At 37.0% G+C, this 144,179-nt stretch overlaps 7 protein-coding genes across 14 annotated transcripts in view; 4 read left to right on the top strand and 3 right to left on the bottom strand.

Moving 5' to 3' along the window:
• The window catches only part of rps6ka1 (ribosomal protein S6 kinase a, polypeptide 1), a 98,895-nt gene extending 83,747 nt beyond the window's left edge, over positions 1-15,148 (bottom strand). For all 4 annotated transcript variants that reach the window (XM_077239701.1, XM_077239702.1, XM_077239703.1 and 1 more), the window contains exons 1-2: positions 14,522-15,148; positions 785-829 (exon numbers count right to left, since the gene is read on the bottom strand). In XM_077239701.1, the coding sequence (XP_077095816.1) occupies positions 785-829; positions 14,522-14,584 (108 nt within the window). In that variant the 5' untranslated portion in view covers positions 14,585-15,148. The remainder of the gene's footprint in view (positions 1-784; positions 830-14,521) is intronic.
• An 11,555-nt stretch (positions 15,149-26,703) lies between these two features.
• cnksr1 (connector enhancer of kinase suppressor of Ras 1) lies at positions 26,704-57,988 on the top strand. Of its 5 annotated transcripts, XM_077239689.1 has the most exons (22): positions 26,994-27,167; positions 30,049-30,206; positions 34,340-34,542; positions 34,669-34,753; positions 41,268-41,309; positions 42,327-42,446; positions 43,668-43,727; positions 44,446-44,514; positions 44,994-45,113; positions 46,942-47,030; positions 48,487-48,516; positions 48,846-48,955; positions 49,778-49,902; positions 50,191-50,224; positions 50,317-50,492; positions 51,245-51,318; positions 51,730-51,801; positions 53,444-53,517; positions 53,979-54,052; positions 54,394-54,496; positions 54,605-54,783; positions 56,605-57,988. In XM_077239689.1, exons 1-22 carry the CDS (start codon positions 27,116-27,118, stop codon positions 56,929-56,931), a joined length of 2,376 nt encoding a protein of 791 aa, XP_077095804.1. In that variant the 5' UTR covers positions 26,994-27,115; the 3' UTR covers positions 56,932-57,988. The 5 variants fall into 5 exon arrangements, with proteins under 5 accessions (XP_077095805.1, XP_077095806.1, XP_077095804.1 ...); XM_077239690.1 differs by lacking the exon at positions 48,487-48,516 and having other exon boundaries at positions 26,704-27,167; XM_077239691.1 differs by lacking the exon at positions 43,668-43,727 and having other exon boundaries at positions 26,972-27,167.
• A 3,961-nt stretch (positions 57,989-61,949) lies between these two features.
• On the bottom strand, positions 61,950-63,691 carry cldn23l (claudin 23-like). Its single transcript, XM_077239696.1, has 2 exons — positions 63,589-63,691; positions 61,950-62,753 (listed from the first exon to the last, which is right to left on the bottom strand). Exon 2 carries the CDS (start codon positions 62,689-62,691, stop codon positions 62,017-62,019), a length of 675 nt encoding a protein of 224 aa, XP_077095811.1. The 5' UTR covers positions 62,692-62,753; positions 63,589-63,691; the 3' UTR covers positions 61,950-62,016.
• Positions 63,692-64,454: 763 nt separating this feature from the next.
• Positions 64,455-75,708, bottom strand: grhl3 (grainyhead-like transcription factor 3). Its single transcript, XM_077239694.1, has 15 exons — positions 75,336-75,708; positions 73,907-74,066; positions 73,750-73,814; positions 72,922-73,138; positions 72,539-72,618; positions 72,226-72,376; positions 71,623-71,734; positions 71,230-71,324; positions 70,247-70,405; positions 68,940-69,021; positions 68,528-68,661; positions 67,743-67,869; positions 67,522-67,607; positions 67,353-67,417; positions 64,455-65,505 (listed from the first exon to the last, which is right to left on the bottom strand). Exons 1-15 carry the CDS (start codon positions 75,350-75,352, stop codon positions 65,388-65,390), a joined length of 1,668 nt encoding a protein of 555 aa, XP_077095809.1. The 5' UTR covers positions 75,353-75,708; the 3' UTR covers positions 64,455-65,387.
• A 21,836-nt stretch (positions 75,709-97,544) lies between these two features.
• On the top strand, positions 97,545-103,962 carry nipal3 (NIPA like domain containing 3). Its single transcript, XM_077239682.1, has 11 exons — positions 97,545-97,801; positions 99,334-99,402; positions 99,618-99,789; positions 100,163-100,222; positions 100,483-100,628; positions 100,869-100,965; positions 101,143-101,278; positions 101,351-101,439; positions 101,535-101,598; positions 102,229-102,323; positions 102,534-103,962. The coding sequence occupies exons 1-11, from the start codon at positions 97,748-97,750 to the stop codon at positions 102,713-102,715; spliced, it is 1,164 nt and encodes a 387-aa protein (XP_077095797.1). The 5' UTR covers positions 97,545-97,747; the 3' UTR covers positions 102,716-103,962.
• A 436-nt stretch (positions 103,963-104,398) lies between these two features.
• Positions 104,399-133,783, top strand: rcan3 (regulator of calcineurin 3). The gene is given in 6 exon segments (XM_077239697.1): positions 104,399-104,458; positions 104,460-104,506; positions 107,101-107,182; positions 126,226-126,399; positions 129,036-129,207; positions 131,962-133,783. Coding segments are annotated over 6 exon segments (690 nt in total). The 3' UTR covers positions 132,117-133,783.
• A 7,609-nt stretch (positions 133,784-141,392) lies between these two features.
• The window catches only part of ncmap (non-compact myelin associated protein), an 8,435-nt gene continuing 5,648 nt past the window's right edge, over positions 141,393-144,179 (top strand). The window contains exon 1 of the mRNA XM_077239698.1: positions 141,393-141,711. The gene's annotated coding sequence lies outside the window, so the exon portion shown is untranslated. The remainder of the gene's footprint in view (positions 141,712-144,179) is intronic.

Raw genomic sequence — 144,179 nt, 5'->3', positions numbered from 1 at the left:
TTTGTAATCCTAATTAAAAGAGACACTGTGACTGCGAGTTTTCTCATCACTGTCATTTTGGTTGTGTTTATTTTGTTATTGAAAGTAAAGTGCGCAACACATATTTACATATTCATCAAATCATGACAGCATGGGCAACACAAGGATGTTCGCTAACAGAATACCGCTTCTCACACAATCGTTTCTACCCCAAACGAAGAACAAAAAGAACTTTGCCGTAAGTATATTGGGGCCTTTAATCTAGCATTTAGTCTAGTCTATTCCTTGTGTGTGCAAGCACACTTGGCAAAAAAGCTCTTTCTGATTCTGATTCATACGTCAGAGTTATAGCCAATAGCACTTCATTTTTTGTACCATGAGATTTTGGCCGAATAGCTTCCACATAGGCATAAAATTTATAACCCGTTAAGTTAATGAAAATAAAATGCGATGCACTTAGAGCTTCAGATGTGGCCGTTCTAATGACGGACAATTTTTTTAATTTATTTTTTATTTTATGCCACACCTAATATATGTTAAATATGATAAAAGAAAGTACTAGAGCAGGTGAATATATTGCTGGTAGAGCAAGTAAAAATCTGAACTACCGACTCGACTGGCAGAAAAAACAAAATAGTATCTATTGTTAAGCCCAGAAATTAAAGATGGATAAACAAGAGTAGCATCAAGAGATAAACAAGAGTAGTAGAGAACATGAAGTTCTTCTAGATGTTTTTGAGAAAATAATAAGTGTTATAACTGTCCAGATCAACTGCATTTGTGTACTTGGTCAGCTGGGTCCTACCTTAACATCTGTGGTGACTCCATCCTCAGTGGTGCTCTGTCCATTCTAAAAGAAAAACAGAAAAGAGATTTAATACATACGCAGTACTACTTTGGACAATACTACTCTTCTTTTAATACTTTCCATATATTCGAATAATACCACTAGCTATCAAAACACGAGTGTGCACATGTGTGCATGCATGTACTTGAAGGCTCACAGCTGTAATGTCAAAATCAAAAATGCATGTTATGTCTAGATGACATAATCAATGGCTCCCGGGGCATTTATACAGGCTTGGCTGCTTATATAGACTCACATACACTCTCTTTGTGTCAATGTGCTTGAACATCTGTTCTGCCCACAAGCTGGATCTTCAGATGTAATTCTAGAACACAGATTTCACTGTACAACATTAATAAAGGACATTTACATTTATTCAGATTGGTTGACTGTTGATAAACAACATGCAGTACAAATCTTGCACTGCATTGTTTGAACTGCACAATTTTTGCCAGGACTAAAATAGACTTTAACCAAGGGTTTAAATAGGTCCAGAGAACAGTGTAAAAAGGCTTACAGAGGTCCAGGAAAAAGACTGAGTACATGTCTAAATCTGGGAACTTTATCTAATGTTAGACGACCAACATTGAGGCCCAATAATAAAAATTCAGATGAGATAAGAGCAAACCAAATACCCACTAAGAATCCAAACACATGTAAAATAGATACAAATACTGTAAAACATGTAGACAAGCCTTCCTATTGGGCATATTTACCCCAATCTCATTTACCCCCAGCACAAGAATTTACCTGACTATAGTTGATCTCGGCTAAACAGGAACGTTTCTTCATTTATTAAAGCACAATGGAATTCTGCAAGTCTCTACCACACAAACAAACTATTTATTTATGTAAAAACAAAGAGAGAATGTGTGTCATGTTTATTAGTTTTCTACAGAATTATCAGCATGCCAACTGATTTCTGCAGTCCTAACGTTGAACCATCAGAAAAACACAATCACATCCTGCACAGGCGATTGCTTTCAATTTCATTTAATACAGAACCTTGAGCGAGAATAGAAGGAAATGAAAGAGAAGAAAATAAAAAAATAAAAGAATTGGAGGAAGGAAGAAAACAATTCTGCCTGCTCAGAGAAAAACATAAAACAAAAAACAGACAAAGATCAATGATTCGTCACATGCAAATCGGAGCTTAGTTTATTTATGCTGACTTCAGATCGATTCACTCAAGTGCACTCAAAGGTTAAGACGACTCGTCTTAGAAAAGCTCCAGTTAACCGTCAATGTCAATTTTGGTGGCAATAAATACAAAAAGACTGAGGAAATAATTTCTGTGGTAACTGCAAAGACCTTCAGATATTGTCATCTACAAGCATTTACAACAAAAACAACAAATATAAATCAATGTGAATTTCTTTCTTCTACCGAACACAAAATATGATATTTTGAAGAATATGGGTTGACAGTTAACAGTTGATGGTCCCTATTGACTTCCATAGTATGAAAAAATGTAAATACTGTGGAACTCAATGGGCCTATCAACTGTTGGTTACCAACATTCTTCAAAATATCTTCTTTTTTGTTCAACAGAAGAAAAAAATTCATACAGGCTTGGAACTAGGGCTGGATTATTAATCGAAAAATAATCGAAACCGAAATTCAGAGCCTATAACCGACGTAATTTTACCATGTCGGTTATTTCGTTTTTTTAATCCTATTAATATTTCCGTCCACTGTGTGTTAATGTACTTTCCCCTTAAAACATATTACCGCGTGTGTATTCACGTAACTCCGCCCCGTCCAGTCTGCGACATTAAAGCAACATGAGCCCATTTCACACAGCGCGTTGATCCCGGGAAATTGCCAGAACAAACACCTTCTGTGTGAACGCAAACATGATCCGGGATTGATGCCAGGTTGGGGACATAGTAAAATTGCCGTGTTCAGTCCCGGTGTTGTGCCGAATTTTGACCCCCGCCAAATTATTACCCCCCTAGCATTGGTAGGTTTAGGATTAGTTGTGGGGCAGGGGTTAGGATTAGGGGTGGGGTTAGGATTAGGCAATAAGGTACTGACTTCAACGAGGGGGGTAATAATTTGGCAGGGGGTCGAAATTCGGCACAACACCGGAACGCGCGCTGTGTGAACAAATGCCATAATCAATGCCGTGTCGTAAAGATGGCGCTAGGCCGGGATCGCTCGCCAGTGTGAAATGGTTCGTAAAGCGCTAGTTTATGATCGAATCAGAGAAAAAAATGCACAAGCGTGGTTTCTCGAGAGAAATCGCAGCTCATAAGCAAACTATAGACGCTGCTGGGACATGTCACGTGTCTTTGCGGGTTGTGCGTGTCTGTGTGAACGCACTCTCTTGATTTCGGAAAATCACTGGCAGTGTGAATGAACCAAAGTCAAACGAACCCGGGTCAAATCCCGGGCCACTTTATCCGTGTAATTTCCGGAATCTCTATGTGAAAGGGAACTCAAACACTGAGTCAACTCAGCAACAGGAGCCGCTTGTACTAAAGAAACACGCGAAAAAAGAGAGAGACTGACAAACGCCCAGCAACACGTGCCTCCACTCCACAAAGCAGGTTTCGATAACACAAGCATTTACAAATGCTACACAATATGAAAAGGATTAGTTTTTTTAGTTTTATACAAGTTATATTTTACTTTTAAGATGGCAATATTTACAATAATTTATTTTGTTTACAAAAATAACTATTTTCTACATTTTGATGAAACTTTCTTTTTACATTAAAACTTAATTACTTTTTTATTAGACGTTTTTATTTCAAGCATTGTATGCTTTGTTTGATTCAATTGTTTGAAATATTTAATAAGTAAGCATTAAAAGCTATCTGTGTGTTTCCTTATTTTAGAATCACACAGATAGGATTATGCATTCTTTCATTCAAAAAAATAACCGTGAATATTTATAGTATAAGCCTTGCCAGTGACACATGAGAAAGATTTTTTTTAAATAATCGTTCAATAATCGTAATCGAGGTAACTTGTTCGATTAATCGCGATTATGATTTTAGCCAAAATCGTCCAGCCCTACTTGGAACAACTTTAGGGTGAGTAAATTATGAAAGAATTTTCATTTTTGAGTGAGCTATCCCTTTAAAGATTATGTTAAAGTACTTGAGCTTAAATGCAAAAACAATATAAATAATCAAATCCATAAGGTTTACTCAGGAGAAAAGTTTAAAAACTTGGCCTTATCAAAACACTGAGCACCTTGACCAATGGCGTGAGTTTGGGGCGAGATTATCTACCAAACAATAGAAGACGGGTTTAAAGACAGCCATTATTTTTGCAATTTTGTTTCATAATGCTAGTAGCACAGAAATAACATGTGTCTGCTTATATATAACTCGGTTCATACAAAAACTGATATGTTGCTTACGTAAATCATTAACAAACTGTGTCAAAGTGATCTGTGAACACCAGATACTAATTAAACTGATAAGGGAATATGATATGAGCTGTGCTTAATTAATGCGCACATTACACGCATTCAACATTTTGCGAATCTTTATACAATACAAGATGTACATTTGATAGATAGTGTTTGATAGCAGCTCCTACAAAGAGAATGAAAGAGAGAAATTCATACCTAATTTAAGCCCAGTTATCAATTTGTTTGAGTTTTTTGTACATCTCTCTGACCTTTCATATCTCAAAACAGAAACATAAAATATCAGCTAAGCATGCGTTTCCTTTCAGGATATTATCTCATGAGGATAAAAGGACAAACGGAATAGAGCTTCAGCGCAACTTCCGGTTTTCTAGAAAAACAAACTATTATTCACATAATAAACAATAAAACACACACACACAGAGAGCAAGGAGTTTGACTATATGTAAAATAACAGCCTCTTTATCAGGGTCGCTGATCACACTTGACCCTGAAACTCTTTTCCTAAAAACACGATGCAAATGAAAGTGATAAAAGAGCTGTCTGAAAATCATTATGTCTATGGAATGTCTCCATAAAACATGAAAACACAACACGTGCGTGTGAGTGAGTGAGTGAGTGAGTGAGTGAGTGAGTGAGTGAGTGAGTGAGAAAAAAGGAAAAAAGAGATGTGAAAGGAATTAGAAGGCTTGAATTTCGAGTGACTTGGCATTCATGAAACAAATACATGACAGGAGAGAACAGACAGTTGCACAAAAAAAAGAGAGAAAGGTAAATGCCTTTAGTTGTGAGATGGTCCTCACTGCAGAACACAAAATCCAGGGGGAGGAGTTGGATCCAGATCCAACTCCTCCCACCTTACATGTACCTAAACCTACCCATCTCCACCCCCTGATCCTTAATCCCACCCCTGATCCCTAAACCCAGCCCTAACTGTGCGTTCACACCGCCGCCGGCGAGAGCGTCAAAGTGGCCGGAAGTCATTCATTGTCAATGAGAGCCGGCGGCGAGCTCCGGCGAGCTCCGGCGAGCTCCGGCGAGAGCGGCGCGGCGCGTCTTGGATGGTGAGAGCGGCGAGGAGAGTTGAAGTCAGGTCAACTTTATGGTAATAAGCAATGACGCGGTTCGGCGGCAACCGGCGGCAACCAATCGGAATATAGAGGTGCTCCGTTTGAGAGGAGTCCAAAGAACGCAGTCCTGTAAACTTTGGTTCCGACCACATTAGTTCCCAAGCAAAATTGCGGAGGTTGATCATTTGAATTTGATAAGGCGCGCAACACTAGTATTTATAGGCAATATTTTCGCTCTAGAACGCTTGTTTTTCAGCGGGAATGCAAATTATAATAGCACTTAACCATGAACACAAAAGCCACACCACACAAATGGCTTTTAATTTGTTTATTTCATTAGAAAACATTTCACTATAATTGTTAAGTTTTTTCCATCGATCAAATTTCTGCAAAAATAACGATCGACATGCTTGTTTGCTTTGTGGCCCCTTTAAATACAGTTGTAAAAAAGACCACGCGTTCGATCTACGTCAGAGCATCAGAGCGTCCACGAATCTTTCCACGGCGTCGCTGGCAGGGCGTTGAGAGCGAATTTTGCTGCTCTCGCCGGCGGTGGTGTGAACGTACAGTAACCCTACCCATCTCCACCCCCTGATCCCTAAACCCACCCCTAATCCTACCCATCTCCACCCCCTGATCCCTAAACCCACCCCTAATCCTACCCATCTCCACCCCTAAGATCTGGATCCAACTCCGCCCCCTGGATCTCGTCAACTGCAATGAGGTGCTACTGTTTGTTGTTGAGATCAAAAATGTAGCCTAATGTCCAACCAAACTCTAATAGCCTACTATTTTATTGCAAATTCATCAGCCACTTGGAAGACGCTAGTCAAATCAGACAGATGCTAACATGGAAATTCTCTGAGATCCAAAAACCATGAACAAAACTATATTTGAATAAAAGTTCCCTTAAAAGGCTAAATATTTTTTTTGTTGTTGAGCACAGTGTGTTTTGTGGGTTAATAACTGGCTATTAAGAGCATAAAAAAAGACCTTTTGAAATGCCAATTTTCCTATTCAGTCTGTCATGTTAATGGTTCGGGGTACTATTAATGCATTTCAATGTTTGATTTCAAAGACTTTTTTTTAACCTTTGTCAGTTGGGTCGCCACTTGATGTCAAAATGAAAATCTGGTTAAAACTAATTGAGAACCACATATAGAAAACCTACTGTGTTTTACAGTCCACTGATCAAGGCCTGACAAGTTTTCAGGCAATCCATGTTTTCGCTGTTATATGGTGCTGTTACGGATCTTCTGAAATACAACATCTTGGATCCAAAAACAAGTGAAGAAGATCTGCGTAGACTAGAAGGAGCGGATAGAAGTTGCTTACACACAAGTAAGCCGATGTGATCATCAAACATTTAATCAAAACAAAGTTTTGAGAATATGATCAAAAATGCTGGCTGGCAACTTTGCTGACAAACGCTGACAGGGAAGAAGTTTATCCCTTTAGTATAATTAGGGCTGGGTATCGTAACAAAATTTTCGATACCGATACCGATACCTTGACTTCGATACCGGTTCCTGAACGATACTTTTTTCGATACCAATTTTATCCATATAACATTACCTAAAAAAAAAACTTTTATTTTTTACACCCATATTTTGAGTCTGTAAAAAAGCACCAGTGCTAAAGTTTTCTATGTTTCCTAATCATTTAACAACATGTATTCTTTACTTCAATGAGCTCATTGTTTCTGCCTTAACTTAATGCATTGTTTAACAATGAAATTGAATGAAAATTAATTGAAATGCATTACACACAGTCACCCCTGATAACAGATCACTCTAAATTGTAATTTAGACACATGCATTTTCTGTAAAGCTCCTTTGAAACGATATGTATTGTGAAAAATGCTGTACAAATAAATGTGAATTGAATTAAATATAGGCTACTGGGGTGCGGGATATATGCCTCGCGCTCAGCACACACAAAGTTTGCGCAAAGCACTGGCAAAAGTAGCCTAATGATTATGGATGTGTCGGGAAACGATAGCAAGGAGATATTTTAATTGTTTATTAATGAACAAGTGTTTACTAAACGTGTTGGCTGCAAAGATGATTATTGCGATTATTTGCGATGCTGACTCGTCATCCCTGCAGTAGTGAATGCGCGCGCGCCTATATGGATTAGGTAATCAAACTATTTATTTCTAATTGTTTCGTTTAAAAGTAGACATTGACATTTCTCATGTCTGTGAGGCAAGTATCCTATACGCTGAGTTTTGGTTTATATGTGACACGCTCCAGTTCTTGTAGTCGAAGGCGGATAAACTTTCTACTCTCGAGTGTATTCTGTGCGCTAAGTGCCTTATCAGATTTACTGTGTTGCCGGTCTTGCCAGCAAATATCTTGTTGAAAATATTGCATTGTGTGCTTATGGCATCGAGTCGGGTACATAGGTACACTTTTGATCATTTCTACATATTTTCTATCTATCTGGGTTGGACGCTTACACACACACACACACACACACACGCACACACACACACACACACACACACACACACACACACACACACACACACACACACACACACACACACACACACACACACACACACACACACACACACACACACACACACACACACACACACACACACACACACACACACACACTACAACCTCGCGTGCGACGAGGCACGTCTCTGGGCAGCCGCGTAAACTAGTGTTTTTCCGCCACAGCCAATCATGCTGCATGTTTATTGTTTCACTGACGTTGACGAGATTAACCACTTAGGTACCGAAACTTGGTACCGAAAAACAAGACATGTTTCGGTACTCGGTAGTATCGAGGCAATTCGGTCGGTACCTAAAAAGTACCGAACTCGGTACCCAGCCCCTAAGTATAATACTAGTCTAGTCAAATATCAACTCTCCGGCAACCCTAGACTGAAGAAAACTCATCTGGACTAGGTGAAGAGACAAATCTAATTTCTTCATGCCCTGAAGGAACCAATATCAAAAGCCAGACCTGTCTTTACGTGTGACTGACTTACTCACAAATGTGACTTGACAGGTGAAAGTGGGAGTTGAGGATTTCTAGATCTTTCTAAAGTCCTTGAGTAGGCCACTCTACAATGTGAGTAAATTTCACTCTGGGCGACTAAATGTCTATCATTAGCCATTGGCTAATAAATTCTTAAATTTTACTCGCCTGTGTGTGTGTTAGATGCCAAGTAGAAGTTTAGCATAGATATATTTTCACTCGCTGAGTGAAACTCAGCCACTCATGTGTTGTATATTGTCATTATTAGCAGTAGAATTAGTAGTAGGATTAATATCTTTTAATAATAATTACTATTATGAATTACTATTATCTTTTTTTCTTTTTTTTACAGAAACACTGAATGACCAACAATATCTTAAGCACCACCACCAGTCCAAAGTTTAGTTAAAATGACAAAATATGCATTCATGCATAATCTCATTTTAGTTCTAATTACTAAAGTTCTATCATTAAATAATGATTGATTATCATTATATTATCATTATCGATATAAATATATATTTAAAAAAATATGATATCAGTCTGGCGAGTAACCAAAAAACTATTTACCAGCCAATGGTGATTATATTGCCAAGGTGTGCGTAGTGCAGTAGTCTCATATTTGCGGCCTGCGGGGCTCGTGAAATTTTGTGGCCCCCATACTTGACATTAAAGTTTAATGTTAGTGCGGCCCATCGTTGCATGTGCCGCGTTTTTTTTTTTTTTTTTTTATCCCTTATGGGCTACCATTGATAGTCTCGTGACAGCTTACGGTGGGTTTGTTGTCAATAGTTGTCAGACAACCGCGAAGTACGAACATACTGCGCTTGGAAAAACTGAGCGCGTCGCTTCAATTATGTGCGTGCTTGCCGCACACCTACATTTGAAATAACGACCTTGAGCGCGCAAAATATGTGAGCGCGATATGTGTACAACCAAATCAGGCCACGAGCTACTGGTAGCTCGCGAGCGACGTGTTGGAGACCCCTGCTCTAAAACAATATGAGAATAATCATTTTGAGCTTGTAATATGTGTCCAACAGGTTCATAAGAAGGTTTCCTTTGATTTGTGCAAAGTCAGTAATTTGCCTGAGACGCTATACATGTGTAGAAAGAATTCAATAGAGATCGCTAAGACATGTGACCAACTGGGCGGCAACGTCATCAGAACGCAAAGAATTATGGGTATGTTTGGCCCGTTTACATGGGCTGGCATAGCAGACTAGTGTTCTGGCATGGTTTTCATTTCTTGTCTTCAGAGCAGTTACATATTCTACATTGATTAAAAAAGAAAATCAAATATGTTTTTAATGGTAGTATTATTTTATACGGAAATCAATTATTTACCATTCAGATGAGAATAAAGTTAGGGTTAATTAAAATTAGGGAAAACAAATATATTGATCCGTTCTAAAAGGATAATTCAGGCATTTAGCACTTTGAGTCTATTTTCTAGTTTGTTTTGGATGAACTAAGTTAGAGTGGTGGGTAGAATTTTGACGATGGGTCCTGTCTCGACTTTTTGAATCTTTAAGAATCGCCTCTGACCGCTTCAGAGTGGCTGTCTACGAGCATACACAAACATGTCCTTAAAACAACCCTTAACGTTCGTTTTAAAAACTGTGCAAGAAGGACTATTGCAGTTTATTACACAGCAGGTAGACGGCATCTTGAACACTCCGTTCTTCCCCCCATGCAATCAAGTCTGGCGCCTTCTGTTTGTGCCGCGGATTCCCAAAATGCTTTGCGTTCACCACTGGTAATACGCAACGATGACGTCACATTAGCAATCTCTATAAGACGGGCAGTCATGACAGCAAATATTTGTATTTCAAAAGCAATACTTGTTTTTCTAAGTATAATAAAAGGAAATGTGCCTTCCAAAAAAACATTCAATATCATTAATGTGTTGTATAAAGAAAATAAAAAAGGACATGAGCAAATATAAGTATCACAAAGATGTGTTATAAGGAAAAGACAAAGAAAGTTTGTAAAATGAACTTCAACTGTCAGAACGACAGCTCATGAAGAACCAATCATGTACAGAAAGGAATGTCAAATTCAGAGGAACAGTTCAGAAGAGACGTTATTAATAAAGATTGAGAAGATTGGATCAGTTGTGCTCCTTTTTTGGAATACTTGAATACTATTTTTTGTGGAATACTTGATGCGGCCCAGCCTGACCCAGACTCTACTTCCAGCGGCCCCCAGTTAATTTGAGTTTGAGACCCCTGGCGTAAAGGGTTGGGTCACACTATTTTTAGATAAATGACATTGAAATGCAACTATAGGCCATTATGTAGTCTCAACTTTAACCTAGAGAACAGGTGATGCTGTTTGGATATGCCAAGTTAGGGGAAAGAAATTAAATAGAAAGAAAGTAAAGGAAGGAAAAAAATGAAGGGAGGAAAATTATAAATAAAATAAAGTAAATAAATAAATTGAGTCAGAATTGTCAACTTGCAGATGATTTAGGCATTTGACACACAAAACATTTGTTTTGAATAAAACCACAAATTAATCATTAAAACTCTCTGATGAATTAAAGATATACGTTCAATACTTTCAAAGAGTGAGACTTTAGAAGAGTGGGATTCAAAAAAAAAACAATAGATGACAGGAAGAAATTCGACTTTTAGTTCAGAGTTCCGGATCACATCATCTATATTCCCAGCCATCATGCGCTGCTATGACTTCTCACGTTTCAGACCGCTGCACACACTGACAGCCGAGACCGGAAACACACAACTTAAACATCTGATATTCCCGACGGAACATATGCTGAAAGCATGTGGCGTTGTGTGTGTGGTATTTACAAAGAAGATGCAAGAACAAGAAAGCAAGTGGAAGAAATCTGACTGAATGTAATTAATATTCTATTAGAATATTCTTTTAGAACTGAAAGTGAGAGAGAGCAGAGAATCTAGAGCAGAGAACATCTGATCAACGTACGTGAAACATAAACCCTCCCTGTGGGACAGACAGGGCCTCACACACTGTGATATACCGTCAAACAGCTTCCAGCAAATCTGGGAGGCTCCCGGGTTCACAGGAATAAATTTCCAGTGATGGAGTGAGAACAGAACTTGTGACTCCTGGAGCTCACAGAAAGCCTGTCCTTTAATGGAAGAATACAGCCTCAAATATTTTTCGTTGTTCCCCACCAACTAACCACCAAGTCCTTGTTGAACAGGCTTCAGGTTCCATGTAGCTGCAGGGTTTTGAAATAATGATCCCAATTATTATGCAGTAGGTATGATTAAAAACACACATCACTGCTGAAACCCAGAGAGCACACAGCCATCAAAGACGTGAACAGCAGGTGATCTTAGCAAAACCTCAAAAAAATATTAGGACAGCCCAGACAAAAGATTTTTCATTTAAGCACTAGTCAACTAGTCGCAGGATTATAATATTAATTTATTTAGGCTACTTAAATATATATATATATATATATATATATATATATATATATATATATATATCACTGCAATTTAATCACTGCAAGTATGTAAAAACTGCCAGTGAAAACTGTCAAGGATGAAACAAAGTTGAAAATGAGATGCATTCTGTGCATTTTTTCTAGACTAGAGTCTAGTCTAGCCTGCATCAGGAAGCACTTTAAAGTCTTGTGGTACTTGCTGATATGCTGTAGTAAGATTCTAATCAGTACAGTTAATCTGCAAACATGTATAAATATAGATTCATTTCTCCACTCTTTTTCGTCTGCAGAAAGAATTTCGTTCAAAGTGCTGAAAAGAATTGAGAATGATTCTGCAGCGAACCGACTGTCGCCTGATTGGTGAACCTATTACAGTGGTGAGCGACCAGAAGGCAAGGAAAAAGGAAAGTTAATTCAAGCTCTAAATTACACAGATTACAACGACAGGAACAAGACACTAAATAACACGTCTCATATTGCTATTTTCAAAAGAAATCAGCGTTAGTCTGAGAGCAAGATAAGAAACGAAATCTTCCTTCCGTTCTCATTAATCATGGACTTCACAGGCCATATTGTCTCTGCTTGCCCTGTAGTTATAAGATTGGTTTCCAGACAAAGCTGGTGGAGCAAATTTCAGCGCTGAACAAAATGCAAAGGCCTGAACGTTTACTGTAATATATATAACACTGACATTAACTAGGAGTTTTTAGCACACTGTGGTCTATGATCAAAAGATATGATTCCTCAAACCAACGTATCTGAATGTAACATGCAAACGAAAAGGAAATGAAAACAGCTCACTGTATGAAAGCTAAGCATAACAGGAGATCAGCTTATCCTACAGATACCAGTAGATTATTACAAACATGTACTGTAGCTGCTATTGGGATTCACTATGATGTATTTTAAAGCAAAAACATAAATGCAAAGAAATCAACAGTTTTGTCCCATACGCCACAATTAAACAGTCTGGCGACACAAATTCAAAATTAACTATTTCCTAGAGCTTCTAATGACGTTAGACTACTGTATTATTTTATTTTTTGACATTTCACATGTACCCCAGAGAAGACAAATGGCACAGCAAGAAACGGAGGGAAATAGTCAGTTCACTACGATGACCATAAGAAATACACTAGAGTTTAAATGTACAAGCTGCAGTGTCATTCTATGAAATTGGAGCCTATTCCATTTTGAAAAGGCAGCAAGATTTTTATGTAATTTTCTGATTTTAAAGAAGTCTTTCAGAATTAATAAACTTCATTATATAACATCAAACTAACTCTATAAAATGCATGCGTGTTTTAAAGCTATGACTCATAGGCCCGGTTTCACAGACAGGGTTTAGATTAAGCCAGGACTAGGCCTTAGTTTAATTAAGCAGCTCAAGAAGTTTTTATAAACGTGACATAGAAAAAAGACATTACAGGTGAGCATCTTGAGACAAAACAATGGCACTGACATATTTTAAGATGGTGCTTTCAGTTAAAACCGCTCAAGCATGCATTTTAGTCTGGGACTATCTTAAGCCTTGTCTGTGAAACCAGGGGTTATAATAGCAGGGTTGAAAAGCAATTTTGCAATTCATTTATCCATTTCTAGCCTATTGACCAAGGTCATGACACTACAATATGGTCTTTAGAAGAGAATTTAAAAGAGTTGTTCACTTAAAAATGAAAATTCTGTCATAATTTACTCACCCTCAAGTTGTTTCAAATCTGAATGAATTTCTTGCTTCTGCTGAACATAAAGGGAAATATTTTGAAGAATGTCGGTAACCAGACAACTGATGGACCCCACTGACTTCAATAGTAGGAACAAATAAACTATGGAAGTCAATGGGGTCCATCAACTGTTTAGTTACTGACATTCTTTTAAGATCATTCTCATAAGATCTTTTGAGTTCAGCAGAAGAAAGAAATTCATACAGGTTTGAAACAACTTGAGAGTGAGTAAATAATGACAAAATTTCATTTTTAAGTGAACTATTTCTTTAATGTTTATATTTCTGTACATATTATGTGGTTCACTTGCAAACTCATTGTAAAAGGGTTGATTACATAAAATCATCCAAATCAAACAAAATATTAAAAATGATAAACAAAATACAGAGACACGTCCTTGAATCTTGAAAGAATTATGTTTTTAATTGAATTGTAAATTATTTGAAAGGCAGTTGATGATAAGAAGCTGCTGCATATAACCAAGTCAAAGCTAAAAAGAGCTTTTATTTTCTTGGGACTGTATATATGTATATATATATATATATATATATATATATATATATATATATATATTTGTTGTTGTTTTTTATCAAAATGTGCATATGTATGCATTAAGCAAGCAGAAGTTGGAAACTAGCTCTGGACAGGCCAAAACAGGCATCCATAAATAATGGATTGTCTATTTTTTTTTATGTCTATTATAAGTTATAGTAGAAGTTAGTGACAGCTTTTTATTGTTAATAACATTGATCTAGACACTTTTTCGTGGCATGACCCTTTAGCGTTACAAAACATCTCACCTGCACTACCTCAGCGCGTCGCGTCATGCTCGCGCTCCAAAAGAACATTGAGTCAAGTCTGCACGGGAATGCCTGCAGAACTCTGTCTGCAACAGTGTTTAGTGATATTTTTTACATTTTTCTTTTTCATTTCATTATAAAGTTTCACTTTTTATACGATTGCTGTAATTCTCGTGAACTCCACATGACAAACACGTGGACCTCTGGCACGGATAGAGGAACCTTGAGGACTCATTAAATCAGTTAATTTTAGTGCTGTGATTTCACCACCTCTCACCTCCGTCTCCAACTGCACCAGCTCCATTTTGGGCCATGGTTCTGCCAGTTGAGCAAGTGGCATTTTGCGCTTCTTCTGTCTTTCCCCCAAGTACTCAAATTTGGATGGGAATTTATTCTGAACCCTTGTATTCCCTGCTGGAACGAGCAGACCAGTCTCTTTGGATCAGGAGCAAACGTGCGATAAGTTCCTCTCTTACAATCCGCACAGGACGCGCATAATAATCACTCCGTCGAAAAAAACAAAGCCGTTATTCCCGTATAGATGACTTGGACGGATTCTACTCGCGGTCCTGTGAGGAAGAAGACTTGTACAGCCCCGTTCCTGGAAATGAAATCTCTCCCCCTCACACATACACACAGGTGGACTCGGGTTTAGAGGGACATGCGCTGTGCGTCTGCAGCGATGGAACGCGTCTCCTCCGAGGAAATTAGATTAAATATGTTTTTTCAATGCGGTGGAAAGTGTCTCCTGACACTGACTATCGGTGTGCACACAGACGCAGAAAGAGGAGCCGATGCTGTCAGTGTGTTCCGCTCTGAACGGGATCCACAGTGTAAAAGCGCACGAGCTTCAGCCGATCAAGACAGTTCTCGTCCAGCCCCTTTCTCCTACTACTCCTCTTCTGACGCCCCTCTCTGGACACTTACTGATACTGCAAGCTTTCAGCTGCATGGATATCTTGACACAGGGTAAAGTGAAACGTATTTTGCTACATTTAAAGCTTATGTGACTTTTTTTTTTAAATACCAACAACAAAATGTTATTACTGAAAAGGTGCAAAGAAAATCTTCTAAACCATGTCTTTACTTTACCCAAATACATGACAATAACCCCAGGACAGTTTCACAGATGAAGTTTAAACTGGACGAAATGGATGTTTGAGATGTTTAACTGAAAGCAACTTGCTCTGACATATCTTAAAAATATGTCAGTGCCATTGTTTTGTCTCAAAATGGACACCAGTAATGTTTTTTTTTTTCAAAGGTACATTTTCAAAAGGTACTTAAATGTCCTAATTGACCAAATGCCTAACCCTGGCTTAATCTAAGCCCTGTCTGTGAAACCAGGCCTGTCTTCTACCTTTCAAAAAAAGTAGGCTATACACTGAGTGATCATATTAACATTGACACATCATAATACCTAGTATAGTATAAAGTATAGCTTATGAATACCATATTAATGTAAAATGGTATTTACATGGTATACTTCAAAGAATACCATACTAGTTAATTTCCAAAATACATGGTATAGGTAACCCAATGCAATTGTGCGTTTGGTAGTTCAAGGGCTTTCAATTACTGTTAGGCTGCATTCAAATCAAATATGCATTCCCTTCCATATAAAAAAATATGTGTGTGAAAAGAGTAGCGTGTCGAATTCGTATTCATTAAACAGTAGGCAATGAGAAAATGTAACTACTTCTATATTGCTGTGATTTTTAAAGCTATAAATGTGTGTATTCCAAAAAAATTCATTTCTAAATTAATTTATTCAATTTTATTCTTTTTGTTGTTGTTGTCTTTTATTCATTTCTATTTTTTTAATTTTTCCTTTTTATGAATCTTATGAATCTTTTATTTATGAATTCTAGTCATTGGTATCTATCAATTTATTTTATAATACTTAATTATTATATATTTCCTATGATGCATGATTATTATTTTACTTGTTATTGATTTCTTTAATTTTTTACATATATTCTACTATATATGTTTGATCATTTTCAAATGTAAGATATTTTGTCTCTTTTATCCTGTAAGGTTGAGAGGATATTTTCCTTCGGAATTAAGTAATGTACCCTGTTGCAGAGTATAGCACCCCTGGCAAACTTTGTTAATTTATAGTTCTGTAGGCGGTTTATAATGGACCGTGATTCCAGTTAGAGAATCAGGCACGGGAGAAGTATTTGTTGTATGAACACACAACATTGAACGTTATCAGGGAGAGCATCAGGGACAGTATCAAAATATGTTTCCATCTCTCAGACATGAGATAATGCAAGATCTGCGATATTCTTTTAAAGGTCTTAAATGTGTTAAAACCACAATTGCTCATTAACTTATTCCGTGTGCCTTACAAGGAACAAGATGACCTAATAAGACCTGTTAGAGTATATTTATCCTGAGTGCATCATTAAATGGTTGCAAGAGAAGTAAAAAGAACTTAAATAGGTACTTTCCCTAGTCCCTTCCTGTGTAGTCACAGCATACAAAATGTTTAGTTTCAGATGACTCAGGGCTTCTTCTTCTGCTGCTTCTTCTCTTTTTCCTCTCCTTTCATTCTGCAAATATCTAATGGGCTACATGCTTTCTCTATCTTCACAAACTTCATCTGTTAGATACAATACTTTGGATTTATTGGTGTAATGACTGAAACAAATCAGACACAATTATTTGTTATATTTAACTAATAATCTTTAAAACTCACTCTGGGATCTATGGTCCCATCCCCCCAACAAGGGCAAGAAGGGTCTTGGTTACCATGACTACGATCAGATAAGTTGGTTTTATTGCTGTTAAAAATGTGATCACGTGGAAAAAGCAGAGGCCATAGGAAAGACCCAAAGCCCTTAAATCAGACTTTCCTGCATTAATTTATGGACGAACTGATCTGTAAATGAACATGCACCCCAGGACACTGTGTGAATGATTTACTGTCTTGTGTAGTGTATTTTGATATTATGTCTTTGATACTATGTATTTTATGATAGAACTAATCAATGTAACCCCACCTGCATCGTGTCTCCTATCTAATTAATCCTCGTTTAATGACTCACACTTTAGTGTACATCACCTTCTCATAGAATGCAGTGTGTGTTTGTTAAATCCAGCAAGGCCTATGTCTAACCACACTTGAGACAGAGCTTGGAAATTTCCCCGCTTGGAAATTCCCCCTTTCTTATTGGTCAAGCCAACCCTGATAGGTGGGACCTCTTCCCTCTCTTGGCCTTTTCGGTACCTTCGCATAGCTGTCCTGCGTGGCCACACTAGGCCCCAGGGCAGCAGGCCTTGACTCACAACCAACCATGTGCTCATTCAGGAGAGAGAGGACTCTCTCAACCAGAACAGAATCAAAGAACAACATCAGGAGGTGTTTGGCAAAATGTCTTCATTCAATTCAGAAGAAGTCCAAGCAACTCCAACCATCAACTCTTCCGACTTCCTCCCTTTTTCTGTTTGCTCTACGTGTCCTCTCCGGCCCAGGGCCGGCAGGCCACAATCGGCACTCCAGCCATGGAAACAGAGTCAAACAAACCATGCAAGTTCATCACCAATTCTTCAGTCAACGCCGAAGAAATCGATTGAGACTCATGGGACCATCAAAATCCTTCTTCAGGAACTTCACGAAATGTTTCACTGCAAAGGCCATGCAAGTATAGATTTAATGAGGTGCTCTGAAAATGATAAGTTTATGGTTCTTTTCATAGTTAAATGGATCTTTTCCATAGTTCCATTTCCTGCTTCTGGTTTCATTCTGTCACTCACCATTTTACCTATGCATGTATGTATGTGTGTTTAGTTTAGTTATGTTTGTGATTTAGTTAATAAAACTTGTCCACAATATGTATTTGGTTCTGATTCTCTGCTTGCAACAAAGATTATTTTACGATTTAGATTTTGACAAGAGGCTCTTAGTAGAACTGTACAGTAAGAAAGACATTTCCCTTCCCCGGAAATGAACATTTCTTAGAATTAATAAACAGAGTGTTCACAGGACGAACAGGTGGATTGATTGTAATATTAATTTTACTACATTTAGTTAATTTTATTAACTGATCCAAATATTCATAATCAATTATAACAAGTTATTATTGATTATTCATATTTCGTATAGCTAATTTGCTAAATTGGATATACTTTTGTTTTACATTTTATTTAATAAAATGTGTTATTCCTTATTCAAATTTGATCTCTGACATAATCATTGCCCGTCTGCCTGGACCTCACTGCATCAATGTGATTCATATGGAAACATTCTGTATGTTTTTTTGTTAAAAAGTAGCCCCACCCTAAAACATCACGGTGAAAGCAGATACAAAAAATGAGATACAAATGAAATCGTACAAATTCAAATTAATTAGCCACCAATTCACCAAAACATTAAATGGTTCAAACTTTCCATGAGTGTGTTTGAATGACTCACTACTTCCGGTAATATTTCTAAATTGTGCATCCAATAGGCACTTTACTATCCTATGAGGCCACGGGAGAGGAATTTTGAATGGCAGTGAAGCAACAGAACCGACTGTGTTACATGATAATGGCAAAATGACGAATGTTGTACATCTAGATTACATTCATACTACACACATGTAGAATATACTTTTTACGGGCCTAATGTTAATGAATTGAATATCGCTTGTTCTAAAAACAGCCGACAGTTTTGATTGCTTCAAGTTTGTCTGTGAGAAGAGGTAAGGTATAGTGTTTTTCCATCAATAAAACAGTTTTGCTTCTTACTCCCACCTAGTCTTGCTGTACGAACCTCTACTGTCCAACACTGACACAACACATCTGTTCTGTGTTTGTGCATTTCAGTTGCATTTGACTGGCCAAATCATCACAGTACATATTAAGCTTTTTTTTTTACTAAAATACAATCAAGAAAAGTAGAGATCGATGTATAAGTATTCTCCTAGCACAATTTCCTTTCCCATCATGCCAGGATTGCTGTTCCGTGTTGTCAGTTGTAATTGTCTTGTAGGCTTGCCCATTTTGTGGCAAGGCAGTGATATGCCAATACCTCTTGACTTTTTATTCTCTCAAAGGGAGCAGAGAAGTGCAACTGTTGCTTCTCGCTGAGAGTGGTTACCACTGGCAACCACAGACCATCTGCCAGCGTGCCGTGAATCTGTTGCCAGAGTAAAACAGAGTATGAATGGTTGTCTTTATGAGATGGTAGTGGGTGGATATGGAGTGTGCAGGGGCAGAGGACCATGTTTCATTGAGTCAAATGATGGCACAAAGCACAAAATGTTGACCAAATAGCAAATACACTAATGATAATGTAGGGCTCTGTCACTCTGTCACACTCTGTCACTCTGCTAATCTGTGACATTGGTAATGCAGGATGTTCTTTTTATTTGGTTGGTTTGGGATTCCAAGTTCCTTACCAATGCAGAAAAGAAAGATTGAAATAAATTCTGAGCATTACTGAAATACTAGACGCATACAGGCAGTAGGAGCTGAATCAATTCAGATGAGGTCGATTTTTTTATAATACAAATAAAATGTAGTACATTTCATAACATTTATATAAACATATACAATTTCCATATTGAAAAAAAAAATCATAAGAATAAATGTGAGAGACTGTAGAACAATGAACATTAAGAAAAAAAGGGTTTTCAGCTCCATCTCTTTTTTTTATTTATTATTACTAATGGTATAAGTGGATTAGTGCTCAATAATGCCACCTAGAGGCCGGTGATATAGGCTATCACACACTGCAGATATTTAGTATAGCTTATTTTGGTCTGGTGTGCAATTGATGTTAAGCAAAACCTTACAAAAAATCATGGCCAGCCAGAATCCTCTGGTATAGATGATTGTTGGTTTTATTACCCGCTTAAATAATCACATTTGTGGCTCTGAAATGTAGGCTATCAAATCAACTATGAAGCTAAAAGCAATCTGAAATTCAGATCTGCTCTTTAAATATAAATAAATACTTATCCAACTGTGAATCCTGTCTAGGTAGAAAATGTTAAGTTTTTATTAAGTTATATTCTTCTTTTCCCTCCCTTATAGTTCTGAATTGTTATTTTATTTATTTATTTACTCATCTACTTATTGTTTTTAATGTTTTTTTTATTATTTGTTTATATTAATAAAAAAAAAGATTTTATCTATTTTATCTATTTCATCTCTTTTTTACACCTTTTCTTTAAACATTTCCACGGACCCCCTAGCACTTCCTTGGGGTTCCTTGAACTTAAAACATTTGCAAGTTTCATAGCTTCCTCAAATCCTCCTCATTATAAACAAAGCATTTATGTAATCAAGCTCCAAAAACGGCTTGTTTGGATATTGTGGGATTTGTCACGTCACATGGACAAATACATTTGCATATGACTATCTGAGCTAGACATCGATGAATAGTTATATCATCACTGAACAGCCCTCGTCCACTGGCATTCAGTCGCTTGACAGCTGACATTTGCCTGCACTGGATGTGAGCGTGGCGTTGTGTCAAAAGCAAATAGAAACCATTATAATTACTGACACTGTCTACACTGGATACAGTATACAGATTCACTTTTTGATATAATCCACACACTTGAGTCTGTCGACAACAGGACAAACTTGTTTAAACAGCTCATTTGTGTCTCTGTACTGACTTCAGAAGGATCCCAGCATCAGAAACAAGTGGATGGTGGTGTCCCGGATCACATCGGACGATTATATGTTTGTTCGGGACATCAAGAAGCAGCCAACTGTATTGGATCTGAACTTTCATGCGCTTTGTCTGTAAATGACGGTTTTATATGGATAATGTTAAATTTTAAAACACTTACTCACGTGTAATAGCGAGTATACTATATCAAGATTATAAGTGAACCTCAAGGAACATATTAAAATAATGAAAAAATCCATCAAAAATGACCCCTTTAAACATTATATATTTGTGTCCTCAATGCTTAAGCAAAAGCTTTGATACTATTTGATGCAGTGATTTTACGTCCGGCACTGCTGTTATGAATAGCTTTTATTTGACCTTAAAAGTCCTGCCTAGGAATAACCTGCACTTCCTCCGTGTGTGTGCTTGGTGCTGTGATCTGGTTTCAAGCTGAAGAGCTGAATCACTTCACCCTCAAAGACCCCAGGGAGTCCCTGTCTGGATCACGCTCAAGCATCATGGGAAGATGACTCATACTAGCACATTACATTGCAGAGGTGCACAAGACATGCCACAATTAAAACCCTGCACCCGTATACACACACAAATACATACAACAGTCTTATATGCACACTTTATTATTTCTTGAGTAACTGACAATGTGCCTCCCTCCCAATCTTCTAGCACACAGAGAATATTCAAGAGGATGTCCGCCCGCCTCCCACCCACACTACATCACACACACCCATGCGCGCAAGTGAATTGTTGGACAATCAGTAGGAGGTGTGTGTGGGTGTGAAACAAGCAGCAGACTGAAGGAGCCATGGAGCTGCTGTGGGCAGAATAACCACTGGACTGCAGGAAAATCTTAATGACTGTTCTGAGTGACATAATGCCAGCTGAACATGCACACACTCATTTACACTGCTTCATTTGAAAGAAATTTCACATGCGGTGTGTTAATAGTATGTTTTGTATGTTAGTAGAATTGATAATATTCCATATGCATAAATACCCAATACATAGAGTTCATTAGCATAGTCTTTCTCACAATGCAGTGGGTCTCTTGTTTGTTGTAGCAGGCATACTAGTGCAGGTTCAAACGCTGCCGATTTATGAGCTATCGCCATTGTGAGTATTCCTTGTGTACTGAGGCACTCCTCAAGTTGTAATAAGGAAGTGTAAAGTAGCCAACTGACAAATTAGTTCATAATGGGTGTATTAGGCAATATACTAGGCAGTATAAAATGTATTATTATCTATAATTTTGAATGTTTTGACAGTATACCTTCAGAGTACCTGTATATTGCATACTGCACAATATATAAGAATAGTGTTGTGTCATGACCTCACTGTGGCATTTTTATTTCAGTAAGCACTATCAGGTTATCGATCCTGAAATAAATGAGACTATTTTGCATTTTGGATCCAATCAAATAATAAGTCATGAACATGATTGGGTTGAATCTAAAACTTAAGTAACAGTTGGCTATTTGAAACTTGTTATGTTTTTTTAAGGACCCATAATCAGATTAGTTTACTTTATAAAATGTTGTGAGAGTACTTCTCTCGTTATTGAACAGAAAATAAAAGTTAACAAAAATGATTCCGCAGAAGCGCACCCCTTTCTCTCCATTCCCAGAATTTCTAACGCATGTGCATTGTTACTCAATCAGCATTTCCTTGCTGGAATCTACAGTGTCATGGTGAAAGAATACTTAACCCAATTTGTGAGCTTTCAATCTGAATCGATTGTGATCGGATAACACAACCACGTACCAAATTACAATGGTAACACTCTTTCTGTTCATTTGTTCCTGAGGGCTGCATGCAAAAGGGCTGCACCCTGATCAAAGGATAGATGTGAAGCTTTGAAGGGCTTTGGTGATTGTGCATATGTAAAATGAGACCAAATCAATTTGATTCTTCGAACCTTGTGTGTGTGTGTGTGTGTGTGTGTGTGTGTGTGTGTGTGTGTGTGTGTGTGTGTGTGTGTGTGTGTGTGTGTGTGTGTGTGTGTGTGTGTGTGTGTGTGTGTGTGTGTGTGTGTGTGTGTGTGTGTGTGCGTGTGAGTGTGTGTGTGTGTGTGTGTACATGTGCACGAGTGTGCATTTGATTTCAATTTCAATTTAAAATATTTATTCTTTATTAGCATTAGAAGTGTAGGAATAACAATACAATACTTTTAGTGCTAAATAATAAATAAAATATGGTTAAAAAAACAATCCGATGGCACACTGTGCTCACTAGCTATTACGTAATGGTGAGTTTCCAGTTCATTTATCATTGTGGAAATGTAACGTCAAGCTGAGCACATTGCATTGTGCGATTCAGTATTCAGTGCATGGTGGGTTTGTATGCTGCACATTTCAGCAAATATGGTTGGACAATCCATGCACATACAGTTCTCTGCACAGTATAAAACTGCATACCACCTCACTTCAAACATAACATGCCTTTCTGAATATGTTATTTCAGCTAGAGAGGCCTTAGTTAGGAGGCAGAGGGTTTGGAAAAGTAATGAGTCTTTTTGAGCCATCTTGTGCATTAAATACATTTTGCCTGCAAAACACACAATACACCTGCCTTTAAATGTTATGCAAAACTAGAACTGGCAAAGTACCTTACAGCCCATTTGAATACATTAACGTATATTAAAATGAAACAGCACATTATCTCAGAGAGTAAGAATGTGAGCGCAAATATGCATTTCTTTTGCCATCAAGAAGTTTATCAGTGTCCTCACTCTGTCTGTCTGCCAGGTGTGAATTCATTTGCATATGCGTTGCATAATTAGCCTTTCCTTAGCAGCCATCTTGAGAAAAATATCCAGCAAACACTTATTATGAAAAAACAAAACAAAAAACAGATTGGATCATGCCATCAATAAAGTGGTTTACTCAAGAGAAGTAGAGCGACGAGGGAGTGTTCCAGAGGATCGCAATAAAACTGGTTAATTACAATCAGACATTTTCCAAATTCCAAACTGCATGAAAAAAATTGTAGTTAGTACTGTAATCTAGATTACTAATTTAAGGTATTCTGACTACTTATTCTAATCTTGTAACATTGATATAAAAAAGGGAAAGAAAATATATTCCATATTTTGTTATCAGAAACATGAAGTGCATTAACTGTTACAATACGTCAGGGTTTCACAGGTGTGTGATGGAATTGCAGGGGGTTCGTGAGTTTAATGAAAAGCTACTAAGTAATTAAATCATGTGACATTAACAGACATCAGAGAACCGTGAACTTCATTTTATTATTATTTATTATTGTTGTTGACATTCCACAAACCTACAAGACCTTGTGAACGTTTAACTGAATGTGCCAACCTTTGGCCCATTGAACTGATTCAATGTGCCAAAGGCATTAAAACAAATAAAGGACTGTAATTGTCATATTGTTATATGTTTTATAGGGAAGTGGTGTAGAATTCTTGATGTTCTGAGATTTATCTGGATGTAGATTTGGCAAGTGTGCTGGCAAAACAGCGATTCTCATTTCTTACATTTTACATTGTCAGTATGAAGAACCTGATGTGTTCAGACATGCAAAAGACTGAACGGTATTTGGCTATTTTCTTGTAGTTTGAATTGGGAAGACGGAAGCCTCAGGGACTCTGTTATATTTATACATCAGTTAAACCAATACGCAGTTTGAAACTAGGTCAAGGGTCAATTTCAAATGAATGTGATACAAAATAAACGTTAAATTAAAACATCATATATATATACAGACAAATTATTTTCACTGGAATAAAAATGTATATTATTCACCCATTTCCATAGCATTGGATTAATGAACTTCTATGCATAGATTGCAACAAAATGCAAGTTTAGACCTTTGTAATATTGTGTTGCTCATGAATCTTTAGTAGTCGAGAACAAAGGATTTTGAATGATGTATACCAGGTCAGGTCATCTCTGTGGACACAATGCCGCCATAACTCAGTAAAACTATTATCAAGAGCTTCAAGGATAGATTTCATGAGGCCACTCAATGCTCGGCCGCCTCTATGTTCTATAATAGAATTGCAAATCATGCACTTGCTTTGCTTTTGAAGCGACTGCTCTTTTATGTAGCACTATCATCTACTCCATAGCCATATGTTCTGAATCATATATCGTCTCTGCGTAATTGCCTTATTGCACATGCATACAGAAATGCACTCTGTTTACAACATGCTGTGAATGGGAGAAATGAATTATATATGGAGCCAAGACTGCATGCTGCTTTTGAAACATGTCTTATCAGGTCTGTACATTAAGCAGAGGTATCAAGTCCAGGTTCAGAAAGTAAACTTCCTCCTCAGTATTTTGTTCCAATCACCTGGATTTGCTAATTAGCACCGTTTTTCAGCCAGGAGATAGAACTAATTAGTTAATGGGTGGAATAAACATACTTTTACTTTCTGACCCCTGGAATTGACACCTCTGACATTAAGTCAACTATTTTAGAAAAATGTATATTCTGCATTCACACACACATCACCATAACAATATATCTATCACACAGACAGTAGGAGGTGCTAGAGTGCAGTACAATGCCATGATGAAAAAACAAACAAACCAAGAACAACAACAACAACAACAACAAAAAACACTTAAACCAGCATAATGGTTTGTTAGTTTTTGCTGGTTTATGGTGGTTTCCCAAACTCCCCAAACCCTAAAACCACTAACCATCTTAGGCTGGATTGTACACTGGATTAATTAGATAATGGTAGATATTATGGTCATATTTGAAGGAAAAAAAGTTACATAAAATATATTTATTTATTTATAATCTCATTTATAAATATGTGCAGATACCATTTAAAGTGCAACTGCGTTTGTAGCCTACTTGGGGAATAAAGCTTCCAGTCAAAAGTCTTGGATTCCTTTTTTCTTCACAATTTCCTAACGGTACACTATTTTAAAGGCAGGGAAGGCAATTTGTCCCAGACTATAGTCTAATAAACTAAGTTTATTGTTATGCTGGTTGAAAGTCTCTTCACATCCTGATAGCAATCAATATGTTAAGTGGTCTAACTGTATAGCCTATATATTGTGGAAGGTGTAGGACCATGAAATGTTCGTCCAATCATTGCATTCGATGGTACGTTGTTACCTGCCTACACCTCCACCCTGCTCGCGCAGACATCACACCTGTGACGTTATACTCGGAGCAGTTTGTGACTTGAATTTATGCGTTTCATTGGCAACACTATCAACTCCAAAATTAATATACATCAGTCAGTAGGTACAGGTCAGTGCCCTTTAAGTTGTTAATGTAAATTTGTATTGTAATGTTATGTGCTTTGAGAACACTGTCTCTCGTCTCGTAACGCTTTGCAGACTCTGCTGTGTGTGTTCAAGTGTTTTGAAGGAGGCGTGGCTTTGGAGACGCTCTAAAGGGAGTATGGGATCTTTCAAAGCTTAGCTTGCTATTGCAAACCTTTACCTTTAACTTATTAAATCTCATTTTCCCCCAGCTAAACAGTATTTTCAAAAAAATACCCTCTACTGGTCAGCAAGAAACAATAATGACAATTAGAAACAACAGAGAGATGTTCACATATTTTTCAAAAACATTTGTAAGAAAAAATATATAACATGTAAATGTCAATTTAAAGGGATAGTTCACCCAAAAATATTTTTTGTCATCATTTACTCACCCTCATGTTGTTTTAAACCTGTATAAGTTTTTGTTGTTCTGTTCAACACAAAATAAGATGTTTTGAAACATTTTTATTTTGACTTCCCCATTGACTTCCATAGTATTATTATTTTATTTTATTATTTTTTTCAATTTGATTACCAACATTCTTTAGAATATCTTCTTTTGTGTTCAACAGAACAAAAAAAATCATACAGGTGGAACAACTTGAGTAAATGATGACATAACTTTCATTTTTGGGTGAACTATCCCTTTAAGGGGGGATATTGGATTTAAATTGTTTTACTTACTAATTCTAGCAGACAGCTGATCAAAAAATGTGCAAGTTTTTAAGGAGGGAGTCTGGCAATTTTTCCACAAAAAAAAAAGAAAGAAAGAAAAAAGATTTGTTCTCGGGACATTGAACAGCCTCTATGGCAGTTTCATGAACCCCGCCCAGCAAACGGAGACAGGCGCAGTGTGCGCAGAACACCATTGGCCGAGAGCGCAGCTTTACCTGTATGAAGGTGTGCCAACCAGACAGACAGCAGGATGAACTTTTCTTTGCTCTGATCCACTTCGGGGATTTGAATTCATGCCCCTAAGATCATGGAGCCCGTAGCGTCTTGGAGCACCGAGAGAGTCATCGAGTGGCTCAAAGGTAACCGGGTGTGTTTTTGTTTATGTCTGTTTGTGTTTTTAGAGACCGACAGTTGGTTTAATGTAGATCGATAGAAAGATGTGGCCGAATAAAACAAGAACGACACAAAATGACAAATCCTTAAGGAACGGAAGGTGTTTGTGGAATGAGGAAGCGCTTTTAGTTTGTTGATAAACGCTCACGCGTAACTAACTAGGCTGGTGAATACAAGGGCGATTTAACAAACTTCCAAAACCCTGTGCTATAGTACTGATACGTCCAGAATATGTAAAGCGATAAAATCTGCTGCTGTCATTCTCTGTGCGAGTCCAGACTGGCCCACATCGTTCTATATGCGCATGTCTCTATTATTCTCGCTCAGTTCTGATGTTCTGTGGTTTCACTTTAACTCTCTACAATGTTGTTTATTTTATAATTCAAAATAGTGTTTGTGTCGCTGTGTGTTTAAAATATATTGATATTAGTATTATAGTGTACTATACTGTAGTATTGCGTAATACTAATGAACCTTTATGGTGTGCAGCAGTTGCTTGTAAATACTTATGTCTCCAACTCTGAAGTGTAAAGTATAACATTGATTATGCACTGCTGGCCTTTTACTCTTTATGTACTTCGTTTTTGCTTTATATTTCTATTGAGTTATTGTATTTACAGTGGCTTAGTAATATGAATTAGGAGAACAGTTTACTTAGTACTTCAATGAATGTTTCTGAAATTCAATTTTAGTATAGGCACATACCTTAAAGTCTTTGGTAACTGAAAAGTTCGACCAATATTGCACAGAAGAAAAGATATTGAACACATATGATGCCAAATGTTATCACAATTAGTCCAGCCATTAAACAGGCTATTATAGGCCTTTCAGCAAAATTAGAATAAAATGTATGTTTAAATACAGTAAACATTTTAGTTTGAAGGTCATAATTAACAATAGTGATTTTAATTTAAGGGTTTTTTGAACAGGCCGGGTGTTTGACAGCAGCATATAAAACTGAGATGTGGGCCTTTTGACTTCCTAACTAGGCCTATCTCTTCTATTATGATTACAACAGTTCCACCCATTAACTTGATTTCTTGAATCTGTATCTTCAATTATTATCTGTATCTTCAAATAAGATCTTCATCCTATTTTTGTAATTCACCAGTTGTTTCACACATTCATAATATAAATCTTCCTTGCTTTTTTCCTAAAATAAAATTATGTAAACAAATTGTAACTTAATTTCCCCGGCCTTTTGAGTTCAATGTAAAAATAGTCATAATAGTAAAACTATATATACTGTAAAATACAAGTATTATAATGTGCACTTTACTAATATTGTCTAGTTGTTTGTTTGTGTTGATCTTATTGAAGCCCTTATGACCTATTAGACTGTAACATAAGCATAGAGTCCCTTCTCTAACTTGTTTGTTTGTCTAAGTGTTTGACAAATGTTGGACATGTATCTTGTGATCATTTAGATTCTGTATTGGAGCTATGAGATCTCTAAAGGCTGAATAAATATTATATCAAACCAAATATGATAACAAAGCCTTATATTCACTGCTGTTAGATTGCATTTTATATGGCATTTCATTTGATTTTTAACACAAATCATGGTAAACTTAATATGTTTTATGAATCTAGACTAGAGAATAGTCTCACATGGTTAATAAAATCTTTTGGCTGTGGATGTAGTTGCGTAAAAATCTTACGCAAAGGAATTTCCTTCAGGGCCTAAAATCTTTGTGTTTCATCAGCTTAGAGAAAAAAAGCTTAAACCCTGAAAGTTTTATGTGCAGACGAGAATCCATCTAGTAGGCCTACCTTCATCTGGATCTTCATCCTGATCATACCAAACTAGTTAACAATAGAAACTGCTTTCAGATGAGATGTGCTTTTTCCTAAAGTAAACACATAGCAGGTGTGTGACTACAACAGCTGGCTGCACAGCTTTAGTGTGTATGACCCACATACCTTCTTCATCCTCATTTCCTTCCATTATAACAGATATATGGAATTGTTTTCATATGTGTATATGTGGATTGTTCAGTGGGTGGTACTTGAGCTTCTCATGATGTTGCCATTTCCTTTCATTCATAAAGGCACTACTCATTTTTCTTTCAATATTTTTATTTGGGTAACATTTTAATTTCTCCATTATAATAGTGACAATTATATATTTTCTTTTTAACTTTATATATCTTTGAGATTATATATGTCTCTTTTTAACTTTTTGTATTTTTAAGAAGATCATTTTAATTTTTAGATGTATTCAGAAGTTTGGGGTTGGTAAGACTTTTTTAATGTTTTTTTTTTTTCCAAAAGAAGTCTCTTATGCTCACCAGTGCTGCATTTATTTGATAAAAAAACAGTAATATTGTGAAATATTAATACAATTTAAAATAACTTTCCTATTTTAATATATTATAAAATGTAATTTATTCCTTATATGGCAAAGCTGAGTTTCCACAAGCTATTACTTCAGTCTTCAGTGTCACATGATCCTTCAGAAATTATTCTAATTCGCTGTTTTGTTACTTGTAAATAAGGTTTCTTATTATTATTATTATCTATGTTAAAGTTTTAAAGTGTTGCTGTGGAAATTGTGAATTTTTTTCAGCATTTATATGAAATGGAAACTTTTGTAACAATATAAAAGTCTTTACTGTCACTGATCAATTTAATACATCCTTGCTGAATAAATATATACACATTTATATATATATAAAAAATGCATACTGACCCTAGACTTTGTAATGGTAGTATATATAGTATTTATTTTATTACATTTGTGTCCAGTAACATTTGGTACTGTGATGAACTTCAATTCTCACTTGAACTATTGATGAACTTGAATGTCTCTGTGCTAACTTATTGTGATATGTCTGTGTCTGTTAGGTCTGGATGCTCCTCTGCAGCAGTACTCATTCTCTGAGTGGCAGCTCTCTGGCTCAGATCTGCTGCAACTTTCCTCTTCCACGCTGGAGAAACTCGGAGTGCATAAAATCGGACATCAAGAGCTAATACTGGAGGCTGTGGAAAAACTCTGTGCTTTGGTAGGACTGTGTGTGTGTGTGTGTGTGTGTGTGGGTGGGGGTGAAGCAGGCCACAACATCTAAACAACATCTACTTTTAGTGCTAAATTTAGTCTATTTATTACTAGCCCTTTGTTTAGAACAAAGGATGTGAGTGGAGTATAAAGATGATACAGTCTGGATTTGAGTGTATGGTCTGTGAATACAGGGTGTAATTCTATTGTAATAATCCTTATGTTATTTCATCTGATGTTAAGTATTTCTGTATGAGTTTTTGGTAGTTTATGTGTTAGTCACTTCAATGAGTCACTATCATTTTTTTAGACGCTTATAACATTAACTCTCTCTCTCTCTCTCTCTCTCTCTCTCTCTCTCTCTCTCTCACTCTCTCACTCTCTCACTCACTCACTCACTCACTCACTCACTCACTCACTCACTCACTCACTCACTCACTCACTCACTCACTCACTCACTCACTCACTCACTCACTCACTCACTCACTCACTCACTCACTCACTCACTCACTCACTCACTCACTCACTCACTCACACATCTGTGAGAGTTGCTCACCCTGCTGACTTAAACAGGTTTTTGGAGGACATTCATTTTCACTTCATTTTCAGAGCAAAAATGTGACCCTGGACCACAAAATTGAATTGAATACATCAATTACATGAATACACAAATTGAATACATCACCTGAAAGCTGATTAAATAAGCTTGTGGTTTGGTTTCTGTATGTCTATCGTAACAAATATGGTTTGTTACGATAGGGCAATATTTGGCCGAGATACAACTATTTGAAATTCTGGAATCTGAGGGTGCAAGAAAATCTAAACATTAAGTTGAGCCATTTATGTTAGTGATTTTGCTGCATCCACAAAAATAAATTTGTTATATATTTACGGTAGGAAATTTACAAAATATCTTCATGGAACATGATTTTTTAATTAATATCCTAATGATTTTTGGCATGAAAGAAAAATCGATAATTTTACATTTACACTTACATTTATTCATTTTAGCTGACGCTTTTATCCAAAGCGACTTACAATTTCTATATATGTCAGAGGTCACACGCCTCTGGAGCAACTAGGGGTTAAGTGTCTTGCTCAGGGACACATTAGTGTCTCACAGTGGATTCGAACCCGGGTCTCTCACACCAAAGGCTTGTGTCTTATCCACTGCATCATCACCACCACCTGTTTGACCCATACAATATATTGTTTGCTATTGCCACAAATATACCTGTGCAAATTGTGACTGGTTTTGTGGTCCAGGGTCACAAATGTGTTTATTGCTAGCTCGCTGACTGAAGCTTTCAGTAAGCGGCAGTGGATATGCTCCATGTGCTGTAAATGTTTTGCCTGCTGGGAGGATTAATGTAGACCTGATGGTGCCAGGACTCCCTGCGTGTGTCGTAACAGTAAACGTCAGGCTCAACTGCGAGAGAGAATAGCAGGAGAATTACAGGAACTGTATTTTCCAGGTGTGAGTTAGCATTCCTCAAATCTCAGGAATCTCTCAGGACTTGGAAGTGTGTGTGTGTGTGTGTGTGTGTGTGTGTGTGTGTGTGTGTGTGTGTGTGTGTGTGTGTGTGTGTGTGTGTGTGTGTGTGTGTGTGTGTGTGTGTGTGTGTGTGTGTGTGTGTGTGTGTGTGTGTGTGTGTGTGTGTGTGTGTGTGTGTGTGTGTGTGTGTGTGTGTGTGTGTGTGTGTGTGTGTGTGTGTGTGTGTGTGTGTGTGTGTGTGTGTGTGTGTGTGTGTGTGAGTGATATGAATGATAAAAAACAAGTCAGACATTTTAGAGTGGAATAAAAGGTAAATAGTGAGTGATAAAATGAGATACAAACGTTATATACAAGGTATATATGTTAATTAAGTACATCAAATGATTTTAATTTAGAGAAAAAGAGAATTGTGATTATTATTAAATTGTTAATTAATATTATTAAATGTGTGCGTGACTGACCGTTGTGCTCGTGTTTTTTGCCTTATTTTAATGGTGTCTTCAAGTTATGTCGGAAAGATCGGATTTATGACTTGAACACATGAATGACAACACAAAGTTGTAATTACAAGTGGGAAACTCTGAACTTTCTTTAAGTGCTGAGTTTCTGAGTCGGGGGCATCAGTGAGAAAGTAAATTTGTTGAAATGAGCAACTACTTCCTTATGTGTCCCTGAGTGTCTTGCTCTTGCCGGAAGTAGTTGCTCATCCGGGTACTTTTTGCCTACTCTTTTATGAGTACTGCGAATTCAGACATAGGCCTACTACTCTTGTCATACTACTCTTCATTTCAACAAATTTAAAAAAAAGTGCACATACGATTATCCTTTTGATCTTTCATTAAAGCAACTCACAAAAATTCTATCCTTTCATTGAAGTAAAATAATTGAAAGTGGGGGTAATCACATTATGAAACACCCCTAGAATTTTTTATAAGTAAAATATCTCTAAAGTATATTCCCATTAATATTTAATTTTTTAGCACACCAGGGTGACTAGGAACATGAAATTGTCTAGTTATGACTTCTTGTTTCACAGGAATATAAATATGAGGAAAGACAAAGGCCAAATTCCCTTAATCATCCATCACAATGAGTAAAACCAGTTCTGATGTGCAGAAAAAGATTGTTGAGCTTCACAAAAGAGAAAATGGCTGTAAGAAAATAGCTAAAGCTTTGATAATTCCCATTTCCACCATCAGGGCAATAATTAAGAAGTTCCAATCAACTAAAGATATTACGAATCTGCCAGGAAGAGGACGCGTGTCTATATCATCCTAATGCGTGGTGAGGAGGAAAATTTAAGTGGCCAAAGACTCTTCAAGGATCACAGATGGAAAATTGCAGAGATTAGTTGAGTCTTGGGGTCAAAAAGCCTAAAAAAAAATATCAACCCCTATAAATCCACCTCTCTAATCCAAAACCAAACTCCAGCATATTCAGTTGTCAGACAATATTGGATCTTGGTTCTGCGGTCAGATTAAACTAAAAAAAGAGATTTTTGGCTGCAAACCCACAAGATGTGTTTGGTGCAAACTGGGATAGAAAGTACCCCGTGCCCACGGTTAAATATACAGCTGGATCTTTAATGTTGTGAACCTATTTTTCTTCCAGAGGTCCTGACCTTCAGACTATTTATGGTATCATGGATTCTAGAAAAATACCATCAGATAAAAAATCAAAACCTGACCACTTTTGCTAGAAATCTTATAATGGGCCGTGGTTGGATCTTCCATCAGGACAACTCCAAAACATCAAAATCAACATAAAAATGTCTCATTGAACACAAAATGAAGCTTCTGTAATGGAAATCCAAGTTCCCTGACCTGAACTCTATAGAAAATGAGTGGGGTGAACTGAAGAGAAGCACCAACATGGAGCTGTGAATCTGAAGAGATTCTGTATGGAGGAATGGTCTCTGATCTCGTCAGGTGTTCTCCAAACTCATCAGGCATTAAGGAAGAAAACTCAGAGCTGTTATCTTGGCAAAAGGAGGTTTCAAAAACTATTTAATAAAAGGGCGCCAATAATTGTGGCCAACATGTTTTTGCAGAAAAAACATTTATTTCACAATGTGACCCCCCCCCCCCCCCCCCCCCCCCACACACACACACACACACACACACACTCAATTATTTAACTTCAGTTTTTTTAATTAAAGATCAAAAGGATAAACAATGCAGATTTATTTTTACAGCCCTTTTTGATCATATTTACCAGGGGTGCCAATAATTCTGTCCACAACTGTTTAACACTTTTTTTTTAGAGCTTGCAATTTAAGTACTTATTCAAAATGAGCACCTACTTAAGAGAGTATGTGATTTGGACGCAGCCATATAAAATTTGCAGGGCAGTGTGGGTCCACAGGACCAGGTTGGAAACCACTGGAATATATAACACAGCACCTTCATAAGTTGAATAAAACATATTTTTTTAAAAAAAAATGATCATATTGTTGAAGTAAAATTTAAAAAGATACATTGCTTATGCTTCAAACAAAATAACTTCAATGCATCTGACGTCATAATTACAACTTCCCAACTTGTAAATATGAACTTTTCAGGAGGAAAATATTCCACTTTAAACGCAAAAAACACTTTCTGAACACGGTGTGAATGGCACCTAACATGTTTCCCATATCTGCACAGACATACAGTGTTGGGGGTGACAGTCTGCGCAGTTTGACGGAGAAGCTGCGTGCAGTGGCTCACACTCTGCAGATGAGCATACAGGGGCGCTGGCGTGTCAATACCATTGACGGACAGAGCGCTACCAAGCTCCCACAACAGGTACTGCAGGCAGTGGTGGACGTGATCACAGCATCCAATGGACTTGCATCTATGCTCAGCAGGTGAGAATCACAGTCTGAACCACAGAGCGATGTTTACCGTGTTCCTATGCAGGCCATGAGTTTGAGCATGTAGTAGTGTTGTAATATTTTGTTCATTCTCAGTCATAATGCGTATGTCTTCTACAGGTATCAGTTTGCACAGCAGACTGGATACACAGCAAATGAGAAAGTCACCACTTTGTGTAAAGATCTGGATACCACAGTGCATAATGTGAGTGCGATCATATTACAGTGCTTTAAAGGAAGTTTTCACCTGAAAATGAAAAATTGTGTCATTGGTTGCCCCCATTGGGTTTCGTTGCTATAGAACGACGTTCTAGCCCGCCAGCCAGTACTTGTGACGTCACGTGCAAATTATGAATAGTGACTTAAAAATCAGTCTGAAGTGATCAAAGTCAAATAGAGGTTCTGGTCATTTTTAAGTCTGTCCGTACCGCCTATTTGTGGTACTATTTGTGCAGCTTGCTAACCTAAATATTTTTGTTGTCCAATAATTGCTTAGCTTGTTTGCTTCATGACTGATATTCAGAAAAATGCTGACAAACATATGTTTTTCATTATGTGTTTTCACTAGACTCAAGAATTCTGAGAGAGATAAAGAAAGAAAGAGATAGAGAAAGAGAGAGAGAGAGAGAACGAAAGGGAGGGAGGGGGGCCTGGAGGGGGAGGGGCATTAAAAGAAAAGACTATGAGAACTGAAAGATCTTTTGGGCGTGTGTTATTCACCTGTGGTGAGCGTACAGAAGAAGAGGTCACATGATATTCACTCCACCAGAAGAGTATCTTTCCTCTGGACATGGAATAGTAGGTCTGTTTGACAATTTTATACTTCAATAGGTTTTGATGGATTATTTTATTTCTCATTTTCTACCATTAATTCATTTCATATACTTTTACCTAGAAAGTTTCACAAGTGTAACAGTCTTACAGTTTACTTGGGCGCACACAGAGCCCCACGCACAGATAAACTAATTATAAAACATGTTGACTTGCAGTGTCGTTGGAAATCAGATAGCATCTATTTCAAGTTTTGTGTTTGCTTTGTCATTCAAAAGGCATCTGAACCATTTGCTCCATGTTTATTGCAGCTTTCTTGTTCGCTTTAAAGTTTCAAGGACTTTTTGGTGCTGTTTGTGTAATCACAGAGAAAATAACAAAAGGGGTTTGAATCATTGATGATGTGACTCAGTCTTCTACACTAAAAAGCAAACAGCATTGCTAAAGAAGGGAAGGAAAGTGTGGAAATGAGAAAGAAGCTAAGTGTGTGTGTATGGAGAAACAATGTGCACACCAAGTATGTTGACACTTGACGCTATCAGCTCCTTTCTGTCAGATGTAACAAACACACACAGTGTAAATCACTAGGTAGTTGTTTTCTCTTCTGCAAAGTTTTGTCGCCGAGTTCGTTTTCTTAAATCTGATGGTATCTTTTCTAATTTAAATGCATTGTTTCTATACGTCCTGTTTATACTACAAACCATATTCTGTGTTTATTAAATGCTCAAATGTTTTCTTGGGCTGCAATCAGTAACTTTTTAATGTAAAGATGGTAGCAGTAAAAGAAGAGTTAATATACAAACTGAGGGCTGTTCTGGGTCGCTAATCCTTACATCATTCTCACATACAGTGGGGTCCAACACTGAGACAAACTGTGAAAATACAAATTTGATATGCTAGTACTTCCTAAAGTTTTTTTCTTTTTAATGTTTTTGGAAGAAGTCTCTTATGCTCAACAAAGCTGCATATATATGATAAAAATGTAACAGTAATCCTTCTAATATGCTGATTTGGTGCTCAAGAAACATATCTTATTATTAGCAATGTTGAAACCATTTGTGCTGCCTAATAGTTTTGTGGAAACTAAGATATGTATATATTTTACTTTGATTAATAATTCAAAAGAACGGCATTTATTTAAAGTAGAATTTTGTAACATTATAAATGTTTAATGCATTCTTGCTGAATAAAACTATTAATTTCTTTAAAAAAATCTTACTGATTCCAAACTTTTGAACAGTAGTGCATATATAAATGATACTTTCATATATTATATTATAAATGTAATATAATTTGTTCAATTAGAAAATGCAATATACATATATGACCCGATATATGTTTCATTGCATAAGGATAAACTTTTTGTGTATCTATTAAATCACATATGAACCGAACTCCTAAATCAAAACAGATCACATCTGACTGAGGCCAGACCACTCCAGTCTCTATTAATAATTACAGTGGGATTTTAAGTCTAAAGGTTTCTGGGAATAGAGTGTTCATTCTACTTACGTTTTAATAAGTCTATGACATTTAAACCATGAAGGTGAGTTCTAGAACAGGTGTTAGGGGACAGGTGGGCTTCTGATCTTCATAGAAACCACATCACCTGAAGCCAAAGGTCACCATGTCAAGCAAAACTTTCTGGTGATACTAGTGTGTGTCATACATGGATGACTTGTCTTGCTCACTGGTGGTGAGTGGTGTTTTTTGATGAACAGATTAACAAATATTCAGTGACTCCAGGGATAACCCAGATATGAAGAGAAGCTCTTTCTATCAGAGATATTGTTGCATCTGTGCAAGTTTTGGTGTGTTTGTCTGTATTGGCAGCGCTTCCTCGGGGAGTGGAATAATTATAGGTCAGCTGATGACTTTCTCGAGAAAGGGGAGAAAGAGAGAGAGGAGTAATGAACTTAAAATAAGGAGAGGTGAAGGAGTGAAAGATAGATTAATTAAAAGAGAGATAAGAGGCAGGGAGTTAGATACAGGTTGTACACACACACACACACACACACACACACACACTGTACTGAAATATCACATCAGTGGATTAAGAAGAAAAGGTCACATCAATTAGGTACTGTGTGTGCTTGTTTTATCTTTTTTTACCCTGAATACACTTTTCCCCTCAACATTCACATGTCTGAAGTATAATATTTGCCGGTTTGTGCTGAGAGGAAATGGTTGTTTTATTTAATAAACAGTCTGTGTCATGGAATATTAGAAGTAATCTCTTCTGTAGAGTTCCTAAAATTAAGGACAGAGTTTTAGAAGGTATGTGGATGGAATGTAAGCTTAAGAAACATTCTAAAATGCCTTATTGACAATGTTAAAATGTATAAAGGTTTCTGTGAGAGTTAGGTTTTAGTTATAGGGGCATAGAATCTCATCAGCTCAATGGAAAGTTCCCACCATGATGGGAAAACAAGCATGCGTGTTGTTTATGCCTTGGAGAGGTGTAAACGAATCCATGCAGGATGTGAGGCAGATCTTTTTTTAGTATCTCCACAGGTCTGCTGGCCTGGAGGCTGTGCCCCCTCACTAGAGCATTTGATTTAGCTGTTTGTCTCTGCCTAGAGACAGAAGCATTTATATACTTTGGTCTGCTCCGTTTTTGTCATTGTATGCAGCTGCAAATGCAGTTATTTGTCACGCCAGTAAACCATAGAAAAGGAGGGAAAGATATAGAAAGGGGAGACAACAGCTGACCTGTGATTTATCACTGATGGAAGTTCTCTCTCTCTCTTTCTGCAGTGTTAAAAACAGAGTTAATGATCTTTATCAGTGTGAAATGAGGAGCTTTGTTGAGAATTAGAAGAAAACAAGGTCAAAGCTTTTAAGCTAAATGAAGCTCCTTTGTGTGAGGATGTCAGCCTCAATAGAGCTAAAAGATCAGGAAAACGGGGAGACAATGAATATCAGGTGTGTCTCAAAGATGTCTCTCATTTTCACTCGTTTTCTGAGTTTTCAAATTTAGTTTTTAGTATTACATTTGCTCAGAAAATATCAAAAGACAAAATATCTATAGTGATTAAAAAAGAAATATGAATAACTTAATACAATAAAATTCAATTTAGATAAAGGGGAAAATAAATTAAATTAAGCAAAGGCAAGAAGAGATGTAGGGGAGCGCGGGGCACAACCTAACGCGGGGTTAAATGTAACGCGGACCTTTTACATAGTTAGTCAGGATCAAGCAGATTGTGTTTCCGCTCTTTTTCTCCTGCTGCCAGAAGACTCTCTCGCACGAATTTGTAGAAAGTTTTGATAAGATTTCGTGAAGATACTGGACAAAGAGTGTTTTGACACCATGCAAGTAAATTTTTTCATCATAGGTTTTTTTCGGTTTCTGAGTGTGGTGTGTACGTCACCAAATCTAACTTTATCTGACATTAATCACTGTCTTGTTGGCTAAAACATAGCACAATTTTGAAACATGTCAGCAACTCCTAGCAACTGTTAGCTAGGCTTAAAATATTTTTACACAGCGGGGTTAGTTGTAGCACAGTGTTACAACTAAGCCGCCAAGTGCACAATGATAATCAAATGAAAACGGGAGCCACACAACGTTTCAGGTTTGAGTATTTATTTATATATTTAACTTTGTTGGACTTTCACAAACAATGTTGGAATTTTTTTTTTTTAGTTTACTATGCATTGATCATGCCTGATTGTTTGATTGTCATTGATTGTTTAGCCTGTTTTTAATGCAATAAACCATTAAAATTTTTATTTTAAGCTCGTTTTTATTATTTTTACTGTTATTATTATTAATAATAATAATTTTACATGCAGCTGCCACACACAAATGTAATTAAATTGCAATTACAATTTTGATGATTTTATTGATTTATTTATTGCAAAACTGTGCAGCCCTTTCCTATATCTCTATCCATGATATTGATCCATAACAGATTGATGATTGGATGAGGGATGGATGTATGGATATCTATCTATACAGATGCACAAACAATATCAAACTATACAGATACAATAGTACAGAATGATGTGTGTTACAACTAACCCCTCTGTCTGTTACAATTAACCCCGCATATGGGGTAAGTTGTAACATTTAGACTTCTGTCACTTTCAGTGCAACTGTACGGAAATGGTAGGTCCTAGAAAAAAACTTTAAGTGTTCATTTGTAGCAGAGATGTGTATGTTGCTTGTGTAAAAAAAAGATGAATCTAACTTAATTATTTTTTTAATAATAAAGCCCAAACCAAAATGTGTTAGGTTGTGCCCCGCTCTCCCCTAATCTCTTCTTACCTCAATTAAAGTAGCGATTCAGAAGCAGAAACAGAAGTAGCGACATCTCTTGTCTTCAATATTGTGACGTACATCTAGGTGTAATGTATTATCAGGAAAGAAAAGAATGAAGGGTGGGTACTACCCTTTGGTTGTTGATTGGATTTTGAAATGTGGGAGTTGCACTCAAAAACGGAGGCATATCTAAATGTGAGCTTGCAGTTGATTATACAAAAGGGTTTAGAGGGATAGTTCACCTTAAAATGAAAATTTAGTTCATAATCATTTACTCACCCTGGTGTTGTTCTAATTCCATAGGCCCTTCTTTATTTTATGGACCACAAAAGGAGAATAAAATAAAATAAAAAGTCCCGCTCACGTTAGCCAGTAAATGGCAACAAGCATCAAGCTTTTTTTTAAAAAAGATTTAAAGGTATCACAGAATGATCCCATGAAACAAGTGTCGTATTTTGCTAGTGTTCTGGGAATATACAATAGGGTTTATTGAAAAACAAACTGAAATTTAATGTAGTATTTAATTAAATTCTTGACCTTGGCCGCTGGTCTTCTCTGCACTTCTGAATACTGACCTCTGCTTGAACTGCACCATAATGACCTATAAAATGACACTTTGGTAGTTTTCTTTGGCAGGGTGTGAATATTGAAGATATTATACTAAATTACATGACCAGTTTGTGTATGTGTGTCCTGTCCCGGCACATCTTACTTCCAAGCTCTTCTGCATAAACTCTGCTTGGAAGCACAACCGTATGCGTATCCAAACAAAACCTAAAACAAAGCAGATAATTGCTCTCATTTGAAGTGAAATCCCTGCAGCCTGTGCTGTTAAAACACCAACTCTCTGTCAGATCTCACTGTTTTACTCAAAACTGTTGTGTTTATAGAGGATCTATCTATCAATCCATCCAATCACCTTTTTTATTTCTCTGAATCTGTATTTCCACCTGCTGTTTTTTTACATTATGACTTTGTCGCTCTGTCAGGAAGGGAAGTGACACACTTGTTTAATGTAACGAGAAGTGAGCGATCTTTGTCACACAGGCATCCTTCCTTCAACATTATTCAGCTGCGTGCCTTGTCATTTCCTCTCTCTCACACACCTGAGTCCAGTAAGTACATACTTTTATGCCTCAGATGGACTAACTGAAAACATTCAGCCAATTCAAACAGATCTGAGGTTGGATATGAGCCCTTATTTGTTTTGGTTTTATTTGTACTGAACTTCATGGCTGAGTGAGTTGTATATTGGCTGAAGTGAATCTGTTTGTGGTCTGGGATTCAATGTTTATCTTTAGGGATGTTACATAAGATTTGGCGGATCAGTGTGTCTGGTTGCCACTGATCCTAAGCGGCCACCCAAATCTTTTAATTAGACTATGATCTACATGTTCCAGGTATTACGCATGATGAGAGTGTGTTTGCTTGTATGTAATCTTGTTCTTAGTTCAGATTGTGGATTCAATGGTCTGAGGTTTGTTGGCTGTGTGTGTAGCGTCACTCTGTTTAAGGAAGTGTTTCATTGAGAGGGCTGAACGAGCTGAATCAGCCAAGGAGTGAGTGGGTTAGATGAACTCTGTGTTTGTAGATCTCTGGATTGTGCATCAAACTCCTCAGTGGGTGGAAGCACTTGCATTTTTAGTTAATGTTCTCTATTTTCTCTCTCTCTTCCCTGTAGGAAACCGCTGTGTTTGAAAAGGAGAAGGACATCATCTCCATAGTAAGAGATTATGGGTCTTCTGTTTTCACTCTTATTTTCCACATGTCGCTTAATCCTTTGAATTAATATGAAGGTTTTCTTTATCTTTATTTTAATGCTGTCAAATCGGTTAATTACATCTAACATAAAAGGTTGTTTATGTAATATATGTGTGTGTACACACACACACACACACACATATATATATATATATATATATATATATATATATATATATACACACACACACACACACAGAAACTTTAATGTTATGATTAATCGTTTTGACAGCTCTACTTTAAAAAAACATTCTTTATATTTTTGTTTGTTTTCAAATGTAATGCATATCATAGTTGTCATGTGAATGGTAGTGCCACAGAAATGACACACTTCAGATTCTCTGGTATGCTTTCATTTACCACAGAAAGTAATTTTCACTCACAAAAATAGTTTAGTGTAATGAGCGTACAATGAAAGAGCAAATGTGCATATTCTATTTTTGTTACAGCACTTTATTAAATATTTAAAATGTGGTATAGTTGAAGATGTATTTACTGTTCTAAACAAGAGTCACAGATGCTGTTCATAAGGCTTAACTTGTATTGAGCCTGGAACATTCCTTTTAATATTGTATTTATGTATTTATATTATATTATATTATATAAATGTATTATATTTACAGTACACTTACACTGTTGTTTAAAAGTTTGGGGTTGTGATGTATTTTAATGTTTTTGGAAGTCTCTTATGCTCACCAAGGAATCCATGATATATTATTTTAGGATTCTTTGAATACTGTAAAAGGTTTAACTGAAATGGAAATATTTTGTAACATTATAAACGTCTGTCACTGTTGTCCTTGCTAAATAAAACTATTAATTACTGACCCCAAATTTTGGACGGTAGTGTACTTTGTGACATGAAAATATAACTCTCTGAAATCCAATGATATGTAGGATTATATTCATTACTTTAGAAGAGATGATCAATCTTCAGATAAACTGACATGTGTTTTTCTTTTTCTGTCTTTCTGTCTAGTGTCGTCAGTTGGTTGCAGTGTGTGATGAGATTTTGACCGTTACACCAATTACTCTTCTTACCCATACTGCACAGCTGGAGAGTGTTGAACTGGTCCCTGCCTCACCAGGAGATCACGTGGTATTGCATCTTATCATTTATAACTCAAATCATTTACATTAATTCATTCGTTCTTTGTTTCATCCTCTATGTTGTCCAATTCGCTTCCTTGTTTTTCACTGGCTTTCAGCAGTTAAAGTGATTTCCTAGATTCATAATTTATTTAGATACTTTGGTGCTGGTAAATTTACTCCTTCGTTTGGCAAATGTTAAAGAACTAACCATACTTAGTATAGAGGTACAGATGGAGTTTAAACCAATTACATCTTCTTTCTGCACTCTGTCTGTTTTATCTCTTTCATTAAACCGTGTTAATAAATCATTTCTACTTAGACAGTCCTTGCACTTTGTATTATATTAATATGTTATGTTATGGCTAATATGTTGCTAAGCAGCTCCACAAAAGAGATCCACAGGTGTCTGATAGATCGTGCAATTAAAAGTAGTATAATTGGTTTAAATTTGCCCCAGTTCAATTAAGAACAGCCATACTCTGAGAAACTTGATTAGTTATGAAGGCTCCACATAGTTGTTTGTCATGTGTGACATATTTTAATTTAATTTAATAAAAAAAAAATTAATTCTTCATATCAGACACAAGTACGCAATGCAACATGCATGATTACATTGCAGTCATCCACAAACCATTTGAGGAAATCTAATACTTTTTTTTACACTGGGTAGTAAATTGTACTTTAATATCAAATGTTTGTCTGTCTTTTGATTCTTGCCAAGAAAGACCTGCCTCTGCTTTTTCCAGGAGCGATATTGTTGGACTCATTAGGTCCATATTTTGATACATTTGGGCTGCATGCGTTGGAGAAACAAGAGTCAGAGAATATAATAATTGGACATGACTGATTATTATTGATCTGACAGATACTAATAGAGGTTGTACCACCCTGGTTCATTGTCTCTTAAGCAGGAGGTCTCTGTACTTACAGCTCATTTTCAGCAGAATCAATACTAGTTAGATTGGACTTTGTCTAACATCTGATACTGCAGTCGATTCATTGACCAATACCGGTTTGAACAAGCTCCCTCAGTTCTCCCTTTGAATTTCTTTCCATAATGCTCGCTAATCTAGATGGCAGGAAGGCTGAATATTATAGCGAATCTGCAGGGTTCACTGACCAATTAGCAGCCCGGATTTTCATCTCTCCTATATAAGCCATTGAATTATAGTTTAGCTGAGACCTAAGATAATCTTGGCTTGATATGCACATTATTTCTTTCACATAGGGAATTGAGATCACCACCACAGGATCCAGAAATCATTTTGTCACTGGAACAGCAGCTGAGGTAGGACAGGTTGATGGTACTCCAGCGCTTCATATATTTTGGAAGATGGAAAAGTATCATTTTATTTGTTAAGGTAGAAAATTCGTGTTTTTCTTGCATAAACGAAGTTAAATCACCCCTTGAATAGTCTGCTGGAAGATACGTGAGGGTGTTTTTCAAGTCTGCTGTCAATGATCCCGTAAATTAATCGACACATACAGTATTTCAGTCAAACTTGACTCTCAGAACAGTGTGACCGAAATCTTAACTTCCTCCTTGTAAAAAAGTAGGCTAGACTAGTTTAAAGGGTGTGTTAAAATGAGAATCTTGAGTTTGAATTTTTTTTTGCTAATTTTTCTTTCCTATATAATAAGAGAACACTATGCTTCAAAGTAAACTGCCTTATGGTCAGAAATGGGGGAAGAGGGGACTTATGTCATTTCCTTCAGTTTCATTTAAATATATTTGAATTCAGAAAAGAGGCACATTTAATCACTCACTCACTCAACTTTAAGTTAAACAGTTTTTAACCTTCACTATTATATAAAAATAATTATCCAACCTTAAAGATGTTGATTTTTCTTACATACTAAATGCACTTGGTTTCAAAAGTGGTCAGTTTGAATGGGCATGATGCTTCTGTTTGTGGGTGGTTCCTTCTACGCCATTGCAATTTTCGGTACTGATATACTCTGTTGTACATCTTCTGTTGTACATAATCATAAATCCTGTCTTACAGTCTCCTACAGAGATCTGCGAGAAGATTTTATCGGGAGATGAGGTCATTCAGGTCAACGGACAGATTGTAGTAAGTAGGAACTGTTCAGTGCTAATGATAACTGTACTAAATAATAGTAAAAGGTTATTTACATAAAGACTTCTGTAAGGAAGGAAATTTGACAGGGTTTTAATGAGAGGGGCTGAACCCCGGGATAGCACAGTGAGACTCGTCCGTCCATTCGATGACCTGCCCGCTGGATTTGAGTAGATGTCTTTTGTCCATGATCGTTATTTTGTGGCCCAATGGCCTATTATTACTGATAGGCACACTAGAAGAAAGACAAACGTTGATGCTTCTTGATGTTAAACACTGAAACATTCTGAATATAACAGGGTTGGTAAAATATTTTGAAAAAGAAATGTCCTCTGTTATTTCAGGTATAACTTTTTCAAATGAAATAAATCTAGCACAGTTTTCCGTATCAAGCATTAGGTGCAAAAGAACCTCCATTTTGGATACAAATATACATTTATTTAATGCAATGTAAATGATGAATCCAATTTCAGGTTGGGTGGAGCAGGACAAACCTTGTTAAAAAACTGGAGGAGAATCCAAATGGAGTAACTCTGGTTTTGAGGAGGCTTCCAGGTTTCCTGAAACGCAAGGAGAGCCGTGCAAAGTCTGAGGTACTAAAGGCTCATCCTTTTACTATACATACATAAATACATTGAAATGCTAATTTTAGACTGGTAGTTTAGCTTTTTTAAATCCTTTAGGGTTGTTTCAGCTTTGTTCACACTGGACTCATATTTGATTTGGTTATCAAATCCAATCTTTAGGACCAAATAATTACTATGGACCAAATAATAATTGTGTCATAAAATATTGGTTTATTGCATTAATTTGGTATTGCATTCATTTGGTATTGCTGTTTGTCTAAACAAAAGCTGAATGTGTTTTGACAGTGTTAATAATAAGCTTGAAATGAACACATGAGTCTCATATGAGGTGCTGCCAGCGTTTTACACTGTTGATTCTTTTAGTGGTTGCTTTGCAACCGATTTATTGACATCACATGTTCACATGTGATTGTGTTTGTCCGATGAGCTCATTTCCTCTTTGTGACACTGCAGTGAATACACATTCTCTTACACATACACACTTACAATAAACGTTTTCAAATGAAAGAAACAATCGGATTTTCATTTGAACTTGTTTATTGAGTGCATCGTCATGACAGCATGCCTTCTTACCCTGCAGTACCCACTTCCTACCCTTCTGATATTACAAACACACACACACACACACACACACACACACACACACTCTCTCATACAGGTTGGATGATTATTATACACTACCGTTCAAAAGTTTGGGGTCAGTAAGATTAAAAAAAAATGTTTTATATACTTTTATTTAGCAAGGATGCATTAAATAGAAAAGTGACAGTAAAAACCTTTTTTAACGTTACGAAAGATTTTGATTTCAAATAAATGCTGTTCTTTTGAACATTCTATTCATATATATATATATATATATATATACTGTATAATATAGAGAGAGAGAGAGACAGAAACAGAGAGATACTGACTGACTGTTCTCCTTGCCGTTTGATCTAGTATGTGTGTATTTCCAGTCAAATTAAAAAAGTTAATTTTCTGAAGCAGTGTGGGATGTAGCTGTCATGTGGCTTTCACAATGATTGGGTCTGTTGGTTACCCTGAGGGACTGATCCTCAGGGCTGCGCGAAGAGCTCAGACAAATGCATACATTCTTACCAGACCCATTACTATTGATAAATCCAGACACAATCACTTTATGAGCTATCAAACACATTCCAGTGTTAATTTATTATCATTTGTATACTATTATAGTTTTATTTAAAAAAATATATATTTCTGTTTTCATTTTAAGATTTTTATGTGTTTTTGTCATTTAGATGTTTTTTTTAAAATATGTCTCTTTTTATTATGTTTTAGTTTTAGTTATTTTAGTACTTCAACCTAAACAAAAATAGAAATGTTGCCTTGACAACAATTCTTTTTTATAATTGATTTTTTTTCTTTTAATGTTTATTTTATTTCAAGTAATTCTTTTTTATGGTTTTACTTTTTGTTCTAGTTAACAATAATAACCCCAACACTTAGACTTTTAAATAACACATAGACATCTATTGTTTTTATGAAGCCTAAAGCTAAAAGTAAGCTTTTGCATTTTTAGAATTAAAATAATAATAATGATTTCTCAGAAAAATGTTGTCCCCAAAGTATTGCTTTCAAAACCCACACACAAACAGAGGCACTAGCACAGTCTAACTGGAAATGGACAAATACATGTACTAATGCATGCCACAAACTAACCATGATCATTCACAAGACATGAACGTACACATGAACTCATTGTCACACATCTACATGTCTCGCCACAATAAAAAACACTTGCCATATGAGAGTCACTCTCTGAGGTGACATTGGGTTTTTCCAAACGTGGATATCATTGATTCTTAACTTTCAGAGAGAGGAGGAAGAGGAAGAAGAGGAAGAGAAAAACAGACATTCTCTTTTTGGGAGGGTGGCAGCTTCAGTTCGTTCTCTGTCCTTCAGGTGAGTTCTGCCGTCTCAGCTGAATTTCCTCTGACACAATCACTATATTCTGCTGTTTCTGATGCTGAATTTCCTCTGAAACTCCTATAATCACGATATACTGCTGTTCCTGATGCTGAATTTCCTCTGACACTATAATCACTATATTCTGCTGTTTCTGATGCTGAATTTCCTCTGACACTCCTATAATCACTCTTTACTGCTGTTTCTTATGCTGAATTTCCTCTGACACAATCACTATCTGCTGCTGTTTCTGATGCTGAATTTCCTCTGACACTCCTATAATCACTATATTTTGCTGTTTCTGATGCTGAATTTCCTCTGACACAATAATCACTATATGCTGCTGTTTCTGATGCTGAATTTCCTCTGACACTCCTATAATCACTCTTTACTGCTGTTTCTGATGCTGAATTTCCTCTGACACTCCTATAATCACTCTTTACTGCTGTTTCTGATGCTGAATTTCCTCTGACACAATCACTATATGCTGCTGTTTCTGATGATGAATTTCCTCTGAGGCTCATATAATCACTATATTCTGCTGTTTCTGATGCTGAATTTCCTCTGACACTCCTATATTCACTATATGCTGCTGTTTCTGATGCTGAGTTTCCTCTGACGCTCCTATAATTATTGTGCTGCTTTTTCTGATGCTAAATTTGCATGATTTCATGGTCAGTAGAACCATTTCAAGTATCCCATATGATGTTTGTTGTTCAAACATTGAGGAGAATAAATTATATAGGTATAGGTTTTTTTAATAATTATTAAATAGGTATGTATTTAATAAATTATATAGGTATAGCTATTATTGGTTTTACAATGTGGTAGGACATGCTGTAATAGGATAGTTTTGTCTGCTTCTCTCAGATAACCCATGATGCTTGCCACGGATTCTGTATTTTCCATTGTTTTTCTATTTTACAGTAAACTTACTGTGTATTCAATTTAATTCAATTGCACTCAAGTTTATTTGTAAAGCGCTTTTCACAATACATATTGGCCTGGTTTCACAGACAGGGTTTAGATTAAGCCAGGATTAGGCCTTAGTTCAATTAGCACGTAAACGATGCATCTTGAGACAAAACAATGACATTGACATATTTTAAGATATGTTATTGCAAGTTGCTTTCAGTTAAAACAGCTCAAACATTCATTTTAGTTTGGGACTAGACTTTAGCCTTGTCTGTGAAACCGGGGGATTGTTTCTAAAGCAGCTTTACAGAAAATGCTTGTTGCAGTGTTACAATTTAAGTTTTCTGTTATCAGCCAGAGATGAGTGTGTCAAAGTAATTTCCATACAGCAGTAATATAGAGCTATAAGATAATACATGTGTGGTTAGTTAACGTCATGTATTCAGTTAATTGTATAAGAAGTGAAAGTCTCCATTCCTCTGCCTGTGTGTTTCATAAACTAAATTCTTGTTTCATAACTCTTTTCTGTAAGCTACAGTGAGGACATACGAGCCCTCCGCTATCTCAGGTGTGTGTGTGTCGGTGTGTGTGTGTGTCGGTGTGTGTGTGTGTGTGTGTGTGTGTGTGTGTGTGTGTGTGTGTGTGTGTGTGTGTGTGTGTGTGTGTGTGTGTGTGTGTGTGTGTGTGTGTGTGTGTGTGTGTGTGTGTGTGTGTGTGTGTGTGTGTGTGTGTGTATAGCATGGCTAAACTATAGTATGTGTGCGTTTGGGTCAGCGTTCATAGCATTAAACCTGCATCTGTATAATAGCATTGCAAAGGGCCATTTAGATTAATTGTTTTTGTTTTTTTTGTGTCATATGCAATCATATAATGCGTGTATGTGTTCATGTACCATAGATCAGCATCAGACGGCACACATTTCAAACGGGAGAAATCGCCGCTCTCTAGTGATCAAAACTCTGATGAACATCAGTCACTTGCCTTAAAACGCCACCAGCCAGGGGCAGGTAAAAGTCACTACAGGTTGAACAAAAAACACTGAAGACATTATGTATGCATAATGTATGCAGAATTTTTACATTTTGTCCACCCAGAAGTAATAAATAAAAAATTTCAGAGATATCACAATTCATAATATGTACAGTACGTGAAGTACACTGTCATTCAAAAGTTTGGGTCTTGTACATTTAAAATTAAAATAAATACTATAATTTAGCAAGGACTATTAAATTGATCAAAAGTGACTGCATGTTTCTTGAGCACCAAATCAGCATTTTAGAATGATTTCTGAAGGATCATGTGACACTAAAGAGTGGAGTAATGATGCTGAAAATTCAGCTTAACATCACAGGAATAAATTACATTTTAAAATATATTAAAAATAGAAAACGTTCGGTAGCTTTGATTTAACATGATCATGGCAAACTTTTCACATTATACACAAACAACTAGGTTGAGATAAATATTATAACAGAACCGAGATAAGTTAGTAAATCTTTTTAGATATCAAGATCATAAAGTACAGTTGCAGATATAGAACCTCTATATAAAATAGAAATTTGTTCCAAATATTGTTCATCAGCTACATTTTTCTAGTCAACAGCATGGCTCTACCAGCTAAACCACCAGTAAACAGCATAAGCCAGGCTGAAACAGCTCTGTAATTCATATTATATAAAGGTAGTCTTTGCAACGGCCATAGTTTCATTGGTTCTATGTTGCTGAGCATGTATAAATGTTCCTTAGTTTATATAGATTATACATTTAAAGCTGCATCTGCAGCTTATCAGCTCTATAAGATAAATATAATTCTGTCTTCACACTTATAGACTCTCAGCGTGCGAGTCGAAACAGTTTGGAAGTCACTTCATCTGCAGAAAGAAGTCAGTCCCCACAAGACCAGGAGCTCAAACGGGCCAGCACCAGCTCCTGTCCTGACATGGCAGGACTAAGAGTAAGAACACTAAAAATACACTCATTTGGTGTGACATCCAATTCAGTACACTTTGTTCTTTCTCCTTGTTACAGAGCAAGATGCATTTTGGAGAGATACTATAATGATTTGTCACCCTTGTGCCCTTGAGTATTATATACTCGAGTGCATCGTGAGTCATTGAGAAGCATCTGCTGTGGCATCTCACAATAAAGTGTTTTAATGTGGCAACTGGGATGACATCAGCAGAAGTTGATGTTCTTTGAACCATGTGATCTCAGAGTAATGCTAAGTTTCTTCTAACCACAGGAAGAAAAGGAGAACAAGAAGGGCTCTGCTAAAGGTCAGGCATGGATTTGATCATTTACTATTTTCATGTTTCATTTCATCTATTGCAAAATAATACATCTAACCTGATTCGTATGTATGCATAAGGAACACGGACAGTGATGAGCCGCAGGAGGGTGTCCTGTCGTGAACTTGGCCGGCCAGAGTGTGACGGTTGGCTCTGGAAGAAGAGAAAAGAAGCAAATGTCTTCATGACTCAGAAATGGCAGAGATTTTGGTTCGTCCTGAAAGGTCCTACGCTGTATTGGTATAACAGCCAACAGGTTAGTACGAGTTTACTTGTAAAGTGGTTGAATTACAAGTAAACTTATAAGTGGATACACAAATTGGCACTTTATAAACACAAGTAACATATATTAAAAAAAATTTGTAAAACTAAACTCTCATTGAAAGTGTTTTCATCTTTACAATATTGGACGATATTAGAGGTTTTTTTAATTTATTCAGCCAATATTGGATATTGTAACAGTCTTTAATAACAGTGTTAAATATAATCTCAATATTTATTCTTCCTACTGTACATTATAATGTTGTGATGCCAACATTAACTTGTTGCATTTAAAAATTTTAACTATTTTAAACAGTTTTGTTTTTAAAGGGAAAAATTAGAATGCTGTCGTTTACTCACCCTCATGTCATTCTAAAACTTTGTGACCTTCCTTCTTCTATGGAACATGACAGAAGATAATTTGAAGAATATTGGTATAAAAAAAACAATTGACTTCCACCATTCTTCAAAATTTCTACTTTTATGTTCTGTAGAAGAAAGAAATGCATACAGGTTTGCAAGGACATGGGAGGGAGTAAATTAAGACATAATTTTCATCTTTGGGGAACTATCTATCCCTTTAAGACAAAATGGTGTAGAATTTTAATATCACCCACTAAATGACACTAGTTATCAGTTTATTGGTTTCAGACAGAATTTTAATATCTTTGTACCTCTATTTTGTACAAAATCAGTTAATTTAGATGTACTTAACAAAATAATTATTGAACCCTTTTCTTTGTGCAGGAGGAGAAGGCGGAAGGCTTAATCAAGATCAGCAGCTACAATATAGAGAGCGCAGGAGAACACAAGAGGAAGTAGTGAGTATCTTCTGCACTATACAAAACATGCTGGCGGTGGTTTACCCATTCATTATTTGCTGCTGAATCAAATTTGAAGGAAAGCATATCTATCGACTGAACAACATAAAACCCCGTTCAGCTTGATTGTTTGTGTTCACACTATCATAAAGAAACAGAATTTGCCCGGCTCCTCGGACTCTGTGTTTGTGGTTGGCTGTGAGAGTGTCTGGCACAGGAGGGCAGTTAGCCGGAGATGTGTGAATAACAGAATTACACTTTACATTCCTCAGATCTTCCCCCCGCAGTCCACATACACTGTACAGCACAACCTGCCACCATGATGACAAATGAGTTTTCATTAAGCTGCTAAAGCTTTTGCCCTAAGATTAATGGTTGTTATCATCTGATCTCTTTCTCTTTTTCTCCTAGTGTATTTAAAATGCGCCACCAGCGCTTCCAGAATTTTTTCTTCGCTGCTGATAATGTAAACGACATGAGCAAGTGAGTCTGGCTGCATATAAACAAGCATTTTCTCTAAACGACAGTTATGCCTTTTTGTAAAAATCATTGAGTAGCGAAATGTCACAATGATTAGATCTTGCTGTGCACCTGCAGTTTATCTTCATGTGCAAATGTCTGTGCTCTGATCTTTGAATTTAAATAGATGTGTTAGATGCAATGACGTATTTTTAAAGGGGAATTGTTACTTCAGTGATGTGAAAATACATTTTTAAAGTTTAATGTTCATAGCCAAGTATAATAAGTGATTTACAGGTTGACTTAACAAAAAGTGTGAACACTGTGTAGGGAATTCAAAACAAATTGCATATACTGACAGCCGAATTGATTTGTACACTCTCTGCGGTGTTTTATTGATTTAAATAAATATGCATAATGCAAATCAGGTTATGATGTAGGCTAAACACGCTCACAAATCTGTGCTTTGTGCAATTTGCACAATTCCTTATCTTGTGGGTCGGTTCTAAGTTCTTGTGCAGTCGACTGTCGCAATCTAGCAGACTTGATCTTAATCTTAATTAATATCTTTAATTGCATATCACATATGACCATATATCACTGAGGCTAAAAAGTGGTCAAATAAATATTTGGGTTACAAGTAAACAACTTAGAGATGGAGTCTTGAGATAGAATTTTGCATTTTAAACAGTAGGATTTTTTGGGAAACATGTTTGGAAACCTGAAATTCCACATTTCACCAATAATATAATTTAATATAATACAGCGAATAAGCGGAAAAAGCTTGTATTTGTTCTTTAAAAACATATTTTGTGAAAATAACTTTTTAGTTTAGTTTTATAGCGTTGATCAGATAATTCAACCGCCACTGTATGGCACCTCTGCACTGATTCAGGGCTGAGTATCTTATGTAATAGCACTACAGATTGGTGCTCTCTTTTACACTGCATGATTTGTCCAATGCCCAGTCAAACTCAGGTCCTTCATACCACTAATAATAGAGCTGATGATATGATGTTCTGGAGAGAACCTTGGGCAGTTATGTTAACTATCACATATCATTCCCCCACTCATTTGCCAGATGATAATATTAGACCAATCAGGTGACTTGGTCTCATCCGAAGAGATTTATGCCATTTATGTCCATTATTTACAGGCACGATTGTTCAGATATTCTGTTGCCAAGTTGCAGTGGTTGATCTGAGCTTAAGTATGAAAAGCTTTGAACTCTTAAATGACTTTTAATGACTTTGACCTCTTGAGCAGCACTTAAGGAGCTGCAGTAAAGCAGTGAGTCAGCTGACGCTCAGAATCAGATACAGAGAGCAACAGTCTCGGTCTGAAGCACTGGGGACAATGTGAATGTCAATGCTTTTAACCTATTAAACACTCCCACCAAATGTTTACCTCCCAATTATTGCTCTTTTCTACAGCACACACACATAATCATTTGTTTTTACGCATGCAGGATCTCTCACACGTCACCTATGCCCCCTACTGTTCATTACGTAATACAACACAATACAAGTCACTTCTAGTGCAAATTGGAAATGGTGATGGTGAGACAAATGGATTGGTGATAATTTATCACTGATAAATCAGTGTTTCTCTCTCTCTCTCTCTCTCTCTCTCTCTCTCTCTCTCTCTCTCTCTCTCTCTAAAAAAGATGGATTAATTGCCTAATTGCAGCCATTCAGAAACACAAGAAATATGTCCAAAGTCAGCCAGACAGTGAAGAAGGTAGGGAATAATGTGTTAACACATTTTAATGGTATATATGCCAATACTACAATAAAATGCTGTTTCTATGCAACATTTTCAATGTACAGTCATTGAGGATTTTGATTTATTTCTGGCATATAATTCGTAGTCCAAACTCGATGCCTTCAACCGGGTTTGGTCTGCATTCCTCCAATACATACATAGATGCCTGATTCCCCATTGCATTCCAGTAAACTAATGTATACCATTTGATACCATCTATAATACCATTGTCACCTCATGTAACTTATTATAATGTCCTTTCTATATATTTTTTTCTTCTTCTACTGAATATTATGTTTGTTTCCTTATTCCTCAAGTGTATTTGCAACTTTTTTTTTACTTGTCTCTCAAGTATATTTGTTACCTTTCTCTGTTTTGTTGTGTTCTATAAAAAAATCTGTCAGTGCTGGATTCATGAATGATGTTTCTGTTGTCAGACTGTTACAGTGAAACCGAATCTGAGGAGGAATCATCCCGTTCACCACTTTCTCATCGGAAGAAACTCAATACGGTGAGAATAAACACAGACACACCCACTCACAAATACACATCGACATGTACATGCAGTCCTCCCATACATACACAAAACAAATAAGAATAAAATAAAACCTAAAATTAAAGGAATATTCCATTTACTCAACCTTCAGAAATCATTGATATGCTGGATTGTGGATCAGAAAACATTTCTTATTACAATCATTTACTGGTTCGGAGTTGGAAACATTTCTTGTTGTTAACAATGTGGAAAAAAGTCAATTTTTCCATTATCCAAACTAGAAAAATACTGTGTGCTGTATAATTTTCCTTGGAAATTAAAATGGTTTACATATTTTCCTCTTTATTTTGTAACAGAAAACCCAAACTCAATCAAACACTCTTCCTCGAACGAAGGGTAAGCAGAACAGGATGTCAGAGCCATTAACTATTTCACAAGCAGGGGGCAGTAAAATTGCAGGTAAAGGATCAGCATAAACTGTATCAGCCTATCAGCTTCTTAATATCTTATATCTTTAAATCCTTCAGAAACTTTGTCAAGATAAACAAACAAATGTCTATGTCTCAGGAAAATTAGATGAGATGGATGAAATGTTCCATAGCCTGAAGAAAGGAGGAGTGTCTCTGATTGGTCAGAATCAGCCGAAGACTCACGACCAGCTTCGTAAATCCTTCATTAAACGCAACAAAAACCCTGTTATCAATGAGAAGATACACACACTCCGTGCCCTCCAGAGCACACTCAAGGTCAGACATGCATTGATACACACACACACACACACACACACACACACACACACACACACACACACACACACACACACACACACACACTTCCACAACCAAACATGAACTGTTGTTAGGATTATTTCCTACTCAAGTCAACAATAATACATCCCCAAATCAGAAAAAGTTGGGACATTTTGTAAAATGCAATAAAATCAAGAACCTGTGATTTGTTTATTCTATTTAACCTTTTATTAGCTGACAAAAGTACAAAGAAACGTTTTTCCAATGTTTTCACTGACCAACATAATTGTATTTTGTAAATATGAACAAATTTTGATTTTGATGGCTGCAACACACCCCAAAAAAGTTGGGACAGAGACCAAATAAAAGTGAAAAGATTATCCAAATTAGATTATCCAACTATTTTGAAACAGTCCACAATGAGCAGGTGAATTGGTAATAGTTGAGGGTATCATGTTTGGGTGTAAAAGTGCTTCTCAGTTTTTAAGCAAAGATGGGTCATGGCTCATCACTTTGTGCCAAATATCATGAGAGAATTGTCAAACTATTTAAAAAATCACATTTCTCAATGCAAGATTGCAAAGCATTTATGCCTTTCATCATCTTCCATACATAATATTGTCACAAGATTCAGGGAATCCAGAGAAATCTCAGTCTGTGTTGGGTAAGGCAGTAGACCTCTGTTGAATGTGTGTGACCTTTGAGCCCTCAGATGGGATTGCACAAGATACCATCGTGCTAATCGGTTAAATACAGCCACGTGCTAAGGAGTAATTTGGAAAACCATTTTCACTGAACAGTCTGACGCTGCATCAAGAAATGCCACTTGAATCTCTGTTACGCAAGGAGAAAGCTTTACAACAGTTCTATGTGGAGATACCGGCGAGTTCTCTGGGCCTGAGCTCCTCTCAGATGGTCTAGAAGACAGTGGAAATGTGTGCTGTGGTCAGATGAGTCCATGTTTCAGCTTGTTTTTGGGAGAAAATGGACATTGAGTTCTCAGTCCCAAAGACGAAAGGGACCAACCAGACTTTCACCAGCGACAGGTGCAAAAGCAAACATCTGTGCTGGTATTGAGGTGCATCATTGCAAACGGTATGGGTAACTTGCATTATTGTGAAGGTACCATTGACATGGAGGCATATATTTGGATTGTACAGAGACATAAACTGCCATCAAGATGACATCTTTCCTGGGAAGCAAGACAATGCCAGGCCTCATTCTGCACATGCTAAAACTGAGTGGTTTCTAGACACTCTGCACCATAGAAGGGATGTGCCTGCCTGTTTACTGCAGTCCAGATCTGTCTCTTAAGGAAAATGTATGACCCATCATGAAAAGGAGAATCAGTCAATGATGACCACAGACTGTTGAGCGGCTGTCTTGTATCAGACAAGATTGGGGAAATATTCCACTAGCAAAAACTCCAACAATTAGTATCCTCAACTCCCAAATGATTAAAAAGTGTAATTAAAAGGAAAGGTGATGTGACACAGTGGTAAACATATCTCTATCCCAACTTTTTTGGGGTGTGTTGCAGCCATTAAAATCTAAATTTGTTCATATTTACAAAATACAATTAGGTTGGTCAGTGAAAACATTGGAAAACTTTTCTTTGTACTTTTGTCAGTTAAAAAAAGGTTAAAAAGAATGAACAAATAACAGATTCTTGATTTTATTGCATTTTACAAAATGTCCCAAACTTTTCTGATTTGGGGTTGTAGATGGACAGTATGCAGTACTATATAATTACCCAGGTAGATGAGGTCAGGCACACAGTGGTCTCAACATTTGTCATTGGCTGCCTGTGTTTCTTAGGCGAAGGAGGCGGAGCTTCACCTGATTAACAAGATCCTAGATGATTCTGAGATCTCATCGCAGAAGTTCCGTCAGTGGAAGCAGTGCAATGAAGAGCTGCTGCAGGACATTGAGAAACAGCACAAACAAGCAGAGTCGCCAAGCATAGACACAGTGTCCAGGGCCAACGACGAGGCAAGCGGATTGGCCCTGAGTGATGGAGAACAGTTGGTAGATGCAGAGACACCTGATGACGGATTCTCCACTCCTACAGATGCACAGGCGCTGATGCAAATGCACACCACAGTCACGGGCGAAACACCTACAGAGAGCTTCTTTTACATATAACACGTGTACAGAATGTGCAAACACAGACACTTTCCTCCACAGTATAGGAATTGCAGCCAGCTGGCACAGAGCGATGGCCGTTTCTCTAGAAGAAAGATCTGTTATCTGGAGCTTTTCAGCTACTTCAGTACTACTTTGTACTTCTTCTGTACATTCACTATAAACTGTCACTGAATGTATGATGAACTACAACATGCTGGCAAAAGAACAAATTTAACTTTTAGGCACTTGCTAAAGGATGTTGATTATACTGATGTATGTAATTTTAAAAATATATTTTAGATTAATTATATTATTATGATGCATATTGTTTTTACTTTAGGTGTGTGTGTAAGGGTTCCTTAAATATGTCAAAAAATGTTTTGTGAATGTTTTCGGTATGTTCAGACACGATAGACAAGAAAGTATTTCTTTTATAAGAATGTATCTATTTTATTTTGTAGATAATTTCTGACATTGCAGATCCTGAAAACTAGTTTAGCAGGCTCAAAAACTATATTTCCTGAGGAAAAAAAATTATTACCTCAACCTCGCAATGCGTTTGTATTAAATGCCCAGCGTTGGTCATTTTCCCAGAATTGCCACACAGTGGCGCCTTCTGTTTTGTTCACGAGGTGTAGCATATGCCACCTGTTCCTTTTAGTCTTTCAGTGTTTTCATTCCAACACTGTATATGCATGTGTATAATGGCTGCATGTTTATATATGTTGTTTTATCTGAAGCTTCTCTCTTAGTCTTTTTATTTTATTCTAAAATATCACCGGCCAAATAGCTTGATTTTTTTTTTCAGTTGATCAAAGGAGAGAGTGTTAAATGACTTGTGTGTCATGCACTTGTAGACAAATTGAAATCGCAAAATATTATAATAATTTATTTCATGTTGCTGTTTTAATTTTTTTTCATACAATGTATAGAGATAGACAAAAAACGTAAAAAGAAATAGAAATTTGAGATTTGTCATTTGCCTTATGTTAATATAAAGTGTACTGTGTTTATTTAGAGCAAATCTGTTAAATTGGTTTAAATGCTCATTAAATATTTTTTGGGGGGAAAACAACTCATTTGTTAATTCTGTAACACTTTACTTAAATCCTTTATGCATTTTAAAAGTATTTTAATGCATTAATTATCCCTTGCAATGTGCCTTATTTTTTTTTTTATTGTAACATTTGATCAAATATTATAAATCAGTAGAATATTTAATTGTTTCACTCCAGAACTTATGCACAGGTTTTAAAAAAACAAAACTAGTAGGCCTGTTTTTTTTAAAGTAGGTATTTGATTTTTCTATGTTAAACTGGTGACGTGATCTGACTTTTAATGTGGGAATGTACAGACTATGTATTTACCAAAACAAGCTTTGAAACATTTAATCAGTAGCCTTACACATAGGCATTACAGTCAATAACACATATTTTAAAACATAAATATTTACAAGTACAGTTAATAATTAGTAACACAGATCAATATATTACAGGTTAATACTTTGTCCAAAAATTACCAATGTGTATTAGTCATAAGGCTTGAGCGAATTGACACGACACACGTCTCACGCACAAGTTGGAAAAGCCCAAATTGCCTACAGACTTGTGACACTAGTAGCCTACATTTCAAACATTTCAGGACAGCTTTGGAAAGAACAATACAGCACTGTCATGATGAACAGTAAAATCTGCCACGAAATAAAAGTTGTGTCATTTTGAAGTCTGTGCCCTCTGTCACATTTGCCGACTGCCAAAGGGGGATGTTTCATTTCTGAAAAGTAACCATTAAAAAATGACATAAACTGGCGTAAATGATTGTAATTTCTGTTTTACTTGTGAATGTAATTTTCTAAAATGAGGTAGCCTCACTGGCATATGTGGCTGACAAATGCGACCTCCTCCAGAGGTCATAGTCTTCGAAATGAGACAAATACAGAGAGACACCGCATACAATCATTAACGTATTAGCAACTAGGAACAAATGCAAGACATATCGCAGCAGATTGGAAAAGAAGTCTCGAGATGCTGACAAGAAGTGAACAAAACTTGACAAGGCATTTTAAAAGCACGGAGCCCATGTGCAAAACACTCAAAAAAAGCAGCAAAATGCAGTGCAATGGTCAAAGATGTCTGTCTAACGCATGTTTACATAGAAAAACAATTAAATACAGTGCAGTGTAATGCAAAAACGCATTGTGTGAACCGGCCCTGATGGCTCGTTCACAGCAAAAATTATAACTAAACTTTGTTAATCATTCTAATTAACGACAGAAGAAAGATATCAATGGAATCACTTTCAGAACTACTTTGCCAACTGATCAACGATAAAAACGTTTATGCTTATAATAAACAATGTTAGTTTAATAGTTATCATTATATTTATAGTTAGTGGTCTTGGTGTGAACAGGCCTTCTGATAACTGATTTGAACATTTTAATATGGTTCTCTTTAGAAACATCACGTGTACTGTTTGACATTTCTTAGACTACGTTCACAATGAAAGCCTCAGTGCTCAGATCCGATTTTTGTGTAGCTATAGTTGTTCACGTTGTTTTAAATGTGGCCAATATCATATTTCAATGTGAACCAATCATGGTCCTGAACTGACCCGGATGCGCAAAAGAACGATAAAAGACTTCACGCAGCACGCTGTCATAGGGAAGAAAACAGAGGACATTAAAGTACGTGATAACGTGTTTATTTATAGTTTGATCTGCCAAAAAGTCGAAAAAAACATAGCAGAGTTTTTAAACGTGTAATTGTGCTTGTATCACAAATAGCGGTCACTGTTATACTTATGAGTTCTGACACATCATTGTCCATTACTGACTACCTTCCACAACTGCACTCAAAAAAATATTGATTGGCTGAACTCAATTAAGTTATGGGCAGGATTTACATCCAATAAATATATGTAGCCCCAACTCAAACTGAGTACATCCTTCAACAGAATGTAAATTAGTTAACCTAACTCATTTGTATCAAATAGATGCAAAAGAATATAAACGAGTGACTCGATTAACTTATTTCTATCAAATACTCATTACTAACCAGACTGACTTTATTTCTGTCAGATGTCTACAAAAGTTTTATTGAAAATTAACAGGGGTTTAACTCTATGTTTTCCATTTAAAGTTACCATAATAGTGATTAGTGTTTCCATTAGTTGGGCTCTTAACTCTTATTATATCTATTGTCTTTTTAGGCTGCTGTGACAGTGTGTTTGTTAAACACATTTGGAGCAGCAAAGTAAGCTAAAGTGAAATGAGATCAGCTGCTGATGGTTACCTGTTGATGGTTTTATAATCATTATGAAACAGAATGATTTACTGAGGTTTTTATAATCTAACCATTATGTTGTCCCTTTTTTGCACAACACATACCTTGTGTTACTGCAGCATGAGATCAAGAAATATTATAACACTAAGTTTGAAGACTTTAACGAACATGAGCATAAAAAAGTCTGTTTATGATGACACACACAGATATCAACAATCAGCGTATGAATCTCAACAATGGTGACAATCAAAAGTACTTTGCTGCAATGCATGCTGGGTACCACCATAGTACAAAACTCCCAGCATGCATTGCAACATGAATAAATTATGCAGCTGAACTGTCCTATAATTTTGTTTGATTCTAAATATTTGCTTTTATTTTTTGCTGTTGTATTTGTTGTGAATTAGTAGCTTTTCAGTGATGTTCTGAATTAATCTGTTTATCTAAATATTCGTGATTGTCACCATTGTTGAGATTCATACGCTGATTGTTGATGTCTGTGTGTGTCATCAAAAACTGATTTTTTGTGCTCATGTTCGTTTAAGTCTTCAAACTTATTTTTATAATAATGCTTGATCTCATGCTGCAGTAACACAAGGTTTGTTGTGAAAAAAACATAATTGTTAGATTAAAATACCTCAGTGAATCAGTCTGCTTCATGATGTTTATAAAACCATCCCCCCTTAACCATCATCATCTGATCTCATTTCACTTTAGCTTTCTTTGCTGCTCCAAATGTGTTTAACAAACACACTGTCACAGCAGCCAAAAAAGACAATAGATATAATAAGAGTTAAGAGCCCAACTAATGGAATCATTGATCACTGTTATGGTGACTTCAAATGGAAAACATAGAGTTGAACCCCTGTTAATTCTCAATAAAACTTTTATAGACGTCTGACAGAAATAAAGTCATTCTGGTTAGTAATAAGTATTTGTTAAAAATAAACTAGCCTCTCTCGCTTATATTCTTTTGCATCTATTTATTACAAATGAGTTAGGCTAACTGATTTACATTCTGTTGAATGGATGTACTCAGTTTGAGTTGGGGCTACATATATTTATTGGATGGAAATCCTGCCCACAACTTAATTGAGTTCATCCAATGAATATTTTTTTTGAGTGGAGCTATTAATAAATTTTTAGTTAAACCAATTAAATATATTTACACATATGATCTTAAATAGATATATTTAAATAAAGCAAATTAGATTTAAATGTGTCACCTCTAAGAAGGGCTTGAATAATTTTTTTGAGTGTGTCTTGATAACTTCGGGTCGGTAAAATCTGACTCCCGTGAGTGCAGAATTGAAACGAATGTTGCTCTAGAGCAGGGCTGTCCAATCATGCTCCTGGAGGGCCACTGTCCTGCAGAGTTCAGCTCCATCCACACCTGAACCTGCTAATAAAGGTCTTACTAGCAAAACTAAAGGTTTCCAGGAAAGTGTGTTGAGGCAAGTTGGAGCTAAACTCTGCTGGAAAGTGGCCCTCCAGGATCGAGTTTGGTCACCCCTGCTCTAGAGTGATGCAAAAGTTGGATGAATTCCAATTTGACTGTTTAGTGAGGTCTCATTGCAAAACGTCTGACCTATATCGGATTTAGTACCACATATGGAAGTGGCACAAATCGGAATTGAGATTCCGATTCGATGTGGTTTCTGCTGTTCACACTGTCATGAAAAAAAAAATATGACTCACATATGACCAAAAAAATGGATTTGGGCCATATTTGCTTGCAGCCTGAACATAGCCTTATTCATCCAACCTCAATGTGTTTGAACACCATAAGAGTCTCTTCAACTCTCACAAATGGTTGGTCCATCTAACAGTTCACCTCATACATCTCAAAACCTTCTTTGAATCTCTGCTTATGGCGGAATGAACACTTCATGCTTTTGAACCCAAAAAGTAGTGCGGCCCCTCCCAGCACCTGTACCCAAGCTCCCACCCAGCCGAAGTAGAGCGACCCGGCCGGGTGAAGCGTTAGCTGGGGTGGCTTGTGTACGTTGAGTCCTTGCATCTCTGATGCGGTTGAATCCACCTCGATCCCCAGCTTCGAAAGATGCCGAGTATACACTCCTAACGCAGCCAAACTGAGAAGGCCTGCCAGCGCAACCAACAGGCCACCGGCTGCTGCTACACTCCTGAGCGGGATATCGGTCCAGCAGCGGACCCCCACGCTGGCGAGCACGATCCCCGCACCGCACAGAAAGAGAGATGACAGCACCATCCCCTGGACCATTCGAACCCGAGCATCCCGCTGGTAGGACCCCGACACGGGCCAGCACTCTTTGACCTCCGAGTGCACCACCTGCAGGCAGCTCTCCCATAGGCCGTCTGAGCGGAGTAGGAGGAGCTCCGTTGCTCCGCCCCGCCCTGCCGCACCAAGCCGCGCCTGACCCTCCCTCCACTGCGGGGTGATCGCTGCAGTGAACATCAGCACAAGGCCCAAGGGTGCGAACACCACTCCCATCAGCATGGACGCTGGAGTTTGCATCGTGTCTTTGTTGATGTTCAGCTCTTCAGGACGATGCTAAGCGTGAAACCACTGGCAAAGACCTGGTGAAAAGAATCACATTTCAGTTACACTCATTCTACTCGCAGATTCTAGAAGATTCTTTCATTTAAATCCGATGCCCATTGGCTGGAATACACTCCTGGTTTTGACGTCTGTTATATCTAAAAGAGAAAGAGTGCATATATGCACGTCTTGTTAGCTGTTGACTCTCCTTTGAGCTCTAAGAAACATCGTCACTCCTGGCAACCAGCACAGTGGAGGTGAATGGCCTGCTGTTGCTAAGAGACAGTAACCTGGACGATCCGACGGTATATCTGAAAGATTTCTGTACACAGCCACAGGTGCTAGTGTCTTCTGACGTAAATGTGTGGTTGTATTGTCATCGATGTTGATATTGTGAACTGGAGACATTTTGAAACAGTCTTACAGACATATAACACAGGAAGCCAGACATCTGGGAGCTGAGAGAGCGTGCTGATGTCTGTTCCACACACACATTCATAGAAGACAAGGACAAAACGGAACCTGCAATTGACTTGATGTTATTTTTAATACATGAACCTGTACTAGACGCCCAATATTGTTTGACAACAGCGGTGTATTTTCATCATCTAATTGGTTGTTAACCGAAGTCTTGACAATATCACCTTCAATGGTGTCTGCAGAAGGGGTGTGGATGTACATTTCAACAGTGTGGTCAATCAGTTCATGTGCTTAAAATACAGTACAATCTATCATCACATTCATTTCCGTTAAAGGTGTTACAGTCACCATTGTTGCATGGCAACCCAAAAACAAACATTTAAAATGGTGCCCTGGCATACGTTAATGAAAAAACAACAGAATCTGCCCCACTGACAAAATGAGGCTACTCACATTGTGAAAGCACCTGCCACCTTTGACGCCTGTCTTCAAACCGCACTATTAAATATCCGGAAAAACAACATGACAGTGTGATTTGGGACACAGTAGTCGAGCTTTGGTTTTTCTGGAGAGAAAAAATTAATCAACAGGATGAGGCTTTTGCAAACTACCCACAGCAGACACTATAAATAGAAAGCAAAGATGCAAGATAAGTGAATTGACCTTATATCCTGAACTGACTTTGCGTTTGCCGGAGATGTTACGGTCATCTGCTTCTCTACTGGAGTCACAAATAGCAGATATGTCATCCACTTACCTCTCTGGAGAAGAATGAATGATCATTCAGCTGCTCTTTTTGTTAATTCTAGGATGAATCCTTCTGTTTTCTCTCATTTTTCTCTCCCTCACTCTCAGATTCTCTCTAGTTTTGTATATGAGGCTTTCCATTCACCCCCATCCTTCTTTCAAACAGACACACACACACACACACACAAAACAGAACAGAAAAAACAGCTAGTCTGACGTGTGCTGACTGCAAAATGCAGACTGCCTGTTAAACCAGATGATCTGATGAAAGAAAAAGAGACATGGAAATATGGATAGAAAACTAATTTGAATTTAAAATCCAGTCTCTTATCTGTTAATAATTAATCTTACCCCAAAGGTCTAATTTTACCTTCGCACATTACTCCTCAAATCTAAAAGATAGATTTAATGCCAGTAGGAACATTTCTGGTGTCATTTGCTCGGTGCGTGAGTTCTTACACTATATTTTTTCATATTTCTGACTTCACCATCAATCATAGTTTGTGCGACTTAATGAATTGATGATTTATGCAGGGAAATTCAATGACAAAACACTTGAGAACCCCATGTTATGGATTTTTGATTTGGATTTTATTTTCCTTACAAAAGCAAAGGCAGTAAAAAAGGAAACACAGCTTTAGTATATCAATATTGCTTGACAGAAATACAAAGCATTTGAAATGTAAGTTTTGTGAATCAAAAGCCACAAAATTAAGTCAGCATTATTTAATCTGATGTTTGGGCAAGTTCGATATTGCAGTGGTTCGTCCAAACTTTCTTGTTTAAATGTTGGAGGACAAATGGCCGGTTGTCCTGACAACCCTTACAGCCACACAGATTCGAAATGTGTGTAGCCAGTTTTCAAAATGTGATGATCGAAACACTGACAGATACACGGCTCTTTAAGGGGGGAAATGTGCGACTTAAAGGTCTAAGACACTTGTGTGTGTTTGTTGAGCGTTTCAGATGTGAATTTGAAACTAAGACTGATAACAGTTACAGCACCCTGACTGGAAGTATGCTTAAGTAACACGCGGAAAGATTAATAAACATGCAAACCATAAAGCGATACAAACGCCTCACATCCTGTCCTAGAAATGATAGGCCTATCATAAGCAGCATAGAGGCAGCATTAAAAAGGCAAGTTTATCATTGAAATAATAACATAAAACTTTTTAAAAATCATGTCAACACACAATATTATGATAATTATGTCTATTTACAATTAATATTTACAATGTACCTCGTTGATCATAATTGCTCACGTTATAAAATAGTTGTAGATAAAATACAAAAGGTACAAAAGAGGTAACTGTATTTACACTGGTCAATATTGATATGTCTGTTGAAACTGATAATGATATAACTGGCAGGTGAGCTCTTTTGTTTCCATAGCGACTGTTCTGGCACTGCCGAATCTGGCTCACAGTCGTGCTTTTCGATCGAGAGGGCAGAGAGAAGCTGCCAGCAGAACCAGGTGTGGTTTGTCTAGTGGATGATGTCATTTATAACTCCATTAGTGTGATCTGGAAGTGGCTGATCATAATTTCAGTGATCTCAATGAGGAAGGCAGAGTGGTTGCTGTAATGCTCGACAATGTTGTCGTCCATGTTCACAAAGATCCTGTGGATAGTAAGAAAGAGAGAAAATAAGTTCTAGATATTCTTGTTAAAAATCTGCCCTATAATTTTCATGCTGTGCCGATAACCAGTATTTTGGCGATATTAAAATTCTAAACTATTTTAATAAATTAATACACAAAAAGCATTTGAAATGCTACAAGTGAAATTAGGCATCACAACATTATAATACACAGTATGAAAAATGGATATTCACTATGAGATTTTCTAAAGATTACATTTAATATTGTTACTAAATTATAAGTGTTTTTAAAGAATAAAGATAAGAGAGTGTAATATGAAAACAAAGTAATCTAAATGTAAAAACAGCATATTTCATATATCTGTACATTAAAAAACTATAATACTGTACTAATAGTGACAGGTGATAACTGATATATGTTGGTACCATTGTGTATTTTTAGAACCAAACACACACAAACGACATCACTGTAAAAAGTGATCAGTTGACTTAACTTAAAAAAATTGAGGAAACCCGTTGCCTTAAAACTTTTTCACATAACTTAATTTGCATGAGGCAAATTTTTATTTAATTTTAAGGCAACATGTTTCTTCACTTTTTTATGTTAAGTCAACTGATACCTTTTTACAGTAATATTTTAGATCAAAAGTTGCTTCTCATCAGCACAAAAGCCATTACGCTTTAATTCATTGACATTTGCACATAACTCCACATTATTTATTTTAGTCATTCTGACTGTGTTGAGCTGTTGAGTGACACTGACTGATGTACAGATGAACTGTGCCCTACCGACTGCTGAAAGACACCTTAAGCATTCATGTACAATCTTCTAAAGCATTCATCATTCCTTCTCTAAGGGCAGACCCTGGTTTAGATCCTTAAAAACACAAATCCTTATCTCACGACTTACGCAATCCAAATAATTTGGCACAACAGTCATCTCCATCGACCAACATGTATACGATGTTCGGGTGTATGACAAACTAAGATGAGGCTGTGTGCCAGCTCTCCCAGGCCTGAGGGTGGAGGGAGTCTGATTGAAGATTGGGGCGAAAGAACGAGCGAGAATGCGGCTCAACCTGTCCCTATCCCTCAGTCATATCATCAGCTAACGGCATGAGGAAAGTTGAGCTCCAAGTTACACAGCTCTAGGCTAGGTTGATTAACACAAAAAGCTTCTTTTTTTTTAAAGTCCAGGACATGTTTCTTTGACCTATCTAGGTCAAACGCTCCTTGAACGCTTCAGCAGGCATGTGAAATACAGCCATATAATTATATGATTTATTTTAATGCCTTATTCTTTATGATGCACTGAGGTGAGTTATTCCCACACAATGTACTTCAATGGGTGAGTGAACAGGTAAATGCACATATCTACATGGTGTCACGGGTGATCACCAACCAAAGAGATAAATGGTGTTCTCAGAGCCAGGACTCATTAGTTTGCACGTAGTGTCTCTTACACAACCAAACACCAGCACCGCCTTTCTATCAGAGCCCTCATCTCTACTGTTTCTCTCAGAGCTTCATAAACCACAAAAAAACATACAGCGCAGCCAGATGACTACCTATGTTGAAATCATCTTGTCTTCCTCCTTTTCTTTTGCTTTTAATTCACCGTCTTTTAAAAGGGGAGCAGCAATCATCACATTCCAAACACTATAGATGTCCTGTCAACCCGGTCTGTCGACTTTGCTTCCTGGCACCTTGTTGAGATGGAGCTCAGATTATAAGAAATGGGTTTAACAGTCGTTCATCTCTATGAAAGAGCGTTTCGAAATCCCTCTATCTGTATCCGTGACTTTTTCACAGCTTGCAACAGTCCCCAAACGTTTTCGCCCAGTGAAGTTTAGCTTTATCTCACTCACCCTCTTTTGCACTTCTTGAAGATTTTCCCAATGGTGTCTTCTTGCATACCGTACTTTTCTGAAATCTGAGAATGAAGAAATGAGTCATGTCTTAGGTACAGTTCCTCTCAAGGTTCGAAGTGAGATCTTCGCTAAAATGTGTAACGGAAAGAGAGGTTGAACAACTCACCGCTTCTCTCAGGCCCTTGAGGGTTGGCGTGTTCAACATGAGAGCATCAAATACTTCCTCAGTCTCTCGTCTGACGTAGAGTAAAACTGAAGAAAAATAAAGAATCTACTATCAAAACACTGTGGGACTGTGATTTTTATCGCGAAACAAAGTGAGACTGAGATTGTTTTGTTATGTTCCCAGGTTACTGCTTTACTAAAATGATCTTGAGTCTTCTGTACCTCTCTGTTGCTCGTCTCGGCGGGCTTGTTTGCTTGGAGGGGAGCTGCTCTGGTCGCCGCCGTCTGCGTAGCTGCTGATACGTTTCCGTGATGTCTTGTCCATTTCATCCAGGCTAACAGGGGGCACCTGGACAATAACAAAGAGATAAAATCAAAGTTGTTAATATGTCACATGCTGATGGTAATGATACCAATATTATCACAGTGACATCTTGATTGCTGCAACAATGCAGAACAAAATGTTGGGTGGTCTCATGATTTCAGAACCTTTGCTAATATGCTAAAGATGTTAATATGGGCTCTGGCTTCTTGTAAAAAGGCCAAGCGACTGGTGTTATAAAATGATGTTGAAATCTGGACTGTGGGAAAAAGGCCTGTCGGAACAATCTCCATCCCTCCTCTCTTAGCCTGTGTAAACACAGTTGAAAAGCATCTCTTCAACACCCTCAGAAGAAATGTGTGTGTTTGCGTGTGTTTGAGCTCCCACGAGTTAATCCCTGTGTCACTCAGCATGGCCGTCCCCATCTCAGGTGAGTTTCGCTCGCTGTCATGTAAACTCCGGAGCGCACCAGTTAGCATGTCTGATCTCGAGATCACTTTCTCTCTTTCTTTTCCAAGCCCACTTCTTTCCCACCACATTTTTTCCCACACTTTTCCCTCTCTCGCTCCCATACTCTCAGCCCTCAGGGTGTTGGTGAACATGACTCAACAATGCTGCGGTAAGCCGCATATCCTAGGATGTAGGGAAGAGCATGTGTGTGTATATGTGTGAAAGACAGGCGTACCAGGCCACAGCGCTGCATTGTGCTGAAGTGCATCTCTGGGATGAATAAAACAGGTTGTGTGATGTGATCATCTAGAGTTTTAAAGTAGGTAGAGTCCTTTCCAACAGAGCTTGAGACTAAGGACTGTTTGCAACCTGAGGAGAAGAAAAAACTTTTTAACATTACACTCAAAGTAATAAATGAAAATGTGTCATAAAGGCATAATTAACGAAAATTAGACCCTGGTGGAAAACAGCGCTTGGCTAGCCCGCAGGTAATTTAAGCTTGTGAGCCATCTTTTACACATCATTAGTCACAAAATGGACACCAAACAGGGAAAATTTGCTCTTTATTCTCTTTACGATTTTGGTAGGGTGGTAATGGGTGTTCCCTGAGAGTCTCAGGCTGTAATTATGTGACTGATAGCACTCACCATTGTTGCTGGAGTCTGCAACATTCTTGGTCCTCCTCTTGCTTCTCTTCCTCTCCTCGTCTCTCATCTTCCTCTCAGCACCCTGCAAGCATTTAAGAGCAATAAACCATTTAGAATCTGAGCAAATAAAAATTTCTCTGGCATATCGGTACAGCTTGTAAAACCAATCATTCACAATACAATTTTTTTTAACTCTTAAAACAGTAACTGCACAGATTTTGGGGGGTTTTAATTAAAAAAGAAAAAATAATAAAACAAACATTACAAGGGGGATTTTTTTAACTCTCCTTCCATACTTAATAATAATATTTATTGTGAAATATAAATATAAAACCCTTCTTATAAACAACTCTAAGTTCATGTCCAGTTTAGGTGCCAGCTGTGTAGTAGATATGCTTTTGATCCAGCTAGAGAAACCACAGCAATGCAGTAAAGCACTCTGTTCACCTGCTGCTAAACCAGTCAGACGTGTGTTAAATCAACACAATCTCATGAAAGTGCTTATCTATACCACAAATTTTATTTCTCGTGGCATTTATACGGCAAAAATGTTTTTTTTTGCGTGCATATGCTATGCGCACTGAATTACACGCCATAAAGTGCATATCATGTGCACGCGAAAACTGCTTATCATATGCACGCAAAAACTATTTTTTGGCATTTCACCCACACAGTCAATCGGCTAATAAATATGGCCGCCGTGGAACACTCAAACGTAAGGAGATGAGGGAGATAGCTCAGTGTGCAGACGTATCTGATCAGCTCAACAAAAGAGATCGATAGGAATCAGATAGAGGTACTAGACAGAGTAAGGGTAAGAGATATCGAAAGAGTAAAAAGAAAAATTCACAAATACTTCAGTGTCTTTTTTTCTGCTTCAGTGAAAACGGTTATCGCGTAACTGAAAATGTGCCACTTAGAGATCAGAGGTCAGACATACACCGCTTTGTGAGTAAATAACTTAGTAGGTCATGAGTCAGGACGATGTTTTGGTTTAGGGTTTATGACGCAGTCCAAGATGAGCCAAACAAGTTACAGAAATCCAATGCACACCCTGATAATGAAACTTAATGTTTCTGATCCAAGTTTTAGTTTTCATCCAGCCTTGAAATGAATGCTTGTATCTTTTCACACTGTTATAAGATTCTCTTTTGGTTTTGCTTCTTAAATGTTTAATCTAATACTATAATTATATTTTTATAAATATATTATTAAAATCTAAATATATTTCATAAAAGTAAAAAAAAGTATATTACGTTTTTTCTAAAAAAAAAAAAAAAATTACACATAATTGGGCACTGGCTCACCTTATCACAGAAGATCTTGACCTGACAAACAGCTCTGTGAATAAGACGGTTGTTCCCTGAGCTGAAATCATACGTGTCGATCTGAAGATTCAGAGGAAGACCTTTGACCCCCTTCTGTGAGGAGAAGTCAGTGCTCAGAGAGTTGATGCCAATGTGCACCTGTGAAAAACATGCATTGTTTAGTTCATGCGCAGGCCTGTCAAAAAAACCTTTGCTTTGACAAAAGGAAGGGTCAGGGATAAGACGCATTAGATGTGTCATATGCAAATATGGAGTGAATGGTTGTTCAATAATTCCAATTAATTTCAAAAGAAAAGGAGTGTCCATATGGAGAACAACATGGCGAGATCCAACATGTTAGAACCGGAGGCAAAACAATAAAAAACAATAAAAAATAATATGATGATGCATAAACTGAAGGATAAAATTAATGAACAGGTGCCGATGTCCCAAAAAAAAAGTTTTTCCATAACATTTGAAATATTTGAATTCATATTCTGATTATAAAAAAGGATGGTTGCCATATTGCTTGGCAACTATAAACATTCTAACATTAGACTAATGAATTATTATATTTGACGGAAGAATTGTTTATTTAGTTGTTCTGATTATTAGCTAAAGCCATAAATTTTAAAATGACTTTTATCATATTGCTGTAGTTGCGCTTTTATTAAGTCAATAAAAGTGCGTTAAAGAGATTGTATTCTTTCTTTCGGTCTCTGCTCCACCTGCTGTGAGTTTCGCTGTCCCACCCATCACTACCCTAGGGGCATGCTGAAATGTGCCCTATTTCTCTTTCTCTTCTTTCCTGCTTGCTTCCTTCCCTCCCTCTTTCTTTTTTATTCCCTATGATGACAAGTGCCTAAGGAGGCTGCATACCGTAGATACCACTGCTCTCTGACACACCTCTAGATGATCCTCCTTTCAACCCACCACTTCACAAACACAAGTGACAGGTGGATCTGTGTGTGTGTGGTTTTTACCTTTGCCTCTTCATTGGTGTTCCAGATAAAGGACAGCGCGTTGAAAGCAACCTCTTCCAAATTACTCACTCCACTGAAAACTTCCTTGTAGTCAGCTGAGAGTCAATATATAAGAATTTATTAATATAAATTGTATTAAATTAAACACATCAATCAAAACCTTCCACCTTAAAGGACATCTGACTTTAAAGTAGTAAATCAGTATAGTCTTTTTTTCCATATAAAATTAATTAAAATGATAAGCCATGTAGCAAATGAGGTAAACGAAAATATTGTAATTCAACATATCTTTAAATAAATATTTCTTATATTATATTATGCAATGTTTAAGATATTTTTACTGAAAATCGACAAAATATTAAGAATTTTTTTTTGCAGAGAGATTTTACGCACCGATATCAATGACTCTTTGTTTGACGGTAGGCTGTCGAGCGTGCCAGTGGTTCCAGTACTTTAGCTGCATCTCAGGACTCTTGTCATTCTCAAACACAGCCATGATCACCGTCTGAAAGAGATAAAGGAAGGAAAAGAAAGCATTATTAAAACCTGTTACTTTTGTGGTTTTTAGAGAGTGGTGACTCCCTGTATGACAAATACTTTGCGTTTTGCTATTTACCAAGCAATGTCACCACACTAATACCCCTTTCTCTCTGCTTTGTCACTGACCATAGCAGTGTATGCTTTAAACAATAGAGCCAATCTGTCACACCTTCTTCTCCATCACCTGAGTTTAGAGTCTTACAATATGCCAAGGCATATGATTTTGGCCTAGTATAGAGTTAAGGAAACTTGCAGTTGCACGTCAAGGTTACTAAGCCACAAAATGTCAAAATACAGACTTTAAAATATGCTAAATGACCTAGTAACTCTTACTCTTTGGAGAAGATTACTTAAGGAAAAAAAATGTTATATGGCGAGCATGAATTCGGACCTTCATTTCCAACAAATACGCAATTTTAGAAATTCCCAAAGTGTGTTTATGAAAGTATAACTTACTTTTACTTTGCTGCATGACACCCCAGCAGTGTTGTCCACTCCCTGCAGCGTGATGGGGTAAAACTGTCCCTTGTTGAGGTACACCATGGGTATTTCTGTAGTTTTGTGCTGGGAAGCTTGAGGGGAGCCAAGAGCGAATTGGAAGTCATTCCTGCAGGAAAAACAAAAAACAAAAAAACACGTCAAATGAAAACATTTCTATGCAACTGTATTTCTCAGTCTTTTACAGCTTGTTTAAAGTCACCAAATGACACAGTTATTTTTTATAGAGGCAAAAGAATGAGAAAGTAAAAACTCAGAGACCCTGTCTCACCTGTATCTCTCTGGAGAAGAGTTGGGGTAGGAGTATACAGGGCTTGTCTGTCCCACAAACGCATTGCGGTTGTTAAGATGCTGTTTTTTGAAGAAAACAAACACGTGTCATAAATTGATGGTAATTATAGATGACAAAGCGCCTGTTTTAGGCATTCATTTTAGGCATAAAATTCATTTTAGGCATAAAATTCATTTTAGGCATAAAATTCATTTTAGGCATATTTTGTGTTGTATTTGTCGTAATGGCTCAGAAACAACCACAAAAATGACATACTATTATTAATATATAAGATTATTATTTAAATAAAAATAATATATATACTCATTTAAAATAAAAACTAAAATAGTATTATATTAATATTTTAAATGTGCTTTGCAAACCTCAGGGGTGACCTCGAGAAAGGTTGGGTGAGATTGCCATGATTTCTGTGACTGTGGGGGGAGGAGGGACTCCAAGATGTTGTTGATGTGAACTGGGTAGCTTTCGGTGCTCGCTAATGGTTGCTTTATGTGGCTGAAGGGAATATTGTCAGAAAGAATCTTCATGATCTGAGCGTTCTCCAGTGTGGCCAGCTCAGGGGAAGAGCTGTTCGGTGTCCTATGGGATAAATGCCAATACATATTATGAACCTTTTAGTTGCACATTGAATTTTATTTTAATGGTACTCAATCCTTAATACTATTTACACAAGGGCATCTGTTACCTATCTAAACAATGATGACAAAAAAGTGTTAAAGTCAATATAAGCTTTGCTCAATCTCTGCATTGTTTTTGGAGCTTTCTTTTCATGAAAAGCAAAGCCAAACACTCTGGGCGGGAGCTGTTTGCTACCTTACGCTGATTTTTTTTTCACTGTTTGAGTTTCTCGGCTAGGCTTGACATCGGGGAGACCAACAACAAGCTCTATAGGCAGCTATTTTTCACTTGCACAAAAGGGTGCTGTGTAGTGACTCAGTCGTTTTTGGGATGGGTTGAAGAAAAGGATTAACAGCTGAACCAGCTCTGACCTCAGATAATCTTTGGCTAAATTACTCAACCTAGCAATATAGCACTGGATGGAGAAAATGTGACATTTAAATCTGGATGACTTATTGTGATATATGTTCATCTTGCCTTCTGTCTGATACTATATACTGACTTCTTTACTGTATCCTTAGTATTGTAAGCATTTTGATTCATAAATCATACAACTTTATGGTCAAACTTACCTCTCCTCTCTGGGTTTGTACATGCTGCTTCCACGGTTACATGTCGTCATCGGCTCCTTTGAGGTCTTAAAAAAATATTTATAATATAACTTTTGTATATACTACAAATTGAATAATGATTAAAAAATATATATTTAAAATATATATATATATTTACCTTGCAGGTATCATAGAAGATGTCAATAGCCAGGTCTTCATCTGACTGAAGTCTGGGTTTAGTCTTGCTGATGTCGTCCTCGTAAGGCCAAGAGTCCATCATGTAATTGTCTGTATAGCGCAAGTAGTTGAAACTCTCGTTCTGTTGTACCATGAGAGCCCTAGGGGAAAGACGAATGAGATATTAGCACAGATAAAACATCAAGCATTCCCAAGAACTGCAACATGTGATTCTGCAAATGTCGGTAGTGTGATGTACGGCAAAATGATTTAATAACAGCTTTAAAGGCCACAAAAATGTGCCTCTGGTGCACATACGATGCTCAGTGACAAAACCACTAAATTTAATGAAGTGAAGCCTTCAGACTTCAAGCCAATATAATGCTCAGTCAGGAAAACCTCTCTAATCACATCATTTCAAGCAAAAAAAGAAGAGAAATGGCTGAATGTGAAGAAAAATTGTGAGAATTGCTCTTCTCATCTATACTCTGAAGGGCAAAAACTCTTGAAACGGATCAACGGTCAGAAGCAAAGCCTAAGTGAAGGAACTTAATTTTAACTTAACACAAGCACCACAAACAAAAGACAAGGATTTGAAGAACTCCTCAAACAGTTAGATTTGTTTTGGGACTTTCCCGAACTACTAGGATTAGCAATGAGGTGGTCTGCTTTGATAAGCTAAAATGCATACAGAGCTGTTTAGGCACCTGTGCTCACACTTAATGAATGAGCATTTTTGACTCATGACTTTAAAAAAAATAAAATTAAAAAAAACACTAGAAAAAGAAAAAAAACTGCATAGATTTTTAAATTCCTGTTAAGTACCCCTATTGACTAATTCTAGGCACCTGCATGTTGACATAGACCCCAACCTCTAACACATTAGCACAAGACAGATATGTCTCTGTTTTTATGGACCGTTCTTAGGACAGTTACACCAGGCTGTCTGTGAGCGTAAGAGACTGAGAATGTGTGTTTGGGTGCTGGTGTCAATTTTCAGCAGAAATGATCTTCATGCACTCATTCATGTGAGGGCCCGTTTACACGCGAGCAGAGGGAGAGTGGGAGAAGAGGAGAAAGACATTACACAAGAGGAAGAGACAGCTCAGAGCGGTGAAACTGCAAACTATAGCACAACCCACAAAGAAATCAGATGAATCATTTGAAACAAAATGCATTTGTTAATACTGCATTAACAGCTCATTTGAGAATGTCTAGACAGTTGCTGATAATATATTAAATATAATATATTTTTAATATTTTATATATAAAATAAAACAAATAGGATTTTTTGCAAAAATGCATAGCAATTAATTTTTATTTTAAAAAATGGTATGGGTTCAACACAGCCAAGCAAAAGAAAAAGAAAAAGAAAAAAAAAAGACCATTGTAAAATCTAATGGGAATAAATCTAACAAATAATGACTTACTCAATCTCCTTGGTCATGACTCCTCTGACAGGCAGTGGTGATAAAATCCTTAGTTTGTTATCTTGTCTCTTCTCCCAGAGGTGTTTGTACGTCTGGTTGAATGTGTGTCTATGTGTTTATATCCAGATAAATGAGGTGGTTTGATTTGTATCCACCTAGCAGGTTGCCTTCTTTGCTCTGATTGGCTGCCAGCCTGAGACAGGTGTGTGATAGGACAGGTGTATCCTCCCTTAACTCTCTCAGTGCTGGATAGAAACTTCAGCATGTGTGTGAGTGGGTTTTGAGTGTGTGTGTGTGGGGGGGGTCTAACTCATTAACACATCATATAAAAGACTTCGAGTCTGAAGCCATAGGTGTGAAATGCATCTTATTTGGGATCAGAAACCAAAGGCACAGGTGAAAGAACATGGTTTTAACATGCAAATTAAAGGTTGTGTCATTCTCTCAATCTCCAATAGAATGAAAGAGGGAGGTTTTGGCTGCATGGTTTTTATGGCCTTTTCCAATTAATTCAAATATTTTTTTATTTAGCTTTATTTTATATTTTACTGTATTCTTTTTACATAGTCATAATGTAGTCATAATGAAGTCATGATTATTTACGTGCATTTAATTACTCTCCCATTACACACCATACTTTCCCAAAACAATTATGATTATGTGTATCATGCTTAATTCTTGATCATTTATTTCTAATGCAAGTTGCAAATTAAATATCTTTTTCCTTCAAAACATTTACTACAAGGTCTTAATGCATGATTTGCAGATAAAAATTCTGGCATGTCAGAATGATATATATGCATCTGCATCTCAGACGGGAACTGAAGCAAACAGATAAAGGACTGCATATGCACCTTTTAAAATCTCTAACATTTTTATTTTGCATTTGATTTATATAAAACCTTTTGAATTTGTCTTAATTGGAATAATGATGGTTTTGGTATATTGTATAGAACCATTTTTTATTTATTTAAGGTTAATTAGCAGGATAAGAGGTGCACAATATTTTCTGTCTTTGCAATATTATCTTAATGCATAAATAAACTGCGGCCATGTTTGCATTTATATTTGTCTATTAATCTTAGTTTTGTTAAGACCTGAAGGTATCTGGCATTGTGTCACACAGGGTGCGTGCTCTGCGGTCTGCCTTCACACACACCCACACAGTTTCACACACGCACACACATCAGACCCCTCAGGCATCTCGAAGTTGAACCAAAAGAAATGTACAGAAGACAAAGATAATAAGATGTACAGAAGGAAGTCAGGAATGCTGATTTATAGTGGTTTACAGTAAATGAATGTGAGTTCCTGGACACACATGCAATTTTCATATAATTTAAAAATATTGTGATTATAGTAACTTGCCTAAAACCAACTATGCAAATACAGTGCATATCACATACTGTATATGCCAGATTATTATTAAAATATTACATATTTTATGTCTGTTAATGCACGGTTTCTCACTAATAGCAAGAATCATATGTCAGAAACCTACAGTATTTATCTCAATTCTATACTGTCAAACTAAAATACATCTCATCATATCCCAAAATTCCATCTAATTCATAATTGTGTGTTTAAAGGTTCAAGTGAAAACTGTGTGATCCTGATTCCTATACTTCTATACTTAAAGCAGGTGTGAACAGCCACGCTGAGATCCGTTGTGTTCTGCTGGAAGTGTCAATGTAAAGGGGAAGAGCCCTTAGATTGAGAAGCTTGTCTAAAGGGATCATTTCACACCTAGAAACCATGCAACAACAAAAAAAACAGAAACCTGAGTAAATGCTCCATCATTTGTAAGAGAAAGCAGGAGGTAGAGAAAGAAAAAGAATTAAGGGAAAATTAATATAAGAAGTATTCTCGGATTTAAGGCCCTGTTTTTACCTGGTATTAAGATGTCTTTTGGTCAATCGGATCACAAATGGACGACACTAAACACGGGTATAAACGTTTTGAGCTTTTTAAGAACTTTTAAAGGTAGTCTTAGTATTCTTTTCTGTCATCTCTGTTCATGTAAATTGCACAAGCTTATTTTGTCCATTAAATGGAAAGATCTGAAAAAAAACATGCACCCTCTTATAGTCCCTTGAAGAAATCAGGACAGAAGTGGTCGAAAGTGGACAAAAGAGACAGATTAAAACACCAGGTATATGTTTCTTTCTTCTGGTTGTGATCCGATCCATCAAAACGCATCTTAATACCAGGTGTAAACAGGGCCATAGAGGCCACGAGAGGGTCACTATCACCTCTCTTGTCTTTTCATGGTTTCTATTGTGTTTCGCTCAAGGTGTGACAAAAATAGCAATCACTCCATTTTTCCTCAATCCTAAAGTGAAACAGCTTTAAATCCATTTTAAAATCAATGTATTTATGAACATAAACCATCACTACATAATAGTTCTGAGTATTCTGATTTCTCGTGATCTGGAATGGGTCAAAACCCTTAGCTTACTATTGATCAAATAAAATATAAAGTGGGGCTCAAAAGTCTGAGACCAGTGGAAATGCTTCTACTTTGCATCTTGTAGTTATATACACATTCTCCAATACAACTGATATGATGATCATGTCCTTCAGCATGACTTGAGATGATCCAAAAAAACATCTGACTGACTGTTCAAAGAGTCACATGACTAATATAACAAATGTACTTGTGCAAATTAGATTTTAAATGAGATGTTTGCCCTCCACTGTATGATATTTCATCTTCATTTTTTTTATATATATTCTTTTATATAGCATTTTTAAAAATATGGACTGTTTCAAAGCAGCTTTACAGTGATAATAGGAAATTAAAGTAACATAGATTGTTTTGGCTTTACAGCAGCTCTAGAATAAAGTTATTGTCCAGCTAAAGTTAGTTTTGATTGATTAACTTCCGTCGCAACGATCATTAGTTATTAACTTAGGGGCCGCTAACACATCACCGTTCTAACAGAAAATTCTTTAATGCGATCCGGCCTCTCATTTGCATTAAACAATCCTGATGGAAGTTTTTATCGCTTCCGCGTAGCCACGTGAACCGGAATAATCCCGACAATGTTTTGTCTGTACAGAGGTAAAGGGAAGGAGGCCTTCACAAGGGTTAGACTAGTGACACTTCAGAACTGCGTTGTCGTCGTGTCCAGGCGCAGGTCCTTCATCAGATCCGGATACGGCCTGGATCCGGCGGACTGCGTTAAACCTCAGGATAAACAGAGAGACTAATATTAGCGTAGACGCCGTCCTTCTTATGATGTACAACGTACATCAGGATTTTTTTCATATGATCTGTTCATCACCTGAGCTAATGTATAATCAAAATCAGTGTTAGTGTTTGTTTGTTTGCAAACGGTGTTGCAGTGTATTCACAAGGTGAAATCAGTTGAAATCTGTGAGAACAGGATTATGTACACCTGTTAATGCATTGCTGCTCTCTTATCACACGCTGATGTGCACTAACATTATATCAACTAATATGGCTTGTTTTATCTATAATGAGAAGAATAACAATATATAAATGTATAGTCCAAACAGCAGAATCTACCACAATCTACAAAAAAACTAAACAAAACAAAAAATACTTTTTATGTTTATGTTTATAAACATATTTACTCTATGGAAATTTGGTACCATATAATATTCTCATTTGTAAATTATTAGTAAATGCATTTAATGTAAATGTGATCTGAAACCTTTGATTGATTTTGTTTAAAAATGCTCTCAAGTACCTTGATTGGTGAAAAAGGTCTTATTTAATCTAAAATGTACAACAAACCCACAACGAAATGTCAGTTGAGATTTGTTTGAGGGGAGAAATGATTTTATGATTGAAAAATTCAGCTCAATTGTGATTGCAGATTTTAACTTCCTCTTAGTCCAAAATCAAATGACCCAATGAAACTGCCAGATGTTGCCCAAGATGTGCTGAAAATGTATGCCTTATAGGGTCAAAACCTCAGATCACTCTGCATCATTCAGAGGGATCAGGACACACACACACACACACACACACACACACACACACACGCACACACACACGCACACACACACACACACACACACACACACACACACACACACACACACACACACACACACACACACACACACACACACACACACATACACACACACACTCACACACATTGTAATGGTAAAAAAAGAGGTGTGGCCTATCTATCAGTCAGATCTAATACTAGTTTCATTCACACACACACATTCACACACACACACACACGTTGGGTTTTTTATGGGGTTTTATTCCATAGACATGATTTTTATTCAGTACAAACTGTATATTCTATCCCATAACCCTAAACCCATCACAGAAAACTTTCTCTATTTTTACGTTCAAAAATAAACACGTCCCACAAGGACAAGTATTACGGATATTGCCATCTCTGTGGGGACATTTTGTTCTCATAAAGTATAGGGTTTACCCACACACACTCACACACACACACACACCCACACACACTCACACACACACACACACACACACACACACACACACACACACACACACACACACACACACACACACACACACACACACACACACACACACACACACACACACACACACAATCACTCAATCGGAAGTTTCTTACAGTCACCAATCTTCTTCACGTTTCTCCTCAGGCTACACTGACTGTTGTAACTGAAGGATGCTGAGTATTAAAACACCTGCACAGATACAATTGTCTCATATTTCCTCGCAGGGATCGTAACAGAAGAACAGAAATGTGACACATAGTGTCAAAAGCAGTTTCTTGAACCGACAAAGATGAAAAACATGTCAGGAAAGCGGATTTGTACCTTCATGTAAAATTAGAGTATATCAGTTTGGTTAATATTGTGGAAATGGTTTTAATAAATCTGTAATAATGTGATTATTCAATTAGGGGAATGTTTAGGATGATTTTAAATAAAGAAAAAATAAGGGGCTTTGCTTTTTTTTAAGGAAATCATTCTTAGAGAATATATTATCATAGCCTTAAACTCTTTATTGTGTATTATTCTCTAATTCTTAAATGTTGAAATGCTAAACTCTGCAAGAATTTCTCTATTTTGGGCTATTTTGTCTATCAGGGGATGTTAAAATTATTTTTCAGTTAACTGTCATGTAAGTGTACAATCTGAAGGTTTTTTTTACATAACCAGAGAGCAACTTTAATACACCAAACTCCAACAGAAAACATTTTCTAAATTCTATGTTAAATGACATGCTAAAGATATGTCAAAACAAACGCTATCATACATTATAACAAAATTCACTTTTAGATTAGCCAATCCCATGAACAAACATTTATACCAGGAAGTGATTGTTTTAACAGATGAAGATTAAATAAATCAGTCCAAATCTGACTCAGACACACACACACACACAAGCTGTTCTTCTGTCAGATTCTTGCCTCGTGTAAAGTCTATGCTATGTCAGTGTTTGATGTCTGTCAGCAGATCTGGTGAGGAGTAATAGAAATCCTGACAGTCACTAAGCTCTTGTGATGGTCTGTGGGATTCTCACTGGGAACTGGCAGCAAAACTGAATGCGAAACAATCCATCATTACACCAATAAAAGAGGGAGAGCAGTTCACTGCATCTACCTCTCTCTCTTTTACTTTTCCCTGGATGAGCTAAGATGTTCCCGTGGGATTGTGAGGTTTCTGTGCTTTCCAGGATTCGTTACCACATTGTGAAGAGCAATAGAAACGAAACATGTCAGGACCCCGCATGCAAACGCTAGCACACATGCTTATTGTAAATAACCTTCGAAACATGTCCAAACCATCACTGTTACCCTCTGTAACACGCACATGTGACCCTCTTCCAAGCACACACACATACGGCATCCTTAAAATCTGCCCACACTGAAAAATAATCCCCTCACCACTTCCTACCGCTCAGATAAAATCTGCAAGTATACTTTTGTTCTAACTTTAGAGAGCACACACACCTCTCACATGTGCAACACAAAATCTCTCACCCAGTTTCACTCTACAAGTCCTGTCTTGTTGAAGAGAATGAGAGACACAGGAGAGAGAGAAAGTGAGAACTCTATTTGCATTAATGTGCTCCTTAAAACAGAATTAAGTTGTAGCTCAGATTACTACAGAACTTACATTAGATGTTACATTAAATGCCCTTGTAAAGATGACAAATAAAAAATCGAGTAAAATAAAATATGATAGAATTTTAACACTAATATATACTACAAATTAAACCAATGTACAATGTCACGTACAAAGCAGGGTTATTATTAAAATGAACTAAAACTTCAAAAAACGTCTGTCACTAAAATAAATACATTTAAATTAAACATTTTAATTTATTTTTGTTATCAACATTTTATTTCAGGCAACATTTCTCATTTTCAGTTTAACTTGATAACTTAACTAAAAAGTAATTAATAAAAACAAGAATTTAAAAAGAAACAATATACTAACATGCTAAATAATAATAATACACTAAATGACAAAAACACAACAAAAGTACTAAAACTTTCAAATTAATACATATATATATATATATATATATATATATATATATATATATATATATATATATATATATTTTAAATCAAGCTATTTCATAATTTTAAAAGAAACATCTCATTAATACTAAACTAAAAAGAGTGATTCACATTTTGTACATGTATTCATTTTGTTAATAAAATTTAAAATAAACAATTCCCCCAACTCCACCCCATTTCACTTGAAGAACTTTAATTAAAAATTGTTAAATAATTTTATGGAGAAATATTATTCTAAAATGGCAAATTGGCAAGTTATACTGAACAAATACATAAAACAAATGCTTGTTTTCAAAACATAACAGTTTGTGTTTGCATGTTAACATTTTTACAATTCCGTCATGTCCCATTTTGTGGAATTTCGAGTCAACAAGGAAAGGTTTTTTTTTCACATTTAAAATAAATCAAACAAGAGAATTTGCTGATTTGGATGACACATGTTATGTAATTTAACTTGCTGACAACAACTCAAATTATAACCCATGAGGACAAATGTTATATGTTATGTAAAGTATTTTTCAATAGATCATTTATATAAGCCCTACCCTTTATATTTCCTGCAAATACAGTTTTATACATATAGTCATTTTATTTATTTATAAATACATAAATAAATAATATATCATTATAATATGTCATTTATTTCAAATTATCATCATAACCATTTGATTGAAATAATGTGAATTTTGTTTTACCTGAATTACAGGTTTATTAGTATTAGGTATTCTTCTTTTTGCTTTGATTTCACATGATAAGTATCACAGATTTACTTTGATCAGTGACCATATGCAAAATCGTAAATATTTCTTATTTCTCAAAATCCACAATTTATGAATTAGATTAGGATTGCCTAAAGCTTTAGGCATTTTTTTAAACTGTTTCTTTAAATGCATCATGACTTCCTCTGTATATTATTGTATTTAATCCCATGGAATAATGGGTTAGGAAGAAGGTTTGAATCTAGAGGTCTGTGGATTAACCAGTGAAGTTGAGTCATGGAGTGAAAGAATGCAGAATGCACCTGCTGAAGAGCAGAGAAGGGACTCGGCTAAGACAAATGCTACATGTCATTATGACTCTATAGTAAACTGTAAAACACGCCTGCAAATGAAAGGATGGGGTAAAGAAGTGAAAGGGGCAAACTTGCATAAAGCGGAGGAGGTAGAGAAGCAAAAAGTGCCCACAGTAACACAACAGGTTCAACCTGAACCGAATGCTAACAAAGGCTATGATTACAAGGTGCTGAAAAAATGAAGGAAGAGACAAACAAACAGAAAGAAAATGAAACGGGGTCTTTTGTTCCGACGTGATGGCATTTGAAAAGTCAGGGCTCATCGTGGAGAGCTCCTATTCCCCTGCGCCTGTGTGTCTGTCTATATGTCCATCTCTTCACCACACAGAGAAGACGGTTAGCACAAGTCTGCACAAACAAACCATTATTGCATTAACACTGACCTAGACAAGTGACAGTTCGCAAGTCGTCAAAGACACATGGTTGCTTAGCTATTCACAATTAGGACATCCCATAGACGTCCATTACAGACTATTCTAACCTAAATTCTACACCAAAAAGAAAACTTTTGAAAAAAGTGATATTCTATATATAAATTATAAGTTACATATTGCATTTTATTTATATATACATATATAAAAGTTATAGTTTGAAAAGTTATAATATTTAATTGTATTAATTTATATAGTACATTATATAATTTATCTCATGTTATACCTAAATATTGCATTTCATTGTTTTAAGCATTTACTTGTGAAATCATGCGTCTAATCGAATCTGTAAATCATGCACACAAACACACTTTTACATTTACATATATGACATGTAATCATGTTTATGTAAAAATTAAAACCATGCATGAAATTCAAACTGGTTTATTCAGTCCTTTATGAGATGTTAAAAAAATGCAGAATTAGTCTCTTACAATTTTTATTTTGCCATTTATCAAAAGTATATAGGATATAGGATATATCTATTTTCCATATATAAAATAAATAAAAATAATAAAATAAATAAAAACAATAAAAATACAATTTATATATATATATATATATATATATAATACAAATACAATATTAATCTGTACACCTATATGTTATTTTATATGCACAAATTAACGATACAGAAGATTATAATATTTGTTTAAATTTAACTGTAACAAATTTAGCCATCGTAAATGATTTAAAGTCTGTGGCCCAAAATACTGCAGGTCATAAATATTTTAATTAAACAAGCATGAGTAGGCTATCACAGTATCATTCATGAGTATTCCGACAATGAAAAACAATTTGAAATACAAGAACAATCATTATACCTCACAGTTTTTAGCAGAATAACATTAGTCGTAAAATACCTAAATAAACTGTAAACTGATTTTAAAGTGCTGCATTGTGTGCCCATAAACAAATGGATCACATGGGTCTTATACAAACAGTCAGGCTGCTCTGTTTCAACATTGCAATTGTGTAGGCTACCCATCACCTAATTATTTGTAGACATGAGGCTTTTTTTTACATTCTTGTAATGAGAACATTTTAATTAAGTCTTTCTAGGGCAAATGTTATGACACATGATGAAGGTATGGTTACACCCAGTTATCCTCTAATGGCTGTCATATTCTGATTAAACGAGTCACAGCCGCGTTATGCTTCATTTCTCCCTCATGGCTGCGCTCACATTTGGACTGAGGTGTCATTGTCATTGTTGTCTTTTGGATCAATGTTTAAATACCTCTGAGTGCGTACCAAGGCAAGTCTAAACCTGTGGAAGTTTTAGGAAAAGCCTGCCGTACCACAACCCTCTAACGAACCTTCATTCCATCGCAAATGTTTAAAAAAGGGGGGAAATCAGGTATCGCCAGAAAAACCTACTTCCGGAGTAAAGTGAAAAGTCCAAAAATAGAGCGAAATTGAGTAGCTTCCTATTTTTTTCTTCTTCTTTTTTCTTTTTTTTTTTTTGTTATTGCTGCTGCATTCGCTAACGTTCATGCATTCTTTCTTAATGAAACAGGACAGAGTTATTTGCTAACGCTTTCATGCTCGAGGGGGTTTAAAGATAGCCACCCACATATGACAAGACAAAGAAGTGACATTAAATAGAAGATAAATTTTAAGTCTGGAGGTGAGAGTGTGAAGTGAATGTGTAGAGCCACTCAACTGTGATAAACTCATTTGCATGGCCCCATAATGTCTATGAAGTATTATTTCGAATAAAGTTGTGTTTAGTGTGGGTGTCTAAATCAAGGTGTGTTATACAGACTACAAGCTGAAGTTTCCAGAATTATATAACAGTAAAAGATTAATTATTAAATTATTTTAACAGAGAAGCCCACATGGCTCGCAATGGAGCTCCTACTCGAGGAAAAAGATCCCCCCAAAAATTATTAATTTTAGCATGAATTTTCTTCACTTAAGATCCTTTTAGCTTTTTATTTGTAAACTTGAGGGGGAAATTGGAGTCAAATCAGCAAGCGCAACATGGAGAACCTTTCAAATGTGAAAGGCTGTAAAGGACGACTATAGTGGCATCAGGAAATGCAGACAACTGGTCTGTCAGCTATAGTCTGAATAACCCCCTGAGCGCACACACACACACACACACACACACACACACACACACACACACACACACACACACACACACACACACACACACACACACACACACACACACACACACACACACACAGAGAGAGAGAGAGAGAGAGAGAGAGAGAGAGAGAGCATACGAAGGATCAATAGGTCATGAATTCATAAAAAGAATCATAATCTGTGCCCTCAAATAATTGTCTCATATAGTGAAATTCAAACTCAATGTTTTTGCATCAGTTCCTCTGCATCAGTTCCTGCTTGATGCTGTATCTTTGCTGTGGAAATTCTCTTTTGAGTCTCTGAGAAATTCAATAGCAACAATCAGGAAAAAAAAAACATATAACGAAATATAATCGTTTCTATATTGTTAAATTGGGTAAAAACACCATAGTATTGTTAAGATTAGTAATTGCAAGTAGTAGCAAGTTACAATTCGATAAAGAAAGAAGTGACTGATAAAACTGATGTTTCTTTCGGGACTATCAATACGATTGACATTTAGCATACAGTTAGGAATGGCTCTGTTCTGGGCAAGAACTCCCTGCACATCCGGACAAGAGCAGGGAGAGCAGTGATAACCCCCCTTAGGGTAAACAGAACAGAACCAACATAAATATATTGCAGATATCATTATTTCAAGCTTTTAAAGTACAACACAATTCGAGAATTTATTCTGATTCAAACTGCAGTGCACTAGAGGAGGAGCTGGGGAGGGAGAAGGGTAATCCGCTCCTGAGAAACGCGATAGCTGCTGATAATACTGAAGGAGCTTATATACAGTGATAAGCGTCGTTTAGGTAGACATGGATCAGCTGGAAGTCTGCTGATGCGAGTTGACTAACGTGAGCTGTCAGAACTGACGCTACGCTCAGATTTTTTTAGGGCGAAAAAAAACAGACAAATAAAATATCATTATAAACAAGAAAAATAGTCCTGGAAATGTTGGGTGAGAAAAGAGTTTATAATGAAAGATCAGACTTTAATAATCTGAGCACAGAGAAATGTGCAATCTTCAAATCAATCAAAAAGAAACAGGAGACCTAAGATCTATTCAATCTTGAGAGAAAAAAAATATATTTTTTTTCTTCCTTATCAGATGCATTGTCAAAAACAAACTGCACTGAATATTATATACTCACCCATATGTTCCAAACCCATGACATTGTTTCTTCTGTGAAACACAAAAGGGAAATTATGAAGAATGGCATTGTCACAAGAACTGGACGGAAGCAAATGCAAGTTGACTCCTTTATTAATGGTCAGAAGACACAAAGACAATCACGAGGAACACTGCAGATGGTGGCGCAGGGACTCAGTGGTCAGCGTGCAGGTGGTGGTGATACCGGTGCGGGTGATGGTGAATCCAGTGCAGATGGACATCCAGACGAGACAGGACACGAAGACACCGAACAGGAACTCAACTGGAACAGACTGCGACAGGAACACGAAGCACGACACAGAGAACACCAAACCAACGATCTGACAAAGAGAGGAGAGTGTGTTGAGTCTTTATAGGTGAGTGAATTGGCAGCAGCTGGTGCAGGGAACGAGATCAGCTGGCACGCTGATCAGTGGCACGAGCGGCCACGCCCACTCACACACACACAACAACAATGACACGAGACATGAAGAAAACAGCGAACTCATGAATCGTGACAGTACCCCCCCTCCTAGGGACGCCTCCTGGCGTCCCCAGACTCCCTTACCTGTCGATTGTAATCATCAATAAGGGAGTGATCCAGAATGTCTCTAGCAGGCACCCAACTTCTCTCCTCCGGACCGTAACCCTCCCAGTCCACCAAGTACTGGAACCCGCGTCCCCTCCGCCTTGAGTCCAGAATACGATAAACCGAATATGTGGTCTCCCCGTCTACGAGTCGCGGCGGTGGGGGAACCGGGACAGGCGGATTAATACGAGAACGAAAAACGGGCTTAATTTTGGATACATGAAACACGGGATGAATTCTCCTGTACACTGGAGGAAGATTGAGGCGGACTGCCACCGGACTAATGATTTTGGTGACAGTAAACGGACCAATGAATTTGGGAGCAAGCTTATTCGAGACGGAGCGGAGAGGAATGTTCTTGGTAGAAAGCCACACTTTGGAACCGACGACGTATACGGGAGGCCTCCGCCGGTGGCGATCAGCCTTGGCCTTGGTGCGCGCTCCCACTTGGAGTAGAGTCTCTCGGGCTCTAGTCCAAGTGCGATGACACCTCTGGACAAAGGCGTGAGCGGAGGGAACCGCGACCTCGGGTTCCAGACTAGGAAAAATTGGTGGCTGGTACCCTATGCTACACTCAAACGGAGATAGGCCCGTGGATGATACTGGTAATGAATTGTGGGCGTACTCCACCATTGACAGTTGTTGGCTCCATGAGGAAGGATTCTTGGAAACCATACATCGCAACGTTCTCTCCAAATCTTGGTTGGCTCTCTCAGTTTGGCCATTGCTCTGGGGATGAAACCCTGAGGACAAACTAACAGTCGCACCCAGTAATCTACAAAATTCTTGCCAAAATTTGGACACAAATTGGGGACCTCTGTCGGAAACCACGTCTGTCGGGAGGCCATGTAACCGAAAGACGTGGTTAACGACTGTTACCGCTGTTTCCTTGGCTGAGGGCAATTTGGGCAAGGGAATAAAGTGGGCCGCCTTCGAGAACCGGTCCACCACGGTTAAAACTACCGTGTTACCCTGAGAGGGTGGGAGGGCGGTGACGAAATCTAGAGCGATGTGGGACCAGGGTCTCGAAGGAACCGGCAGCGGTTGAAGGAGCCCATCTGGGGGTCGATTGGAAGTCTTACCAGTGGCACAAACTGAGCAAGCCAAAACAAAACTGTGAACGTCGCGAGCCATACGAGGCCACCAAAATCGTTGCTTGACTAAAGATGTAGTGCGGCTAACTCCTGGATGACAAGCCACATTGGAACAATGCCCCCACTGAACAACGTCGGACCGTAATTCCTCTGGCACAAATAAACGGTTCGGTGGGCAACCGACCGGAGGCGTTACCCCTTGTAAGGCCGTCTTGACCTTCGATTCGACCTCCCATGTGAGAGTAGAGATAATTAGAGTCTCTGGAAAAATGCTCTCGGGAGTAGACGGGCGATCGGAACGGTCAAAAATGCGCGATAAAGAATCGGGCTTGATGTTTTTGGAGCCCGGGCGGTACGAGAGAGAAAAGTCAAAACGTCCGAAAAAAAGTGCCCACCGAGCCTGCCTAGAGTTCAATCTTTTAGCAGTTCTGATATATTCCAAATTCTTATGGTCTGTCCAGACGACAAAAGGTACCCCCGACCCTTCTAACCAGTGGCGCCATTCCTCCAATGCCAATTTGACTGCCAACAACTCTCTATTACCAATATCATAGTTACGTTCGGCAGGGGATAATCGATGGGACAAAAACGCGCATGGGTGCATCTTGTCGTCTGTGAGAGAGCGTTGGGATAGTACTGCACCTACCCCCACCTCTGACGCATCGACCTCCACCACAAACTGACGTGATGAATCAGGGGTAACCAGGATGGGGGCTGAAACAAAGCGGCCTTTCAGTTTGGCAAACGCAGCTTCCGCTGCGTCCGACCACCTGAACGCCGTTCTGGGAGAGGTCAAGGCGGTCAGAGGCGAGGCTAGTTGGCTGAAATTGCGAATAAATCGTCGGTAAAAATTGGCGAACCCCAAAAACCTCTGTAGGGCCTTACGGGAATCTGGACTTGGCCAATCTACCACAGCCTTAACCTTCTCAGGATCCATACGCACTCCCTCAGACGACACAATGTACCCAAGGAAAGGAACAGACTGTGCATGAAAAGCGCATTTCTCCGCCTTGACAAAAAGCCCATTCTCTAGCAGTCTCTGAAGCACTCGTCGAACGTGCTGCACGTGTTCCTGGAGAGAAGAAGAAAAAATCAATATGTCATCCAGGTAGACATATATGAATTGGTCGACCATATCTCGCAGCACGTCATTGACGAGTGCCTGGAAGACCGCTGGGGAGTTGGACAAGCCGAAAGGCATGACCAAGTATTCAAAGTGCCCCCTGGGGGTATTAAAAGCAGTCTTCCATTCATCCCCCCTCCTGATGCGGACCAAATGATAGGCATTACGTAAATCCAACTTTGTGAAGATAGATGCTCCTTGCAACCTCTCGAAGGCTGAAGACATCAACGGCAAAGGATAAGTATTCTTTACCGTGATGTTGTTCAGCCCCCGGTAGTCAATACAAGGTCGCAAAGACCCATCCTTCTTCCCCACAAAAAAGAACCCCGCCCCCGCTGGAGAAGAGGAGGGACGGATGAACCCCGCTGCTAGAGAATCAGAAATATATTTCTCCATAGCCTCCCTCTCTGGGACAGAAAGTGAATATAACTTGCCTTTAGGCGGAGACGTACCTGGCAATAACTCTATAGCACAGTCATAGGGACGATGCGGAGGGAGAGAAGCAGCACGAGACTTACTGAACACCTCCTTCAGGTCTAGGTACTCCGTGGGCACGCTTGACAAGTCCGCTGCTTCCTCCTGAAACGTACAAACAGAAACAGACGGACAAGCAGACACAAGACAGGACTCATGACATTTATTGCTCCATTCAGACACTGATCTCTGCTGCCAGTCTATTTTGGGATTGTGTTTGAGGAGCCAGGGATGACCTAAAACAATGGGTGCCAGGGGGGAGTCCAAGATATAAAAAGAGATGGTTTCGGAATGGTTGCCGGATACGCTGAGTGTGAGGGGTCCAGAGGTATAAGAGATGGTAGGGAGTGTTTGTCCGTTAATCGCGTGCACTGCGATGGTGTGACTGAGGGGTAGAAGGGGAACCTGAATCCTGAGTGCAAAAGTGTGGTCCATGAAGTTACCTTCAGCCCCAGAGTCCAGTAGTGCTTGACAGTCGTGAGAGTGAACGGACCACCTGAGTCTTACCGGGAGGAGCGTTGATGTTGATGAGGTCTTCTCGGCGGAGATCCCACCCGACAGTAGCCTCAGGTTTACTGCCGGGCTTGGCCTTTTACCGGGCAGTTGAAAGCAAAATGTCCTGCTGCACCACAGTAAAGGCAAAGGCCCTGGGACCTCCGCCTCTCCTTCTCCTCCCGGGAAAGCCGAGCTCGCCCGACCTGCATGGGCTCGTGATCGTAGACGGGGCTGACCGCGTCCCCGCCGCTGGCTCGCGAAGTCTCCGCCGCTCCAGATACCCGTGCGGGTAACCTCCGAGATTCGACTCTGGAGAGTCGGGAGTCCACACGGAGTGCCAACTCGATCAGCCCATTGAGGGTAGTAGGTAAGTCCAGGGCATAAATCTCTCTCTGGACGCGGTCAGCCAGCCCATGCAGGAACATATCCCACTGCGCCTCCTCGTTCCACTGACACTCTGCCGCCAAGGTCCGGAACTCGATAGAGTAATCAGATACAGATCCTTCACCTTGCTTGAGGTCTGCTAGAATCCGGGCCGCCTCTCTTCCCGCGACCGCACGGTCAAAAACTCTTCTCATCTCGGCGGCGAGTGTCTGGAACGAGTTACAGCACGAGTCTTGGTTCTCCCACACCGCCGTTCCCCATAGCGCTGCCTTCCCAGTCAGAAGAGTGAGCACGAACGCGACCTTACTGCGTTCACTGGCAAAGGTCCTGGGCTGCAAAGAGAAGTGCATCGAACAGCGAGTTAGGAATGCTCTGCAAAAGTTCGGCTCACCGTTGTAGGACTCAGGAACAGGTAAGCGGGGCTCTGACTGGGAGGCGCTCTCTGGTGGTACGAGAGGAACGGCTGGTGTGGGTGGCGCAGTGGGAGCTTGCATCAGTTGGAATCGCTGGGTGAGCTCGGACACCTGCGCCACAAGAGCTTGAATAGCTCGACCCGATTCATTAGTATTCCTCTCCTGGGAATCCATCCGCGCCATGCAGGTCTTGATGAAGTCTTCCAAGGAAGAGGCTGTTTCCCCTGCTGCTTCCATTGTAGGTCAGATCGTTCTGTCACAAGAACTGGACGGAAGCAAATGCAAGTTGACTCCTTTATTAATGGTCAGAAGACACAAAGACAATCACGAGGAACACTGCAGATGGTGGCGCAGGGACTCAGTGGTCAGCGTGCAGGTGGTGGTGATACCGGTGCGGGTGATGGTGAATCCAGTGCAGATGGACATCCAGACGAGACAGGACACGAAGACACCGAACAGGAACTCAACTGGAACAGACTGCGACAGGAACACGAAGCACGACACAGAGAACACCAAACCAACGATCTGACAAAGAGAGGAGAGTGTGTTGAGTCTTTATAGGTGAGTGAATTGGCAGCAGCTGGTGCAGGGAACGAGATCAGCTGGCACGCTGATCAGTGGCACGAGCGGCCACGCCCACTCACACACACACAACAACAATGACACGAGACATGAAGAAAACAGCGAACTCATGAATCGTGACAGGCATGCACTGTTTGGTTTTGTTTTTGTTTTCTAAAGACATTTAAGCCTATCATATGACTTCAGACGACTTGGAAGCTGCAACGCTATCTCATGACCAATTCCTACAAATTTGTACGAGTGATTAAAAAGTGGCTAATTCGTATGAATTCGTACGAGTGAGTTCGTACGAATTCATACGAATTAGCCAATTTTTAACCTGCATTTGTACGATTTGTCTGAACCCACGTGATGGGTAGGTTGAGGGGCGGGGTCATGGTAGGTCATTCGGACAAATTCATACGAATTGGGCAAGTCGTAAATATGTACGATTTAGCAAAAATCGTACTAATTCGTACGAGTGAGGTCGTATGAATTCGTACGAATTAGCCACCTCGTAAAATTCGTACGAATTGCCGTGAGATCGGAATAAAGCACAGAAGTCATATAGACCACTTTAATGATACTTAGCGCTTTTGCATATTTTTTGAAGCTTTTAAGCTGCACTATCTTTTCACTGCAAATGCATGGAAAGAAATGACCTGCACACTTATATCTTGTTTTGAGATCCATTAAAGTCACCCATAACAGTTTGTTCTGTCTGTGGCAAATAAACCTGTTATTTTAAAATTATGATGCAAAAGAGATACAGATACAGATACAGATATGATCATGATCATTAAACTATGATGTACTCAATGTTTGGTGTAACATTTTTTACATGAATATTAAAAGTACATCTATTAAGAGAACATTTTAAAGTTGTGGAATCAATGAAATATACCTTATGATTATGAATTGAGTAAACAACAACAACAACAAAATTTAAGTATATGAATAACTAAGAAATTATCACTGCATTGGTACACATAGTTCTTGCTTTTATAAAGTAAAACTTGCAATAGGCTTAGTAAATTTAAACACACTCTTCACCACATAACTGTCACAAAATGCCAACATAGCAGAAGCACCTTAAATGTCGAAATAACAAAAAATTAAACACTAACATATCTTCTCCTATATTAATTTCGTGCAAAAGTAAACAAAATTACACTTAATTTCAACACTTGCTCTCCATATCCAACCATGCTGGGAAAATCAATTTCCCACTTTTTGCACATACATGATTGTTAATTGTGTTCAACTTACTCCATTTCTAAGTTATTGTTAAAGATGAATAATATTGATTTGAAAAAAGTCATTGTTGTTCTGAAAACTGATCAGTATAATTTCTCCATTCTCAAAATGTTTAAATGAAATGTTGGGTAAAAAATATAATTAGTTAGTCAAATACTAATTTCCATTAGTGAAACTTTAACAGGTATACATTTTAGACAAAACTAACTGTTGGATTTTTAGGCTTTTTTAAAATATCCAACACAAGCAATCATTTAAGTGCATTCAGAGATTTTATTAAAGTAGGATAGTTGTTTATTATTGTGATATACGAAGCCACTGAATCATTTTTAGAGTTATTTTTACAGGTTCTACAGTATTCTAAGACGTTTTAAAACAGGTGGCTGCTGTCACACAGTACAAGTTAACTGTATAAGAAAGCTTAAGTCTCATTCGTATTTATATAGTATGTTTTCATTTGTGAAATGTGATCTGAAATGTGCTTCATAAAATCAAAAATAAACAACAGAAAATTGCTGCAGTTTTAGGAATGTTTCAAATAATTTATTTTTCTTAGAATCTACACTCGCAACACTATAGGCAAAACCACAACAGAAGAGGTACCTTTGCTACAGCATTTATATGACTGGTTTATTTATACATTTGTAATCTTCATAAATTATAGAAAAACTTTTTTTCTGTAAAGTTTTGAATGGCTAGACATTTTTAGGTTTGTTTTGTTACTTTGCCAATGTGTACAACAAATACTGTTATAATGCTCCTCAAATCACTTTGGATAAAAGCGTCTGCTAAATGACTAAATGTAAATGCAATAAACAGAAGTATAAATTGAATGATTAATAAACAGATTTCAAATTAAGGTGAAGATAACGGAAGAGTTAATCAGGCAGTGCGTCTCACATTGTGTTTAATTGATTAGTTCATGAGTCAACAATAATTATAAAAGGCTTAAGCCATCAATTACAGTAGTAACATGCCTACAGGTAGAATAACAGCGTTTCAGGAAGTAAAAATATAATTTTCTGGTATTTCCCAAATACGTCAAAACTTAGAAAAGGGAATAAACCTCAAAATATTGTTCTGGGAGGCTTTCTCCTCTTTAGCCTGATTTCTGACTTCTGCATTTTAAATATTAAAGTATTTTTTGAGGGGACATTTCCTGCAGCATAGATTTTTTTTTTACATTGACAAGCATAAGCAATTTTCTGGTACTACATAAGCTTTTAAGAATGGGACTAAAAAAATAAAAAATAACACGAGACAAATCATTCACAACTCAACTGCAATGTCTTCACAATGTCTTTAAAAAAAAAACTGTCACCAAAGCCAAACTACAACTGTTAAACCCTCAAGACCGCAAGCAAACGCTTCAGTGACATTTTTCTCAAAAAAAAAAAAAGATTTAAGAATCTTTGATTTTAATCTGAAACTTTACAGTACGTTACACCATTCCATCAGGGGTGCTGTTTCACCTCTTGAGGACAGACCTTAAGGGAAAGAATGTTCCTTTTCTTCCGAGGGTGATGTCAGTGAAAGGGAGTATTCCTCCATCGAGATAGAATCATTATTAATCATTCATAATTAGTGTTGAAAACATCACAGAAGGGAAGCCTGATGCTCTGAACCATCGGATGCATCTATACTGTGGTATTTCTCCAGCGTTATGAAAGCATATTCTGCTTATTATAAAACTTGCTAACTGAAAACGTGATTTCAGATCTTGCCTCAAGTCAGTCACATATTCATTCTAGATATATGCATTCCATGGAACTGTAAGAAGAAATATGATACCTTGCTGCTTGCCAGAGATGTTTATGTTCCTATTTTTTGCAGCATTTTTTTTAAACTACAGGTTTATTTTTTTCTTTAGTTTTTTTCATTTTTAAATTGTATTAAAATTATTATGAGGAAAAATGTCTTCCTGTTTATTTCCAAGCCATAATCAATTAAATGTTTCTGTGATTAAAATGATGTTGGACATTTTAGGTGTGCTACTGATCAGGAGATAATAATAATCCTGGTACATTCATTGCTGATCTAAAGGTTTGCTTTCCACAGGCCTTCCACACCCAGTGACATCTGAACATGCGTGCAGTGATGACACATTTCTCATAACATCAGTAACTATTACGACATGGGTGTACCTCTTCTCTACAAAAAAACAAATAAGCTATACTTTTATCCTTTGCAAAATGGTGAAAGGACACAGATTTGTTTCATGTCAGCCACACCACAACCCATTTACATTTATTCATTGTCTGCAGTGTTTTATCTGTCACTAGCAGGTGGGGAAAAAAGTTAGAATACACATAGAATACACAAAGAGTCTAAAGGAATGAGCGAACCCTAAAAAAACATTAATATGTGCGTCTTTTCAGTTGTGCCATTGATGAATGTCAAAATAATTGTTACCAGCTTGTTAGAGCCTCATAGCTCTGGGATATGATATTGGAAAATGGCTAAATATCAGTGTTGGAACATCTCAAGGTGCTGCTTTCAGGCAGGATTTTGTTGTCATGGGCTCATATAAACATCTTGTTAAGGGTGTGTGGGTCATTACTCCCAACAAACTATAGATGATAATTACCTCAAACACAGGTTGGCACAATAAATATCCTCAGCACTGGAGAGAATTGACAGGACCTCAATGGCTTTGAACTGCTACCTAGTACTAAAGTAAGCATTTTTCAATTCATTAGAATATAAATCTGGTTCGCGGCATAACAGGTCTTGGTCTGGATCTGGTATAAAGATGTAACCAAATATTGAAAAATCGGGGGAACCAAATGTGAAACTTTATTGAAAGTTGAGATATTGATAATATTGTCGATGGTGTTATGGCCCAGATGTGGTATTATTTTGGTCTGGGTGTAGGTCTTGGGAAAGTCTGATCTTAACGCCAACTGTACTTTCTGAAGTAAAGTACTCTCACATAATTTTTTTTAATTTTATTTCATTTTGTGGTACAACAACAGAGTCAACCCATGACCAGGCTGATTTTGACGTTTATGTGTACTTTAAGAAGGTCCACTGGTGCCATCTACTGTCCAAAACAGACACCAAGTGCCAATGTTTAAGTGTTTTTAAGCAAATTATATAAACTCATGAAGAAAGAAAGAGAGAAAGAAAGAAAGAAAGAAAGAAAGAAAGAAAGAAAGAAAGAAAGAAAGAAAGAAAGAAAGAAAGAAAGAAAGAAAGAAAGAAAGAAAGAAAGAAAGATGTCCCTTTTACAGGATGTATAATTTTTTTAAAATTCAAATAAGCTTTACAGATCCTTATTGGAACGGGTTTCAACAATCCTTTTCATGCTTGTTCAGTCAATTAACCATAAACAATTATTGAACATGCACCTGTGGAACTATCCTTAAGACACTAACAATTTACAGATGGCAGACAATTAAAGGGATAGTTCACCCAAAAATGAAAATTCTGTCATTAATATTACTCCCCCTCATGTTGTTCCAACCCTGTAAGACTTTCGTTTATCTTCGGAAAACAAATGAAGATATTTTTAATGAAATCTGAGAAATGTCTGTCCCTCCAGTGACTGTAAGTCTACTAGGCCTACTGCACTTTGAGGCTTCAAAAAGTTGATAAAGAGATCGTAAAACTAATCTATTTGAATTGAGCAGTTTAATCCAAATTTTCTGAAGAGACTTGATCGCTGTATTTGACAAATTATTATTACATTTACATATAAACACAAGCGTACATGCTTGACCTTACATTTACAAATGTATTAGTTGATGAATGTTTATATGTGAATAAAATCCTAAATTAAAGCGATTGTGTCTCTTCAGAAAATTTCAGACTGAGTCGCTCAATTCACATGGATTAGTTTTACAATCTTGATTATTAACTTTTTGAAGCATGGTAGTTGCGTAGACTGTCTATGGAGAGACAGAAAGCTATCAGATTTCTTCAAAAAGATCTTAATTTGAGTTCAGTATCAAACTCTTTAATGCCAAGGACACCAATACATGATGATCCCCTTGCAAGCTACCCATTCCTAAATTATAAAGGTAGCCTTCATATCTTCATCTATACATACCACTTTATACTTTATAAACTGTCTGACGAAAATAGTAAACATGATTTTATAAAGACAGCATGTTGTTTTTAAAATGAAACAATTGTCTTTTTAAAAAATATTCAACTAGGCTAATTACCTTGTATTAAGTAAACAGCGTAACCTTTTTCTACAAAGTTAGTAGCCTACAAGGTTTCTGAATATTAGAAAAAGATTTTCAATTCTAACTTTCAAATTTATTTTTAAAATGTTTTTCACAGCTCCAGTCCAAATCAACTTTACAGCATCCAGACTGTCAACATCAAACTAAAAGTTGTCCAAGCATGGCAAAAAAAAAAATATATATATATATATATATAGCCTATATATATATAGTGGAAATATATCTCCATCATCCACACCGTCCATTAAAACGACACAAAATATTATTATTATTATGTTTTTTGTTTCGTTTTGTTTTTTGTTTTTTGTTTTTTGTTTTTTTGTTTTTTGCGTAGAATGCGTGCCTCGTCACATCCAACAAATTCGACGTCACAGGAACCTGCGTACAACGTCAAATCACTTGACAGGTGTACCCGGAAAAAACGGCGTTTCGAAAATGGCGATCCACGTAAACTGCAGCCCAAACAGAGGAAAGTAGAACTGTATTTTATCCGAGTACCGACTGGACTGAGCTGCGAGACGGGCTCGGTGATGCGTGTTTAGCTGAAGGAAGTCATCTGAAGTAAGGATGAACGGCGTGAGGATGGCACGAGACGACAATGTGACGGAAGACTCTTACACGGTGAGTCTAACGTTATGCTACAATGTTTGCAATAACAATCAAAATAGAAATGCAAAACGAAAATAAGCGTTTACAAAAGCTGATCTTGAAATAGCGATTATGTTATACTAAACTGACTGTTAGCCTAATACTGATATAGCTTAATGCCACACTAATGCAAATGTAGACAGTCATGGTATAAAGACACTGCTGGTTTTTAGTAGGTTTTATAATTAGAGAAATACAACCTCAGATGAACAACAACAACACGTGATATATTACACCGTGTCATTATTTATTTAACAAACAGCCAAAATGCAGAAGCAATGTGTAACAAACTAAGTACACACTTTGATTCAGCCTAATGTCTTGTAGAACCAAATTTAGCAGCAATAACTTGAAGAAATCATTTTCTATATGACTTTATCAGTCTCTCACATCTTTCTGGAGGAATTTTGGCACACTCTTCTTTACAACGTTGCTTCAGTTCATTGAGGTTTGTGGGCATTTGTTTATGCACAGGTCTCCTAAGGTCTCGCTGCAACATTTAATTTGGGTTGAGGTCTGGACTTTGACTGGGCCAGTGCAACACCTTGATTCTTTTCGTTTTCAGATATTTTGTTGTAGATATGCTGTTGTGCCTGGGATCATTGTCCTGATGCATGACCCAATATCAGCCAAGCTTTAGGTGTCGGACAGATGGCCTCACATTTGACTCTAGAATACGTTGGAGGAGTTCAATCACTGCAAGGTGTCCGGGTCCTGTGGCTGCAAAACAAATCAAAATCAAAACAATGCCCAAATCATCACCCCTCCACTGCTGTGATGGACAGTTACAAGTCTGACTCTCTAACCATTAGCTCACGACTGCCAGATTGAGATACTATTGTAGTTTTCACGGATACTGATATAGTATCATCTATTATAGTTTTTATTTTTATGTTTTCTTTTTATTTTCATTTAAATATTAACTGAAGCCTGTAGAGTCTGAAGTGTAGTTTTTGGGTGTCACGGTCCTGACCTTGGGGTGAATTTGCTGGGACGTCCCTTCTGGGAAGACTGACAACTTTCTTGAATGTTTTCCACCTGTGAATAATCTTCCTCACTGTAGAATGATGGACTTTCATTTGTTTGGAAATGGACTTGTAACCCTTCCTATATTGATGGGCAGAAACAATTTCTTCTCTAAGATAATTGCTAATGTCTTTCCTCCTTGGCATTGTGTTTTCACACACCTGAATGCTCCAGACCAGCAAACTGCCAAAACTTCTGCTTTTATAGAGTTGGTCACGCTTGCTGAGGATCAGTTAATCACAGACACTTACCCTCTTAATTCCTATGGAAGCAGTACGGGTGTATGTAGTTTTCACACATGGCCTAGTTTTTGTTAAATAAACCATGACACAGTGTAATATGTCATGCGTTGTTGTTGTTATTATGTCCTGATATGTAAAACCATAGAATTCAAAAGGTTGTACTTTCTTTTTTTACATGACTATATATATATATATAGTTACATTTTAACATGTTTTATCTTTGTGATTTATACACAGGAAAACCTCATTGGTACATTGTTAGCTATCTTTGGAAACCTGTTGGTCAGCATCTCAGTCAGCATTCAGGTAAGTGTGTATTTGCAGGCTACATTTATAATTACATTGTAATTCACGGTCAGGGTGTGTTCAGGTTACGCCCTGTGAAAGTCATCAGCTTTTATTTGCTTTTTCCCAACATCTTGTTTTATAACCCTGCTGTTGTTTGGTATAGTATCTAGGAGAGTGGGTTTAAAAAAGTGTAATAGACAAACATGCATAATGACTGAAGTTTTCTCTCGCAGAAACAAGGTCATGTGACATTGGCAGGAAATAAAGACCCGAGGCAATACTACTACACTAAGACCTGGTGGTCTGGCCTGATGCTGATGGTTCTGGGGGAGGGCGCACTGTTTGTGTCTTATGCTTTTGCTCCGCTCTCTCTCATAGCTCCACTTAATGCCGTGTCTGTCATAAGTAGGTATTATTAATGTTATGTTGCATTCACTTCCATATTTTATACTGTTTTCTTATATTTGATGTAATTAAAATGTTTATATTACAGTGCTTCTTGACTGATGTCATTTGCCATAAACATTTAATTTTATGTGTAATATACAGTAGCTCTAAAGCAGTGTTATGTAAGTGTTTTAGTTATTTTAGTAGGCTACATCAAGCTATATGAAAATGTGAAATGTTTATTTTGAAACTAGCTGAAAATATTCATTTTACATGATTTCAGTTAACTTTGTTTTTATTTCAAGTTACAAATGTTTTTTTTAATGGTTTTAGTTAACTATAACAACCATGCTCTGAAGATGACCAGTGTTTTCTGTTTTGTTCTTCTCAGCAAGCTCCATCTTAGGTTTCCTGTTTTTGCGGGAAAAGTGGAAGGCACAAGAATTCTTGAGTGAGTTCTGCTCATTTTTCTCAGTAAATATATATATTAAAAAACAATAATTATTAATAGTGTTGATTGCTTTCAGTTGCATAATGCTGGCTTTGTTGAACAAGCTGTGCTTTCAAAAGATTGAGGAATTTGAGGCTATGCGTTAATAAGCAACAACTACTTATTTGTATTTTTAATGCAAACAATTAAATGCAGTCCCTATGTAGTGTAATTGTTCAGACATTTCAGAAATTATTTCACACATTTTCTTGTGTTTGTAGAGCGCTACATCTGGACTTTCCTGGGCTGTGCCTTGACGGCGGGTGGCACTTACCTTTTTGTGACGTTTGGGCCGAACTCTCATGAACAGTTGAATGCCGAGAACATAGTAAAACATGTTATTGGCTGGCCCTTCCTCTTATACTTGGTAATACACACCCTCGTCTTTTAGAAAGTCATTGTGTGATTATTTAATTAGTGTAATATGCAAGTGTTTGCAAGTGTTTTTTGCCTGAGAATGATGTAAAGCCGGAAATCATTACAGTCCAAATTGTTATTTTTTTTAAATATCAAACATGAAACCAATTTTTGTTGATGAGTGAAAACACCAGCTTGTCTTTTTCAAGTGTTGATGATTAGCATTGAATGCGGTTTTGTGTTTTTCCAGCTTCTGGGGATCATCACATTCTGTCTGCTGCTGTATTTCTACAAACAACGGAATGCAAACTACCTTGTTCTGATTTTGCTACTGGTGGCACTACTTGGTAGGACAATTACACAACATATGTTGTCTGTAGAGCCCATTGTGTCCATGAAACATTACTCAAAGTGATCCACAGCCAGTACATGTTTTGCAAAGTTGCAAAAAAAGCTGAAGGAATGCACAGATAAAGAAGTCATAAATATACCAATGACCAAAATAATGGAGCTTTGCCCTTTAGGTTCAGTGACTGTAATCACAGTGAAGGCGGTTTCAGGGATGATAATGCTTAGCATCTTGGGTCCTCTACAGCTGTCATATCCCATATTCTACGTCATGTTCGTCTGCATGGTGGCTACTGTCGTCTTTCAAGCATCGTAAGTTCTGGTGTTTGCTGTGTTGTTCTGATATTCTGTTGTTCTTTTATATGACTTGATTTTCTTTATTAGATTTTTAGCACAGGCATCTCATCTGTATGATTCCTGTCTAATCGCCTGTGTGAATTACATTTTCTCCACAACATTTGCTATTGTGGCAGGTAGGACTTGCACATTTCTTTCTCTATTTTCATTTCAGCACCGTGTTAGTGGTCTCATTCTCATCCTCATTCCCATCCCATTTGTTTTAAAACAGGAACCATATTTTACCAGGAATTTTACCATGAAGACGTTCTGCACATATGCATGTTTCTGTTGGGGTAGGTTTTATGATGCATTCTACATACATACACCACTGTTCAAACGTTTATTTTTTTTATTGTTGAAATAAAGGCTCAAAAATACAGTAAAACAGTAATATTGTGAAATTACTTTTTTATTTCTATATGCATTAAAATGTCATTTCTCATTATTATCAATGTTGAAAACAGTTGTGCTGCTTAGGATTTTTGTGGAGGATTCTCTCATGATGAATAGAAAGTTCAAAAGAACAATTATAAATTTATACTGTCACTTTTGATAATTTTAATGCGTCCTTGCTGAATAAAAGTATTAATTTCTTCAATTTCTTTTTACTGATCGCGCAGAAAAAGTTGAATAATTAGTTTTATTTCCTTTAAGATGAATTGAATGTTAATACATTAATTATGAAAAATGTAATATTTATATTAAATATTTACATCCATTGACAGCAACTAAATTTTACATTCAGTATCTCATTCATCAAGGTGGAAAATACTGACTATAGTACTATGTGATGCATTGTAACACATCTGTGTCAGGAAGAAAACTGAAATTCCACACACGTTTGTTTTCTCCACAGTAGCACTGACTAACAAACTCTCTGGGATTTGTTCAAACGTGTCTTTGTTCTTTGTAATTTTCCGCAGATGTGCTATATGCTTTCTTGGAGTGTTCCTGATTACTAAAAGCAAGAGGAAAGTCAAATCCTTTGAGCCATATGTTACTATGGACATGGTGAAAGGTATGTGTATATATATATATATATATATATATATATATATTTTTTTTTTTTTTTCATTAAGATTTGGAAAGGAAGCTGGTGGGTAGACTGTCATGTGCTTTGTTAGGAATCTGGCTCAAGATGAAAAGGCCAGCTGATGTCATATCTTATTTAGAGATGGCTGATTTATTATTGTTATCAAGCCAAACAACCAATCATGTGTCAACACAGGTATTCCAACCATTCACAACAAAGGCTGGGCTGTGCAGCCTGATTATAACGGCTCGTTTTCCTACGGAGCACTGGAGAACAACGACAGTGTGGCCCCTGTGACGCTCCCAGTGGACCAAGAGCTGTCCGTCTCTCCCAGGCCTGTTAGCCCGTACCAACCATCCGAGCTGAAGAAAGACTGAGCGCAGATGTGCCTGAAATGAAATTAAGACTGATTTAAGATGAGAAATGCTACTCTGTGTTTAAGCATTACTGGGTTGATTATTGACAGCACTTATAGAACACAGTTCTGGAATATTGGACCATTCTAGAACTTCTGTATTTCTCTAGTCTCATCCAGAGCCAGGAAAGCAAGCTATAACACATGCTAGATGCAAATAAGGACTTTCATTGGTGGCGTTGATTTTATCCTTAGAAAGATTGGCATGTTATCTTATACGCATATCTGTAATCATGCTTTAAATGTGCTGACTGACATGATCACTCTCGGTCTTTTATCAAAGTGACAAAGCTCATGTCTCTAACCTTAAAGCCTAAATATACCTCAGAAAATGTTTTGGATTCTGCTACTGCTTTGTACCAGAGATACTGCTGCCGGTCCAGCTTTATTAGCCAAAGACTAATGTGGATTTCACAATTCCCAGCTAGTTATATACAGTACAAATACATGTTTGATACTGGCTTAATTTACTGAATGTACAAGCTCATACGAGTCTCATTTTCCATTTTCAGGCCTAAATGTGTGCTGTGCCTATTATTTATTCCCTGTGCCTATATCTTAAGCATACCAAATAGACTTTCTGTACAAATCTGCATGTTTATGGGTATTAGATTGAATATCAGAACACTGCTGGTGGTTGTAATTTACAGATACCTTCTGTAAAACTAAGAAACACTTGTGGATATTTTGTCATATATAACATTGCTTAGACTAATGTGGTCAAATATTTTATCGTTGTATTTGGTGTGTGGCTCTTTTTTTCTCGCTCTCTTTTTTTAGTTTTATGCAAGTAATCAATAATGCTGTGTTTATTAAACCATTGCCTTGGACTTTTTATTGAACGATAATGGGAAACCCGACTGTCTAAGCCACATCAATACACTGAGTTTTGTTTAAGTGCAATTACTACTGTGTTGAGATCATGTAAATTTTGAGTAAATTTTTTGAGAATTTTTATTTGCATTTAAACTAACGTTGTTTGTGTTATTACAACCATTCCACAATGACAATCATAATGTCTTTAACCAAAATAAATAATGAAAAAAGACCAAGCTTCAGGCAGCATTCTGTGTAGTTAGCACTGTAAAAATCCTGCTGAACCAATAAAATGCATCTTTTTGTGACTGCTTGTTCTTTGATCTGTATTTACCACTGGAGTATAGTTTATAGCTGTTTTACATAACCAATGTATTAAAACCTTGAATCTCATTCATATTGTTGTGGACTGTTGTATAATGGGGAATTTAACTGGAAACTTAGGGTTAGTATCTCAAGGAGTGACTTGATTTGATTTTAAGGAACCATGTGTTTATTAAATGACACTTTAATAGGTTACTACATTATGGATGCCTGGCTCAGTAAAGACTCAGAATTTGATTGCAAGTCAAGGCATTGTGCAAGTCAAGATTAGGCTACAACAGGCTGCCAAATTAATTATTAGTAACTAACAGAAACTGGCTCCATATCAGATCACCATTTCTAGTCATAAAATAGAGTGCACAAAGACTGCTTTTTCTCTTTCCTAACTGTTTTACCCATAGCAAAATGCAAACTACTTTGTTTTCGTATATCCTTGATTGCCTCAAAATGTCAACTGGATTGTGGCATTTTTGTTTGCTCCCTCTCCTGGTGGGGTAGGGGAATGATGCGTGAGGGTGGGAAATTGTGGAGCAACAGCTCAGAGGGTCACAGTAGCGACCCACGAAGAGGATGAAGAAGAAGAGATGGCGTTCAGGCAGATTGAAGAAGACCAAAGCCCGTATACGGAAAGCCTGTTCACTCCCTATTACGCCCTATTGTGCCGAATTTTGGTTGTAGTTCCACCAGAGTTCCACTGGGGGGCGATCGCCCTGAGTGCAAAATGAATGGGAGTCTATGGAGCTAGACGGCTAAATTTGTCTCTCTCACCCAATTGCCATCGAGAAATGAAATCTAGGATTTGATTGTAGATTTTGCAAGTTCAACATGGGTTATAGGTCGAAAGTTGAATGAATGAGTACTTATGTCCTTTTCAGGTTGAGTTGTTGTTGCCCATTACACACTAGCATTCTGCTAATGAACGCTGATTGGTCAGTGAAGGACTGATTACGACCAGAGATACCGCTTGATGGCATCGTGGCATCCGAAGCAGGACCAGAATGTGTGTGTGTATTTTCGGCGTGGGCTTTTAAAGGTGCAATGTGTAAAAAATGTGAGTATCTATTAACAGAAATGCAATATGACATCCATAACTATGTTGTCAGTGGTGTATAAAGAACTTACTTAATAAACCGTAATGTTTTTGTTACCTTAGAATGAGACATTTATATCTACATAACCGCGGGAATCCCCTTCTATGAAGGTCGACATATTGTGACGTCATGTTTCTACCGTAGCCGACAGCGAACAAACAGCGCTACAGAGCGCGTTTCGTCACAACCTTGAAAGAGAAGCAGCAGTAAGCTAGAAGCTAGCCATAAACACCGTGAGTAGTGACTTTTCCCTTGTCAGTGGTGTAAAATATGTAGTTGGATTGTTTCATGTAACTTAGTTCTTCTCCCTCGCTGTGTTATGGCTTTGCTATGTGGGGATAAATGTGCTGAACGTTCGTGAGACAGCTGATTAGTACTCTTGTCATTGACCGTAAAACAGTAACGTTACAGGAATCACCAACCCGTCGATCTTGGAAGCATTTTAAGTCGATCGCGAAGAGTTTTCAAAATCAGAGAAAAAAAGCCTATTGTGTGTAGTAAATGGTATCTAGGGGATGCGGAGGCGCGCGCGCTGTACAATCATGCCATTTTTGCCGCACGCACCTTTGGGCTCATGCGGACGCGTCGAGTTTAAACAAGGCTTTACGCTTTAACCAGCTCAGCCACAGTAACAGCTCATATTGAGCCAGCTAAACGTTTTCTGTTAGAAACAATATATAGTTGCATAGTTTCATGTGGTTCTTCTCCCTCGCTGTATTATGGGTTTACTATGTGGGGGGAAATGTGCTGGTTAGGTTTGTGAGACAATCAGCTGATTACTATTATTATATTATATATTAAGACCCTTGATCTTCACCTGACTATGGCTTTGTAAACTTTATCCGTGATGTGGTTTATAATGGACTGTGGTACAGAAACAGTGACAATGTTACACACTCTTGGCTTACTCTGGCTATTCTCTGCTGTCTCAGACGACGATATGTTTGTCCAGTTTCAGGCACCGTAGCTTCTTCGAAAGGGAGGGGTGAGAAGTGGGCTGAGCCCTCAGTGCAACTCGCAGCCAAACCGCTAGATGTCTAAAAATCACACACTGCACCTTTAAAACAACAAAACAAAAACTCTTCTAGCGTGTGTATTTACCTGTGTCAGTGGTGTTGTCGATGAAAAGAAAGTGCAGAGCGCGAAAGCATCAAAGTGACTGGAGGATTGCGTAAAGCAGTATCTCTGGTGGAACGATGTGTATGACGTCATTGACATTTTAAAAGACTTTTTAAAGCAAATGAGTGACTCTAAAAAATCTAACACCCAGCAATGAGTAATTTCTTTGTATCTCCTTTCGAATACAACATTCAAATTACTAGACAAAAAATTATATCCTGAGAAAAGTGGATTTTTAGGGGTATAGCAGAGCCCGTCTAACGGAGAGCCTTGGCACTTCCTATTAGCCCCATTGTATATCATCTTGGTTGCAGTTCCATTAGAATTCCACTGGAGGTGATCAGGGGCGAGTGCAGAATGAATGGGTGTCTATGGGGCTAGACCAGATGGCTAAATGTATCCCTTTCTCCTGCTTGTCGTTGAATCAACATGGATTTTATTGTTGATTCCGCAAGTTCAATATGGATTATAGTTCAAAAGTCGAATGAACGAGTACTCATGTCCTTTCGATTTCTTACAGGATAGGTCGTTGTTGGCTGAAACACGTTAGCATTCTGCTATTGTGTGACGTCATCACATTTTTGAACGGATTTTTAAAACAGATAAGTAAACTTAAAAATTCAATTTTCAGCTGAGTGTATTACCTTAGCCCCATCTTTTGAATGCAACTTTCAAATTACTTGACAAAATCCTGAGAAAAGTGGATTTCTGGGGATGAAACCCCATAGACTCCCATTCATTCTGCACTCGCCTGCGAGCGCCCCCACATGGACAGAGACGTGTTACTGCAGCCAGTCCAGAAACCGGAAGTAACCAGACCGTGCCAATTCTCTTCTATTAGACATTCTCTGGGTATAGCTCCATTGACCTCCATTCATTCTGCACTCGTCCTGTGAGAGCCCTCATATGGAACCAGAGTGGAACTGCAACCAGTTCAGAAGCCGGAAGTTTACTAAGTGAACGTTCTCCCCATATTAGACATTCTCTGAGAAGACTCTGAAGAGATGATGGACTTGAGTGATCTACCTACAGCTCTGTTTGCCTGCAGTGTGCATGAGGCCGTGTTTGAGGAGGACAGGGTGGGAACAAATTAAATAAAAAATCTGTCTCTTTTAATAGTTGACCATTCAGCTCATAGATAAACTATCCCCAATAGCTCACCTCGAAATTAACTTTGTCATCATTTTGTCAGTAGTATTTTGTCAGTAGTTCCTTCGCTCGGAAATGAAAATATGTACACAGTCTTGTTTTTTCACTTGAAATTATATGTTGTATGGTTATTCAGCCGTTTTTCACGTTCAGCCGTAGCTGGTTATCCTCAGACATGCTCTAAAACTCTTTAGATACGGATTTTTTCAAAACGTCAATGGGAGAATTTAATGGGAAATTTACTTCCGGCACCAAGCTCTCTCGGGCTGTGGGCGTTACTGTGACGCTCTATTGGATGTTGCGGTGGTTCGTGACGTAAGCAACCACCAGTTAACCACACCCTTGCCTAAAGAAAGACGCGTCTCAGGTGTACGCCCCCCCCCCCTCCGCTGGGCTCTGCCCACTTTTCCAGTGGGTGGAGTCAGGCTCTGACCAGGGGTTTAGTTACCCTTTAAAAGGTTAGACATGAAATTGTGAGTTATTTTGTATTTAAGTTGAAATAATGTGAGGAATGTGCTTCTAAATGACAATTTATTTATTGATTAAATCTAGTATTTTAAAGGTAAATAAAATAACCAAAAAAATCCCCCAAAAAATTGCATTTAAAAAATAGAAAAAATATCATCAAAATTAAATTAAATAAGACTTCTGGACAAAATAAAAATTGAGTATAATTTTAGGGCTTTAGGTGATTTTGACCCGCGAGGGAAAGATGAGGGTTAAAAGTCTGTTGTTTTGGTCAAAAACAGTTGAAACGTTCTTCGAAATATCTTCTTTTGTGCTACACAGAAGAAAGGAATACAGGTTTGGAACGACGCTCATTTTTGTGTGAACTATTCCTTTAAGGGTCTATGTGTGAGCTTGGGATAAGGTATTATGGGATAAAAGGCTTTCTGTTCCATACAACACACTCAGGTCCTCAGGCTTTGAGTGCGTTCTTGCAAGGTCTCTAGTCTATCTTTTTCCGACAAACTCTAGTTTTCCAAATCAGGCATGTTCAAAACTAATGGAGGTCTTGTGAGCAGTACATTTTAACCTACATTCAGAAGTCTGCACTTTAAGACCCCAAGGACAACATCTGATGTTGACACTGCGTTGCCTCAGCATTCGTGGAATATTTTTACTGCTCGTTGATGCTGTAACTTCTTACCTGAGGAGTGGCAGGGACTGAGAAGAGCTTTTACTTCTCTTGTGGTCCCAGCTGACAGGGAACGTTCCCATAACTTTTCACATTTAAATGTGAGGACAAAACATTCTTAAAATAATGTTCAAGGAACATTCTAATAATGTTATTTTTAATTGTTAATATAAATTCTCGTAATGTTGAGAGAAAACGTTTTTAGAATAACATTCTAGGAACATCCTTATAGGCCTGGTTTCACAGATTAAACCAGAACTAGGCGTTAGTTCAATTAGGACATTTAAGTCGCTTTTATAAACGTGCCTTAGACAAAAACATTACTGGTGTGCACCCTGAGACAAAACAATGATATATTTTAAGATATTTCAGTGCATGTTGCTTTCAGTTGTAACAGCTCAAACATGCATTTTAGTCTTGGACTAGCTTAAGCCTTGGGGATAATGTTGTTATTATTTGCCGAATGTTATCATAAAACGTTCTGAGTACAACGTTCATGGAACATCCTTACAATGTAATTTGTACTTAATGAATGTTCTCGTAATTTAGAGAAACAGTTGTGAGAACAATGTTCATGGAATGTCCTTACAATATTATTTTTCCTTGAACATTCACACAACCGTGAGAGAAAAGTTATTAGAATAATATTAATACATGTTTTGGAATGTTTGCATAAAACGTGAGAACAATTTTAATGAAACGCCCATAGAGTGTTATTTGTATGCTTTTTGCAATACACATTGTTTCAAAGCAGCTTTACAGAAAATCATGATAATGTTTATTATATCTTAAAATCTTATAGTCTCATTTTAGCAGATTCCCAGCTCAGGGAATGTTCTCAGAACATTCTGGCAAGGTTCTTTCAAAGTTACGAACAAACTTTCTCAGTAACGTAAGAACATTTGTTTCAAAGTCATGTAAATGTTAGGACAAAAGAAAACGTTCTTAAAACATTTTTAAAAAGCTGGATGTTTCGAACGTTCAGAAAAGTTTCAGAAATAACGTTTTCATAACATTTTCAAAATGATAAATTGGAATCAACGTTCACATAAACCAAGAAAAAAAAACGTTGTTAATACATAAAAAATAGACGTTTTGTAAGTTTAAAAACATTCAGAAATATTGTTTTCATAACTTAATGGGAATGTTAGCTAAACATTCTAAGAACATATTTTTGTTAGCTGGGTTAGAGGAGAATAAGTGGAGATTTGAGCTACTGCTGAAAGCGTACCGTACTCCTCCGATAACCCCTTGTGCTTATCTAAAAACATCAAACCTAAATACGTTATTCTAGTGTTGGGAACAAAAATGAACATCTTGTTTTTGTGAATACAATCAGTAGAACTAAAACCGGTTTTCTTATTTTCTCTTCTTTGTCTTCGATCTAAGCATCATAATTTTTACTGTTTATAATGTTAGTCAAGGTTTTTTTTCCGGTATTGTTGGTTAGCCCCCATCCTTCAATAACTTCCTCTTTGCAAAGCTTCTTCATTACATGGTGACATGTTCAGAGACAATTTGTGCTGTACAAGGTGTGAAGTTCAGACTTAAACGTTCGGGGACCTTTTCTTCTGAAGAAGATTTAGTTGACCTTTCCACATTTTACTCTCATCATTAGTTTTACCAGAAAGACTCGGGAGAATAAATACCGTAGCAAATATACATTTATTAACAGCCCAGCAAGCAATATTATGATATAAAGTTATTTGGCATCCATAGCTCGCAATCCGAGGGTCTGGACTCTGCAGTTCCTGCCAGAAGACGAAGTGGTGGTGGGGAGGATGGAGGGGAAGGAAAGCATCAGCATCTGCAAACTCAGGCATGTGTAAGTACCGATCTTTTATACCACAAGTATTAGAAACATGATTAGATAGATGAGAAGGTAATAAGTGACATAACAGTTGAGTCTTCCCGGCAGAACTTATGCTAAAGCTTTTATTTCTTCTAGGGTTCAAAAAATTTATATGTTTCCACCTTACACCTCAGTGTCAAACAATATGGATTTTTTTCCTGCTCCAGGACCAGTAGTTTCCTTGGCCAGTCTGCATTTTGTTCATTATTTCAGGTTTCTGTCATCAGAAATCCAAGAATTTAGACATTTGTTTGCTTCATACACAACCAACAATGTTTGGTTCCCAGAACATTCTGGAAATGTTTATTATTATTATTATTATTAAAACAAAAAACTAAAATGTTGTGCTGTTTAATATTTTTGTGGAAACTTTTTTTTTGATTCTTTGATGAATAGAAAGTTTAATAGAACAATATTTATTTGAAATAAATGTCACTTTTGATCAATTTAATGCATTTTTGTTTAATAAAGGTATTATTTTCTATTATTCCATGTCATATTAAATTATTAATTTCTTTAAACATATCTTTCTGACCCCGTATGAAACGTTTGAATGGTGGTGTAAATAAAACCTTAAAATAACCATTAGAAAATATTATATTTAGGTAAAGGCCCCGATATACTTCAAGCGAAATCAAAGGACATGTTCGAACAAAAGCAGGCCAAAACAAATTGTTCAGTGTGTGTTTTCGACCCCCCTTAGGTATTGGTTGGCAAAATGTAACCAAACAGGAATCATAATATGCTAAAATTCAATTAATGCTTTTTTTCCCCCACTAGATTAAATCGACAACTGCTGCTGAATGTGTTTTGATTTCAATTTCTTATGACATGATCGCTTTGTAAGTTCAGCTGGCAAGTAATATTGCTACAGTACACTTTGGATTCATGACCAGATAATGAGTACAGCTGAGGCTTGGACAACATTGCCAGGTGTTTGCTATCAATACCAGTAAGATGATGGCTTACATTATTGTGTGTATGTGCTATATGACTGTGAACATTGGTGCGTTTTGTGTATTTGTGTTTGAATACTTTGTTTGGGTCATTGTCCTGGGGGTAAAAAAGATGGATAAAACAGTGAGAACTAGATGTTACCCATAATGCATTTCACTCTGTGACCCTGTGTACTGCCCTGTAGATTGTGTGATCTTGTCCTCATGAACGCTGTTATTCAGAGCAGCAGTGAATGTACTGCTGTGACTGCGAGTGACAGCGAAATGGTATTTTGACAATCACTTTGTAACATTAATCATGAGACGTATATTTTAAATCACAATTTTCTCCTGTCAAAACAGGACAATTTGTTGTACACAGCCCTGAGGACTCTGTCTGGTTTCTCACTCTGTATGGAAAACACAGAAATGCTCTTTATTTTCTGCTCTTGAGTGTGATATGTGTCCTTCAGTAGAGATGGGAGCATCTTTATGGGCAAACAGCTGGCCTTTATTTTTGTTTTAGAAACTAGAGCTCTCACTTACTACCCCCCCCCCTCCCCCTCCCCACACACACACACAAGCACACACTTCATAAGTCTTTCATTCGGTTGTGTCTGGCAGCCTGGCCTTGTTGTTTCATTAAGACTGTTGACCTGCTTTGGTGGCACGTGCCTCGACTGGACTCGCGACCCCCCTCCCCTCTCTGTTCACTGGGCTGTATCAGGGTCAAAGTCCTCTCTTCCTGCCCCAGCACAGAGACTCTTCAGACGAGAGTCAAAACAGTGGATCTGAGCCATGTATACTTAAATTAGAGTCTATAAATAGTCCCTTTATAAACTCATACAAGAGATCAGGATGTAGGGAATGATGGATTTGATAGAAAATGTGTGATATGTAAAGGATAATATACATTAAGCAGTTATACAACATCATCCTGGCTGGGGTTAGTGATTATACATTTCATTATCCTGCTACTCACCAATGCTATATATATATAAATAAAAATTATATATAATATATTCAAGAGTTTGGGGATTACAAGATTTTTTTAATGGTTTTGAAAGAAGTCTTGTATGCTCATTGCTCACAAAGGCTGCATGTAAACATACAAGAAAATCAGTAATATTGTGAAATATTATTATAATTTAAATATTTAATTAATTTTTATTTATTCCTGTAATGGCAAAGCTGAATTTTCAGAATTCATTCTGATATGCTGCTCAAGAAACCTCTCTTATTATTATTATTATTATTATTATTATTATTAATGTTGAAAACAGTGCTGCTGGAAACCATGATAGTTTTTTAGGATTCTTTTTCTAGATTTTTTAGATTCTTTATTTTTTTGCAACGTAAAAATCTTTACTGTCACTTTTGATCAATTTAATGCATTCTTGCTGAACAAAAGTATTAATTTCTTTATAAAATATCATACTGACCTCTAACTTATGAATGACAGTGTATATATACATTTTATTTGTGTGTATTGAATTGAAAATTTGGCCTGAAAATTTGTATAATGGTCATTATACAAAAATATTTTCCAAATTCAAAACTTTCTCTTCAGTCCAACATAACCGTTTATTGAAACCAAGTTGAATGCAGAATTGTTCTGAACTTTTTCCTGACATGAGACATATCCATGATACCTATTTGAGGTTTAGCAACCACAGGTTAAAGTGCAAGCACAAGCAGATATGATATGATATAATATACAGTAATGGCCAAAAGTGATGTCTGGCCTAGGAAATTGTAAATCTTATTTATTTAAAAATTGTTAAAGACTTTGTAACCATATTGCGTAGTTGTACTTGGAGTCTATTGGTTTATTTGTGATAACACAATGAAACATGCCACATTGTGTGGACATAATTTTTATGTAGTAAAATAAATACCTTAACCAAGTTTAGTGTAATTTAAAAACCAATATTCTTTTGGCCACTACTATATGATGATCTGATAAGAAAAGTCTTTTGTTGATATATTTGCAGAGACAAAAACGTCACTTAATGCAAATCACAAGCATATTTAGGATTAAAATAAATAAATAAACTTCTCAATTTTTATAGAGTTTTGCTAATCTTATTTTGTCCATTGTGTGTTCCATGTGTTAGAAATTACGTGTCTGCTTTTGTTATGCATGTTTCCTGTTTTTCTTGTTCCTATATCATGTTAATAGTTTTAAATATTGTTGGGCCTTTGCACTTCACATTGGATTTTAACAACATTTTATAATAATTTACAGTGAACAGTCTTGCTACTGTGTTGGGTCACCACTTGATGTCCATTGTAAAATCTGGGTCCTGAATAAAAGCCACCTCCTTAAATGACACATCCCCACATTATTTAATGTATAATAAGGTTCATAAATAGAGATACTGCATTGCTCATTTTAGTGCTGTAGTGAGCAGTCCTGGTCCTGCTGCTGACCCGTTGATGAAAAAGATTTGACAATATTGTGCTATTGTTATTCAGGTCAGGATATGGCTCATTTACATAGGTGACATTTTGGTGGGAAAACATTGGAACGGCAAAAGATTTAACCTGATTGATACAAACACAATACTATTCCTCTGTGCACTGGAAATATTGTACAAACTGATCGGATTCGTTGTTATTTTTTATTTATTTTTTATTACTTTCCACATGCCGTTTTTTAAATCATCTTCTATCTCAGCCGTTGTTTTTTATTTTTTTTATCTCGAAATCTCCTGCATCACCTTCTACTCCTAGTGCCTGCACTCTCCTGCACCTGAACTCTCTCTCTCTTTCTCTCTCTCTTTCTCTCTCTCTCTCTCTCAATCTCCTTTCTGTGATATAAATAGCTTGCCCTAGTTTGTGATAGCTGCAGTGGTGCCAGGGGCTGGTACTGCAACACATGAACGAGGTAGACTGGTAGTTTTTACACATACACATTTGTAAGTCATGATGGTGCAGTGTCTCTGCAGTGCTGTGTGCATGTGTGTCTGTGTTTGTGACTGACCCTTCTAAGCACCGGCTCTTTCACAGATTGTCATCTACAATCTTCCTTCGCTGGGATTAGAGTTTTCTGCCAGGACATTATCCGTTAAAGTTATAATCTAATATAATTTCTTTTAAAAAAAAGAGGAAAATACTGTAATTTACTCACCCTCGTGTTATTCCAAATATGTATGACTGACTTTCTTCTGCTGAACACCAAAGAAGATATTTTGAAGAAAGTTGATAACCAAATTATTTCAGTTCCCATTTACTTCAATTGTCTTTCTTGTGCATATCAGACCCGGGTCTAGAATTAAATCATTAAGAGTGCTTCTAAAATTAGGATAGATGCTCTAGTCAGTGAAGTGCAGAAGTAATGTGTAAGCAGCGGCTCAGTATACAGTGAGACGTTTACGATTATTTACAAGCCATCACTTTTACCAATAATTGGAATAAAAATAAAAAATATATTTTTCTATTAATCTGTTAGTTTGCCTTAATGGGTTACTATTTTAACAAGTCATATTTCTGTCCCGTGCAGACAGAGTGAATCCAGCATTTATATGTAGATGCCACTTCCGTAACTTTGCAGCATGCAATTGGCTGTCGGTCTTCTTAGCATCATGAAAACAATTTTTCTTTTATTTAATGAATTACATAGGCTGTAGCTTCAAAAGCGAGCCAAGAACTCTCCCTTTACAATCACTAAAATGCTGTTGCTTTGTCATCACAATCTCACAATTATAATCAATTAAGCTGCCAACAATGCACAATAAACCTCTTAGTTACATCATGTCTACAGTTTGTTTGTTAAAGGGTTAGTTCACCCAAAAATGAAATTTCTGTCATTAATTACCCTCATGTTGTTTAGAACCAATCTTCGGAACAAAAATGAAGATATTTTTGATGAAATCCGAGAGCTTTCTGACCCATTCAGGTCCTAAAACACAACACAATGTCATGTGTAATTCAAAATATGGGTAAAACATGTGAAAAAAGTCCTTCATTACGCTGGGCACTATTCTGTAAGGATTTTGCTTAGAGAGGACAGTCAATTGCAGCTTAAGTGTCTTGCTTGAGGACACAATGATAACTAAACCAGTGTGTCATCTCAGAAAATTTCAGTTTATATGATGTATAGCTTAATTATGTCCCATAATCAACTTCCCATTGTTACATTACAAACAATGTACCACTGTCTGTTGAATGTGCTTGATGTCTTGACTGTTGATGCACATTTTGTTGGCTTGTTTTACTAACTCATTATACTTCAACAAATACATTCTGGATACTTTTAAATCCTTTACACTGCCAAATTGGTTTGTCTGTCAGGACTTCTGTCAAAGAAGTGAACAAAACTGAAAAAACGTATCTGCTTTCTGTGTTACGTTAATGTTCTTGATGACAAAGACATTAGGGAATGTCAGAGGCTAAATCTTGACTGTGGACAAGAGGAGGAGCTGGGGATGGTGGAGGGTAATTAGCTCCTGAGCAACACAATGAAAGCAGCTGAAGGATAACTGAAAAGGCGACCAGTTGTATTGTTGAGCTAATTGTTCATTTAACAGTTTAACTCATTGTCTTTACTGCTTTGAAATGCATGCTGTTAATGAAATCACTGTTGAATCATTTACAATTACTGTACAAATAAAAACTATTATATGACACTATCTAATTACACCACAGTGAAGAACTGTACATGGTGAATTAAGCATATGCCTTACAAAGCATAAACCCGTATTCAGTTTTCAAAATTATTTTGACATTGTAATACAAAGGTGTCTTGTCCGTCAGCTGATCATATTTACTGTAATATAGATGAACGAAACTTTTAATAAACAAATAACCATTCAAATGTGTACGACTTCAGATACAAAAAGGCTAACTCATTAGGTAATATTTTCTCATTAAAATCAGATGATTTCCTATTCATTCAAAAGAATGAGAGAATATTAGAATACCAATATGGCGGCATGGTACACCCCCTCTGAAAGTTAACAGATTCAGCAATAGACCTTATTCACAGCCGCACCATTTAGATATTTATCGGGAAATAAAAGAGGCTGTGAGGGACATGCATCTCTTTAGGTTATAATGTTATGGAATGTGTTTTTGGATTGTTCTGCTGATCAAACACTGCAAAGATATATTTCAGAGATATTTCAATAAACAAAAAACCCCAGACAATATGAGCTGTGGAAAATGATGTGATCTCGGAGATTTATAAAGCTTTTTTTCAATGGATGCCATTGAAAACACTGTAAGTATATCTATCCCTCACAGCCTCACTTCATGGCATTCCTCTGAATAAGATCAATTACTCTTTATGTAGAAGACATAGGGTTCCTTGAAAACATAGGGCCCTATTTTAACGATCTAAGCGCATGGTCTAAAGGGCATGGCGCAAGTGCACTTAGGGCGTGTCCGAATAACGACAGGAAAAATGGTCGGAGCGCCCAGCGCATGGCCTAAAAGGGTCGTCCCTATTCTTTTAATGGGTAATGGGTGTGTTTTGTGCGTAACATACAATAAACCCATCAGAGTCTTATCTCACATTCCCTTTCAAAGAAAATTGGGCTTGCGCCATGGCAGATTGTTATTGGCGGAAAGACTGAACGCATCTCCAGAGGAATCTTTTACATTGTAATCCTTTTATTTTTAATATTTGGTATGTTTGTGTGCTGCTGTGCATCCCTGTGTGTGTAATAAGAAAAGTGTACATGCGTTGTCACCAGCCTATATGCGCATATTACTAATGTGCCCTTTAATTTAAATAACAAAAAAATACTGCTCCATTCACTTTAGACCAGCTTTTTGTTGTCAATGGCACAGTCTTCAGTTGCCTCAAAATAGCAACGCGCCAACAATGGGCCCTTCCCGAACACTCCTCGTTTTCAGACCAGCACGCCCATGTGGGCTTAAATGCATTTGCTATTTAAACAACCCGCAGGACGTAAAAATTATAACTGCGTCGGGCAGAAACTATCAAAAAACACTTTGCAAGTTAACTCAAGGAGGTCATCATCCGTGAGTTAAACAATAGATATAAAATTTTTTTTTTTGAATTTGTAGCCTACACTCAATCAATGCCACACAGGGTCAAAGCAGTTATGGAGGACATGTAGGCTTAGGCTACTATATGTTTGTTGAATTAAATCAAATGTTACTCATTTTTGCAACCCTCCATTTAGGCACAATTGGCTAATTTACTTATTTTACCGATATTGATGACGTTTTTCTCTGTTTTTAATCAAGTATATGCTATGCATACATCTTTTTTATTAAGTGTAAGTGAAGAAATAGAAAAATATCTTTGTTCAGAGGGGGTGTAGCCTACTAATTGATGCTGAGTAGGCTACTATAGGCTATAGGCTATTAATGATATTTCTACTAATTTTTCAAGACACCACAACCTTTTATTTTGGACTTACTTTAAGGGGATTTCCAGCCATAAATAGGTGTGCCACTTGCCTCTCTACATCCTGTTATTTATTTATATCTTTGTGGTTTTATGGCAGTGTCTGAGGTGATTAGAAGGAAATTAGGTGTCTTGCCCTGTATAGGCCTATAGGCTACAACAACTTAAAGTTGTCAGCTGGAACTATTTCCCGTACTGTCAGTTAATCCAAGTAGCATTAAAACAATGACGGCGTCGTTTGTTGGCAAAACCGAACCGTTATGCGGCGTTCTGTTCTGCGTTCGCTTCTTTGAGGAGCGCGTGCACATCAGAATAGAGAATCAAACGAAGAAGGCGATGACGTCAATGTGGCGGCCGAGCACTCTGATTGGTCAGTGTGGATGAACCTGAGCAGCCTTCATGCGCTCGCAGAGCAGCATCTCAGTCAGACAGCCGAAGAGTTTGAGTCAGTACCTCATCAACACACAAAAGACTTTAAGCCTCAGAGAGCCTCACATATACAACAGGAAAAGCGAGCGAGAGAGAAAAGGGAATAAAAAACCCAATTTTTTTATTTATCTGTTTACAAGCAGCAAAAGAGGGAATGCCATCGATAAACATGAAATTGGAGATGTTGACGCTCATCGCCTGCGATGTAGACACGGAGGTGTTTACATCCGACAAAATGCAGGTACTGCAAGTTTATCTATAAAGAAATTTAGAAAGAAGAAAATAAATGCACGCTGTGTTTATGATCAGTCTGGGCGCGAGGAGCGCTTTCACTGCATGTGCGCGGTCTGTGTGACGTTGCACGCCGCCAGTTCATTGTTTCTCATCGCTGGAATTTTTGTCAATGAATCCGCAGTTCACATTAACATTCTGCTGCATGCGCACCGATGGCGTCAATGCTCTGAACAACCTCGATGCAGAGCAGCTCCAGACGGGCTGCGCCACCCGTTTGTATAGGATGAAGTGCATACTTAAATTGGGAATAGATAAATAAATAAAATGGTAATAGTTCACCCATAAATGACAATAATGTAATCATTTACTCCCCTTAATGTTGTTTCAAATCCTGTATGACTATTTGTTTCTTCTGTGGAGCAGAATAAGTGCCTCAGTCACCATTCACTTTCATTGCATGCCCAAAAATTTTTTTCATTTTTTTGTGTGTGTGAACAATACCTTTAAGAAAACTGAATTGATTCATATAGTTAATGTAGCTACTCAGTACACACGAGTTCTGCTGTAGATGCATACACAGCCTTATTCAGCCTATGCCTTTTAGAATGCTGCAGGTATAGGACTGCACAGTGCACACATCTACCCATCAGACTGCCATAATCGATAAAGCTTAGTTTACCTTGTAATTGATAACGGCACTTTATTTGAAATGAAATAAGGATGGTATTGAGTACTTGTTTGAATTCCTCATTTGGAATTTATCCAGAAGTAGGGCACCCAGACACTTTCGTCTATTCCAGCATGAGCCAGTGCAGTTTTCTGCAGTGTGCAATGGAATCCTAGATTTCACATTTAGGATTTTCTTGTAAATGACAAATAGGAAGATAAAAAAGGGGGGAAATATGTTTTTATGTTACACCTTTACACAGTTGCCTCACAAGCAAACAAATACGTGTTTTTGCATGGAATTGCATGTATTGTGTTTGTGACAATCGTTCAGATGGGTGGCAAAGAAAACATGTCAGACACTAAAAAAGTCCCAGTAAGAATGTGATGTCAAAGTGTCAATGTGTTGTCCATGTTTGGTCAGTGTTTCAGTGCCATAAACTGCAGATAGAGGGGCAGGCAGTCAGACAGACAGGTGTTTCTGTGCTACTGCAAACTGCAGTTGCTCTGCTTTGCCTGCAGTGTCCTGCCCTAAAAGAGGAACGACAGGAGAGAAAGAAAGAAAGACAATTTAAGATTTATGACATGAGTGTCTGAAAATGTGTGAGTGTCAGTATGTGTGCATATTGGTTCTAATCTGGGTTATTAGCCCGGGTTGAGGACAGAGTAGATTATAAAATACTGCACGTTCTCTACAGTCACTGATTACACTGATCTCTGCACAACAGCTTGTTTTGTTTTTTTAACCTTTTTTTATCCTCCGTTTAAGGTTTATTAATTTACTCTCTGCTCTGATTTTCTCAGTGGATGGCACGATTTAAAAAAAAGCCATTACTCCAGTCACACACACACAAATAGGTACTCAAAATAGTAAACACACACACACACACGTTTACTTGGCTATCTAAATGGGGACATTCCATAGATTTAATGGTTTTTATACTTTGCAAACTGTATATTTTGTCCCCTTACACTAACCCTTAAACCTACCCATCACACAAAACATTTTGCATTTTTACACTTTAAAAAAAACAACTTTAATTACTTTAATTCTATACCAGATTTACAAATGAGGATGTCCCTAATGGGAGGTTTTTGGAGATTTTGTCAGGTTTTGGTCACTTCTGGGTACAAATTTGTCCCAAAAATATAGTTAAGTTGGTGTACACACACAAGGCAGCTCATAAACAGTCAAGTTTTAGCTGGTTTCATTAGCATAAAGTAATGAAACATTGGATACGTAGTGTTTTATTCTGCATTAGGATACATTAGATTTATAATGATATGCTTCATACATAAACAATGAGTCTAACTATCCTTTCATCAACATTTGTCAGACTTAGGGGAGCAACTGTGATCTGAGCTTGCTCAATGGAACAGGTGTTCGTGTGTGTTCAATGGAAAATGATGTGCTATGGAAAATATGCAGACATCAGCACATTCATTCTGAAGGTTATGGGCAGGACTCTCGACATTCACGCATAAGCACACTCATAGCCTACATACCCCTAAATAGCCCCATTGATGGCATGTTTGCTGAGATGATAAACGTATGTGTGTTTGTATGTTACTTCACACTGATTTCAATAAACAGTAGTGAATGTCCATCAGGCATGATTATTAGGGTCAGTGTGCAAAGCAGCTGTCAGATCTATCCACCATTCAATGCCCTTCATTTTTTTTACTACATTTTAGCTGATCTGTATGTGATTGGATGGTTTTGTATGATGGTCAGTGATTTGGGTATGGTCGCAAGCATAAGTGAAGTGACAATGGAAATGAAGAGTTCTGATATGACAGTTCCACTCTGTGCCATTTAGCAAAGTGTTTAATCCCAGTGACTCCCATGAGAGACTTTTCTTGCAATTAGCATACTGTAAATCCCCAAGTAACAGCTAACAGAGGTCGGTCTTTCAGCAGATGAGCCTTTTCGACTTTGAATGTAAAAGTTATTTTAGCTGTTCCAATCGCACGCAGCAGATGAGTAAATATCTAGAGAGATATCTGTCTGATATCTGATAGCAGGCCAAGGTCTAATAAATGTGTCACACGTGAAGCTCATTTTATTTAGCTCCATCTATTAATTTATTTAAAAAATATATTAAACTACATATTCGTTCATACATACAGTGCCGTTTTGACCTTTAGTATTTATGAATCACAGTGCATACACTCAAATGTATTTATTCAAGGGAAAACTCATTAATTCACAATATTTAGGCTACTGGAAATTCACTTTAAAACAAGTACAAACTAAAATCATATGCTAGTATTCTCAAATTAGTTATTAAATGCTGAATAACTGACCCCGTCAAGTATCTCAGTCTAGAGTAGATGTTACAACAAACAGCACGATAGCTAAGTGAGTGACAGGTAAAACTGAAGGTAGCATAGGACCGAAGCATTCCTGGATCAGGTTCTACTCAGGTGGGTAACAGGATCTGAGCTTTTGGCAGGTGGGGAGGCTGAAGCCTGCAGCCTGAGATAGCCCTGCAACAGCCAGGCTAGAAGTGTGTGTGTGTGTGTGTGTGTGTGTGTGTGTGTGTGTGTGTGTGTGTGTGTGTGTGTGTGTGTGTGTGTGTGTGTGTGTGTGTGTGTGTGTCTCACTCTTTCTCTCTCTCTCTTCACTCATCTTAGATGGACTGATAGATGGATGAAACAGCAGGATGGATGGAGGAGGGAGGTTAGATACATCTGTAACCCAAGAGCATAGGTAGAGCTCAGATGTCACTCTGAAAGGTTAAAGGCATTCGTAGGTATGATGACGTTAGACAAAAGGCTGCTGGCCATCACCCACTCGTGTCCTTTTTCCTGTGGGTCGGGTTACCAGCTGACACAGCCTGCACATTCTAGTCCTAGCACTTCAAACAACCTTCCTAGATTCTCGGTCCCTTTGTGGGAATAAACATCCACTGATGTGACAACTGCGGTGAATTATGTAACTTTGTTGTCAGAGAATTAAAGCTTCATTTAGGGTGGCACATAGTGTAGCTGAAACGTGGGTCATACATATAGCTTTGCATCACCAGAATAAATTACATTTTTAAATATATTCTAATAGAAAACAGTTACTTTAAATTGTAATAATATTTCATAATATTACTGTTTTACTGTATTTTATGAGTGGTTTTATTTGTTGAAAAGCCTGTGATATTATCATTTTGTCTTATTACAGCTACTGTATTTTAAAGCTGAGCTCTGGAAAATCCCCTGGGCCTTTTTCACCAGGCCTGTCAATTGGATTTGTTCCCTACCATTGATTCTAGTATAAAAACCACAACAGACCTGAGTGATGGCACCAATTCCACCAGAGCCAATCAAGGTGACAGCATTTGTTGTTGTTTAACTCTGTTCTGATAAGAGTGAAGGAAAACACAGTGCCCTCTGCATTTACGGCACATGTGATGAATCGCTTCTTCTGCCTCTTACAGAGATTTCCTTTCTCAGAAGGTCAGGGATCAGCTTCTTTTGTGCAAAAGTGTTTTGTGCCTCGCACTTTGCGGATAGAACGGCTGCTTGGCTAAATGACTCCTGTTTGACATTATGATAACATTTAGATTTTGTTTTCGGGGTTGGTCCTCCTGTTTCCAGGCTCTGTTTTGAACAAAGTCTTGATTCAAGGCAGCAAAAGTTAACTCATTATTCACTGACAGGCAAACAATGAGAAAATGACTTACAGTATGGGAAACCAGATGTGATATGGTCTTTATGGGGGCATGTAATAAAATGTGTCTGTTTCTCAAGTTTAGTTATTGTGTTTTTGTCTATATTTAAATATAGCTGTAATACAGTTTCTTTGAATCCTGCTCTTGCATGTATCACCCAAGGGCTCTTTGATTGGCAGCTTGTCAGGGTTGTATAACACCAGCAGGGTAATTAAAAACATCTCCCACTCGTTTAACGGATTAATCTTCTTAATTATTTATGCTTCTATTCTCAATCCAAACTCATGTCAGTGTCCCAGTGCACCATATGCCCCAGATTCTGGGACATATTCTTTTTCTATTTGCTTTTCGGGTAACGAGTCCATGTGTGGAGCTTGTCCTTAAGTCACTTTCTGAAGAGAATGTAGTGTGAGGACAAGACAAGTAGGCCTACATTGAGCAGTGCAGACTGCAGTGTAGGGCTAGTGATCGAATATTCATTATATATTCACAATAATTCTGCATTGCGGATGTATAGTCTCTTAACTCGTGTGTTATTATTTTCCATATAATGTATTGAAATGTTTCTTTAAAAATACATGTTAAATATTGCTGTTTATCATTATGTACTGTTATATTGGTGCATAGGCAAACGTATTTTAAAAATAAATGTCATTCCTGTTCATTTAAGGAAAAACTGTGGAAAACCTTTTTTTACTGTGTTTTACTTTCATTACGTTTTGAATCCACCACCTTGCTTCAGTGGTTGTTTGGTGGAAATAATAATGCTTCTGATATGAAAATCACAGAGCAAACAAATGAGGTATGAGATATTTAATATTGTCGAATAGATAATATTTAATAATTTAAATTGTATAAATTATGTATATATACTACACATAACATTTACCTCAATATTTACTAATATTCAGTGCTAAAACATTACTGATATTTAAAAGAAGAACAGATGTGTTACTGTCTTGATGATACTGAACTCATTCGAGCATCAAACAACAAATTAATAGCATTACTTTGCACTACACTTTGCATTTGACATTAGTCACATTGTGTGACTTCTAAAATCAGATTCCATGCATTTTTCTATTCAGTCTACCAACAACTAAATGGACTTGAGTCGGATACAACACACAACTTGAACATTTGCCATGATTCAGTCTCCTCAATCTGTCTCTTTCAAATGATTCTCTTAATCTAATTCTCTGTGATGTTGTCTGGCACTTCTAAGAGGCTTTTAGAGGATTTCTTAATTTATTTATTAGAGTGTCACCTCTCTAAATCTCTCCCTGTGAATCTTTACCTTTCTATGACTCTTTGTCTGATTTTTTTTGGGGGGGGGGGGGGGGGGGGATTTCTTTCTTTTTAAATCTCAATGACAAACATTTCATGTCTATGCAGTGCTTTTTACAGACTTCATACATGGGCTATTCAGGACTAATGCTTGACTGAAGGATTTTAATGCTTGACCTAGCAGACATGTTTTCCACACAAGAACAGATATCTATAAAACATTCCACAGAATCCGTACAAAATGACTACAGGTTACTGTGAATTAATAGAAAGTTTTTGTAATGTTTTCACTGGCTGCATAAAAAAGCCATACAAGTAAATCTTCTTTTTTTAGATGGATCTTTAAATTAATTGGTAAAAAAACACTCATGAGTTACAATTTCTAAAGATTTAACTTTTTAGTATACAAATCTCACTTTTTCTGATCACACTGTCTGGGTGTGAGTTTCTGCTAGATTATTTTCTGACTACAGTTTTTATCAGTACAGTGGTAAATGTTTCTCTGTGCCCTCCATCAAGACTGACCACAGTGATCTCATGTGTCTCCACCTGTTTATGCTTTCCAGGCACTTAAAAGGTGTGCAAATACATGTGATTGGCACAGGTGTGAAGTGAGCCAACACACACACAAACACACACACACACACACACACACACACACACACTGTTGCATAACAGTGTTACATGAACCTTACATCACACCAGTGTCCTGAACACTTATCTGTGAATGTCCTTTTCCTGCCTGTGAAATGTTGGTATCAAGGTAAATAACAAGCTTTTGTTTACTTGATGCGATCTTTGAAGTTTCACTGTAGTGTCTGTCCATCAACCTGCAAAATATTGTGAGGAAAAACCTCAGCTGCCTCATTTGGGTGCTAGGCCTCAATAGGATAATATTTACAGTCATACTAGATACAAACAGTGCAGTCATCTATATATATATATATATATATATATATATATATTGTTATAAAAAAATAACATTTTTTTATAACAATTAATTACTTAAAATTGAATTAACACTGATTTTATCTTGTAGTGTTTTATTTTTAATTAATTTAGTCAAAGTAGTATATATAACTGTAATATCATCCATAGCTTTGAAATAACTATGTTCTTATTTGTACCAGAAGTTTAATATTGTCCACCCCTAGCATCAATACTTGAAATCCTTTTATCAGTTTAAATATTTTATTATATTTCATTATTTATGCATTCAAATTTTACAGTTCATTTAAGGTTGTCATTGTATGTGTCCCCACCTCCACGAATCTGATTTCAACTAAAACTTTACTTTGCACCGGTCAGTACGTTAATCTTCTTTGTCTCATTCTTCATTAAAGGAAAGAAATTAAAATTATGTCATCTTTTATTCACACTCACGTCGTTCCAAACCTGAATGATGATAACTTTCAGTTGTAGTGACAAGGGACTGTCAAAAATGTATAAAACATCACCATAAAATTTGACGTGTGCACTATATTCTGGCTTCTCAGCTTAACCAGAAAACATTCATGATCATCAGCGAGGCAATACCAGCACTAACCAACTTGTAAATTCATGGTGTTTTCAGCAGGGTAAACATGCAGTTTATTTTACATGCCACACACGCTCTCCCTTACACACACAAAGAGCTGCCGTGTCATGAAGGCGGATGTCCACTCCTTTCCCCCAGGTAGTGTGTAAGTCTACACCGCTTGCAGGAAATGCTCGACGCTTGCGCATGCATTAGTGATTGACATCTCTTCTTGCTACACAGTGTCTGAGTTCAAAACAAACTATAGCTATGTGTGGGAACAGAAACACTGAAATGCAATGCAAACACAAACATTTTGCTTGCGGGAAACGAAAATTATTGTTATGCGAGTTTCAGATTAGTTTGAACAAGTTTAATACGTTTTATACATAGAAAGTAAACAGAAGAGAGTAGAAATATACACATATAACTCAACCCGGTTTGCTGCTGTTTATTTAGTTGTTCATTATGAATGTTTTGTTTTGTGGAATCAATTTTAATGTTGTTTTTTGCACTTTGGTGCAGGGGCTCCAGGCATCAAATTCATATCATATAACATTTATGTGTTCAATAATATGTAATTAGCTTAATCATGGGTCTTTGGTATAGTGCACATGGATGTTGTAAAGGTTCAATCTAGAACTTGTTCTTCTATCCTATTTAATAGCTTATTTTTCATCTTGTCACCATTCTCTCTTTACTTGCTCCATCAGCACAGTGAAGGTCACACTTCCTATTTTACACGCTCCCTTCTATTTGAAACTGTTCCAATTAGGATATTACACACTGCAATACGTTTACAATAGACAAAGTTATTTAATGCAAAAATCAAGCAATTATGAATTTAGCTTTTTCTTAATTCTCCTCAGGAGCGGTTTGAGGCTCTGTTCAGGATCTATGATGATCAGACGTCCTTCCAGATGTTCAAGAGTTTCAGAAGAGTTCGGATCAGCTTCACCACTCCAGAGGCTGCTGCACGCGCACGCATCGAGCTCCACGAATCAGATTTCAACGGCATTAAACTGAAACTGTACTTCGCACAGGTCAGCGCGTTATCTGTATTATGCTTCATTCTGCAGTAAAGGGATTGTTCATCCAGAAATGAAAATTATTTTACCATTATTCACCACCATGTCGTTCCATACCTGTATGCTACATTTTCAAACTGTCCAAAATATTAAAAAGTTTGGGGTCAGTAAGATTTTTTTAAAGTCTCTTATTCTAAGGCTGCATTTATTTGATCAAAAATACTGCAAAACAGTATTATTGTGAAGTATTATTACAACTTAAATTTAATGTTTTCTAGTCAATGTTAATATATTTTAAAAAAAATCAAATCTGTGATGGCAAAGCTAAATTTTCAGCATCATTAGTGTCACGTGATCCTTCATAAATCATTCTAATCTGCTGCTCAAGAAAATACAAAGTTCTGTCATGAAATTGTAAATGGTGCAGGCTCACAAGTCCTTAACCCAATTGTCTATTAGACAACTGATTGGTTCCACTTCCCGCTGTATTGATAGCCAATGAGCTTTCTGCTCAACATTCAAATTCTTGCCTATTGTTTGCTGTAGCAGTTTGAAGCGTGCTTTTAGAAACCCTCCAACTCCCCCAGCTCCACCTGTATAGATCTGCTACGGGGGTGTTTCATGTATGCTTGTACAGCTGAAGCATGTCTTGCTTGTTCATAGCAGCATATCATGTATTGGCAGTGGCAAGTTTTGTACTTGCTCTGCCGCAGCTGCAGCGATAACCAACAGAAGCAGCAGCGTAGCAGATCTATTCCGCCAAGACCAAACACATTAGCATTGCCATACTCATTACCATGCAGAACTCTCAGAGAGTTGTCATGACAGAACATTTATTATTATTATCAATGTTGAAAACAGTTGTGCTGCTTAATATTTTTTTGTGGCAACCTTGATAGTTTTTTTCAGGATTCTTTGATGAATAGAAAGTTAAATAAAACAATTATTTGAAATATACAACATTATAAATGTCTTTACTGCCATTTAATGCAATTTAATGCATCCTTGCAGAGTAAAAATATTTTCTTTAAAAATAAAACACACTTACTGACCCAGAACTTTTGAACGGTTGTGTAAGTCTTTATTCATTCACATTAATTTATTCATTTTTCATAATCTTGCCCTCCATCTGAAACTTGCGTCTACCCTGTGTTCATGTCCAGACTTTGAAAAAGGCCCATTGGGTTTCTAGACAGATGAGAACCAATGTTCTGAGCCTTAAATGTTTCTTCTGGGCTACCGTTTGCGTTTATTGTGTTTTTGTCCTTGTTCTAGGCTGAATTTAACCCATATGTTGTTTTTTTCCGGTGAAAACAAAGTAGACTTTTTTGATTCCAGGATCTTTAAGTTTTACATCCAAAAACACAAATGAACAAATGAAAACAGCTGTTACAAAACAGTGAAGATAAAAAAAAAAAGAAAAAAAAAAGGCAAGCAGATAAACATACCATGTTCCTCCGCCTAGGTTTAGTTCAATACTACACCAGATTTAGTTGTAACCACACAAGTTGTAACCACACATTATGTATCAAGCGATTTACATAAGGTGTTTGATTCGTTTAACACATTATCTTTGACAATTATAGAAGTCTAATGGGAAGCAACATGAGCTGAGATCTCTGGACTATCAGTGTAATATTAGCCAGAGGAGAGAGCAGGAGTTTAGATTTTCTTTTCTCCTCTCTTGCAGGTCTGTCAGCAGGGGATAGTTAAAGAACACACAGTTCTCAGCACAGTAACACACACACACACACACACACACACTGTGGCGACATCCGTGTGATACTAATTATTATTACCATTAATTATCTGAAATCAGACAGACACAATTATATTCTTAGAATCATTATGTAGTAAATGTGCTCCACGTGTTTTACTCTGAACACGTAAAGAATGGACACACTCCTCACAATGGTGCTGTGAATTTGCGTGCTGCTGTGTGGGAGTGCGGAGATGATCCAGGACATTGTGTGTCTTTGAACAGTAATATAATAGCCTATTTTCTTTTAGAGAGATGTAACTATAGTGAGAATATTCCCTCAAATCAATACAATCTAGACCTGAAATCTGCTATATTAAGCTTAAAGGATATATTTAATTTAAAAGGAGTGCACGAGTAGTTTATTCTTATTGTTTAGTCTTGTTTTGTGCTTTCCCAACTCACAATTTTTTTTTCTAAGAACGTTTTGAGAACGTTCCCATTAAGTTATGAAAAAGTTATTTCTGAATGTCTCTGACCGTTCAAAGCATCCAGTTTGTTTAAAACGTTTTAAAAATGTTATATGATGTTATATATTTTGGTTATATGAACGTTAGAGGAACATTCCATTTTATCAATCTGCAAACATGTTTCAGAACATTCAAAGTAACTTTCTCGTAAAGTATAATATTTAAAAAAAAACATTCAGTAAAAAATTCCTTGAACAATATATACATAACGTTTTTGTGCGAAAGTTGTAAGAACAATATGAAAAACAAGATAACTTTGAACGAATATTCTATTAACGTTACTGGAACGATACATTTTACACAACAAAAGTTACATTCTATTAACATTTCTTCATAACTTTAAAGGACATTAGCCAAAGTTCTGAGAAAGTTCCCTGTTAGCTGGGTTACCAACCCCCGTCTTTTTTTCTGTCTGGCCACAGGTGCAGAATTCGGGGGATGATGTGGACAAGGCATACCTTGCCCCGCCTCAACCTGTCAAGCAGTTCCTCATCTCTCCACCTCAGTCTCCACCTGTGGGATGGAGCCAGAGTGATGATGCCACACCTGTGATCAACTACGACCTGCTGTGTGCTGTGGCCAAACTGGGACCAGGTACAAAAATACACACACATACAATCATCATACAAGCATATGCCACATACTCCAGTACTCCATACTCTAGTTTAAGCGTGTACAACCATCTGGACCACATGTCTCTGTCCTCATTGATTTAAGCACTATTATTTACTCCAACAGTGGATAAACACACTTACAAACTTCTGCAGATAGATAAATTGACTCCAAGAAGAATCTGGAGCTAAACATATTTGTTAAAAATCAAATGTATGAACATTATATCTGTAATTTAATATGTTCCCAACTTCTTTTTGTGCCCGAATAGTGCTCTTGTGCTTGTTTTGTGAAGTTTGGGGTCGATAAGAATTTGTAAATGTTATTGAAAGAAGTCTCTTATGCTTAAACAGTAATATAGTGACTTATTACTACAATGTACAGCTATTTTCTATCTTAATATATTTATTTGTAATATATAGTAAATGTATTTATTTGAAATAAAAAAAAAAGCCTTTACTGTGACTTTTGATCAATTTAATGCGACCTTGTTGAATAAAAGTATTAAACACCTTTGAGCGATATTGTAGGTAAGCACTATGTAATGTTTATAAATTTGTTCATGAAATGGTTGGGGAACAGCTAATGTGTTTAAATAAAAACGGAACTGTCAGAGGTCAAATGTGGCAGCAGTGAATAGAAATGGACGATGTTCCCCTTGTCATGAACAGCATCATGTGTGCTGTGTGTGCGCCCCCTGCTGGTGAATATCACAACAACACTGACTCCCTGCTATGGCAAACCTCTTATCACCTCTTATGGCCTCTTATCGGTCTGGCTTGTTACTATAGCAACCCTTATTCTGTTTCTCAGTGTTTGTGTGTGTAGTGTGTCCTCAATGGTGGTGATTCTATTCTTTTAATCTTGGGGATGTAAAATATATCTGCTTACTAAGTTTTCTAATCTTTTAATGGCTTTCAAATCTAACATCTTTTATTATTGAGAGAACATTTCTTTGGCTTGTGCTCCTCAAAACATCTGCCTGATGCAGAAAAGAAGGCAAACCCATCTAACATAACACGCCTGGATTACTGAGTTATCTGGATTAATTGTAGAAGATATGACAATATCTTGGACTGTTCCACTCTTCAAAACTCATATTAGAGTTGTCGTTATAGTAACAAGTCTGTAAAATCAAACATGCTCCGTTGCATATGTCTATTTAGCATAAACAGGATCCAATCATGAAGGAGGTAAAAGTCTGTGCCAGTGGCCCTTCTTAAAAGAGCTCTATGAATAATAATAGTTAATAATAATAATAATAATGATAATAATACTAATAATAGTATAGAATTTTAGAAAAGCACTATGTTGAATTAGAGGCAAAAATTTAGTATTATTCCTATGAATAATAATAATATATTCTTAGAAAAGCACCATGTTGAACTAGAGGCAAAAATAGTAATTTTGTATAAATTAATTAATTACTTGTAATATGTAATTGTAATAAAAAATGTAATAAATGTAATATAGTTTAGTATATTATTATTATTATTATTGATAGATGTTAAAGGCTAAAGCATGCTAGCAATACGTGACAACATGCTAGCAAGTAGCAACATGTTAAATCATGCTAGCAACATGCTAATTCATGTTAAATCATGCTAGCAAAATGTTGAATCATGCTAGCAGCATGCTAATTCATGTTAAATCACGCGTGGAGCCAAAGAGATATGGAAACTGAGCAAGAAGGTGGCTGGCCTTACACTGAATTTAGTACAGACTACAGAAGTCTATCAAAACATTTTTTTTTTTCTGGATTGCATAGTGCAAAAAGTGCAAAGTAAATGAACAGGAGCAAACATTTCAGCACATTGCTAAAACATGGTAACAACATGCTAATTTGTGCTAGCAACGTATTACAACATGATAGCAATATGCTAAATCATCAATCTAGGCCTATCTGTTTTTCTGATAGACTTTATTGCCTTCAAAAAAAATTAAACTTTAAACTTCAAACTACTTCAAACGTAAAACCTTCAAACTTAAAGCTTTTAAAACTTTCTCAAGCCAACTTCAAAGTTTATTATCAAACTTTACTCATCATACTCAAACTCATATTATTATTATTATTGATAATAACAGCAACACTGATAATAGATATAATAATACATAGTCTTGGAAGAGTTGAACTAAATGATAAATAATTTAGTATGATAATTATATATAATAATAATAAATAAGGTATTATTAGTATTAATAATATAATTATATAGTCTTAGAAGAGTTGAAATAAAGGCAAAATAATTTATTGTAATGATAATAATAATAATAGATGTAGTAATATTTTCTTAGAAGAGCAACATGTTGAAATAGAGGTGAAAATGATTTAATATATTATTGTTATTATAATTAATCAAAGGCCATTTTATTGATTAAGAAGTTCCTATGGCTTTAGGGTATATTTAGCTCATTTACATTTGCTGGACAGTCTGTTCAAGCCATGCTAAGAAAGTATTTCGACATTGTTAAGTTGTTCTTGTTTAACAACACCTGAGGTCAACATTAGGATCAAAAGACAATGCAAACATGACGGATGTAGTATGTCTGGGAATGTATTTTTATTGTCTAGCTTTCATGGCAGTTTAAATTGTCCAACCAATGTATTTCATGGGGGAGGGGGAGTGGGGGAGGTCTAGACTTCTGAAACTTCCAGCATATATATTTTAGTACATTAAACTTTATTTTAAAAGGTCAAGGAAAATTGTTTCTTATGTCTTTTATCTATCTCTCTAGGTGAGAAGTACGAGCTGCATGCGGGTACAGAGTCCACTCCTAGCGTGGTGGTCCACGTGTGTGAGAGTGACACTGAGGAAGAGGAAGAAGCCCGGCCAAAAGCCAAGATAGTCCAGACCAGACGTCCCGACGGTCCCCCAAAAGTGTTCAACTAAAACCTTCAGCACACAGCACACATTTTTTCTCTCTCTCTGTGTCTCTTTCTCTCATCCAGGGAAAGGCACGCTTTATTTCAATAACAAAAAAAAGCTAAACTAAGACATGGATGGATTGGGAGGGGTGCTCAGTGCACAGGTGACTTGTGGTGTTCTGAACTGGACTCGTGGACTGAACACACTGTCTCCCCGCTGCCTCACGGGACAGACAGGGGGCGATGAGCTTGCGAACCCCCTCTCACAATCATAACACTTTCATCCCCTCATTTAGAGCCTTTATCCTGTACCGTTCAAGCTCAGTAATTGTAATTAACAGTGGTAGAAGTAGGTTACATGTAAGCTTTGTTACTGTTTGTCACTATGATTGATCATCAAAGGGAAAAAAAATCCTTTAAAAAAAGGAAGCGGACCCATTCTGCTTTCTCCGTTTCTCTCCTGACGGCTGTCGCGTTTATCTCCATATCGGTCAGGTTGGCACACCTACAGCGGTGCCGCGGCTCGCTGGGATTGTGACCTGTGTACAGAATTATGCTTGTTCATACCATGCTTGAATGGGATGACAAGTTGTTCGATGGAAACGATATGAGCGAAGGAGTCGAATGTTTCAGACATGTCGGTGACGACGAGAGGGTGTTAAACATGTTCTTTCACTAAGTTAGATGTTTATTATTCTTACTGTGTATTTGATACCGCACATTTTTGCATGCTGACTGGTGTATTTTATACTCTGTTAAAACAACTTGGAACATATCTGACTGCTGTCTTTCAGAGGGATGGCCGTGGAAAGTGAAGAAACAGTTGTCAGGTGTAAAGTTTGACATTTTGTACTTGTATAGCGCAACGTTCACTCACAGGCCAGAAAAAGCACATGTTATTATGGGTCTTAGTTTCACCCCATCTTTGTTTGGCGCATTTATGCTTAAGCTTTTTTAGTACCATTTGCATCGTTTAGCACTGACAATGTTTGGTGTCTCTGCATATGTTTACTGAATCTACACTGACATGTGCTCAAGTTTCAAGGTGAAAATCAATGTGATGACTGACTTGGCCCATAACCTCTGTATGAATGCTTTACTACTGTCATATCAGTGTTAACTGTTGTGTATTTTGCAGTGACAGATAAAATCTTAAAGGGATAGTTCACCCAAAAATAAAAATTCTGTCATCATTCATGCTGTGAAAATTTTATTTTGAAGAATGTTGATAACCAAACATGTCCGGTGCCCATTGACTACCATTGTTTGAACAAAAACACATTTCTCAAAATTATATTCTATTATGTTGAAGACATGACGTAGTACAGCTTTGGAACATCATGAGTTCATTTCTTTTTTTAGGTGAACTATCTAAGGTCTTTTATGTCTCGCAAATCTTTTCCAGTTCATAAAGCTGCACTGTGTTAACTTAATTCATACCAAAACTGTTACAAATGAATGAATGATTTTAAGATTGTGTTGTAGTAATAATGTACAGTCAGTGAATCAGAATCCAGTGATTGACCAATCAGATTGAGGATTGCAGAGAGGCATGTAATGATGGTGTCAAATTAGCCTTAATAAAAGTCATATTTCAGTCAAAAAAGGAAGAAAATCCAGCTAAATGTTGAATGAAATTCAATCATTACATTTTTTTTTATCATGGGGATGTAAATCACATAAAAAAAGAAATCAAGCAAATAACTGACATTCATGTGACTTTCTAAATTACCTTTGCTCCCTTGCTCACATGTAAGACAAAAGTGTTCTCTTTAATAACCAATCCTTTAATGACGAAGGACTCCTTTAGCAAATAACAAAGAAATAATAAAGATAAACATCTAATGGAATTTAACTTTTTTTTTTAACTCTGCATGCTGTGACTTTTCCATAGATGCAGTCTTTCCCGTTTGTATTTCACTCTGAATGCAGCCCTTTTCTCCTGCCTGTTTCTACCTGTTTGTGTTTTTTTCAGGTGTTCGGTCACTACAGGGGCGAGAAACATGGGTGAGCAAAGCTCTTTGAGTTATCGATAACCAGCATATAGAAATGTTTTGGACTCTTTGATTTTTGTGTGTTCACCTTTAAAACAAAAGGAAGAAGTTATGTGAAGTACATGAACACATGAAGCAAATTTGTACTGAGTTGTTACAGATAGGCCTGTCATTGGCAGCATAATGTATTGTGTGTTTTTTTTACTGTCTTTAAGGCTGTTGTTGCTTCGTTTCAGTAAAATTATCTTGTTCTTTCTTTTTTTAAGGAAGGCTGCAGATGGTCAGTTCTATCACTGTTGCTGTTTGGATTTAGATATTGTCTACTGTAACTGTAGTTCATAACCTGTGATCAAAGCAATAATTTACGGTTATATGTCCAAGTTCTGTACGGTATGTTTTTTTTTTTTTGCAGCGGTGTTCTCTGATTCTTATCTTGCTTATGTTTGTGTAAATATGATTATTTGTTTCTCATTGGCATATAAATATATAAATAAAGATTATATATATATATAAAGAACTGATTCTTATAAAAAGTGCTGTATTGGGTTTATTTCACACAAGTAGTCAGGTACCTCCAAAGGTGGCAGAAAAGTGTGCATCTCAAGTATAATATTTAATACTGTTTAAGTGTGTGAATAATGTTCATAGACATCATATATTCATAGTGAATAGGAAGTCCCCACCAATATTTACAACGTTTTTTTACAACCTTCTTCATTCCATCTGTGTTTAAAGGAGCGGTCAAGTATGGGCAAAAGCTTTGAGTTTAATTCAAAATAGATGTTGTCCGTGTGAAATCTTACTCTATTTTTACTTGATGTAAACATTTCAAATTCAGATTGTTTCAGGCTTTTTAAAAAAACTCAGTTTTCCTTATTGTCTTTTTCAACCAAAACTAAGATTAACCGTTACAGAATTAGCCTACTTTCCAGTATTATTAACTGACAATAAAAGGAGGTTCCTCTTTATCTCACAGAATGGGACACACCTGATTTTTTTTTCTACCTGTCAATGATTAGATCCCAGCCCAGTCTCCTGGGATACAAATACTGATACAAAGATACAAATTTTACGTGTTCTCACTCCTCCTTTTGGGAATTATTCATTGAGGGAAATAAGGAGCTTGTGAATCACAGCCAGTAGCTTTGAACAAGATGTACTGCTATAACTAGATCTGCCAGAATTTTTGTACTTTGTCATGTGTATACTGAAAATTTGCTCATAACCACTGATAAGTACAGCAATACAGAGGATCTGATCATACTGAAGATTGGAACATTTATATTAAAGACTTATATTCATGTATAAATCTAATCGCATAAAGTAGACCCAAAAGTATTTGGACACTATTTCTACATTAATCTAGATACGTTTGAAAACAGTCTTTGTCCACAATAGCATTTTCCAAAAGTTTCTCGTTCACACTAAAACGTCAAATATCCCATCGTCTTACTGACAAATAGATAAATGCAGCACACGGACATTGTTTTTAAGCTAAATATTTATCCATAAAGCTGATCATCCTTGCAGTGCCAAACGTAACACTGGTGGGCCAAAGACGATTATTTTAGTTTTATCGCTATTTAACTGTAAAACAAATTATTGTCCATCCAAAATGGCACCCCGTGGAACACCTTAAGAGATTTGAGCAAAAGATGAGAAACATTTTCCTACATTAACAGAGAACGTTCTCTCTTTAAGGTAAGAGGCAAACCACTTCAGCACAGGTCCCTGAAATCCAGCTACTTGATTAAGTATTTATAAAATAATATCATGATCTACTGTGTCAAATGCTGCACTTAAATCAAGCAGGATTAAAAAACAGCAAGAACCAGAGACTATAGTGTGTGAAATAGCATTGGTGACCTTCAACAAAAAAGATTCAGTACTGTGTAGTTCTCTAAAATGAACCAGACTGAAATGTCTCAAGTAAGATTAAATCTGAGAGTACATCAGAAGGAAAAATGAGGGCTTCATATTAAAAACAATTTCATTGTTAAGGAGACACAGGTTGAAAAAGCTCTGATGAGGAGGTGTTTCTAGAGGAAAAGAACTTTGAGATGGTATGTTAGACCTAAATCACTCAACTTTATGAATAAAAAGATTTAAAAAGGAATCAGTATAGTCTCCCATTGGGTAATTGATGTTGAAAAGACATCAAATTGATGTCAAAATCAACGTCAAAACACAGGTCAAATATGCAAACCAAATTGACGTCAAAACCAATCCATGACATTGATTTAATGTAAACTGAATGTCAAACATATTGACCTGCATATACATAAACCAATTTCAGTGTGGGTATTAACTTTCTCCGGAAGACATTGCCTTTCAAACTGACCTTAAAATGATATGCAGCTTGATCATGTCTCGACAAACTTTTGACGTCAAATTGATATCAAGGTTCCCACTGGGCTGTAATGGGGCACTATGAGTTGGATTTAGAAATGTCTTTGTGCATTTTGTGCAATTAAATCTGACATGTATTTCAACTGTGCTTCCTAACAGCACTCTGACACTCCCTGAAAATGTCATATCTGAAGTTCATCTTTCTGAGCTCAGTGTGCCTACACTCCTGTCTGGGTGCGCGAGTATGCCCATTTAGTCAGGACTGAACTTTAATTCCTTACCTTGGAAATCTTTAACCTACAAAATGTGTAGTGGGACAAACTGAGTCCAAGGTAGAAGTGCATTGTTAAAAAGTTAGATCAATTCATCTAGATTGACAGAGTGATAGGACAGAGTACATGACAACGCAGCGACAAAAACAATGATCAGACATAGCACCATCACATATTTCAAGATTAGTCACAGAAAAACCAAATGAAAACACTAAATCCAAAGTATGACCCTTCTGATGTGTAGGTCCAGAATCCAATTGTACAAGGTTAAAAGACTCCATAAGACATAAAAACTCTTTAACCAGGGTTTTCCTTTCAAGAGAACTCCACACTGCGTCCAATGACACTATGGCAACGCATCCAGGTGTGACCGGTGTCTGAAGCACGGATTGTAGGCGGACCATGGGAAGGAATCTGACGGGAGTTTTCTCCTTGTGGGCTTCTCCTGATAACTCCATTGCTCTCAAATACCATTTTTGAGATTTGCTGAGGTTTCAGCCTATTGAAAGAGTGGTCGCGGTAAGGTGATGCGACCCCTTCATTTTTGGTTGCTCTCCCTCTAACTGTTGAGAAACAATCGTTTCTTAATAGGGTTAGTTGTGGTAGAGCCTTACTCACTTTTAGTTGCTCTCCCTCTATTTGGAGGTGAGGCGGAAGCTTACTGAAGGAGTGGTTGCGATGAGATGACGCAACCCCTTTAATTTTGGCTGCCTTGCTAAGGGATGATCATTTAACAGAAGGTACGGTTGCTTTTTGACCCCTTTGGTGCGATTTCCCTATACATATGGCAGGAGATGTGTTCAATTATCCTTGCAGTAAACATAGCAACAGTTGCCAGGATGGCTATGATGGAAATGTGAGCAGGACTGGAACTGGAAACATGTGCCTGTTCTCTCTATTGTCTGTATATCACATGCTAAGTCTGAATTGCGTTTTCTGTGTCACCACGCTCCTTCACATGTGCTGTGCTGCGAGCTGTATTTGCTCTCCTCCAGTTTATGGAATTTGAGGCCCGCAGGCGTGTTATATACTAAATTATACTCTTACTTCGGTATGTATCGTTATTCGTTCTCAATTTTCTGGAACTGACCGATGATGGTTTATACCATCCCAAGTTGTTGAATATTTTTATATTCATACAAACATTTACACTTTAAGAGATCTACTGCATAAAAAAGCAGTTGAAAGTGAGAGGATGTTTCTTTTTTGTTTAGTTGATATAGGTGATAACTACGGAGCCACGCACATGACACGCACGATTTATTAGTTCCTTCCCTCGATTTACTAAATCGTGCGGACGAATTATTATTTTGTTCCCTCAATTTATAAATCGTGCACACTATATAGCAAATCATGGGTATGAAATAGTAAATCGTGCGCAGGATTTATAAATCGAGGGATGAAATAGTAATTGAGCGCTCGATTTAGCCTAGGTCCACTATTTTCCAGAAAGTCATGTGGGGCTGCATAGATAACTGATAAAGGACCAATAGATGTGTAAATATATTTAAATTATGATGATTGTTTTTTTTGTGAGCATCAAATCATTCAGATAGTAAATGTATTAGGGCAAATCCAACTTCGTCTGATACATATAAATTAAATAAAAAGGCTACATTTTTATTATCTACAGCTTAAATCATTTAAGTGTGACTGAAGTCTCCAAACATATATGTGGGAAGTTTTTGCACGAGAGTCAGTCTATTAGAGAAGAAAAGGTATAGCCACAATGTGATATATGGACAAACGAAGGCAGCTTAAACAGTGTAAACAGTCTAATCTTCAGGCCGGATGTGTAATGACTGATTGCAGTGCAGTGTGTACCTGCGGTCGTCATGTGTTTGCAGATGACCAATGGAAAAAGCCTGACTTTAGCTCTTATCTTGTGTACATGTAAAGACCCTTATGCTAAGAAAGTATATTATCTAATATATACACAACATATTAAATTATTTAACAGTATATTAGAAAATATACATGATAACATATTGTGTTAATATATTACAATATATTGAATAATACATAAGGAATTGCCGCTTTCATATATTGGAAAATAATGTGAAATATATATTTACTTATATCATAATGTATGTATTTTCATATTCAGTAATACACGTCATAACATATAGTTGTACATGTGATAGATATGGCACGTGTATAAATATATTGAACATATATTTACTCAGTATTACTGCAGTATACACACACTTACATAGAAATTTATTATGGAGCTAATAGGCTATACATTTCTCATATTTTGTAACTATTTACATTATATATGATATATATTGATACTTTCATACATAGCCAGTTAACAATATTACAAGCGCAATTGCTTATACTATTTATAAGCTATAAGCCTGCTTGGTATTTATTTAGCGAGACCTGAAGAGTGCAGAGTCATTTCCTTTTAAGTAAAGTAAAATAAAGCCTTAATAAAGTTCGGCCAATCGTCGAACTAACCGCAGGCTTTACTCTTCAACACAATGATAATCCCAAAAACTCAGACATACCAAAAACCCTTTTATAATAGAACATTAAATACTTACAGATCTCCCCTTATATAAATATTGAGCAAAAAAATATCATTTAATTTTAACATTTACTCTCCTTTAACAGAAGCGAAGCATGCTGTGAAATAGAAATCTGATGCAACTCATTCCATTAATCTATGTGTACATACATTCACATTTATATGGGAACATGTATGTGCAATATATGTGCACAATAAATGATAAAACTTTAGGAATATTACATGTAATGCTATTTTTGTCTTCATTTCTAAATATTTTTATATGTATCAATATATACCTATACATGCTCAAGTAAATTGACAAATATTAGCACAAGTTGTTTCCCATATGGAAATTTATTATGTAATAGGCTATATCACATTATATTTTGCAGTATGTTCCCATATATTCTCGTTACGTATAGGGGAAGATGGTGTATGCAAGTAACTTTAAAGAACAAGTTAAGTTAATAGATTAATTTTTTTAAATTATTGTTTATATAGGCTAACCATGCAGTCTTTTGAAGGAGCCACAGGGTAAGAAGAATGATGGTGATGGGATTATATATTTAAAAAAAACATGTCGTCAAAGAAAAGGATTCTTGGGATATTCTTCATATCATACACAAGAATATAGCTACATGAATTTCAAATGTTATAATTTTAGTAAAGGTAATATTATAGCACTTATGTTTTGTTTTGCGAGACAAACTCGACAGGTTGTTACGGAAATTACCTATAGCTACATTTACTTTTTTAATTAGCTTTTTAAAATTTCCTTTAAAAGCCGACATATCTATAAAATAGTCAGTCCCATTGTTTATTTTGCACAAGCAGCAGTCCATCCCATGCTAAACCTTTGTAAAATAGCAATTAATCAATCAAATCAGAAGATTTAAGAACCTGCAGCGGTGGCCATCAGTTTTGTTTGAACTAGATTGAGGCCAAAAACAATGGAGTCCCTTCTGTGTCTCCACTCTCCTCCAGTTTGTGAAAGTTGAGCAGGACCTTTAAAAGTGTTCTTGTTATATAATGATGCCATCTGACAAAAGTTTCCCACAGAGAAAAGAAAAAGAGAACCACATTTTCCCACTGGGACAAACTGAATTGGGGACCATGAAGCTTAGTTACACTTCACAAAAAAGAGAAGAGGAAGAGGGATGGAGACAAAAGAGTAAGAACTTTAGAGAATGGGTGAATGTGTTAATATCTGTTTTCATATTAAACACTGTATCTAAAATAGGAATAACAGAAAGAAAGAAAGAAAGAAAGAAAAAAAGAAAATACTTTTTTCTCTTTACAGGTAACTTGATTCCCGCTGTGGCATATAGCCCGGGCCGGCCGGCTGGAAAACCCATGAGTGAAACTCTGTCATGGGATCCCTGCTTAGAGGAAGGAATCCCCCAAAAAGAACAAACGTTCCCTTTCTTTAATTGACGCTTTTCTGTTACAAAACAGGTGTGTGTGTGTGTGTGTGTGTGTGTGTGTGTGTGTGTGTGTGTGTGTGTGTGTGTGTGTGTGTGTGTGTGTGTGTGTGTGTGTGTGTGTGTGTGTCGTGACAGAATGATGAAATATACCCTTTTCTGGGAGTTGCTTTCAAAAAGAAAGAGTTACAGAACACACCAAAGTATGACTCATCTTAACACAGAGACCTAATTATGTTGTTCTAGTTAGATTAATAGTATTACGCTTAACTGTAAATTCTCAGGAATTAATTAATTACACAGTTCATAAACACAGAACTTTCTCTTTTACTATCTTCTAACTTTACTTCAAAATAAAAAAAGCAGCTTTATAATTTCTGATCCTAAGAATATGATAATTATCTTAAGTGATGCAGAGAAACAGGATGTTAAATTTAAAATGAAAACCATGGGAATCAAAACAACTTCAGGCAAATCAGAAATCATCTGATTGCAATTGAGTGTTTGTTAAGGATGTACTAGAAGGGAATCTGATAAAACATCATCTGTAAACCACATCAGCTCTCTCTGTGGCCCTTGATTTGCATGGGTACAGTAGGAGTGCTAATACAATCCTGTAATGATTTTCTCAGTCACAGAGAAAGTTCATCAGAAATCCTCTCTCTCTGTGTGTGTGTGTTTAATTAAAGGTGAGTAATGACTGAGAAGGGAGCATGTGTTGTGAATGTGGCACGCCTTGGGGGCCAGGCCAGACCTGAAAAACCAGCTACCGCTTTCAGAGAGCTTTGATATGGCACGTCGTCTCTACCTCTCTGCCAAGTGCTGAAACCATCCAATGCTTTCAACTTACTGAAACAGTCACACCTGAAGTGAACGTTCACTCATTCTACCTGTTCAAACTCCTTTCAGACAGGGTTTCCGTTTTGTTTTTGTCTCCCAGCTCTGTTAGCAGCAGTGTGTGCGAGGGAAAGTGCGTGTGGACTATGCTCACTTCAGTCGATTAAAGGAGGGGGAGTGGAGGGATTGATTCTGTGGAGAGAAGCCCCACGTCAGGGAACTGATCGTACAGGTACGCCAAATTGGAACTGGGGTTTACCTATTTTCACTTTGTACATTCAATTTTGTGTGTGATTTGTCTCCTGTCATCTTGGGACCTCAGAGAGTCTCTGGCTGCATGCCTCTTGTGTGTGTAGGAAAGTTATTGAGATGGACAGATTGTGTATATTCAAAGCGAGTTGAATAAGTGGCTATTATTCAACTCACTTTGTCCCTGTTATATACAGCTGAAATAGTAGCAAACCCGTTAACTAAAGTAAACAAACTCTCAGTGGGTCGGATCATGTTTCATGGCAGATACACTGCCAGTGTTCCTATCTTAAAGTGAAATTTCTACCTGATCTGACCCTTAAAAGTTATTTTTGTTGGTATTATGTAATATGTTCAGGTCAGTTTAGTCATAAACTGTTTTTACAAGTTGTAAATAAAACAAAGATTATTGGAGTATGTTTTACTAGAAAATACTTGTTCAGTCTTTCTACTTCAAAATTTCACATTCAGTTAATGCTTGTCAATTCTTTGTAATACTTTGTGAAATTATTACATTTCTGCAGTATTATTTTCAGTGTATTACATAAAGTTTCACAAATAATTACAAGTTACCACATGAAGAATCTGAGGTATTAGTCCAAATAATATGAGAAACTAATAACAATGTTATGATGAATAATATCTGAAAGGCCTGATGTTAGTTTTCTTCCTCTCACTTTGTGTTTATGACTAACATCTGATCATATAATGATGATATTGAACTAACAAGGTTCCTAGTAGGAACTATCACATTGTTGTTTTTTCCTTCTCTGAGAGGACCAAGAGGATGTGCTCTTATGCACGTCCTCTGAGAATCTGATAAACACACAATCACTTTTTTCAATTTATTTTTAATTTTGACTGCATCCTCTGACTGACATAGCAGAAAAAGCTCTGGCAGTCGAGTCACTGCTTATTGTGTCCTGGTGTTCTGGAACAATACTGAGGGTTCCTGTAAACAGGCTGGGTTCAGACTGAAATGTTCTGCTATGTATTTTGGAGAAATAGTTTTTTTTCGTGAGTGAGGAGTTAGGGACACGTTTAAGAATCCGGCTTCAGACGGAGACATACCTGTAACAGAAGTGATGAATGGACCATTGTCCAAGTCCGGGGAACTGAGGACTGATCTTGTGTGTATAGAAAGTCAGGATTGTGACGTGCACTGAAGGCCAGACATGCGTGAGCGCACCTGTGATCTAATCGTTTTTTTACTGGTTAAATATTGACTCCTGATCTTAACTTAAATTGATCAAATTGATTGTTACACCAAATCGACTGACAGTGACACACATATACATTTATGAATTTGACCTACGGTTTAACTCTGGATTACAGTACACCAATGACAAGTGGTTACAATTTAGTCAGAAGCAATCATAACAGCTTATTTAAAATAAATGAATAAATAAATAATACAATTATAAGCCAATTGTTAGAAATCGATCAAGCAGAGGCTTAATAAATCGTTTGGAATGAGTTATGACCACACCTTTTGCTGGATAAAAAAAAGCACTTCAAGGGAAGATCGACAGATTGAGAAAGAGTGAAAGATCACACTGAGTGCTTTCTAGAGTTGCAGTTTTCTCCACAGTTTGTTTTTAAATACTTTTTTGAAACTGGAAGTATTGATAAATATGATTAATACACTTATGTGTATGAATAATATGGTGATTTGTTTTTCTGTGGAGCAGTGTTGGGTATAATTATTTACTAAATAATCTAATTACTGTAATTGAATTGTAATTTAATTACCTTCTTCCTTTACACACTTTGGTCAGTTGAAGAATAATTTATGCAACTGTATATTGTTTATTTGAAAGAATTAAAAGTGCGGTTTCGTGCCTAACCTTGTATTGTTCAACGTGTCACGGTTGATATCGAATTTATAAAGAGAGAGTAATTAGTACAGTAATATAATTGCACTATTAACGATGTAGTTAGTAGCTAGTAATTTATTCGTTTTTTATAGTAATTTACCCAACACTGCTGTGGACAATGAGATTAGTTAAAGCCAAACACACTTTTTTGATTAATATAACAATTTTATTTTAGCTCTTTTATTTAAATAGCCTATCTATATTTTATAAAACACTATTTATGATACTGTCCTTTTTTTCTTTTCTTTTTTCCAGATTTTAGAATAAGCTTGTTTAATTTTTATTTTAATTATCACATTTTGATCCAGAAGCAAAGTGTTCTGTTTTTTTTGGTTTTGTTTGTTTGTTTTCAGCCACGATTTAAATTTGTTGAGTTGAAATTTAGCAGAAATGTGGCTCTGGCAGGATTCAAGTCTTGTTCTGTTCCAGCAGCTCTGTTCATCTGTGAGATTGTAAAGTGGCTATAAATTAAATCAAGTGGCACAGCCTGACACTTCAAAGCTGAGAGTGTATTATTGTCTGTTTTATGGTGGTGTGAAACCAAGCTCCATGCTGATGTCCTGTGATTCACCTT

The sequence above is a fragment of the Siphateles boraxobius genome, unplaced genomic scaffold (assembly GCF_051911475.1).
Source record: "Siphateles boraxobius isolate OS27281-9 unplaced genomic scaffold, OSU_SipBor_1 22, whole genome shotgun sequence".
NCBI lineage: Eukaryota > Metazoa > Chordata > Actinopteri > Cypriniformes > Leuciscidae > Siphateles > Siphateles boraxobius.
This window is presented reverse-complemented; position numbering and strand designations above follow the sequence as displayed.

Coding starts and splice junctions, on each gene's coding strand:
- cnksr1 (XM_077239689.1), top strand. CDS start 27,116: ATGGAGCCCGTAGCGTCTTGGAGCACCGAGAGAGTCATCGAGTGGCTC. Junction 48,517..48,845: donor CGAGCCCTCCGCTATCTCAG/GTGTGTGTGTGT, acceptor CATGTACCATAG/ATCAGCATCAGACGGCACAC. Junction 54,497..54,604: donor AGGGGGCAGTAAAATTGCAG/GTAAAGGATCAG, acceptor TCTATGTCTCAG/GAAAATTAGATGAGATGGAT.
- cldn23l (XM_077239696.1), bottom strand. CDS start 62,691: ATGCAAACTCCAGCGTCCATGCTGATGGGAGTGGTGTTCGCACCCTTG.
- grhl3 (XM_077239694.1), bottom strand. Junction 72,377..72,538: donor TCTTCTCCAGAGAGATACAG/GTGAGACAGGGT, acceptor TTTTTCCTGCAG/GAATGACTTCCAATTCGCTC. Junction 70,406..71,229: donor ACACCAATGAAGAGGCAAAG/GTAAAAACCACA, acceptor TGTTTTTCACAG/GTGCACATTGGCATCAACTC.
- nipal3 (XM_077239682.1), top strand. CDS start 97,748: ATGAACGGCGTGAGGATGGCACGAGACGACAATGTGACGGAAGACTCT. Junction 99,790..100,162: donor TAATGCCGTGTCTGTCATAA/GTAGGTATTATT, acceptor TGTTCTTCTCAG/CAAGCTCCATCTTAGGTTTC. Junction 102,324..102,533: donor TACTATGGACATGGTGAAAG/GTATGTGTATAT, acceptor GTGTCAACACAG/GTATTCCAACCATTCACAAC.